The 118214-nt window shown below is 35.5% G+C and overlaps 5 protein-coding genes and 2 long non-coding RNA genes across 14 annotated transcripts; 2 read left to right on the top strand and 5 right to left on the bottom strand.

Annotated features, from left to right (window-relative positions):
• Nucleotides 1-27984: 27984 nt before the first annotated feature.
• Nucleotides 27985-37631, top strand: LOC117233446 (myrosinase 1). Its single transcript, XM_033493772.1, has 9 exons — nucleotides 27985-28169; nucleotides 32946-33008; nucleotides 33421-33536; nucleotides 33616-33749; nucleotides 34864-35540; nucleotides 35642-35792; nucleotides 36475-36716; nucleotides 37029-37189; nucleotides 37276-37631. Exons 2-8 carry the CDS (start codon nucleotides 32959-32961, stop codon nucleotides 37147-37149), a joined length of 1491 nt encoding a protein of 496 aa, XP_033349663.1. The 5' UTR covers nucleotides 27985-28169; nucleotides 32946-32958; the 3' UTR covers nucleotides 37150-37189; nucleotides 37276-37631.
• Nucleotides 37632-45735: 8104 nt separating this feature from the next.
• On the bottom strand, nucleotides 45736-57330 carry LOC117233445 (UDP-glucuronosyltransferase 2B15-like). Of its 3 annotated transcripts, none has more exons than XM_033493770.1 (5): nucleotides 56821-57330; nucleotides 48011-48378; nucleotides 47433-47652; nucleotides 47125-47344; nucleotides 45736-46707 (listed from the first exon to the last, which is right to left on the bottom strand). In XM_033493770.1, the coding sequence occupies exons 1-5, from the start codon at nucleotides 57299-57301 to the stop codon at nucleotides 46419-46421; spliced, it is 1578 nt and encodes a 525-aa protein (XP_033349661.1). In that variant the 5' UTR covers nucleotides 57302-57330; the 3' UTR covers nucleotides 45736-46418. The 3 variants fall into 3 exon arrangements, with proteins under 3 accessions (XP_033349661.1, XP_033349660.1, XP_033349662.1); XM_033493769.1 differs by lacking the exon at nucleotides 56821-57330 and adding an exon at nucleotides 50026-50602; XM_033493771.1 differs by lacking the exons at nucleotides 45736-46707; nucleotides 47125-47344; nucleotides 47433-47652; nucleotides 48011-48378 and adding exons at nucleotides 53775-53998; nucleotides 54087-54306; nucleotides 54655-55022 and having other exon boundaries at nucleotides 56821-57327.
• On the bottom strand, nucleotides 53025-71350 carry LOC117233442 (UDP-glucuronosyltransferase 2B7-like). 3 transcript variants are annotated; one of them, XM_033493763.1, is made up of 7 exons: nucleotides 70851-71350; nucleotides 68709-69076; nucleotides 68138-68357; nucleotides 67830-68049; nucleotides 59870-59917; nucleotides 58933-58936; nucleotides 53025-53309 (listed from the first exon to the last, which is right to left on the bottom strand). In XM_033493763.1, exons 1-7 carry the CDS (start codon nucleotides 71329-71331, stop codon nucleotides 53073-53075), a joined length of 1578 nt encoding a protein of 525 aa, XP_033349654.1. In that variant the 5' UTR covers nucleotides 71332-71350; the 3' UTR covers nucleotides 53025-53072. The 3 variants fall into 3 exon arrangements, with proteins under 3 accessions (XP_033349654.1, XP_033349656.1, XP_033349655.1); XM_033493765.1 differs by lacking the exons at nucleotides 53025-53309; nucleotides 58933-58936; nucleotides 67830-68049; ... (1 more) ...; nucleotides 68709-69076; nucleotides 70851-71350 and adding exons at nucleotides 60453-60672; nucleotides 60761-60980; nucleotides 61336-61703; nucleotides 63503-64015 and having other exon boundaries at nucleotides 59056-59917; XM_033493764.1 differs by lacking the exons at nucleotides 53025-53309; nucleotides 58933-58936; nucleotides 59870-59917 and adding an exon at nucleotides 66980-67283 and having other exon boundaries at nucleotides 70851-71347.
• A 1822-nt stretch (nucleotides 71351-73172) lies between these two features.
• On the bottom strand, nucleotides 73173-77737 carry LOC117233444 (UDP-glucuronosyltransferase 2B17-like). Its single transcript, XM_033493768.1, has 5 exons — nucleotides 77227-77737; nucleotides 75220-75587; nucleotides 74645-74864; nucleotides 74337-74556; nucleotides 73173-73920 (listed from the first exon to the last, which is right to left on the bottom strand). Exons 1-5 carry the CDS (start codon nucleotides 77705-77707, stop codon nucleotides 73632-73634), a joined length of 1578 nt encoding a protein of 525 aa, XP_033349659.1. The 5' UTR covers nucleotides 77708-77737; the 3' UTR covers nucleotides 73173-73631.
• Nucleotides 77074-106273, top strand: LOC117233447. 4 transcript variants are annotated; one of them, XR_004493315.1, is made up of 4 exons: nucleotides 77074-77183; nucleotides 89331-89396; nucleotides 95714-95893; nucleotides 105281-106273. It is a non-coding gene; the product is annotated as an uncharacterized LOC117233447 (long non-coding RNA). The 4 variants fall into 4 exon arrangements; XR_004493317.1 differs by lacking the exon at nucleotides 89331-89396 and having other exon boundaries at nucleotides 77087-77183; XR_004493318.1 differs by lacking the exons at nucleotides 77074-77183; nucleotides 89331-89396 and adding an exon at nucleotides 89727-89779.
• LOC117233443 (UDP-glucuronosyltransferase 1-5-like) lies at nucleotides 79167-83062 on the bottom strand. Its single transcript, XM_033493767.1, has 5 exons — nucleotides 82567-83062; nucleotides 81634-82001; nucleotides 80814-81033; nucleotides 80506-80725; nucleotides 79167-80089 (listed from the first exon to the last, which is right to left on the bottom strand). Exons 1-5 carry the CDS (start codon nucleotides 83045-83047, stop codon nucleotides 79801-79803), a joined length of 1578 nt encoding a protein of 525 aa, XP_033349658.1. The 5' UTR covers nucleotides 83048-83062; the 3' UTR covers nucleotides 79167-79800.
• Nucleotides 102738-107314, bottom strand: LOC117233448. The gene is made up of 3 exons (XR_004493319.1): nucleotides 106631-107314; nucleotides 102874-103003; nucleotides 102738-102783 (listed from the first exon to the last, which is right to left on the bottom strand). It is a non-coding gene; the product is annotated as an uncharacterized LOC117233448 (long non-coding RNA).
• Nucleotides 107315-118214: the final 10900 nt, after the last annotated feature.

Raw genomic sequence — 118214 nt, 5'->3', positions numbered from 1 at the left:
ATTGAAATTTGTTAATTAGAATCTGAAAGTATTGAAGGCTTGTAGTATATCTGATTTCAATACATTTGTATTTACATATATGCGCGACAGACTAAAAATTATCGTTAAAATATAGCGTGCAGGTCAGTGTTGTCTATTCATAAATATGTATCATTCATACGTACTGTTATATCTTATTAATTACATCTTAATTAATTACAATTTAATATTCAATTTATTACAAGGAATAGCACACAGCATATAAGAAATTGTTAAGGACATTTAACTGCGTTATATTTGACTCAAGTTATTTAACTAATAATTATGTCCTCGAAATTAAATAGAAATATATGTTATGACAATGAATTGAAATTCATTAAGACAAAAATAAAATTTTAGAATTATTCTCTCAGGATTATACGCAAGGGTAGAAATATCTTTCAAATATCTTTCAACAAAAGTATATTGAACACTGTTAATTATTAAAATGAGTAGGAGTGTCGTAGAACCCGTGGGAGTTAAGCTCGTATGTGAACTCAAATAATCGTATTTAAAATCTGAACTTATCGCCGAGAAAATCAAATCACGGTTTGATTCCTTGGCTTTTGAGTGTACTTAAAAAGTTACATTTCACCCATAAACATTCAATACTTATGCCTTGTATTAACACAACAAATTAAATGCTGTATTTAAAATTGAAAAATAAAATTGAATAGAAAAAAAAATATCATTCCAGAGATTCTAAAAATTTTGTTAATATTAGATAAACGAAATCATTAATTTAATTATTACTAATTGATAGTATTGTTTTAAATTAATATATTATGATTGTTTTCAATAAACGATATAATTGTCATAAATTAATAGGATAATTGTCAAAAAATAATTGCTAAGAATTAACAGTAGAATCGTGTTAAATTAATGACTTTAGTGCTATAAATTAATAGTATAAATATTATAAATTAATAATTTAAAATGTTACAAACCAATAATTAAATTATTAATGGGTAGAAGCTTTCCTCCGATCTTTACAATACGGCAGTTGAAGTAAGAATGAGCTGGAGTACGAGTCGAACGTTGCTTACGTATGTATACGAAGTGCTATACCCTTGAATGAGTCGCGTAATAATCAACGTACGAAGTATATGTATATATTACATCTGCTCATTGCTATTGGTAATCTATATACGTATATGAAACTTTTGACAAAAATTTCGAATTTTTTTAAATTGACATCATTCATGATTGATACTACTACTACCACGAAGACCATTGACAAAAGAATTTTTAACATTTACCGGAAAAATGACTATTTTCGGGTTTGCTGGTAAACATCCGATTCGCAGCTTATTAAAATTATTGACGCGCAAATCTTCCGAGAGTACAGGTAATTAATATTAACAATTAATATCATTTAATAATAGTCTGGAATATGTAATAAATCAATTGGAAAATTTGATTCTAAAAGATCATTGGTCATGTGGTTTACGCGGAAATATATGGAAAATTTTAAACAACCAGGAGGATAGACTTTAATGATTCGCTGTGCATTTCCTATTTAACTTTAAACAAGCTTTTTATGATGAAATATTTGTTCCACGATGCAGTTCGACACACAGTTAGTAGCCAGTATCATGTGTCTCGTTTAATATTCCATAGGTTTAATGTTTGCCATTCGATCGGGTTCAGTTAATGAAACGCAAAATGAACAAGCGAAGCGTTAATATTTGAAGAAGGAATGGCGCTCTATTTCGACGAAAAATAGTAAATAATTTATACTGGGAATCGTCCTGTTTGACGACAGTGTACTTTGTGCGGAAGAGGAATCAAAAATTACTTTTTATTAGACAATACATCAAATATAGCTTGTGAAATTCTATTGCACAAACATTTTTTACAATTTTATAATTGACAAGTTAAGCCACTAAAATAATGGAATTATGATTTTTACGACTATCTCTGCTATCAATAAAAGTATGTGCTTATATGGAATTTTCTATTAAGGGGCAGAAGAAATATTGTGTGATATGTAGCATCGTTAATAGAAAAAGAAAGAAAAAGAATGGAAAAGAAAACAACAAAATATCTTTATTCCGTGCCTTTAATCACCAATTATTAGTTAATTTATAAACATCCATCTTGTAAAAATGTATATAGATTCATATCGAAACAACTACCGCTCGACTATGGTTCACTTCATAATAAAGTGAATGTATACCTACGTCGTTTTGCCCCCATAATCCTAAAAGTACATCATAAAGACATTATATCACGATACAAAATGATCATAACAAGTGCGTTAGGAGCTTAAAAATTACTTGGACATTACACTGGTGTGGAAGAGTTATTTTGTCGACCATTACGGTCTTCCCCGTTTCGTTCGCTTGGAAATAACAATATTTAACAATTATTAAAGAATATAGCATTATTTCATGCGTGTTGGTGCCTCGAATATGACTGTACTACGATCGCTGATGACGACGGAATTATCTTATCACGCTACATTTACGAATTAAATGTTACAAAGATTATAAATTTTCACGCTTACATATGTATTAGAAGAATGAGGCTAACAGTAGTTAACAATCAACCATAACACGATATATATTACTTTATTGCTTATTATCGTTGCAAATATTATTTTACGTTTATTACACGTTCTGAATCAACTTTGAATAGAAGAATTTCCTAATGTTATAGTTCATAATCACTCCATTATAAAATTCAATAAAATCACATTAAACAATCCGAACTGAATGCTAGATATAGTTAACGAGTTTTATAGAGTTCTTCTTTCAATTATTGCTTTGATAAAAACTGTTGTGGATACACGATAGAAATACAAATGGAGGATTAATCATTTTTGCTAGAAGTTTATAAAGCGATAGAGATAACACTTGTCATCAGACTAGAAAATTATAGGATTCAATATTTGGCTATAGTTAAGCTGTATATACCTATTTATATACTATATACATGTATGTATATTCATTCTCTAAATATTTTAATACGTACAGTATTTTTGATAATTCTATGCATTTTGCATTTTAAGTTTGTCATAAATATGCATAAACACGGATTAATTAAAATTGTATGTCGATTGTAAATAATCTGCTTATATCAAAGAAAAATTTAAGAATACGACGCTATGTTCTAAATTTTTTACTTAGTGCGTCATACATGCTGTTGTTATTTTAACATTATCAAAATGGTAACATAATGAAGAATAATGAATACATATTATTTAATGTCATCGTGTTATTAGATCTAGTCATATTTTCGTAAACTGATACACCATGCACGCTATTATCACTAAAATCCCGAAACAACATAAAATCCAAACACTTCGTCATGCGTTAATTTTCTGTGGCAGACATAACGTATGTGGATAAGTCAGAGATTTCAAATAATTGTGAAAACAGTTATATCAACATATATTTCGCGTTTCACGATTTCAAAATGTCTATAAAGTAATAGAATACATTTACAATTATGAAACAAAACTATGGGTAGAGTTTGACATTATATCCTGTAATATCGTTTGCACTTGCAAGTATCCCATTGAGAATTCGATTTCATCTAATGGTTGCTATGCATAGATATACTTTGTTAACAATGCAATTTTTTTATTGATCGCGTATTATTACAGTTATTATGTTTGCTATCAAGGGAATATGTAATATAATATTTCAGGCAATATTGTATTTGCATTTTCCAGGAATATTTCCAATCATGTAGATTCAAGTATATTTCCTTGGCATAAATTTCACAGATAATTTAATAAAATCAGAAAATATCGTAAACAGTAATCTTTTTTCTTTGTTATTTTCTCAATAATTTTTGTGTAACTGCAGTTGGTAATACTTTATCGACATCTGATATATTAATTTATATTTATTTAAAAATACATGTAGAACTTCTTCGTATAACTGTATTTAGACATAGATTATTCATATATTTAGATTGAATTACATTGTGAACGTATTCATTGTAAAACAATAAGTAGGATTTTCTGTTCCTTTGTGCTCTGTAGATGCTTATGTTACCGATTGTAGATGGAACGTTATTTTTCTAACAAGTTCCTTAGCTTACCGCATTTCAAACGCAGATGTCATTTAATTTATAAATAATAAATATTATTAGTACGTAATAATAAATTTGTATTCTACATGTTACAAATGGTGTCGAATTAAAGTATGATTCTCGTATAATTGTAAATATTATTATAAAAGATTATAATCACCATTACATTTTAGGTTTTTATAACAAGTTTGTCAACTTCTTTCTTAAATTATAGTATTGTTGACTCAAAATTTATTAAGTTAAGATAGTCAAAACTTCCTTTCAGTATTCAAGTGTATTACCCAATTATAGAAAAAGACGATAACTATAAAAAAGTGTAAAACAGGATTCTTTGTATCTTTCAATAATTATTAACATTTCGTGTCTTTGTTTGGCCTAAAATATTAGTAAAATATAATATTTTCCTAATAGAATCGGATATATATTAAATACTTTTCGACGAATCATCGACAAACAAGAAAGACAGTATTATGTATTCTAAGACATTATCATTTAAGATAGTTGCTGAAGTTGTCCGTTGAAAAGTTTGCTTTACCACGATTTGCCACAAGTTGTTTCTTCGATAAATATGTGTGCTCTTTCTCCATAATATAGGCAGTATAGTCATACGCTCCAATTTCAGGATGCAGAGTAAAGACATTATCGGTTTACTAAGAAAACATACTACAAAGAGAATAGAAGAATAGGTATACCAGTAACTAGACAATAAACAGTTGACAAACGGATCATATTTGTGTCATGTACGACTACCAAGCTTTCATCAAAATATAAGTTTTAATAAAACTTGTCAACAATCGATATTTCCATATTTAAAGATCTTTTACTCGAATAAAAAGAAAGAATTGAATGTAATTCTTATACATTTATCAATTTTTTAATTTCGATTAAAAAAGTTATCGAAACGATGGTATTCGCGATCTAATTATAAAACGAATGAAATTGTCGAATTAATTTATCGAGATTGAAATTCCATTCGACTACATGAATCAAGATCAAATATAGATATCCAACGTCACCATACTTCCTTTTTTTCATAGTTATTTGGGTAAAATTAAATTTATACACGTCCCGTTGATTTCAGTTTATCCGTGACATAATGCCTGATTCGATCTATTGACCTGACTCGACCTGAACAGACCTTTACGTTCGTCTGGACGAAAATATGCGCAAATTAAATGGGCTTAAATTTAAATCTATGAACTTAAAATTAAATCGAAACACTCACGTAATTTGCCAAGTTTAGTTAAAAGTGTATATATATAGCATAGGAAATTAATATCTTGAAAGCTAAAATTAATTGAATGAAAGAATAATCAGCAAATTCATGACGGTTAATTTTCATATTCCATTAAATATATCTCAGCTAAATTCTATGATCTGGAACGTGAAATATGAAATGATAAGTAATTGAACGTGTTTATATGCGTTATAACAATATTTTTGATCTTTACTATTACACTTACGTATCCATATGACCTGAAAATAGTAAAGTGCGTCTAAATTAATGCTTTCAACAGCTTTTACGATACATTTTCCAACTTTAAGCCCATAAAATGTTACGCGAATATCCCGATGATTCACGACGCCAAATAATGAAGTTCTACTAGTTTAATAACAGCTCTTATTAATATTCAACATACGTATATCATAGTAAATTCTTCGATATGGCTTGTAATAATTAAATTTCCGACAAAATTTACTCCTCTATTTATTTCTTTTTAGTCGTGTTTATCCTAAATATTCCAATATTGTTTTTACGATAAATTTATTATTGTTTTCTTTTTTCGTTGCCCGAAACGGTTAGAGAAGGTCAATACTATCGAACCAATTACACAACAAACAAAAACGAAGTCATAGGCTTGACAACTGGACATGCTGCTCGTACGATACTATAATATAGTCTTTAAAACGATCAAGAAACAAATATACCAACACAATTGGTGAGTACAGAAATTAAAGTAGATAACGACCTCTTCATTATTTCGAGCAGTGTATATACTATAAAAAAGATAAATATAACGTAACATCTCTTACAATTATTAGGACACTCACGTGCATATACAGAACTACATGAAAGCAGTAGAAAATCATTTTTCGGAGATTGTTAGTTTCCTATTTACAATTCTTCCGCCACGATTCAGATTCATTGGAACGTAAAATCTTCAAAATCGAGAAAGAAACTTTAGTAGATGGTATTTGATACGTCTCGAGTTACGAATACGTAAGGGGATCTTCCATAAAGGGAAGTTCTTATTTTTGTACGGTTCAAGTTCCGAGAAAAGAAACCGAGCTTATTGTTGGTCGGGCCGACGATACGTGTCGTTAATCAAACGGACGTCCACGGATAAGATCGTTCGGCGTCATACAAAGGGAAACGGTCATCGTTAATTCATTAGAAAATGATTCGATCGTCGGGGCTATATTTACGGGGACTATAGGTTGCGGTCGAGTCCTTCGAAGACGAGGCCTCCCCTAAATCGATACGATCGTTCCTAGAAGGGGTAGAAATACCTTGACACACGTCACATTGCCCAATCAAATATTTATACGACGCTGTACGTTATCCTTCATCGTATTTTCGTCCGTCAAGTTAAGCTCCGTTCAGATTGGCCGCATTATCTGAATTTAAATCGCTTCGATCTAAATAACTCGGCTTTAAGTTTATATTTGTACAAATTAAGTTACCCGTTTCAAAATTACTTGAACTTAAGTAACCCGACTTCGAAATGTCCACGTCAACTAAATTGTTCGAACTAAAAATTCCGTTTCATCTATAACCATCTTTGTTTTAAACTTCTTCCGTAACAAGAAAGAGAAGAATTCAGTCGCGACACGAGAAATTCCATGGAAACATTAAGAGCGAAAACGACACCTTAACTAAAGTATCGTCGAGGAGTGGAATTTGAAAGTTCGTTCGGTATAGTTAGAAGTAAACTATTGGCGGAAACTGATGAAATAGAGGCGTTCCTTGTTCCCTTAAGTTTCGAAGGTGAAGCATAGTTGAGGAATTCCTGTACAGCCAGTCGATACATATTTATTTATAAGACTTGTAGCGGCTGAATGGAGCGATCGATCTTTCTTTCGAGATACATTTGATGCTGTTACGGTTGCTCTTAATGCCTTATAACGGAATCGATATTCATACGTAAGTAAGCACGTATATGTGAAAGGAGTTTCTCATATCCATCCTCGGAACGTTGCTTCCGCGTCTAACGCGTATACATCGCGTGATAGCAGCGAGTTCTGTTAGATAATGTTCGATTTCCTTTCAGGAAACGAAATTATTGCTCGTAGCTTGTGCATCGACGGTTCGATGGATTCGTAATACGATTCGCGTATTACGTTCGAATAACAGGAATTATTCCGGGTACATTGGTCATACGTAGGATAATAAAAAATAGAAAATTTTATGTTTTTTTATTAAATCCAGTAGTTTAACTTTTTTATTATCCTCCAGAATATAGTAATATTTGAACGTTTGAAGTTTTTATTCTAAATTTTAGTTCGAGTTAATCATTGATTTGATAATAGTTAATAAAAGATATAGGAGTTAAGTTAATAATCGTAGTTGATTTGAATTGTTGTTTGGTTTTGTACGAGAATGCTGCGATCGTTAAAATTCTAGACGAATTTTACTCTAACGTGCTGCGATCGTTCCAATTCTCTACCTGAAAAAGAAATTTTCTAATTATCTCGATACGAATCGGTCGAAAACGACCCGAAGAAAATATCAGACTCGATCTTTTGTTTCCAGAAAATACTACTTTATTCATGCGCATAGAGTCTATATCATAGACACGACACCGTTTGATCTTTAAAACAAACTAGCAAACTGCCAGCAAAGTGTCTGCTATCGCGTAACACCGTTTCTCGCGACGATCATTTCACGTTGACGTGCGTTTAGTACACGTTATCGTACATAGTTTTCGAACACCTACCGACGTATGAACTTTTCACGTTACGACTAATGATTGACGTTCAGGAAGAACGATCGATGGCGTTATGCACTCTCTTTACTTAACAAATAATATAGTAGCAACAGAATGAAAAATAGCCGAATTATACGCGAAACATCTTTTCATTATTTTCTTCTTTCATATTTGCCGCGTTGTTTATGTACGAGTTATTTATCGTTTGACATACTGCGACACAGAGAAATATCTGAACCTATCGTAGAGAGTTTCTACAAATACGTGTGTTATAAAAAGCATTTCGAAATCTTGTTAGCACCGTAATGAACAGAACAGAACGTACACGCGATGTCTATTAATATTTACCGAATGAAACAAATTTGGATTTAGCAACGAGTCACAAGTTACAACGATCAAGTTGAATAGGATTAGAAAATTTACGTAGACGTTATGAAATATACAGGGTGGTTGGTAACTGGTGGTACAAGCGGAAAGGGGGTGACTCTACGCGAAAAAAGAAGTCGAAAATATAGAATAAAAATTTTTCGTTTGAGGCTTTGTTTTCGAGAAAATCGACTTTGAATTTTCGCTCGATACGCGTGCGGTACGTTATAACGGATCTCACTGTAGATCGTTGTCTCGATGGAAAAATTAAAAAAATAAATTTTTATTCTATATTTTCGACTTCTTTTTCGCGTAGAATCACCCCCGTTCCGCTTGTACCACCAGTTACCAACCACTCTGTATATTACAAGGTATATTTATTGGCACGCGTTCAAATACCTTTGTTTATCACGGCATGTGAAATAGAAAATTGTTCTATTCGCAATATCGCAACGCATTAGGATTGCAACGAATTTTATATTATTGGTTTCCAATTTGGCAGCTTTTCGACAACGTAACCGATTTATTCGATAAACTTTCGCTACCAATATTTGAACGTTACAGTGCCATCTCTTATCGAACAGCAGTTCCCCATCCAATTCTCTGAAACAAAAAAATTCCGTCTACCATTAGAAAGATTACTCCTTACTTCAATTTTCTGTTCGAGACGATCGACGAGAGTAAACGATTCACCCAGATGGCGCGCGTTATTCCCTTCTTTCTGCGCGTTCTTCGAGTTCTCGCGAGCCTCGCGTCTGACAAAATTAGCCGGCTGTCGTGTAATCAGCTTTGCGACGCGTTTCCTCGAGCACGTGAAAGAAGAGAAGAGAACCCGTATATCGAGCTGCGACCAAGCGCTAGCTGACTCGTTCCCGCTGATAGGAATAAATACATTTCCGATATCCCCTGCCGGCCGGTACCCGACGTTATTAAGAGCGGCCATTTAATAACTGCTTGATGAAAACTTGAGAAGATTCCTCATCGAAATGTCAAGATTAATAATGGTCGATATGTATCCGGATTGCCGTAGGAAGCTTTCTTGCCACGCTGGAGAACAGAGACGGTGAAAGAGGGTTAAGGGTTGGGAAGGGCGTGAGAAGAAGAACGGCGTGGAGGACAAGAGGGGCAAGCAAGTCGGAGAAGCCACTCAGAAAGTAATTTGCTCGATGCTTGGGCGAACAGGGGAGACCATGTAGAAGCACGGCCGGGATACGTTCATAGATGAAGAAAAAGGAGGAAACAGCGTGGCGTGAAGGGAAGTAGAAAGATTGCCACAGAGACGGAAAGTGGCGGACGAAGATGGAAACGAGAGAGAAAAAGATGGAGGAACATCTTGCGCGCGCGAGGACCAGGGGAGAAAAAGAAAATCGGTGACTGCTTCCGTGCAGAGAAGAGGAGAATGCAAAATGGCTTTATAGGACGTTCCAATAAAAAACCACTCCCACGCTCCCTTTCGTCCTCCTGTTCGTCTGTGTAACGCCTTCATTTCCAAAGTAAATGAGGACGTAGCCTCCGTTGAACGCGCCGTTGCGAAAACATAAACAGCCGCTATCGTGATAAAAGAAAAACAAATCGGCGGTGGATGGGCTGGGTGCAACGCGAAGAAGCTCGAAAAAGCTCGTCTTCCCCTTTTACGCTTTGTCGCACGGCCTGGCTTCGTCGAGAGAACGAAACGAGCAGGCAACGTCGATAGGTAAAGGACTCTGTCTCTTGGTTCAAACGGTTCCACCGGCTTTTCTATCGGTTCGTGTTTCCCTTTATCGAATCGGCAAACGACGCGACTTAAGAACAGTGTGGCGTCGAGAGTCACCGGCGCCACGACGACACGCAAGCGTTGTCACTTTTAATCCACGTCGCAGTCAAGCATCCACACCTCTTCCATTTTTCCTTTTTTTTTGCTTTGTTACTTCGTTGGAACGTGTCTCTTGAGTGATTTTATCTTAATGCGCCTTTGAATAACGCGATTGCAAGATTACTTGAAAAGACTGTATACATATGTAGCATACGTGACAGGAAGCGTGCGAAAGCATACGTGTATCGTTGCCTTGAACGCACAAGATGAACAAACAGGAACGATATTCGTAATTGAGTATTTGTTCGTCTTTCCTTCTGTGCTCCGTTGAAGACTTGGCTCATTCGCGACATGCAAATGTACGTCGATTCGAAAATCATCGTTATGCATGAACTTTTGTACAATGAGGAGGACTTTACGTATTGTGTGACAGTTATTTCTATATAAAGTTAGTTACGTTACTTGGAAAAAGAAATTTTTTTAGTTGTTGCGCCATTGGTCCCGTATAGCGCGGAAAATATTATATCTCTCGCGTTATAGGTAATTCTACTGTACTTCTGTATTGCTACAAAAGTTTGATATTATGAAAATGAAACGTAGAACGTTATGAAAGAACACTTCGTCAGAAAATAAGAGCGTGTGCAAATACTTTTTGCAGCCACTGCAATATCTTCGACTGTGAGTACAAATATTTCGAAAAGCAGCTTAATAGAATTAATCTACCGAGGGATATCGATTCTCAGACAGCGTTTCGACACGTTCCTTACGAACGCTGCCGCGTTTCCTTGTAATTGAAACAACGGTATCGGCAGAGCGAACCAAAACGACCAAAGTAAATAAGAGACCAAAGAGGGAGAGTTAAGAATGCGAGACAGTTTCAAAAAAACATTTATAATCCGTTAACAAAGAGACGGGAACAGGAAAAGGAAGGAACGAGTAACGTTTAAAAACCGGCAATAGGAAAGCATTGGCGGAGACAAAGGAAACGAAAGAAAACGGTGAAAAAGGGACAGCTTGCGACTTGAAAAGGAATTGTTTGCTGTTAATATTTTCACCACGCGTCATATTGTCACGTGCATCTCCCTTCTTTTTCTTTCTCCTTTTTCTTTCCCCTTTTCTTTCTTTCTTTTTCTCTTTTTCGTTGAATATTAACCGTAAAAGTTTCAGTCGGTAGTTCAACGTGGATTTTGTGTCAGCCCGCGGTAGCTAGGCGTGCGTTGACATGCCAGCAGAACAGAATAATCTCATTACGCGGCTGAAACTTCGGTCCCGGAATAATAAGGGGATATAAATGCAAATGAAAATTATGAAAATGAGCGATTAACCAGCCATTCCAGATACAAAACTGCCGAACCGGCTTGAAACTTACGATCGACTTCTCCTTCCGCCTGTCACCGCGCCCTGCTTGAATAACATTACTCGCGCGTCGTGTACTTTCCACGCGCCAATTTGTCACCATGGCACGATGATCATCCGAGTGGATCTTAGTTTACGAGAATATCAATTCATGGTACCCGGCTGCATGTAAACTTCAAGATGACGGCCTCTTTTGGGATCTTATTTTCTCATTTGCATACGAAATGCCGGATAAAGAACTTGACGAATCGATACAAGGACGAAGATAGTTCTCGTCTTTGGAATAGCGATAATTAAACAATAAACTGATTACGAAGATACGCGTGAGTAATAAAGTCGCTTGTTAAAAAGCGACAGCGTTTTTATATCTTTGTAGATAAGGGTGAATGTACATAGATTCTCGAGATAATCAAGTTTAATTGAAAAGTTTCGATTTTATACGCTTCGAGATTTATTAGAAAGATTTTACGCTATGATAACTCTGTTAAAGAATGAAATCATTCTAGGTGTTTCTATGTTATTGTTGAGATATGTATAATTTTCTGTACTGGACTGGGTTAAATGCGTAGTAGAGATACTTGTATGTGGGTATCAGTGTGTGGAGGTAGGTGTGTGCGCGGCGTCTCGAAAACAGATGAATGTAAACTATTCAGTCGGTTAACAGTCGGGTATAGAAGAAAGTGTTGAGACGCGTGCAAGTGTGTATCGATGAATATATAAGAAATCGTCCATAAAATAAATATATTACTATTCTAATATTAATCCCAAGTATAAATTTAGTGTTCCTATAACATTATTTCGGCTTCAAAGATCCACAATTCTCAACAGTTATAACGCTCTAATTGTCTAAATTACGAATCTGTCGAAAATAAGTATCCACATATTTCCAGACAGTAGCGTATAATATTTTCATTTTTTCTCATCTAGATCGTTGTCTAGAATTCGCTGTACCGCTATATATCCACAGATCGCATAGAATAACTAGGTTCGATGAAAGGTGGAGGCAATTGTCTGAACGCTGTCTTTCGAATAGTTCGCTGTCGAGAGATGTACGGAATGTTTTCACTGCGTGGATGGTGAAAAAAGCTTAGACTGGCGCGTAGTAGTCGCGCGGCGATTACTGTCAGTCACTTTTACCCCGGCGCAATCAGGGGCGGTTTTGCGACGCGCGTATCACAGACGTACACCGCGGAAAACCATCGAGGCTGAGAGGTTCTGTCAAGTGTTCGACAAATACGCGACGTGTTTGCCGTCATCTTACGGTAAAATTTGATTACTCGTTCCCCCGTTGTCTGTCGTCGAGCCTGGATTGACGTAAATCTCCCCCTAGCCCTCCTTTGCTCGTAATACCACAACTTATGAAAAGTCTTCGCGTTTATCGCGGCTTTCCCGGTAATCTCCTTCGTCAGTGTCCGCGGAGCGAAACGTAGCGCGACAGTCGGGATGAGCACACGATCGAACGCAAACTGTTCCCCTTTCTTAAACCTTCCTTCCCTATCAATTTTCCAGATGAATTGAAATTAACGTGTCATGAGGTGTGACAATGTCTTTTTTCAGAATATGCAGGATAAATGTCTGGTTGAAAGTTTTAGATTAATGATGTTTATCGATCCGATCGAGAGAAATGGGTAATTCGTTTTGTATTTTGTATTTTGTTACGGACACGATACTTTTAAGAATATTCGTTGCTTTTCGGTTATATATTATTACTTAAGAAAGCAACGATTTCGTATTCCAATTGCCACGTGTATCTATTAGAATTCCTTGCACGTACCTATATCGTCAGTTATTCAGCTCGCTAATATTCAGCTGTAAATTCCGGAAGGTCGCTTTATGCAAAGCGTTCAATTTTTCCAGTACGAAGCAAAAGCCTGGCTGACACGTATGTTTGTACAGTCTAGTCTGACCACGTACAAATGTTACATGAAATAAATATTGACTATCCATCTTCTTGCGTACACGTTCTTTTTTCCATTTCGTTCTGTTCTCCATACAGTTGTAGTGAGTTTGCTTTTTCAAGATCTTTCGTTCTTGGATTTGCGCGCCTATCATGTGTGTCGTCACAACGATGCGATCAAACGATTAAATTTAAATAATTCGAATAAATTGATGGATTATATAATCGTAAAAGTATCGATCGTGAATTACGTTGTTCCATACATATGCACGTCTTTATTCCGGTATTCTACTTGAATTACACTCTTACATCGAAAATAATACCATTGAAAATGTTTCTAAAAATTCTTAACAAGACGCATCGTAATACAAGCTACTGCAAATAATATATATACAGGGTGGTTGGTAACAGGTGGTACAAGCGGAAAGGGGGTGATTCTACGCGAAAAAAGGAGTCGAAAATATAGAATAAAAATTTTTCGTTTGAGGCTTTGTTTTCGAGAAAATCGACTTTGAATTTTGGCTCGGTACGCGCGCACTTTATCACGTCTCGTTATAACGGATCTCACTGTAGATCGTTGTCTCGATGGGAAAATTAAAAGAAAAAAAAATTAAAGAGAAATTTTATTCTATATTTTCGACTTCTTTTTTCGCGTAGAATCACCCCCTTTCCGCTTGCACTACCAGTTACCAACCACCCTGTACATCTTTTATTTGTAAGCAAGCAAGATGTTAACGTAATTATGACAGCTTAAATGAGAAACATCATCCTGTATATTTATGCGGTTTAACGAGACTAATGGGGAAGGACAATACAGTCCGTAAAAACAACACTTTCCATGAAGAGAATACATGGCCTTGCCCTTCCGTCGCATTTACAGTTAGGATCTTTTTACGTCGAAAATTTATACAGATATAAATTATCTGTGTATCTTTTTAGTTCCCGCAAATGGAAAGGATACTTCGGCTTTATATTTAGATAAGGAAGAGGAGAACAAGGTAGTGCACTTAACGGATAACGTCTACGATCATATATTTTTCACATGGAAATAATTTATTCGCGTATTCGTGCGCGGAGAGGGTGGTTGTCCATTTTTCATGCGTTTCGTCGTCGTATATTGCGACTAATTAAAGAATACCAGATTTGTATTATTCCTATTTTACAGTCAAATCGACAGTCAAATTGAGAGAGATCGTCTAATTTTCCACGAGTGACCGACTTCATAAAATTTAGACTCCAATATTGAACAGAAAATCAGATGTCTATCATTGTCCTATGGAATACCAACGTTGTTTTGGTTTGCTAAAGGTAAACGAACTCCGGACAAAATATTATTCCGGAGTTACATTCGAACTTCTTATAATAACATCTGTCGATAAAAATAGACGAACGTGCTCTTTAGAACAGTCATTATAGCGAGTCATAGAGTCGAATAGCGAGCGTATAGTTGAACAGTTAGAGAGTTGAATAGTAGCATTGAATGAGCGACGATTACGATCGGCATACGCTATCTCTGTACTTGTACTTAAAGTGATTTTAATATAATTGACTATTACAATTTTATCGCTCGTCTCTTTATTAAACAAACTAACACGTTCAATATCTACCTCACATCTACTCATTATATACAGCACGGTTGCTTAAAATAAAATCAACGATCCAAATTAAACGAAAGAAGATTGTTTAAGAAAAGTAAACTTGCACGTATGCAAATGATTATAAACTATAGTACACATAGTAGCTGATTGACGAATTCTTGTCGTACTTTTATTAACAAACTTTTATTAACAAACAATTATTTAATTATTCTTTAATTTTCCTGTTCGTAGGAGAATATCTTTCACTTCGTAAGGCATCGCACACAATTCTATGACGATATTTACGCGTCTATATTTCTCGGTCGTTTCAACGCGGCGTAAATAACAAATACGCGTGAAATTTGGCGGACCGAAACGCTCTTGCTGAAAGGAACCATATAACCTTTTTTCCACAGGGAATAGATCGATGAATAGCGCGTTGGGATTTATAGCCTGCGGGGTTGAACGCGTGTACGCGGTAAATTCGAAAAATTCATCAGTGAATGGTCGGACAAAAGCACGAGGCTTAATGGTACCGTTGGAAAGTGAAAATCAACGATCTGCTAAGAATGGTCGCGAATCGTTCGCTATTTTATCTTATTATCGATGGTGAACAAATCATACGGTTTAATATCGAAGTTAAAAATATAAATTCGACAGATAGATACCGTATGTATCTGCGATCAGTTTTGGTTACGAGGAATATTATGGTAAACTGTAAACGCAATTATATCGTAGAAACGTCGTTTTGTTAATGTATTAAATTGTGCAAAAAGTTTCTTTCGTTTCTTAAGGTGATAATAAACGAACAACAATTTCTGTTTTATATTATTTTATTGAACTAGGTATGATCCATTTCGTTCTATTTCTATTATTATATTCGCGCGTAATTCAATAAACTAATATAAAACAAAACACATTGTGCGTCTATTATTTCCTTATAAAACGAAAGAAACCTTTTGGACAACCTAATATATTTGTTTATGGGGTATCGTTAGCAGTATCGATGTTGAATTCGTGGTGTCGTTGGATTGCCTTGAATTCGGTGATCGTGAAAGAAAGCTCGTCGACCAAATCGAAAGTTGGCACGTGTGACCAACGAGCTCCAGCCAGGCGAAAGAATAGAAAAACAAGAAAAGAGCGAATGGGTTCGTTTTAATCTGTGGCTAGGAGCACCGGTAACTGCCATCTTATTGGTCTCCCATATTGGCTTCTCCGGTGGCCGCGTCTAAACCCCGGAACTCATGGCGATACCGGCCAATCGATCGTTCTTTGTTCCTACTGGAGAAATCCCGGAGGATTTTCGGTCCAGTAGGGCCTGGGTTGCTTTGTTGCTCGAACTGGCTCGCAATATCGGTGGAAAAATAAAGTATCGACATCTTTCTTGATATAATCTCCTGTGCTTTTGAAAGCAGAAGAGTTTTCCACTTTTATTCCCATCAGTGTATACTTACTTACCTCTGTGAAACTTAAAGCGAATCTAACCTCACCTCGGACTCCCAGCCGGATGAAAGGGATGACGATAGAGGGATATAGGGGAAGCGGATGAAACGCGTTCGCGTATCTATCGAACGCATACGTATGTACGCCAAATCCTTTAGCTTTCTGTATTTTAATACATTCCGATAAAACGTAACAAAATTCACTCGCTCGAATTTAGTCAATTTGCAGCTACGATTTATGCAGGTACGTTGGGCTAATAGAAAAATGGAAAAATCGAACGATATTATAAACATAAAATATTTGTTCGTTGTTAAACGAGCTTGAACATTAAAATTTGTTTCACCAAATGCTTCACCGTGCAATATTTTTTTTTGACAGTTGATTTTACAAGTAATTCAAGGTAATTGAGCTTTGAAAATACGAAGGGAAATTTTTGGAATTAAAGAAGATGATTCTGTTAACAGTTTAGTGCGTTAATGCGAACGCTAGGGATGAAGATTTGATGAATAATTATCAGATCTACGAATGTTCATGTCGCAATTGAAAATAAAATGGTCGGGATATTCCCTACTATGGTTTTAGAGATTTCGAAATTTATTAAATATACCGCGTGATACTGGCAGGAATATGTCTTTCTCCATTTGAAACGCAAATACTTTCCTCTTTACGGGAATCTATATTTCGATCCTTTACATCTCTAAGCTAACGTAAAACGAGCATCTCGAAATATCCACGCTCCATTTTGAACTTTATTTCGTCCTGCTACAATTTCGTTTCGGAATACTCGAGTCACGTTTTGAAATCGGGATAATCTGCGTCCAAATCCTGTCCTTATTTCCAACCAGCGACTTCTCCTTAGTGAAATCCACGTCAACCATGAAAGGTTTGACCTGTCTGCTCAGGATTCTCGATTCACAATTCCACTTTTATAAATTGAAGCGATGAACTATTCGTTGTATAGATTCGTCTCCTTTTTATCTTTCAATTCTTCTTTAACCTGCTGCTTTGTAATTTTTCCTATGAGTAGGTATATGGTATTTCTGTTAATTATATATATACATATATCCGAATGATATTATCTTTTATATTTTACTTCACTTTTACCGTAAAAGCTAATTAATAGTTTCTTGTTATTGTTACCACGCTCAATTCTTTATTAGAACAATGACCACTTTTATTATTACTTAGAAATTATACGAGTCTCTCATCTATAATTATAACGCGGATGTGTTAATCAGAAGCAAAGTGTTCCATCTTGCAACTTCCGTCTTGAAAGACGATTGACGCGTCCCGATGCTCCTCGGAGACACAGAGGATCGATGTCGTCGTACGGGTTGTCAGAACGATTCGAAAGGTGTGTTCGATCTAGCAATGGAACAATGCTTAAGTGACTGTTATCGCGTTTGAACACAAGTCACTAGGCGTTCCTGACCTATTTCCTGAAAGGTTCTGCGGATGGCTATAATACATTTCCTATTCGAACACGTACTACAGATACGCACCATATGGTCTACCAACTATACAAAGAGAAATAAATTTTCTATTATCGATTTCGATTAATTACTTACTAATTACTTATTGATCGACCGAAGAAACAATCTTCCAGCTGCGGCTGATTTTTTCACTTTTCTCTATTAAATCGAGGACTAAGTTTATCGTCTATTGTTTCTTTTCGTTATTTACGTTACGTTAATGAGATGTAAAATGAAGAACAAATTTCTAAAGTTTTTAAAATAAATCAATCTTCGGACATGTAACGAACACGAGAAAGACACCGTGTTATACTACGATAATTAAATGATATTTCAGACCTTCCTCAATTCCTAACACAAAATTTACATTTATTTAAGAGATCGTCGTATTGAATCAGCGGCGTATTGATCTAGAACCGAATAACAGTAATCAGGAGGGAAATGCCACGCGATACTGCGATAATTAGCTGAAATTTCAATGCTTCTAGTAGCGGCACGGTAGGCATTAGAAACGCTATCGCCATCATCTGGGGATAAGCGGAATATTAAATTTTAGTGGCTCAGAGTTCATATCGAAAGCCACCAGCCGGAAGTCACTTTAGCTCCAGCATCGTATCGCACGTAGTACATGATAAAATGATTTTAATTCCGATTTCTCTGCGATACTTTATTTTCGTTAACGGAAAAAGCTTTTCGCGTTTTCAACTGACAATACGTTCTAGACGAATATCAAACGGTTGGAAATATTGATTTCTCCTTGATCCTTTTGACGAGAGAACAACAAACGAAAACCTTTTATTTTGTACAACGGTACAAACAAACAACGGTTTGACAAAGATTAAGAATAAATATTCTGACATCCATTCATTAACAGAACATTCCGTTTTGTTTCGTGTAAAAGTTGTTGTGTTTGACAGTCACATGACAGGAATTGTTGGTAAACTCGAGGTCATTTTGTTTGAACTTTCGTTATCGCTTCTTTGATAAAAGAATTATGTAGAGTCCGTAAAATTCATCGACATTGGTATGTACATATCGCGAAAGAATTGTTTGCGTTTATCACGTACAGTCAGTTGCAAAAGATTACTTGAAATCATCGAATTTTGTGCGTCTGATTTGTCAAAATATACAAAAGCACACTTAGTTACAAAATCGTTAACGCTTACATATCGGTAGAAAATAATTTTTTTGACAATTTTTCCTAAACTTTGAGAATTACTTTTATGTTACTTATCCTGATTTTTAAGATTTTTAATAAAAGTAGAATAGATGGTGTTATTTGTTTTAACGTTTGTTTATGTTTATTGAAGAGAAATATTTAAAAACAGTTGTATATATTATAATATGTCGAATCGAATCGATGAAGATCTTCGATGATTGACTGTACACCTCTGGACTCGATGATTTACCAAAAAATACATATTTACGAAATTTGAGACAAAAAACCTGTATTGACCTTGCTAAATCTCTAATTGAGTGGACTGCAAAAATCGCGTTTCATCGATAAACAGCGATCATTTGCGTAATTGCGAGTACTGAAAGAACAATGTGCAAATCAGCATTAATAAATCCGCGATGCAAAATTGATCATACAATTTGTTGATAAAGTACTCGTACTAATATCCGAAGCTTTTGTTTATCACAATTATTTGATCGAACTCGCTGAGTGCGTGAACACAATTGTAATTGGTCAACGTGATAATTTAATCGATTTAACGAATTATAGATGCGTCAAATTAAGTACTACATACAGAAAGAATGACTAGTAGCGTTTGTGTTAACCCGTTAAGAATCAACATGGATGTAGTTGATGCAACATTTTATTTGCAATTTTTCTTTCAATCGAGCGATATTATTTAGTTCTATTTTTCTATCTTCACTATGAAAAAGTATTACTAAAGGAAAAGTATTTCTTCTTTCGAATGTGAACTTCTCTTTTAATAATCAATGCAACGATATAATAGCACGGATTACGGTACATTAAAATTAAAAACGACGAATAGATTAAACATAATATCGTAAACCAGATATGAAGATTCATTTATAATGGGATCTTCTGTTCCAATGGATCTTAGTTAGCGATGTCAGAACAACAGCAGTCTGCTTAAAAGTTCTCTTGTAGCGTATTTTTACCATTAGTCTTGAGAAAGATGAGTAATCTCCAAGCTCAAAGAAAATATAGTATTAATAACATTATGCTAAATCATTTTTTTAAATCATATTACATCGTATTTGTGTACCTGTATTAGCGAAGTAAACTTCTGCAAAGTATTTATTACTGTAACACTCTTTTGCCAAAAGAATATGTAAATTACTTTACTCGCATTTTTCAATAACGTTACGTTCATACGCAGAAATTTTCCCGAATAGATAATCACTACTGGATTACCGATCGCTTGGAGAATATTGCTCGTCTCATCGAAATGCATAATTCGTTGGTTATTCCGAACGATGGGTTTCGTCTTTTTACCTGCAGAACCTTCGATTTTTTGAAAAGCCGATGAAATTTCACCACAAGCAAAAAAAAAAAAAAAAAGGAAAAAAGAAACAAGCAGACTCGAAAGAGGAAAAAAACGAGAAGTAAGTGAGGGACAAAAAACGCGGAAGTTTTTCCCCGAGGCTGGTGTGCACGCAAAACGGCAACAAAGAAAAAAAACGAAAATTCGATAACAACCGGCTGTGTTCTTATTTTTCTGGGTCCCATCGATCATCAATAATTCATCGTTTGTAATCAAATTCCCATTGAGAGTCGCGGCTTTTTCTCCCGTCAGCGGTCTCGCTTGAAAACCTGTCACTGAAATTCGTTGGACGAAAGGAAACTTGTAAAAAGGCAGAATAGGGGTTGTTGGGTTCGTTGAGTTAGGTGTTGGTGATACGAGACAAGTGTCGTCTAGAATTTCTCAAAACTCTCCCTTGAGGTTAACATAGAGAGAGGGGGGAGAGGAGAGAGAGAGAGAGAGAGAGAAAGAGGAGGAAAGAAAGAAATAGCGAAAGAGAAACCGTTCACGCGAATGTATTCCTTGAAGGTAGCGTAATTCCGTGACCGGATATCCTAACTTCCGGTTGGCTTTTGTGGGGAACGCCATCGACGAATCGACCAAGGCGAAGGTAGAACGCGAAAGATCCGCCCTTTGTGCTTGGAGCTTTCCACTTCATCACGGGGATGCGAGTTTTTCTGGAGGAAAAAGGGACACGATTCCCAACGACAGACTCACGGAGTACATTTTTTCAGCCGAAGATCTCTTTGACGTACTCTGAAAAGCAGTCAAACCGGAGGAAACAATATTAAGTGGACGAACGTGTTCTTTACGCGCTACTAAAGAACGACATGGGATCGCAGCGGTTAAACGTTTGTCAGAAATTGTAGTTCTTAGTGCGGTAATGCGATTTTTTTCCTTTTACTAGGTTTTCCTTTTTTATTGTAAGGAGAGTGTTATTTCGTGTTTTATTTTAAATAGGAGTAAGCTAATATTTAGTAGGTGCGTGTAAGGAGGTTCATGTGGATTTCTGATGTAGTGGGGTGGTATAATGGCTAGCGTTCGCGTTAAAAGTTGTGTACCGGGTTAACTACAGCAATTATAGTATACCTCGTGTTTTTATCGTTCATCGATATTGAAAATAAAAATTACGATCGAGTCTAACACGATTCGGAGAAGGTAGCCGGATTGAGTGTAACAAACTCGTTGAATCGAATTTCACGCCACGCGCAAATTATGTCATTTGGTTGCCATCGTAGAGCCACATATTTGAAGTCTATTAGTTCAATGAATTTCTAATGCAATTCTATGTATATAGTGGTAGTTTTTTCTCGTGATTTTGTTAGCAGGATCGCGTTTGGCGAAGCTCGAGGAAGTTCGATCGATGAATTATGCAGGAAAGTGACATCAATTACGGGTAGGCAATATCCGTCGTTTAATTACGTCAAGCATTATAGTACGTAGGCTGGTATCGCAAAACTTATTAGCACGCTGCGATACTGATCTATGCGTCCTATTTGATATTCACATATTGCATACTATCATTAAACAAGTACATACGTATATTGCTAGGGGAACTGCAAACCTAATAACAGAACATCCCTACGAAACATATGAATCGAGGATATGAATTCCCTTCTTATATAGCGTTCATCGAAAAAGTGTAAGGGTTGTTGCGCATCACGTAAGGTCACATTTACTCGTATAATATTTCATTATGGATTGTAGGATAAGCGTGTGGTTTTGATATAATCGAACGATACCGAAGAAAATGATAAGACATGTATCAGGGTCTTTTTGTTAAATTTTAATTACAAGTTCTATAATTACGAGTTACTGATAACCATGTGTATATGTTAATATAGAACAGCAATGAGAATTCGTAAAAGTCTTAATTTTTGTTTTATTTAATATATTAGGTTCATGATTTTAATCACTTTTCGTGTGCAGAACACGTTTTTAATAAAAAGTAATAAGAGTAAAGAGATTAAGGTTATCTGAAACTACGATCGTATTAGATAGATGATGATTATAAACTAATTTTCGTAGAAAATATAATTAATATCCTATTTCTAGATTATATAGGGCAAAAACTCACAGTACTGTGTTAATTTATATTGTATCCATATCGAAAATTGTTTAAATACAGATTCCTATCGAAAATTTTTGCATCCAAGTTGCGATATACTGAAACGCACGATGATGTAAATTTTTTATGTAATCTGTACGATAACGTATAAAATTATTTGTTCAATTTAGGAAAATTGATCTATCGTTCCTTGTTTTGTCATGAATTTTTAACAGCTAGAATATTGGTTTATATTTGTCGTGGCAATTGTAGGTCTCATCGATACTCACGTTTTCCCAGATAAGCTTGTTATTTTCGCGTTTTTGTGACTGTTCGAGAGAACGTTGTATTGCAACTAGCATCGACGTTATTATTCATTTGTCGACACTCGTGGTAAACTGCGGGATCCAAAACTATTCCAATCGATGGGACGCGAATCGAGGCAACGTTACTTCGCGACTAAACTTTGGTCTTGGTAACGAGAAATAAAGCGCAATCTGTTATTGTCTAATTTTCTTTGAGTTTTCCGTTAATTTTGTTGCACCACTTGATTAATAAATAGATCGCAAATATTTATGCATTTATGTTTGATAATTAAAACACGTGTCGTCGATATTTATCTATTCTTGAATATTCAAAAAATATTAATTATCATAATATTAGTTATTTTGTTTTCACACAAATATTCTTAGATTTATTTTTCTATTCTTGGATCTAATATTTTTTGAAGGTAGTACTCACATATATCTTTGGTCATAGGAAATTCCTTTCTTCATCTAAATTTTATTAAAATACTCTTTTCTAGCTGCCAGAAGTATTTCGTTACAGTTTCATAGTTCGTTGAAACGATTGTAAAATTTTGACACGTTGATGACACTGTTATATAAAGTTAAATTCTCGGAATATTATATTTCCATTTGAAATAAATAATGAGATAAACAATCAAATTTTTATCAATCAAACAATCAATTCGTTATCAATTTTATCCAAATCTGTAATCTGTAATTACGATTTGTTATGTTTATTAATCTGAAGTGTGGAAATTTTTTCTTTCTCTTCGTACAACTTTAAATATTATTCCGTTAAATATACGTATTAATAATTTTCAGGGTTGCTTTCATTATTAACAAATAGAATTTGGAAATTAAGATATGTATATCGTTTAAAGGATAAAGAAAACCAATTTACTGTTAGATCTACGTGATTTTAATTAGAGTAAGCGTCGAGTATAGAACAGACAGCTTTGCACGTTGAACTAATAAAATAATTTTTATTACAAAAGCTTCATTTCTATTTCGTTCTGTAAGATGTATAATTACATCTCTTGGATTCCGGGCCACTGTAAATACGGCAGTTTCTAGATCTTTGTTTCGAATAATGATTACAAATTTATTAAGTTAAATCAGAAATAAAAACGTCTCCTATTTATATGCTTGCCGTTATAAATTATTTGTCTTTCAGAAAGCCAGACACTTTCAATTTAAATGCATAATGAAATTAAGAAATTTACAAACGACTGAGTTGATTAATTTGATTCCCGAGGATCTCGATTTACACTGACGAAAATCTTCAAGAGAAAGGACAAATTCCATATAACTGCATATAACTATAACTATATATTTTAATTATTTGCTATGACAAATTTTTATATCCTTCTTCAATTTCTTTTCTCAATATGTAATTATATTGCATTAAATATTAGGTTAGAATTACGTTGTAAAAATATGATATTTTATATTTGTACGTATGAGCAGCCGCTACGTATTAAACGTTTCTTCGTATGACATTTATTTCGGATTAATATAGTGAGATGATTCTATAGAAATACAAAAATTTATTAGTATCGTGTAAGACAGCTTCCTTTGATTACTCTCGTAGAACTCGAAATTACATTCTTTTCAACCATTTTATTAATTTCGATTCTTGGCATAGTAATAAAACACTTTTTGTTGCGTCAACGTTGGTCAATGTTCGGGCAACACGCTGCATCGTGGTTTGCCCAAACTTCAACGAAGAAGAATTCAAATTCTGAAGCAGACACTCGCTTCATCGATTCACATCACAGCCTTTCCTGCTGTAATTAGAGATGCGAAACATCGCAAACGCGATCTGGGCGTAATCACTTTGACGAGTTCAATAAATTGCCCATGTTTATTACTTTAAATGAAAAACGCGTTAAAAAGATTTACTATATAATGTTGCAGTTAAAGATGACATTTTGGTACATGACAATTCAATGCCCAGGGACTTCGTAATTTTGCAAAAATTGCTAGTTCCACGATCGAATATGGAAGATTCCAATTACTTAGCGTTGATTCACTGAAATTGCAACCCAAACGATATTTATTCGATTTCACAAGGAAAAATGATTTTCCAACAAGAAGCCAATGATTTTTCGGGCAGGTTGATTAATCGCGTTCGATTGGCAAAGATAAAAATGCAATTCCTTGTTACACAGGAAACGGAAAGTGCAGAGGTAACAAGCCAAACATTGAAATTTCCGTGAAGACAAAAAGAGCGCAATATCGAACGGAAGTCGTTAAGTTTCAGCGGACATTGCAAGTTTCGCTGGTTAAATTGAATAGACCGAAGGAGGCGTGTGCGCGCTTATGCGCGCGCGTGTATGTGTGTAGTTGGTAGTTCACTAACAAGGTATGATTAAAGCGAGTCCGTTGAGCTAAAAGATATTCCGTTTTTTGCTCATCCTTGCAAAAACATCTTGTTATAATAGCCTATGTATCTTTTGCTAACGATGTCACGGCCAATCGGATTACACGCGAATAAAGGAAAACGCTATCTCTTACGGGCGAATTAAAAATAAAATCGTAGCAAGGAGGCATTAAAACACGACCATTTATTTCCTCAGGCGGAACACCGTGAATATTATAGAAATGGTATAACTTCTTTATTGAAATAACATCTTTCGTTAAACAGAAGGATGATTTTGTTAGCTTGCAAGCGATTACTCCTGCTAACTACAATTTCGATCGAGTTCAAACAACCTTTAATTATATATCGTCGATTGCGTCGACATTGTTAGTGAAATTTTACACGTCGCGTGTTACAAATTACCAATATCAATCCAGGTGTTCGCAAATTCTATAATTTCATCAAATCGAGTCGAATCGGTCGTATCAGTGGATATACGCACGTCCCATTCTTCAATCGTTGTGATCTTTACGCGAAAAAGATCGCGATAGATCCTTCACCCTCGCAATCCTGTATTGTTATCTCAGCGTTTAACATTCCTGCTCGATACGTTCAATTGTCGTACGCGGCGAACATTCGCGGAAACGTAATAACGCCTATTACCGTTTACACGTGCCTCCTTTGTTCAACGTGGCTGGTAAGCAGCAGCCAACGAATGCCGATGCGAGTATATCGCGGACGTGGAGCGGAATCTCGAGGAGGGAATAGTCTCCTGACAAGGGGTTGGGGGGATGGGAGGGCGATGTAGAACGGGTTCGCGACACAATAAACCATTCCACGGAAGGCAAAACACAAGCCCCGGCGCCGCCATAACCGAAGCCCAACGTGCTGCTTCATTATGCGGTGCGACGTGGCAAAGTGCCAAGGCCTTTGATAAAGGGGGTAGCCACGTCCTACCAGATTCTCACCCCGTTCCACCGCCTCCGTCTTTCCGCCCTTTCGTCGTAACACAGGGCTTCTGTCCACCCTCTGACGCACATCCTTGACTCGTACACAAGCAGCTACTACTTACTGGCTCGAGTTCTGGACAAAGAATGGAAAGCTGCCGAGGGCGAGACAGCTTCCGATGCATGCTTTCTCGTCTCTTTTTCGCCGTTAGCTTTTTCCGGTCACGATGAACCTCGACCCCTGCCGCTCCTTTGGTTTCTTAGAGGGTTGGTTTTTAAGCGGATTTCAATTTCAATCAGCGAGAATACGAGGTTTGGGAAAATTAGTGTTCTTTGAGAGAAAAAGGAGGAAGACGACGCGTTTGTTGGAGATGAAAGATGTAATTTGAGTGTTGTAAGGAGATTCTTTAGATCGACCTAGAAATGATTATCGCGTATGAGCATCCTTAATTGTGGAAGATCTTTCGGACAATTATCTGATTAATTTGATAACACAGTAATTTGATGATTAAAACAGCAACGCTTTGGAAAAAAAACCAATCTTCGGAAAATAAAATCGTGTAAAGTATAAAAATCAGACGTATAACGATAGATAAATAACTAAATGGTTGGAGGAAGTAGCTTGTGCAAGCTAAAAATGGTCATTTGGAGAATTTTTGTACTGTAACGTAGCATGCGACTAAATGGTATTAAAAGATTACTCGTCGTTTTAATGTAACTACTATATAAAGTTATTTTTATTGTGGGCAGGATTTATGATACCATTATGTAAGTACATTTTATTGTGATTGCAATGAAAAATTACTGAAGTAGAGTTTAATACAATATTTGTATAGCAGATTAAACTGGTGACTAATTAAACCTTTTCTTGTTTAATACTTGACGTGTATTTTATAAAGTTTTTAAAATGTTACGGATATCGTAAATGGAAGATAGAAAGATATAATCTTAAAAATGTAGTTATTACGTTGAACGAAGGAGTTATCAGTTTGGCCATATATGTTTTTCGTCAGATTACCAGATTTCGTCAGATTAGATAGAAACTCTCAGATTAGCAGATTTTATTCTGTTTACTGATAAATTGAAACTATAAAAGTTCCCATTTTTCGTATCTCCGGGAATTCTCCATGGAATATTCGTGGTATATATCGAAGAACTCGATAATAGAGAAAATCAGATACCGATCGAACGTCAGCTTTTACACGTACGGATAGCCACTAAATGTTATGATCGATACAAATAAAATTCCTCTTCATTACAATGTATGTATAATACCGCACGATCTTGTCGAGCATTGCATGTTAAATTATTCATTGGAAATCACTCACGCACTTGTATATCTATATACATTTTACAATCCTGTCGAGAATATTAATAGTATTTTGTACATTATATAATACTGATTTCTACTGATCAAATTTATAGCCCCTTCAATCTCATCTTCTTCGTTCGAAATTTACTTTAGCATTTGTTGGAAATATTTTAAATAATTTAATATACTTATTCAAGATTTTTCATAGAATTCTCATCTTTCAAATTCTTATTTCGATATATATTTTTAGATAGAATCATATACTTGTATTATTTCTAATTCAGTTCAATTACTACAATGTATATGCAATATATTACAATATGAAATATATATTTACTGCGTGACACATTGTAGCATACTGTATCAGAATGTGCGTATTTTTAACTATTATTGCACAACATATCGTCGAAAGGGAAGTGATATATTGTGATATATGTATGTAAATGATATATGTATGTATATTACAAACTACTGAGTCATAGTTTTCTTTACCATGAAGGAACTATTCAAAACTTAACAGAATATAATCTTTGTTAGGCGATTTCCACTGAAGAATTGTTCTGTCAGCGTGCGCCAGTGACAGAGACACGTATATTCATACATATAGAGATATCCATATAAGTAGAGCCTCAAGGAGAGATTGTTTAGTTTTAGTTTCTCGGTAACACCGTCCAGTCTCGAGTGTCTACTTGTACTAAAAAATGTACGTTATTGTGAACTGCTTCATAAGAAATTGCGGTTTCGTGATTTTACGTTAGAAGCGATTACTTGTCGATCACCATCGATTATCAAATTTTGTGAAAATCTTTGGAACACCAAAAGGTATTTCGAATGAAAAATATTTCTTACTTTAATATGTAAATAATCAAAGAACGAAAAGCTATTAAATGTAAATCGATTTCTGAATTTGCTTTAATTGTTCAATTATGTTATGGATCGTTCGATGTGCAGTTGTATAAGCCAAGTTTATAATAAATAATTTTAATCGGTCAACTGAAAGATAGTATCTCGGTAGAAGGAATCGATGAATCACCTACGAAATATTATAGGAATCACTATATTTTAGATATTTTAGACATTCTTTCGTATTACGTGGATTCTGTGCAATTTTGCACTTTCAAATGTCTCATAAATGAATAATAATCCTCAGTTGGTGGATGTGCTTTCAAGATAAAGTGAAGCAGGCAGCATGTTGGTCGACATCGAATGTGTCGATAAGATGCAAACAATCTCTCTTGATTTTTTATATCATGGCTATAAATCGTACAACACTTAACTACGACTTATGTTTTCTCGTTAGCATACATTTCAGTATATCTGCAATTCTTCTTCTTTAGATGTGCCTTTACTATATATGTAGCTAAGTTTTAGCAACAGATTTTAAGCAAAAATACATCTTAAGATTTTGAGGCTCCGAAAAGTGATTCATAAGAAAAGGAAAATGAATTTATTTTCGAAAAATATTCAATAGGAAGATTTATAGGAATGAAAAGAGACGGCTACATCCAGTAAAATGAAAACCACGAAAAAGAGGGAATCGTGTTCTTGTAATATATTATTTCAAAACACACATTCGCGGTTAAATTATAATTGCGTAAGGAATCGATTCAACTTTTTATACGATAACGTTTACGAATATTTTTATTATTAGGGAAGAAAGGGTAGACAGAGAATGCAGAAGCACCCTTTTGAAATACGTTTCAACAGCGGAATTTCTTTTTAAAAACTCGAATAACTTGGAAAAACTTTATATTTCACTAACTTTAGATAAACTTACTGGTGCATTAATAATTTTTCTTCCTAAAAATGTTACGGTCTACGAATTCTACTGAAAGTCTCGTGGCATGGAAGCGGTGATACTCTTTAAAAGTTACTTCAAATATTCAGCGTCGTAATATACAACGAATGTATCTGCTGTGGTTGCAACGTGGTATTGTGACATCTATTTTACTTTTAATCATTCAACGACAGTTCTATTTCGTTTCAACTCTGTCCCATTCCGTTTTCCACATTTATTTGATTTATCCTTCTCGTTTATTCGATTTATCATTTTCGTCATTCTATCAATCGTGCTCGTGTGATTTGTTCGATATAAATTTTCGATCGAACAGTATGTATAGAGGATACGTAAACATAAATTCAACGACGACATAGAATGCAGTTTTGCTGTCCTTTACGAACGGATTGGCCTACGATAAGTGGAATTTCGAGTATAATCAATGCATACGGTAATCGGGAAATAAAGCCAGGATTAATGTTATCTTCAAGTTCGATCATTTGTCCAAGCAACGCGATAATACAGCATTTACAATATCGTCCTTCGTTATCGCGATACACATAAAATTATCTGATTTTTGCTTCATGTTGGTCAGTATATCAATTAATAAATGTTAACGGATGAGTAGAACAGAGTAAAACTTGCTGTTACTTGTTAGGATATTTTGTACAATTAGACAAAAATGTTGTATTCAAATTATTGTCACAGATTAATTTCTTGATTGTTCGATTAATTATTTCTATCATGGAGTGAAAGTACCTGATTCGCCAATAAATTTCTACGCGTTAGATTTATTTAATGAACAACGAATATATCATTTTGTTTATTATCCTCTGCCAATGAATTAAATATCTTATTAGCCGAATCACTTCGAAATTTTTATCATTTTAATAACAAAATTTCGATAATATACGCGTGTTTTTACGTTCTTGAAATTATTTAACGGTTATTCATAGAAAACAATTTTCCAAATATAATATCCAGACAATTTACATTCGGATATTAGTAATACAATAAAATTCCAATAATTTCAAATATCGTAAATCTTGACGAAACTGTAATAATTCCTGCTGCATTGTGAAAGTAATCCGCGATCTAATATGTATATCAAAAAACAATTCTTTTACTAGAAACTTATAATATTCAACTTTCCTCTGCGTCATTTTCCTAGCAAATCTATCACATAAGTCATATACGGAAGATCTTACCTCTTCTTCGCAATTTAACGTTGTATCGGTAAGAAGTACCTTTAATCAACGCTCGATGCTTGATTATTCGTACTCTGTTACCATCGAGCCTCTTTAAAATTTTTCCACGATCAATTTCTCGTCACAATCGAGTTGCGATAGGAAAGGGTATCGTAGAATTCTATCTGAATGTTCCGCGAGTTCAAAGAATCGTATATACGTACATAGCCAATCGGCAGCACTTTATCTATCGAACATTTCTCCGTGTTGACCCGAAACGCGACGAAAACGTTTTTATCGCATTATCCGCAAGAAAGAGGTGAATTAGCCGAGACAATTAACAAAATGGGAAAGCTCTGGATGCCGCGGCAACATTTCTTAATCATATTTCAATTAAGAAGGTCGGAGGTGTACGTCAGCGCAGAAAATTCCATCGCGTTTCCTCTAGCGGCATCGAGACGCCGCCGGTAGCATCAGACGAAAATCTCCCGTTGTGGAGGAAAAGATTTTAACAAAACGTCAGTTACTCTAATAAATGTAACAGATTTTCGTCGAATTACGGTGAGATTTATTTTATCAATAAAATTCAACTGTTTCGCGATTGTTGTGCTAAGAAAGAAATTTGAAAAAGGACCATCTATTATATTAGGTTGTGTAATAAGTTCGATCGCCATCCGGTATTATTGGGTCGGCAACTAAGTGATTGCGGACTTTGCCATTAGGCGGTATTGACAAAATCCGCAATCTCTTAGTTGCCGACCCAATACATTGTAGCGAGTATGTTACGAGTATAAGACTGTGTCTCATAGTTATGAAACGATCCAAACCTTTGATTTCGTATATTTTATGGTTACCGTGATTACCATGTTTGATATAGTATTGAAAAACTATTTATTTAATAAAGTTTTCTCCACGAAAGAAAATTTGAGAACGCTCCTATAGTTTTGCATATTATGCAAATTTCGTGCATTTTTCTATCACTCAGTTCCCCATACCATTGTTAAGAATATATAGAATATCCGAAGTACCTATAATACCTGAGTTGTAGCGAACCTTATGTTCACTAGGTAGGATACATTTCTATTTACTAGTTGTATTTCTCTAGTTGTATTCGCGAAAATGTAAATGCACATAAACATTCGCAAACTATTAATAATTTGTGAATAACGAGAAGGAGAAGGATCAAGCAATTGAAAGAATTAAATATGTACTGATCACTAACCATGTATTCCAATACAAAAATTAAGATGCTTTTGGAAAAATAGTGCTGACCGATTTAATTCCAAACATCTTATTTATAAAATTATTTCTTTTATATGTTTCTTATCATTTTATCAGACCCTGTCACAAAAGTTTGTCGAGCACTCGACTTTAAAGATAACCCTCGACACTCATCTATTTAAATAGAGAAAAAATTACCCGCAATCGACCTTGATTGCGTATGTCTCGATCACGTGCAGGCTGCATTCACGTGCAACGTTCGAATCACTGTCGTTCGCATGACGGAATTACGGCGGACCCGATTTCTTCCAGCGACTGTCGCTCGTATAATGTTCCCTATCCTCTGCCGAAGAGAATACCCTGTGATCCACTTTCTTTGCAAACTGCCGTAAAGCTGCGTCTCCTGTGCACGGCACGGCGAACGTACAACGTATTTCGTATCGGGATATCGAGAAACAAAATGGAGAAAGGAGAAAGGGAGGCGGTAGGTGGTATCTTCGCGGCAACAAAGTTTTCGTACCTCCACGCGTATTTTTCTATCCAGCTTATATAACCTTATAGCCGAATGTTTCGCGGAGATTACCTGTCAGGATACGTATTACCCGCTGGAATGATTTTTCTCGAGGTATTTCGAACGGAGAAACGACGCGTTTCGGCGAATGCCTCTTAAATGCGTCCGTTTGTCTTGTTTCTATCTGCCATGTCCCTCACTTACGTAACACCTTCACGTCCGGCAGCTATCAACGTATGTATAAACAAACGCAGGCCAAATGTTAGTGTCCTGTGACACCACGTTAGTGTCACACGCAAATTAGCCTTTTACGTAGAGTTTGCGAACTTGACATTTTTTTTACCAAAGAAGCGTTAGTTACTGGTTAATGTTACTGGTAAATTTATGTTGATAACAAGATGTTAAATATTAGTATCAGTACTATACTTTACATGCATAAAAATTCATAGTCTGTTTTAATATTCGTAGTTTAATATAAGTTGTCTAAATATGTATATAGTTTGTTTATTTTTTAAACAAAAAGCAAATATGTTTACATAGAAGTTTATCGGAGGAAATATATATGTATTTGTCTGGAAGTGTTTTATAGTATTACAAATGTTATTATTAAAGAGATATTATAAAATGTTTCAAAGACTAATAAAATAAAGTAAATTGATAAGAAATTATCTAAAGAATAATGTGAAGATTATTTAGATATCGAGATTATGTGAAGATATTGATAAGATCCTTAAACAAAATGATAAATTAAAAACACATCAACTTGAATGCAGGGTTTGTGAGTAGACACGTGAATGTACAAATATTCCAAGAGCTACGTATTATCAATAAGATTCGATAACATGTGGAAGCAACATGTTATATATATAAACAAGCTGTAAGAATTGTGAATGCATTTATAGTTTTCAAGCAAACATGTCAACTACGCTCTCGCTGAGATCCAGCATTCTTCTTCTACTTGCAATGTGAGTACTTAATTTTCTATTCTTTAAGAAAATTTTTCCAATATTTATGTTAAGCAGAAACAAAGTTTTTAAGTGAAAATATATCAAATTTTGTTTAGTTCCAATTTTTATTTTTTAATCTTTCTTACGAATGACTATTCTCAAATTTTCCATTAATCAATGTTTTGATAATCAATCGTTCTATTAATCGATATTTTCATAATCCGTACTTTTAAACAGGCAATTTTATTTACCTTTTTCTCTGTTTTACACTTAGCTATGTTTCACAGAATTGACATTCAACATTTTTACGTTACTGAAGATTCAGTAAATAAATAAATTTTCCATTTAGAATCGTGACGATCGACTCTTCAACGATCGATTCAATACAGTTTTTCAAACGATCATTTTTTAAATGTTCCTTCTTTTTTAGCTCTGTATGTGCTGAAGATGCAGAAGATCAGGACAAATATTTGAAATTCCCGCCCAACTTCCTCTTTGGAGCTGCGACAGCTTCATATCAAATAGAAGGTGCCTGGAATGTGAGCGGTAGGTTGATCAAATTTTAATTCAGACTTCCAAATCTGTGAATTTTTCAAATAATTTTCCTTTCACGTTGGAAACGTAGATAAAGGAGAAAGTACTTGGGATCGATTCGTTCATGATGGTAGAGGCCGCGTTTACAACAACGACACGGGAGATATTGCTGCAAACTCTTATTATCAATACAAGGAGGATATTGCTATTCTGAAGAAGCTTGGGGTAAATATATCGTAATACGCTGCTAATAGCAGTGGTATTTTTATTTTTGCTCTTCATTTTTGTATAAATGCGTCGTTTACTATAGTCTCTAGAATGCTTATTCTACTCGCAGTCCTGTAGCTTTGAGTTGAACTGTTTCCTTCGATCCCTTGTATCTCTATTCGCATGTTCTATTAGTTAATAATATGTAATATTTTATAAAACTATTGGTGATATAATCGGTTAAATTTATTTCTTAGCTTAAGCGTGCAAAGTTGTTTTGATATATATCATAACATGTCACGAATAATGGGTTCATTCATATTATACAGTAGAATCAATATAATAATTGCTGTATACGTATACATAATAAAATTTTTTACTGTTTATTTATTTATAGGCACTTTGTATTCTGATCAGATCGAAAGCTTAAGTAGATAAGGAGTAATTTTATAACAATGTGCAACAAAATGGTAACTCTAGATTGCAATTAATTATACCGGATACGTGTTGTAATTGTTGAATATTATAGGAAAAGAATGAAACCTCCTCCTTTGGAATTATCCGCGAATTTGCTGTACGTAATTCACCCAACTTACACGGAATTACATATGTCAAAACGTCACTTCTAAGTTAAGGAGTTGCTCGAAACGTGCCAGTTGTTGCTCGATTTAAAAAGCTTCACTTTCGAGTGACACGTTTCAGTTTCCAGTATAATTTAACACATTTCTATACGACTCGAACTTTTCTACATTTAGCACAATAGAACTATCGTAATAAATTGAATAATCTAAATTAATGACATTGATTCTATCAAACTTGTATTGTAGCCTCTCACATAGTGTCCAATTTATTTCAATACTGCTTTGATTCGCGTTAAAATTCAGATCAATAGAACTCATAAATCTTCACGTAACTACGTATCCCTTTTACACAAATAAATCTCCTAACTTAGACTTTACTATTTTAACAACCCAATTAGGTCCATGGAAATCCAGAACCCATGTATTCGTGACTGTTACACTCATGAAATTCGGGATCGAAGTACCAGTCACCACTGATATTTGGTCATCAAAACTGCCGATATATGTAGATAGTAACAAAACCAGCTAATTTTCTTCTTACATTTCAACAGTTCAATTCGTACCGTTTCTCCGTGAGCTGGACACGAATCCTGCCGACGGGTTTCCCGAACAAAATCAGCAAGGATGGCGTCCAGTACTACCATGATGTGATCAACGAGCTCATAGCAAACAACATCGAACCAGTATTGACAATTTGCCATTGGGACCATCCGCAAGTTTTAGAAGAAATGGGAGGCTGGTTGAACGATGAAATGGTCGACTGGTTCGGCGATTACGCGAGAGTCGTATTCCGCGAATATGGATCGAAAGTGAAGAAATTCATCCCGATAAACGAGCCCATCGCTCTTTGTAAAAATGGCTACAGTCTTGGTATACACGCTCCTGGTAAAACTCTACATGGATTCGGCGAGTACTTGTGCATGCATAACGTGTTGAAATCGCACGCCAGAGCCTATAGGATCTACGAGAGTGAATTTAAGAAGAACTATGGGGGACAAGTTGGTGTTCTGATCAATTTAAGCGCCTATATGCCGAAAAATCCTGAGTCTGCCGATGCTGCGGAAACGTCTTTTCAATTCAACGTTGGTTGGAGCATGCACCCGATATACTCCAAGGAGGGCGATTATCCACTTATGATGAAAGAATTGGTGGCCAACAAGAGCGCAGAGCAAGGTTACATGAAATCTCGTCTACCCACGTTCGATGCAGAGTGGATCAAATATATAAAGTATTGAATTGTTTTATTCTTTTTGAGGCGAAATTGGAGTGTACGGTGAAACAAACATCTACTATCAGTAATTATGTCTAATATTATTTTTATTGCTACAGTGGAGCCTCAGACTTTATGGCTGTAAATCATTACACATCCAGGCTAGTTGCAACTGGTACTATGGGACGTGTACCATCCCAAGAAGATGACCAAGGAGTGATAGAGACTATCTATAGTTTCTGGAAATCGTCAGCTACTGACTGGTTGAAGGTATTCTGTTTACATTTGAGTCTTGAGTTTGCAACTTGAGTAGTTAAAAAAACGATCTTAATTTCTTTTGATAGAGAAAATAATAAAGAAGAAAAATAAATAAATAAAAAGAGTTTGAATGAATTATTAAAGAAAAGATTCTTAAGATTCGAACTTCATAATTGCGATTTTTTATCGTATTGTATATTATACGAGTTATGAAAGCAATAAAGATTGATCGAGAGTTACGAGAGAAAATTTAATTAGATGCGATTTAAACTTTTTAAATTCTACTGGAAAATTTTACTTGAAATTTTTCTTCGTCCTATATCCTTCATCCTATAGGGAAATGGAATATTTTAGAACTAATATTTTAACACTATGTTTTAATAACACTTTTTCTTTATACGAGATAATAGTTATATTCTTAGCAGAAAAATTACCAACAATTAATATAAATATGAATAATACACATAAAGTATTATGATTATTATGGTATTATGGAAATAGATAAATATATATAATTATATTTCTGTCGTAATAGGAGACGACATGTAATTTAGTAATTGTAAAAATTTCTTTGTGCAAATTAAGATAAATTTAATAAACAAACATACGTGTTTATTCATATGTTACTTATATGTCACGAAAATAATTAATGCATAAAACGCGTGTTACAGTAATTTTTTGTTACACGTTTCAGGTTGTACCTGAAGGTTTCCGATATGTCCTCCGTCAGTTGGCGACAAATTACGGCAACCCACCAATGTATATCACTGAAAACGGTGTTTCCGATCACGGAGCACTCAACGACGACGACAGAATCTTTTACTATCGCGAATACTTAAGACAGATGCTTCTCGCCATTCACGTTGATGGTGTGAACGTAAAAGGATATATGTTATGGTCGCTTCTGGATAATTTCGAATGGGACAGGGGATACAGGTAAGCGATCACGAAATTAACATGAGAGTACAGTGATTTTTTTACATCATAAAATAGTCTAGAACCGTAGATATAAAATTAACATCGTCAATTTATTCATTTTTTTTTAAATTAATTAATTATCAAAACACACGAAACACAGTAAATACAGATTTAAATAAAAGATACAGGTCTGCATATTAATATTTATCAATACAGAAGCCAAGTATCCTGAGCGATTTGCACTTTATATGTTGCAAAATATCTTTTTTGAGAAGTTACAGGATATTCATGCCAATGGAAACGACTAATAGTACGTATTATAATTTCTAGCGAACATTTTGGTATAGTCTCTGTCGACTTCAAAGATCCAAAGAGACCACGAATATTGAAGAAGTCTGCTTCCTGGTGGCAAAATGTTATAGCCGCTGGAAAAATTGATAGGAGCTGTTAAAATCTCTCTGCTCACCTTAAATCATATACGATTTATATTCGTAAGTATTGCGTACAAGATTCCGATCATTTTAATAAATTAATTTGTTCAGAATAATTTATAAGTTTTTATATGATGTTTTCACAGATTTATTCTCAGAAAAGTTTTCTTTTTGGTCAATATTTTTTATTCATTTTACATTAAAATCTTTCGAAACAATTTTATATCTTTGACTTCATTCATGTTTATTTTCTTCGGCTAGAAGTTTTAATAATTTATAAGCCAGCGCGGATAAAAATTCATCAGGGCAAATAAGTTTTCAATTTTAAAAATGTATAACATTAAAGAAGTATGGGTAAAAAGATGGGTAGAAGAGCAGAAAAAATTATCGTTTGTATATAACAACGTGATATGTATATAGAAAAATAATATTAAAACATGTAAAATTTTACCTTGATCTATAAGCGTTAAGTTCATTAATATTAAGTTAATCTGTTATCTTATGTTCGTAGTTTTGTTTCGAAATTTTCTTATTTGTATGAAAACGACTTACGATACTATACGATTTTTCCTTTTTTGTGCCATCAAATAACATTCTCGGCTTCACGAGGAAAAACTTCATTTAACGGACATTTATCCATGTTGCGTTTTATATCCTATCCATATTGGAAGTTCGAATCGGCCAAGGACGAGATAAAGCGCCGGCTACGAAGGCCTAGAGATAAGAGGTACCAATTCGACTTGTAGATGCTCGAGTGCCTATCTCGTTTACACACATTTCTATACAACCAGTAGCTAACGAAAACGAAGAGAAAAGCAAAATAACGCATCGTTCTCTGCTTAATGCAGTTGCTTTCCAGTAATTATCTTATAACATCGTACATGTAACTTTCAAGATTTCGTACGTTGAACATCGTACAAAACAATCGAATGGAGGTGTATGTTGCATATAAATGAGGTGAAAAAATACATACCTATTTACATTCACGGTCAAATAAATATAGGTTTGACGTTAGTTTGGTAAAACGGAATTGGTTATTAGATTTTAAATTTGCTTATCGTGCTCTTCGCTCGTGGTTTTTATTTAGTTTGTCAAGCCTTTGACGTTGTAACTATAATCATCATTAGTATACATATTAGATTATATTAATAAAAGGATTAAATTGTTATTAGTGATAAAGGGATTAATAACATTGTTATAAATATTTCTTCAATGTTTATGGATAATCGTATAATTCAATACACCTATTTAAATCTTCTATATAATTCGACCTTAGTCTTAACAAAGTTTAGTACTCCTGAAGATATGTTCTTATTTCTACCTTACATTTCGTATCGTGTCATTTGCGTTTACTTTTGGCAGTCCATTCCCCTTTTATAAATAACATGATATACCTGTAGTTTCGTACAATCGCGATATCCACTTTCAACGCGAGGTTTCTCTTTCTGGTTTTCGAGGGGCCATGCAAACAGGAAAGAGCGTAATGGTGTACGCGCGACGTCAAAAAATCGAGCGGAATAAACTCAGGCGAGCCTGAAGCCGGCTGGATATTCTCAAGGAAATCTTTGTTCCCCAGAGTAAATATCACGTTTACGTATAATATATGCAGAGAGACCGAAAATCTGTGCTCTGGAATCCCATGAGAGGGATTAGCTATCGTTTATCCGGGAAGGAGTAAATTCAGAGAATTCAGGCCCGCGAGAAGTACCGCTATATCCGGTTAATTTTATTAAGGTAGAATTAGACGATGAAAAAACAAGGATAAATGTTTCTGGAAATAGGCTAACGAAATTGCAGACCGACAAAAATAAAGAGGAATTACGCGAAAGAAAGAGAAATATGCCAGAACGAATGGTAGACAGGAAAATGAAAAGAGATTATCGCGTTAAATATTCCACGCGTCTATGTTAATCCTTTCTGTAACATTGGCGGCATCAGTTTTTCCTAGCCTTTAACGATTTGAGCAGTTTTCATTTTTCATACAAGCATGAGTCTCTCGTTTACAGTTCTTGGCGGCATAAAATTCTGGTTATTTCGTGAAATAAACTTTATGTAGAATTCCCTCAGTCGACCCTATCTACACCAGACTATATACATATATAATAATAATGTCAATATGGAAATGACTAGGTTATCATCTTCTTTCTTTTTCTTACTTTCTTTTTTCGAGGGACCCATTAGCCCGAACTAATGGGATATGTGGGGCTAGCGAGATGTTAATTCCGACCCACTAAAAAGCTCCTCCTTATACCTTTCGTAAATGGTTATCATCCTCCCCCGACACTACTAACGCACTACAGTTTATTATCCATCGTGCTATTATCTATCCTAATGTCAACATTTTGTTCTTGAATCAATTACGATGGCTGAAGGAAAAAGATATCTTTTTTTTTATTTATTTATTAAAATTACAATCAATTCTCGCGTTGAGAAAGGGTAAAGATATGAAGGAAAAAGATGTACATAAGTCATCAGAAGATTAGAATTATTATCGATAGTAAAATACAGATTTACAATGATGTAGAAATGTAAACTGCTTGATTTATTACCAATTATCAAGATTACAGCTCAGCGGTTTGTTTATTTTTTTCTTAAAAGTCTAACTTTCAAATGAAAAATTTTGCTGTTACGTCATCACATAACTCTTTTCGCTATTATCTGATATATGTTGTTTACATTTAACAATGTGTATATATAAATATTGTTATGTCGGGCAACAACTCTACCTAGACCAGGCCACACACCGCGGGCAAGATGGGAACCAGATGTCCGCTCATCCTTACTGCGTACCCTCAATAGTCTTAAGGACCTGAGGTGTAAAAGTGTTGTCCGTGATAATTGTTGCGCTGGCTGTAGATATCGCTGATAGGGTACTGTTGTTTTTCTTCTAATCTAAATGCGTGGAAGAAAAATCGGACTCCGGTGGCCGGGATTCGAACCCGGGTTCCGAACGTTCGTAACCTAAGACGCTAACCACTGCGCTGCCGTCGTCCGACACTAGTTAGTGTCGAGTGGTGGTGTATTTGCTGTTGAGTGCCGCCACAGACCCATCATAAACCTCAGAAATTTTCTAGCCAAGGTCCTTCAGACCGAACAAATATCTTTTTTCTAAATCGTTTTCTAAAGATTATTGTCTACTACGGCTTGACCCGGGAAAATTAGTTTCTCTCACGTACGATGCTTCCCACTAACAACTTTCTATCGAGGGCGGCTAAGACCCTTCTTAGTCCACCAACTTTCGTTTATCCAATCAGAAGCAATGTCTACTGCCCTCACTTTCCTAACCAAAATTGTCATCAACAAATCCGATGGTCCCGTGCGCTAGACACACCCATCGCTAGCTTTCCTCCGACGCAGCATCGTCACTGTACTTTACTTATTCTTCATCGTTAGAATAGTCAACATGTCATTACCGGGTTACTATCCTTAAATCAATCACTTACTTAACTTATACATACGCCTCAGTGTAACTCTTAAGTGTTGGAAATATAAACTTTATAACCCTGTTAATCGCAGCGTCATACCACCTCAACCACCCTATTATCTCAACGGAAATCAGGGGATCGATCTATTCGCGGCGTCGATTATTGTAATCGTAACGGGAATTTACGACTCCCGTTGACGTGTTTCCTCGCGATTGCGACTCCTCGCGATTGGTCGAAAATACAAATATACATATATATCTACACACGTAAGTAATAACACGTGGTATTGTTTATGCCTGATGTTTCCTCATACCTATATATATGCATATTACGTGTCTTTTGTATGTAATAACCACAAACTAAATTATTGACTATTAATGATATATTAATAGTCAATTATGATAAGTCATAATTATATGATAAGAGTATGACGAAAGTATTTGTGTTTTACTATTCTACGTATCTTCTTCTTCTATCAAAACGCTTTTGTTTTATTCTCACAGGAACCCAAAAGTTTATTCTTCCAGAATTTGTCACTCACTATACTCTCATCCGAGCAATTAAACGCTATAGATAATACAACATTTCTATTGCCCAGAAAATTCACCAGAAATTATGTACCGTTTACAGGGTAACGTATAAATGTTTCCTCTTAATCAGTAAATTACAAAATAAAAAGGTACTAAGGCTACATGATCGCGTATATTGCAAGAATGTTGTGTAATAATTGTAAGATGCACGTATACAAAAGGGATTCAAATATTGTAATATGTAATAGTACGTAACGAACGTATGACATTAAACATATGAAAATCAAAGTAACACGAAAAATCACTTCAATTCACTTGTTACAAAGTTAGAAATTATTAAAGTCCGAGGTTAATTTGAAAAATTAATATGGGCTATTTTATTTCTATTACAACTCCTCTTATATAGAAATCCATAAATACTCTTAAAGTTCTTACTTCTGAAGGATATTTTTGATTAAATTTTGATGGTCTCTCCGTGAACTCTTTCCTTTTATCATCCGCGTAATAGCTCGAGATTTTATGTTTCCACCGTAACAGTCGATAATTCGATTAAAGAAACTAGACGAACGTAACTTTTGAAGTGTATACAATCGAGAAGATACGTATGACAATCGAAAAATATCAGGAAGATTTTCAAGATGTTTCGCAGTGTGTAATTGTAAAAGTTCGTGGCAACGACATACAAAACAATAACGTCGAGAAAATCGTATGAAACAATAGCGAAGCAGTTTCCACTATTCTTGTTTCTTTTTCTTCTTTTCTGTTTATCACTACTCAAGTTGATTCCGATACTTTTCTGACAAACAGTCGTGCGCCATTATCGTTCGGCGACATCGCGATCCTTAAAGGCGTTTGCCTTTGCCTTCGAGAACAATTGGAAGTCGTTCGAGATGCACGGACAGCGCGTTATCAAACACAGAAACAAAGAAGTTCGCTGTAGCGTAGATTGTGCGAGCAGAAAGCGCTCGAAAAGAACGGAAGATGCCATCTTTCATCGAATTCTGATAATCTTTCTCTGATGACTGCGATGAAGAAGTTCGTTAATTACGTTGTAGTTGTTACTACAAGACTACGGTAGTCTTTGCTGTATTATATCTACTTATTGCTTCTGTTAATTATTGTTCCGTGATTTGTTTAATTATAAATATATATTGTCAAGGTTTAAAATTACAGAATTTCTTTTGGTATTTTCTAAGTGTTCTTTCTTGTGATTGTCATTGTATAACTCTAAGTGAATTGACGTAAGACATATGAAGTACATAATGTGACGCTTTTACTTACTGTTTCTTATACAGCAACTAAGTACTAGTAGAAACAGAAACACAGAAGTTGCAAAAGTAGGTTAATTACCTACAAAATTACTTCGCTTAATTCGATCACATATATCGTAAAAGGATTTTCGTACTTACGTGTTATGCTATTAATCGCGAAAGCATGATGGAACTGTTTGTTCGTTGGAAAATGCATTTTTAGACAAAAAGGGAACGTTTACTCTGCGACTCTTTTGTTGGAAACGGAACATTACTATCTGTTTGTATGCTGCGAAACATTAAAGTAGGGACATCATAGAACTTCTGAAATCCTCATTACCGAACGTTAATTTGATGCAAAACGTTTAATATTCCTTTAAACTGTACAAGTTTAAAATATTATTTCACCGTATAATATCATCGTATAACATAATTACGTAATATTTTATTGCACAAGCCGAGTCGGAGCATGTGGAAAACTCAGCAGCAGATGATTTAGCACATTACAATAAAAAGAAAAGTTCGTCTAAACGTATACCCAATATGACCTTGTTTTCGAGTAACAGCTTGTTTCGTGTTGTAATAGTTGTTTATCTATCTTGAGTGACCACTTCCAGCTTCGATAGGATCGTGAGTGCGTCGCATCACAAATTGTCGAACTTGTTCGAACAGCTTACACGGATTTATCGGAAACTTAGGGCTGTCACGTTGACGAAAAGTTTCAACATTATCAACTGACGTTCTATAAACAAGGGATTTTAAATACTGACGTAAACTCCAACCCAATCCCTTAACTAATAACCGAATAGAGTCAGGTCTGAAGAGCGAGCTAGTCAGGAAATAAGGTCAGTACCATTTTTATCCATTTGCCAGGAAATCGTTCATCTAAGTAATGTCCAGCATCATAAAATACGTTGCAACTCGAAAACCAGATCATATCGGATGTGTGTTTATATGAACTTCGCTTCTTGTTTTAATGCGCTGAATCAGTCCTTTTTATTATATTCAGTCAGTCTATATTATATATAGTCAGTTAGTTTTATTATATACAAAGTTTTAGATTCCAAGTCAGAATTTCTCCTTATGCTCATCTCATGTTCAGAATTTATATCAGTCCTTGTCTCCTCTATTTATTCATAGTTTTACGCGTTTATATCTTTATACGTTCATAAATCTAAGAAATTCTGACTTTCCCAGCATCAATAACCTTACGAAACCATAAAACATCCAGCATGTATTAGTACGCGCTTCATAAGCTTTCATTGCGTGTTATGATCGCTGACAAAAACACATGCAATACCCGTGCAGGCCCTCACGAGTCGCCCCATAACCTCGAGGGTCGGTAACGTGGGGGTAGCCACTTGCAGAAGAGGTTTTACCAGTCGTATTGAACTGACCACGATCTTTGCAAGCTCAAAATGTTTAAACCACCAATCTGTGTATTTCTCCCACGCCAAAAATTCTCGTATTGGGGACTATAAGAGCCTCATTTAGAGTAGTTTGGGGTTAGTGTTCATCAATAGTCCTTCACCAGTCCTGCGATACTTGACCCATTGTCAACTCAGAAACATTCACATCAACCACACTCAGTTTTGTACTCACTAGTAAATATCACAATTCTTTACACTTGCAAATGATCCTCGCCATCATTTTTCTTACGGGCTAATTACATTTAGTAGCCTCTTATTTTACTGGCAAATACTTGTCAGCCCATCATTGCATCGGCAAATAATTCTTGCTGCTCCATCTCTCGAGCCTAGTGTCTTGGACACCCTCTATATTCGTTCATTTGAGGATTATCCATAAAATATGATTATATATATAGTAGATGATGGATTTGCTCATTTGGGAAGAGTCATATTTCTTTTCTGATTGAAGCAAATCAAATTGAATCAAATATAAGAACTTTTTCTATTTATTTATGATATTCGTTACTCTATGTGTAGTAAAAAAGGTTTGATCGATAATATCGATAAGGTAAAAGCTTAAATGCGATAATGAGATGTTTCGCGGAAAATTTAAGGAAAGACTTGAGCGGGAAATGTTAAATCGTTCATAACTAGCTTTCCAATCAAGCGTTCAACTTCACCAATAAATGAAGTTGAGGTTCTTCGAGAGGAACAATCGAGGGACATTACTCTCAGGTACTGGCTCTGGAACAGTTTAAACCGGAAGTTGTGACGGGATAATAGAAGCTTAAAGAAGAAACAAAATGAAACAGAATGGCTCATAGCGGAACATAACGGATCATTTCTCTTTCTGAGAATATTTCTATAGACATTAATTTTAATACGCAAAGATTAAATGTGAACGATTTTGTAATTAACGAATGGAATCTTCTTTCTATATTTCTTACAACCCTACTTTATCAATGTGTTTTATGAATAAGATAAGAAAGATATCATGTGAACATAAATTGTTCGAATTTTTATTAAATAGTTATAGAGATACTACAAAATACTATTCAAGTACAGATTTGTTGTTACTATAAGAGGAATTATTCGAGATACTAGGGTCGAGAGATGTATTTGCTGATAAGGATAATTTGCATGTCAAATAAAAGAGATGGCAAAGATTATTTGCTACCAAGTAAAGGATTACTAGAATAATTAGCTCGTAAGATAAATGATGGCAAGGATGACTTGCTGGTATAAAAATTATGATATGTATTAGAAATATGAAATATTTATTTAAATTTTCTATATAATAAAACGTGCAGGATACATGTGCGTAACAGAAATGTTTCTGTGAAGTATTCTTACTATAAAGATGTGTTATATTATAAAGACGAAATAGATCAGTCATTTTTATCTATCTGTGTGATCTATCTTTCCCATTTGAGATTTGCAAAGTATTGTAATTGTGTATTGTAATTTGTATGAATGCCGTTAGTAAATTGTCAAATGTGATTCTGAAATGCAGCGATCGTTTTTCAACGAAGAATATTGATCTTTTTTACCCCTTTTGTAACTGGAATTCCCAAGCTCCTGTAAGGGAAAATCAAGGGAAATTTCTTTACAGAAAAATATGCCATAAAATATATCAAACAAATAAAATGAAAGACGAACTTTGCAGGGTAATAAATTTAATTCTGCATTTTGTATTTTTATCACAATTTTTTTAACAAAGTCTAAAACGATCTACGCTTATGTAAAATTTCTTCTTTAGTTGTATGTACACAATAAAACGTCAAAGTCTGTAATCCAAACGTAAAGTATTGGAATACAATGATAAAGATAAACAGTGTAAGAACGTTACTAAAGATTATCCTTTCCTTCAATAACTCTACTTTAATTATTACTATATTTGTCTTTGGTCTTACGATTTTTTCTACATAATTTTGTTTCAATTAAAGAGAATTTATCTCGAATACCAAAAGCGACGCCTTAGATTTTTTAAAATTCCAATATGAATCATCATAGACGCTTTGTTTCACTTAACGGAACAGTATGTGTAGACTTTTATTGCCTAAACTGAGATATCTTCGCGAAGAACAGGGACAATCCGATAATCAGATGATTAACATATTGCCAGCAATACTGATGGATCCCTTGTAATAGAAGGTATAAAGTATTTCGTTTTCGTTCCCGATAACGGAAGACGCGTTACAATTAAAAATAGTAAATTAGGAAATAAACGAAACAACATCAGGAACGCAAGACATATGTATAAATATATCTATATATATCAATACTTTAACACCCCACACTTTGACATGCCTATGATTTCAATGCAATTTCAGCTTGCGGTATCTCATTCACCGAGAGAAAAGCGATGATATCATCGATTAATGATAATTTAGACTAAACTTGACGCTTCGTCAAAAAATCTCAATCAAGAGGTTAACAATGTATAAATGGGATTTCAATTTTAATCGAACTTTTTTTTATATTTGGAAGATTGTTCGTGCCAGAATGGTTAGTCTTTTGACCAGAGTAACTCGCCAATTACAAAACGCGAGATGATCATTTCCATAACGAAACTAGATAAAATTCATTTGTTGAAATGAGATGTTGAACAATTGCGTCACGTGGACTGAATTGTGCTATAAGTACCTCTCTTCAATTAATTGCGTCATAAATACTTAGCTTATCTTTTGCTTTTCAGTTGATTTGATATTCTTAGGAATGTAGACGAGAATCTTGGCAATTAAATGAAGGGTAGTAGAAGCGATCAAGAAAATTACGATGGCTAAAAACACTACAATATCCATATCGCAACGTTGATACCAAGGCTGAAAAGCTAGACTACTGCGAAGATGAGGGGAGCCTTTCGTTCGTATAACGTACTCTGTCCACCAAGCGAGATTCTCTACCGGGTCGTACGGTGTATCCCGAACGACATTTCGGATGTAAAGTATCCTTTCTTTGTACCTGAAAACAAGCATAATAAGTTCAGCCGATAATCACAATAGTACATTATCATCGACCAATATCATTGAAACATTTACTAGAATAATCTAGTAGCTAAAAAGATTTCAAAATTTCATTCTATTAATTCCTTTTCCATTTGGAATACTTTTCAATATGAAAATAACTTGATTGCCTTCCTTTCTTTATTGGTATGAATCTACAATCTCGACCAACTTACAGAAATAATACTTTAGAACACACGAAACTTTATTCCAAAAATTCTGATTAGTTGGGATCCAAATAAATTTTTTCAAAAGGATCGTGTGATTACAAAAACGAATACTCTGAAACTCGTCCGTCACTTTTAAAGATTAGGTAGCTCTAGTGTCAAACTCTTAAAAATAGCACAATTATAACAGAAAGTCAGTTTATACTTACTTTTTGTTAGTTATAAGCTCTGTAATAGCATTTTCAAGTTCATCTTTCTTAAGGGTTGTTATTTCCAAACGTTTTCCAATGCCCAGAGCTTCCATTCTGGCTACTTGATAATCTTGATCGGCCAAAATTGCGAAACCAAGAACTGGTACTCCATAGTGGACGGTCTCCTCGCTGCTCTGCAGGCCTCCTTGATAAATGAACAGCTTAATGTTCGGATGAGCTGTGGGTTAATATGATTCGTTAGGTCATTTTTCATCGAGGAGTAGTATCTGCGATGTGTAAATATTTTATTGAGAATAAGATCATACCGAGAATGCTTTGTTGTGGTAGCCATTTTCCGATGTAAACATTATCAGGTTTCCCGGGAAAATCCTCCTCGAATTTCCAGACGACTCTATACGGTAACTTGGCGAACACATCGCAGAACATGCGTCGGATCTCCAGTGGTAAAGTTGCACTTTTTGCGTTACTACCAAGACTGAAGTAGATGAACCCATTTGTAGCACCATCCAGAAATGCTTGTAAATCCTGTGACAAAATAGAACATGCTGATGAAAGACACGTGTGTGTAAAAGAGTAGATTTTACATAAAAAATAATAACTAAGGGGAAGTTAGTTCTGTTACAATTCATGAGTTTTGTAATACCGGTATAGAAAAATTTATGAGTTAATTAACAAGTAAAAAACTTGAACAATATTAAAAAGAACTAGAGCTACCTAATGCATCTTACCCAATTCGTCATATCGTTTCATACTACAGTTTTGCTGTTATCCTTCCTATACAATTTATAATTTTACTAAACGTACCAGTAATAAAATTGTATTTGTGCTAGATAAATCCTTATTTAATATACACATAAATTTTATGTTATTGTATAAACCCTACCTTGGGCAGAGCTTTCGGAATTTTTTCTATGTGGGAAGCCGTAAACGTGATCATGTTCGCCAGTTTCGGTCGGGCCGGTGTCATAACGTCTGCCTGATTGACAAAAAGCATGCTAACGTTCTTCAATAAGTCCAGCAATGGTGGCAGAGGCCCAAAATATTCCTCTGCCAATTTCTGATGTTGTGGAACCATCTCATGATAGATGTAGTAGATGGTACGCCACATGGTGACGAAATTGCACAGTCTCTTGAAGAACGATAGATTCGTACCCGTGTTGTCTTCCATTTCCCACGTGTACTCGTGAGAAGGTAGGATCAATCCACCAAGAGCGTGTTCGTTAAAGCCAACCAATCCTAATGAACTTAACCCTACGGTCATGCAAAATGTAATGAGGGCTGATTTAATCTATTAATCAAATCACTCCTTATCTAAACGTTTCTATAATTATTATCTTATAACATGTAGAATATATGATATACTTGATTTTTAATAGAAATGGATCCAGGTATTAAAATATAGTTCTATAAGTAAAGGAGTTATGCTATTCAAACTGTTACAAATCTGATTGATTTATTGCACGCTAATTTATTACGCGGGGAAAATAAATAATTCACTAATAATATTATAGTTTCCCTATTTAGATATCCTTTATTTTTTGCATGTAGTTTCATTTTCGTTAAAACTAAATTGTATCATACATTTACAAGCACTACAAATGACGTAATTGAAATAGATTTCTTTCCATCATTAAATTTTGAGTTCACGATTGCAGAAATTTTTGGATGGGGGATGACACGGTTGACAAGTTAAAATGAGATTTTCTATAAACATAAAGCGTGTACGGTGGAAGGCCGTTTCCTACGTGACAGCGCAACATCTGAATTGCATTAAATAGCCACCGATATGTCCACCTCACTTACATGTAATCTTATCGAAATGTGTTACTTACGTAGTCTAATTATTTCAAATTTTCAAACTATTAATTTAAGTAGTTTCAATTTTTACAGTTAGTTCAGTTGATTTAATTTTATACATTTAATTGTTTTATATATAATTAGAAATATTGCATATAAAATTTTATGGTCTTGCATTTACGTTAAGCAGTCTGTCAGTATTTCTATGGATGTTATTGCTGCTATAATTATTGTATTCGATAACATTCTCTATTTTTTTAAATGATATCTGATATTGGAGCGTTGACATTGAAAAATATTGATGGTATTACCATTCGTTCCTAATTAATTGCTTATACATATAGTTAATGAAATTCATTTTGGTTGTTTCTTAGCTTCAAGCTTCTATGTACCTAGTACATTCTCTTCCTGTTTTTTCTATTACCTTCCTCCTTATCGAATAGGTAACAATGCTATTACAGCCGTAATAATGGTAAATTTATAGTACTAGCCGTAATAATAGTAACTTTAATAGTAAATTTCGATACTTCTGCAAAATGAGTGATAGTTTCGAATATTTGGATGTTGTTTCGGTGCCGCTTAGGCATTGCGCTGTTCGGTGGACGACGTTTTATATTGTCGCTTATTGGCGCGAACATGTGTTTCAATTTTAACGACCATTTAGAGGTATGTTTCTTCAATTGATTATATTGCAAGTTCCTGACACTCTCATAGAAGATCTGGTGTGCGTGTGCGTGTATATGCCAAGTGCAATTGAGAAAGTAGGTTGCATAAAGTAACGTTCTATTATACTGTTAATGCATGATTCTTTATTAAAACTACTACTATATAACTAAAACCAGTTGAATTTCAATGAAAAATATCTCAGATAGAACTAGGATGGTTTCTGCAGCATGATCTGGCAAAATTGTTTCTTTTTAGGAGCATGCAAAGAAGACATATAAAGGTCGTTCAAAGATCATTTTACACATGTCGGAACATTCTAGGTCGAAAAGTATTAAGGGGTACGTTCCACGTGCTTCATACTATATATTCGTGATTTTCAAAACGAAATAAAGGTAACGAAACTAATAAATACAAAAATGATTGTTAAAGACGTACCTATTATTGGAATATTGAATCGATGTGCGAAAGCGCAAGTGGATGGCAGGTATAGGAACTCCGTCAGGAAGACGTCGAACGTTGCGTTGCTGTCTGGAGCATACAGCTTCCGCAGTTCTGTAGAATTGAACACAGTTTCTGCAAAAACTTTGCTCATAGGCAACATTTCTTCTTCGATAAAATAGGTCCAGCGTTTTCCCTCAAACCGCATTTGAACAAAATCTAATTTCTTTATGATTCCGTAAGATTGGCTAATATCGATTTGCGTAAAATTCGGTGATTTGATATTTGGTATAGGATCCGACGTGGCTAGCACAACTTCGTGACCTCGTTTGTGTAGTTCTAGCCATAATTGTCGGTACGGTATTTGATGACTGTAGGATGGTGTCGGAACGATGGCAAGAATCTTGTAACATTCCGACTGCTTCGCGATACACAAGACGCACAGAACGAACAACAGACTAGAGAGGTGGTGCTTCATATTCGTCGTATCGAGAGAAACTGAAGCTGATCCCGCTTACGGGTCTATTAAAAGGGACATCTCCAAGCTATCGTCATATTACGCAATTTATCATTGATGATACGATATCGGTATGTACTGCTATTTTAAAATAGTATCCGTTATCTCTAAATTACCGTCGCATACTGTTACTACTATTAACTATTGCTATATATAATTGCAATGTACGTGTGCGCAATGGATATGTTGTTTCGGCGTCTACGTTCTAATATATCATATCAAACATATCATATAGACCTTAGCAACGATTATTAAATTACAGATTTGTATTAATATTTGTTTAGTATATTATATATTATACGACATATTTGTCAAAATTTCATATGTTACACAATTTAATGCATTGTTCACCATTTGTAAAATTTGTGTTTGTACAAATCGATAGTACACAGAAATTCGAGGATTTGTAAAAAAATGTTTACAATCCGTAATGCGGATATATACATGACTATTTTTGACAGTAATCGTGAAAAATATAAGCTTCTTGCTGCCTATAGCGTCCACCATTATTTGTTTGCTTTTCCCATAGAAAATACAATACGGATTAGAAACACGAGAAAGTGTGATAAATATTACGATAAAAAGAACCCTTGTACGAATGTAATAGCGAGATAGAAAATCAATTGTAAGAATAGAATCTCTATCTCTATGTCATGTAATATAACATTGCATAACCATGTTGCAATCATACAACTCGCTATCATATTTAGTACATAATGCTATTTCATCGATCAAATGGCAACTGCAGAAATCACTTATTAACATAAAAGGACCAAGTCAGCAAATAATAAACATCACGAAAAAGATTATTAGAAATATACAGTTGCATTCTATTACCGGTTTACAGTATTAAAATGTTAACGCAGACTACTATTATAGTGTTGTCATAAATCCAAATGCAAAGCTTCCTATGCAACAGGCTTTAATGCACGTTCACTTTTATCATAAACGCTTATAACAGAACATAACGGATCTCTTCCATTTCTGAGGATATTTCTGTCCATATTAATTTTAATACGCAAAAATTAAATATGAACAATATTTTAATTAATGATTGGAATTTTGCTACTATATTTTTTATAACGATACTTTATCAATGTTTTATGAATAGAATATGAAGATATCATGTGAATACAAATCGTTCGAACCTTTGCTAAGTACTTGTAACAATACTACGAAATTCTTTTCGGGTACATATCTTTTGTTATTATAGGAGAAATTGTTCGAAATGCCAGGCTAGAGAGATATAACTTCAAAGATTATTTGCCATCCGAACGGCAAGCTGACAAGTATTTGCCAGTAAAATAAAGTGCTTGACAAAGATAATTTGCCATCAAGTAAAAGTTCTGATAAGAATTATTTGTTCGTGAGATAAAAGGAATGGCAACGATTATTTGTTTTCAAATAAAGGGATACTACAATAATTACTCGTAAGATAAATGATGGCAAGGATGAGTTGCAGATATAAGAATTGTGGTATTTATTAGAAATATGTAACATTTATTAAAATTTTGTATATAATAAAACGTGCTGGATATCTGCGCGTAACAGAAATGTTTACTATAAAATATGCTTACGATAAAGATGCATTATAATATAAAGAATATATTTCGAAAAACTACATAACGTCTTCGATTTTTGAAAATTCTAATATCAGTTACTATTGACGTTTTGGACGCTTAACGGACAATATTATTGGATAACCTGAGACAACTAAGCGGAGAACAGGGACTATCTAATAATCAGATGAATAACCCTTTCATTGCGAACAGCGCCTATAGACGACGTCCACGCGATGACCTGTGTGTACGAGCGTCGCTAATAGACGACGTCCGCCGGATACCACTTAAGCATGAGCTCCGCGCAACGTATGAACGCTTTCCGTCACAGTGCTCCGTTCAGTACCGGGCACGGCGGCCCGTACGGCGGTATCACTCCGACGGAGCACACTGCCGTAACGAAAGAGTTAAACATATTGCCAACGATACTGACTGTTCCCTTGTAATATAAAGCATTTCGTTTTCGTTCTCGATAACAAAAGACGCATTACAGTTAAAGACAATAAATTCGGAAACAAACGAAATAACTTCAGGAACGCGAGAGACAGATGTATAAATATATCTATATATATCAATACTTGAACACCCGACACTTGGACATGCCTATGATTTCAATGCAATTTCTGCTTGCGCTATCTCATTCACCGAGAGAAAAGCGATGATATCATGGATTAATGATAATTTAGACTAAACTTGACGCTTCGTCAAAAAATCTCAATCAAGAGGTTAATAATGTATAAATGGGATTTCAATTTTATTCGAACTTTTTTTTATATTTGGAAGATTTTTCGTGCCAGAATCGTTAGTCTTGTGACCAGAGTAACTCGCCAATTACAAAACACGAGATGATCATTTCCATAACGAAACTAGATAAAATTCATCTGTTGAAATGAGATGTTGAACAATTGCGTCACTTGGACTGAATTGTGCTATAAGTACCTCTCTTCAATTAATTGCGTCATAAATACTTAGCTTGTCTTTTGCTTCTCGGTTGATTTCATTTTCTTATGAATGTAGACAACAATCTTGGAAATTAAATAAAACGTAATTGAAGCGATCAAGAAAATTGTGATCGTTAAGAACACTACAATGTCCATATCGTAACGTTGATACCAAGGCTGAAAAGCTAGACTGCTGCGAAGATGAGGGGCGCCTTTCGTTCGTATCACGTACTCTGTCCACCAAGCGAGATTCTCTACCGGATCGTACGGTATATCCTGAACGACATTTCGGATGTAAAGTATCCTTTCTTTGTACCTGAAAACAAGCATAAAAGGTTCAGCCGAAAATCACAATAGTACATTATCATCGACCAATATCATTGAAAGATTTACTAGAATAATTTAGTAGCTAAGAAGATTTCAAAATTCCATTCTATTAATTCCTTTTCCATTTGGAATACTTTTCAATATGAAAATAACTTGATTGCCTTCCTTTCGTTATTGGAGTGAATCTACAATCTCGACCAACTTACAGAAATAATACTTTAGAACACAGGAAACTTTATTCCAAAAATTCTGATTAGTTGGGATCCAAATAAATTTTTCCAAAAGGATCGTGTGATTAGAAAAACGAATACTCTGAAATTCGACCGTCATTTTCACAGATTGGGTAGTTCTAGTGCTAAATTCCTAAAAATGGCACAATTATAACAGAAAGTTGGTATATACTTACTTTTTGTTAGTTATAAGCTCTGTAATAGCATTTTCAAGTTCATCTTTCTTAAGGGTTGTAATTTCCAAATATTTTCCAATGCCCAGAGCTTCCATTCTGGCTACTTGATAATCTTGATCGGCCAAAATTGCGAAACCAAGAACTGGTACTCCGTAGTGGACGGTCTCCTCGCTGCTCTGCAGGCCTCCTTGATAAATGAACAATTTAATGTTCGGATGAGCTGCGGGTTGGTATGATTCGTTAGATCTTTTATCATCGACGAATAGTATCTACGATGTATATATATTTCGTAGAGAATAAAATCATACCGAGAATAGTTTGTTGTGGGAACCATTTTCCAATGTAAACATTATCAGGTTTCCCGGGGAAATCCTCCTCGAATTTCCAGACAACTCGGTAAGGCAACTTGGTGAACACATCGCAGAACATGCGTCGGATCTCCAGTGGTAAACTTGCACTTCTTGCGTTACTACCAAGACTAAAGTAGATGAACCCATTTGTGGCGCCATCCAGAAATGCTTGTAAGTTCTGTGACAAAAAAAAATACCCTCATCGAAAGACACGTGTGTGTAAAAATTGCGTTACATTAAAGGCATTAACGAAAAAGAAATTAGTGATATTATTATTTAGGGCCTTTGTATTGCTTATTTTGCAAAATTTAGAACTTAATTAACAGTTAAAAATCATCGATGACTGTAGAAGAGGTGGAACCTCATATGCAATTTACCCAAGTTATCGTTCAGTTTCAAACTACAATTTTGCCTTCCTATACCTTATGATTCTACTACACATACAAGTGATAAAATTATATTTGTACCAGATAAACCCGTATTTAATAAATAAATGAATCATTTTATGTCATTGTATAGACCTCACCTTATGCAGGGGAGTCAGCTTCTTTTCTATGTGTGATGATGTATACGTGATTATGTTCGGAAGTTTCGGTCGAGCCGCTATCATAACATCGGCCTGATTGATGAAAAGCAAGCTAACGTTCTTCAATACGTCTAGCATTGGTGGTAGAGGCCCAAAATATTTCTCGGCTAGTTTCTGTTGGTCAGGAATGAGCGCATGGTAGTAGTAGTATATGGTATACCACATGTAGACGAAATTGCGCAGTCTCTTCAAGAACGGTAAATTCGTACCCGTGTTGTCTTCCATTTCCCATGTGTACTCGTGAGAAGGGAGAACCAATCCACCAAGAGCGTGTTCGTTAAAGCCAATCAACCCAAATGAACTTAACCCTACGGTCATGCAAAATGTAAGAAGCTTTGATCTTGATCTATTAATTTTTTTTTTTTTTTTATTAACGCGGAGGAAATCCGCACGGACACCAGGTCGCTTCTGGGGAAAAGCGGCGTGGTAGTGCCAGACTGATCTATTAATCTAATGATTTCTTATCTAAACATTTTTATAATGATCAAATTAAAAATTAATAAAGAGATGTTTATTTTAAGTAGGATAATTTTAATTTTTTTCACTATTTGTAGAATATATGATTTGTTTGATTTTTAATTGAAACAGAATCACGTGTTAGAATATAGGAGATATATAAATAAAGAAATTATGCTATCCAAACTGTTACGGATCTGATTGATTTATTGCACGCTAATTTATTTGCTGCAAAAAATAAATAATTCGCTAATAATAATGTAGTTTCCCTATTTGGATGTCTTTTATTTTTTGCATGTAGTTTCATTTTCGTTAAAACTAAGTTGTATCATACATTTACAAGCACTAAAACTGACGTAATTGAAATAGATTCCTTTTCACCATTAAATTTTGAGTTCATAATTAAAGAAATTTTTGGGTGAGGGCTAATACGGTTAACAAGTTCGTATGAGATTTTCGGTGGAAGGCCGTCGCTTTCATAACAACACAACGTCTGAATTGCATTAAATAGTCACCTATATGTCCGCCTCATTTACATATATTCTTATCGAAATACAACCATTGAAGCACTTGACAACAACAGCACAACATACATATTCCTCCTTACCACCTTGAGAATATCTAAAATGTCTTACTTAGTCTAATGATCATTCTAAGTCTAATTATTTCAATTTTCCAAATTATTAATTCAATTTTTACAGCTAGTTCAGTTGATTTAATGTTATACATTTAATTGTTTTATATATAATTATAAATATTGTATATGAAATTTTATGGTCCTGCATTTACGTTAAAAATTTTGTCAGTTTTTCTATGGGTGTTATCGCTTTTATAAATTTTGTATTTCGTTTCCGTATAACATTTTTTATTTTTCTAAATAGTATCTGACATTGGATCGTTGACATTGGAAAGTATTGGTGGTATTGTTATTCGTTCCTAATTAGCTGTTTATATCTGTAGTTTATGAAATACACTTTCTTTCTTTCTTCATTTCAAACTTCAATGTACCCAGTACTTCCTCTTTTTTAATAGAAACATTCGATACTTTTGCAAAATGAGTGATAGTTTCGAATATTTGGATGCTGGTTCGCTGCCGCTTAGGCATCCTGCTGTTAGATGGACGACGCTTAATATTGCGAACGTGTGTTTGAAGTTTAAAGATCGTTTAGAAGATACGTTTTTTCAACGTCTTCTATTACAAGCTGCTCATTCTCTTATATAAAATGTATGCGTGCGTATGCCAAGTCCGATTGAAATGGTACGTTGCATGCAGTAACGCCCGTAATCATTCGAATGATACTCGTTTTGTACTGTACTTTATTTCTATTATACTCTTAATGCACGATTTTTTATTAAAGTTATTACCATGTAACCAAAACCAGTTCAGTCTCAATAAAGAATGTTCTAGGTAGAACTTGCATGGTTGCGGAAACATAATTCGACGTGATTAATTCATTTGCACTAGCATACGTAGTGGACATATGAAGTCCGTTTGGTGCTATTTTTACATATGTCGATTCTTCTGAATATACTACGTCGCAAGATATTGGATTGTACGTGCTACGTGCTTCACCCTATATATTCCTGATTTTCAAAACGAAATAAAAGTAACAAAGCTAATAAATATAAATATAATTGTTAAAGTCATACCTATTATAGGAACATTGAATCGATGTGCGAAAGCGTAAGTGGCGGGCACGAAAAGGAATTCCGTCAAATAGACATCGAACGTTGCGTTGCTCTCTGGAGCATACAGCTTCCGCAGTTCTGTAGAATTGAGCACCGTTTCCGCAATAACTTTGGTTACAGGCAACATGTTTTCTTTCACAATATCCAGCCAGCGTTTTCCCTCAAATCGATTTTGAACAAAATCTAATTTCTTTATTGTTCCGTAATATTGGCTAATATCGATTTGCGTAAAATTCGGTGATTTGATATTTGGTATAGGATACCACGTGGCTAGCACAACTTCGTGGCCTCGTTTGTGTAGTTCCAGCCATAATCGTCGGTACGGTATTTGATGACTGTAGGATGATGAGGGAACGATAGCTAGAATCTTGTAACATCCCGACTGCTTTGCGATGTACAAGACGCACAGAACGAATAACAGACTAGGCAGGTGGTGCTTCATACTCCTGTTGTCGAGACGAATTGAAGCAGGTTGCGGTTGTGGGTCTACTAAAAAGGACGTCTCCAAGTTATTGTCATTGTACGTAATCTATGCATTGATGATGCGATATCGGTATATATTATAATTTAAAAACAGTACCCATTATCACTGAATTACCATCTCATATCGTTAGTATTTTTAACTACTGCTGTGTGTAATGACAATATATATGTTTGGAGGATAAATACGTTGTTTTGGCGTCTATATCTTAATATATCATATCAAGGAGATCATATAGATCTTAACAGAAATTGTCAATTTACAGATTTGTATATTATTTTGTCTGGTATATTATATATTGTACGATATATTTATGAATATTTATCTATACTGTTTATAACTATACTTTATCGATACTAGAAGATGGAAATTCCGCTGGGGGTAGCCATCCACATGTTATTTAGCAATTAAGTTAGAAGAATTTATCAAATGTCCAGCTGGACAAATTGTAAAGTACAAATTAAATAATAATAAAAAAAGTTTATCAATGTGTTTTATGAATAGGGTTCAAAGATATCATGTGAATACAAGTCGTTTGAAGATTTGCTAAGTACTTGTAACTGTCACGTCCCGCGCTGCGCACGCGCCGTAACGTAAACTAAAACTACCAATAGCGCGAGTGAGCGTTTCAATTTGAGATTCAAATAAAATTTAACAATTTGTATAGAAATCAAATTCGAGCCTCATAACCCCCACGAAATAGCCCGTCACATGACGACCCCTTCACGGTAGACCTAATTATAAATAAGCGTAGCGACATAGAAGATAGAGAGATAATTCCTTAGTTCAGAGTAGTTAATTCCTCGGTTCAGTGTGATTAGTTCCTCAGTTCTTGGTGATTAATTCCTTGGTTCTTGGCGATCAGTTCTCCAATTCTTGGCAAGTAATTTCTTTGTTCATAGCGATTAGTTCTCAATTCCTTTAGCTCTTAATTTCTCAGTTCCTTTGCCTTTCAATTCTTTAGTTCCTTGGTTTTTCAGCTCTTAGTTTCTTTAGCTCCTAGTTTTTTTGCTCTTAGTTCTTCAGTTCTGTAGTCCTTTAGTTCTTTAGCTTTTAGTTCTTTGTTTCATTAGTTCCCAGTTCTTGTTAGTTTTGTTAATCGACGTGTTTGTATTTGTCAATTTGTAAATTATTGAAAATCAATTAAATTAAAATCTTGTAATTAATAAGAGTGAAAACGTATCGCGAACGATTGTAACTTCGAGTATTCGAAATCTCAACGACAATTCTATCAATACCCAATTAGAATTGGAATAAACATTTGTTTTGAAAAATATTTGTCTAATAATATAATAGGATTAAGCGAATATTTATTTTCACCAACTTTGATCTTCTCCCGTGCCAGTACTCCCGCGCGTAGCAGGTTAGCCGAAACGTGGAGTTTAATTGTCAATAGCATTAAACATCAGACAACGCTACCATTTAATCTAAATTCAAAAATTAACGGCAACACAACCAAAACGAATCAAACAAAACCGTAACAGTAACAATACTACGAAATTCTTTTCAGGTACATATCTTTTGTTGGCAAGCTGACAAGCATTTGCCAATTAAAAAAAGTGCTTGACAAAGATCATTTGTCACTAAATGAAAAGTCTGATAAGCATAATTCTAAGGTTAAGTAGACTGATTATTTGGTAGGAAGTAAAGAGCTACTATAATAATTAGATCGTGGGGTAAATTATAGCAAGAATCACTTGCTGGTATAAAAAATTATCATATTTATTAGAAATGCATAATAATTGTTAAAATTTCATATATAATAAAACGTGCAGGACATTTGTGCGTAACAGAAATGTTTGCTATAAAATGTGCTCAATATAAAGATGTATTATAATATAAAGAATCTATTTCGAATAACTACATGACGCATTCGATTTTTCTGTATATCGATATTTTGATACTCCATACTTTGACATATCTATGGCTTCGATGTAATTTCTCCCTGCGCTGCCTCATTCACCAATCGAAAAGCAATCTTATCATCCATTGATAATAATATAGAATAAGCCTGACGCTTCCCCAAAAAATCTCAATCAAGACATCAACAATGTATAAATGGGATTTCAATGTTAATCGAACCTTTTTTATATTTGAAAGTGTTTTCGTGCCAGAATCGTTAGTCTCGCGACCAGTAACTCGCCAATGATAAAACGCGGGATGATCATTTCCTTAACGAAACTATTATAGATAAAATTCATTCGTTGAAATGAAATGTTAAACAATTGCGTCACTTGGGCTGCATTGCCCTATACGTACCTCTCTTTAATTAATTACATCATAAATACTTAGCTTATCTTTTGCTTTTCAGTTGATTTGATTTTCTTATGAATGTAGACGAGAATCTTGGAAATTAAATAAAAGGTAGTAGAAGCGATCAAAAAAATTGTGATCGCTAAGAACACTACAATGTCCATATCGCAACGTTGATACCATGGCTGAAAAGCTAGACTACTGCGAAGATGAGGGGCGCCTTTCGTTCGTATCACGTACTCTGTCCACCAAGCGAGATCCTTTACCGCATCGTACGGTGTATCCTGAACGACATTTCGGATGTAAAGTATCCTTTCTTTGTACCTGAAAGCAAGCATAATAAAATCAATCAAAAATCACATCACATAGTACATCATCATCGACCAATATCATAGAAAGATTTACTAGAATAATCTAGTAGCTAAAAGAATTTCAAAATTTCATTCCACTAATTCTTTTCCAATTCTGAATACTTTTCAACATGGAAATGATTGTTCTCCTTTCTTTATTCAGATAAATCTATAATCTCGACCAACTTATAGTAATAATACTTTAGAACACAGGAAACGTTATTCCAAAAATTCTTATTAGTCGGAAAGGCAATGCAATAACGCATACATACCACGCAGAAATAATTATTATTAAAGTGGTTACGAAAATCGATGTAATAAGTTAGGCATACAGTTTTGCTGTAAATATTTCCATTTCAATGCAAGACAAATAAATTTTTCCTGTAGGTCCTGCATACCTCATGTAGTTAAAAAAACCAATACTTTGAAACCCGTCCGTTATAATTGCACTTGGTAGTTCTAGCGTTAAACAAAAACAGCACAATTACAGGAAGTCAGTTTATACTTACTTCTTGTTAGTTATAAGCTCTGTAATAGTATTTTCAAGTTCATCTTTCTTAAGGGTTGTTATTTCCAAACGTTTTCCAATGCCCAAAGCTTCCATTCTGGCCACTTGAGAATCTTGATCGGCCAAAATCGCGAAACCAAGAACTGGCACCCCGTAGTAGACGGTCTCTTCGCTGCTCTGCAGGCCTCCTTGATAAATGAACAGCTTAATGTTCGGATGAGCTGTGGGTTAATATGATTCGTTAGATCATTTTTCATCGGGGAGTAATATCTGCGATGTGTAAATATTTTATTGAGAATAAGATCATACCGAGAATAGTTTGTTGTGGGAACCATTTTCCGATGTAAACATTATCAGGTTTCCCGGAAAAATTCTTCTCGAATTTCCAGACAACTCTGTAAGGCAACTTGGCGAACACATCGCAGAGTACGCGTCGAATCTCCAGTGGTAAACTTGTACTTCTTGCGTTACTACCAAGACTAAAGTAGATGAACCCATTTGTGGCGCCATCCAGAAACGTTTGTAAGTCCTGTGACAAAATAGAACATCCTGATGAAAGACGCGTCTGTGTAAAAGAGTAGATTGCACATTAAAAATAATAACTAAGAGGAAGTTAGTTCTATTACTATTCATGAGTTTTGTAATGTCGGTTTAGACAAATTTATAACTTAATTAACAGTTAAAAATCATCTATAATTAGAAGAGGTGGAACCCCGTATGCAATTTACCCAAGTTATCGTTCAGTCTTAAACTCCAATTTTGTTATCGACCTTCCTATACCTTAAGATTCTACCACACATACAAGTGATAAAATTACATTTGTGCCAGATAAATCCGTATTTAATAAATAAATAAATCATTTTATGTCATTGTATAAACCTCACCTTAGACAGGGGAGTCAGCTTCTTTCGTATATGTGAGGATGTAAATGTGATTATGTTCGGAAGTTTCGGCCGAGCCGCTATCATAACATCGGCCTGATTGATAAAAAGCAAGCTAACGTTCTTCAATACGTTTAGCATTGGTGGTAGAGGCCCAAAATATTTCTCGGCTAGTTTCTGTTGGTCAGGAATGAGCGCATGGTAGTAGTAGTATATGGTATACCACATGTAGACGAAATTGCGCAGTCTCTTCAAGAACGGTAAATTCGTACCCGTGTTGTCTTCCATTTCCCACGTGTACTCGTGAGAAGGGAGGACCAATCCACCAAGAGCGTGTTCGTTAAGGGTAATCAACTCTACTGAACTTAACCCTACGGTCATGCAAAATGTAACGATGGTTGAGCTTAATCTATTAATCTAATCAACGCTTATCTAAACATTTCCATAAAGATTAAATTAAAAATTAATAAAGAGATGTTTATTTTAAATAGGATAATTTTAATTTTTTTCACTATTTGTAGAATATATGATTTGTTTGATTTTTAATTGAAACAGAATCACGTGTTAGAATATAGGAGATATATAAATAAAGAAATTATGCTATCCAAACTCTTACGAATCTGATTGATTTATTACACGCTAATTTATTTGCCGCAAAAAATAAATAAATCGCTAATAATAATGTAGCTTCCCCATTTAGATATCCTTTATTTTTTGCATGTAGTTTCATTTTCGTTAAAACTAAGTTGTATCATACATTTACAAGCACTAAAACTGACGTAATTGAAACAGATTCCTTTTCACCATTAAATTTTGAGTTCATAATTAAAGAAATTTTTGGGTAAGGGCTAATACGGTTAACAAGTTCGTATGAGATTTTCCATAAACATGAAGCGTGCACGGTGGAAGGCCGTCGCCATCGTGACAACACAACATCTGAATTGCATTAAATAGCCATCAATATGTCCACCTCATTTACATGTATTCTTATCGAAATGCATCCAGTCAAGCACTTAACAACAAGCGCACAACATCGATATTCCTCATTATCACCTTGAGAATAACTAAAATGACTTATGTACGTATCTAATTATTTCAATTTTCCAAATTATTAATTCAAGTAGTTTCAGTTTTTACAATTGGCTCAATTGATTTAATTTTATACATTTATTTGTTTTATATATAATTATAAATATTGTATATGAAATTTTATGGTCCTTCACTTACGTTAAACATTCTGTCAGTATTTCTATGGGTGTTATCGCTTTTATAAATTTTGTATTTCCTTTCCGTATAACATTTTCTATTTTTCTAACATGGGGTTCTAGTATCTAACATGGGGTTCTAGTATCTAACATGGGGTCGCTGATATTGGAAATTATTGATGATATTACCATTCGTTCCTAATTAACTCTTTATACATATAGTTAATGGAATTCATTTTTGTTCTTTCTTCATTTCAAGCTTCTATGTACCCAATACTTTCTCTTCCTTTTTCTATCATCTTCCTCCTCATCGAGTAGGTCGCAATACTACTGTAGCCATTTCTTTTCTAGTAAATTTCGGTTCTTTTGTAAAATGAGTTACAGTTGCGAATAGATTGATGGAGTCCCGGAGTCGCTCTGGCGTTCAGCTCTCAGATGGACAACGCGTAATATTGCGGACGTGTGTTCGAGGTTTTAACTGTTTAGAGGTGTTTTTTCAACGTGTTCTATTACCAGTTCCTCATGCCCCTGATAGAAAATCTATGTGCGTATATGCCAATCCTAATTGAAATGGTAGGTTGCATACAATAACGCCCGTAATCATTCGAATGATACTCGTTTCGTACTGTACTTTATTTCTATTATACTCTTAATGCACGATTTTTTATTAAAGTTATTACCATGTAACCAAAACCAGTTCAGTCTCAATAAAGAATGTTCTAGGTAGAACTTGCATGGTTGCGGAAACATAATTCGACGTGATTAATTCATTTGCACTAGCATGCGTAGTGGACATATGAAGTCCGTTTGGTGCTATTTTTACATATGTCGATTCTTCTGAATATACTATGTCGCAAGATATTGGATTGTACGTGCTACGTGCTTCACCCTATATATTCGTGATTTTCAAAACGAAATAAAAGTAACAAAGCTAATAAATATAAATATAATTGTTAAAGTCATACCTATTATAGGAACATTGAATCGATGTGCGAAAGCGTAAGTGGCGGGCACGAAAAGGAATTCCGTCAAACAGACATCGAACGTTGCGTTGCTCTCTGGAGCATACAGCTTCCGCAGTTCTGTAGAATTGAGCACCGTTTCCGCAATACCTTTGGTTACAGGCAACATTAATTCTTCCACAATATCCAGCCAACGTTTTCCCTCAAATCGCATTTGAACAAAGTCTAAACTCCTTATGATTCCGTAAGATTGGCTAATATCGATTTGCGTAAAATTCGGTGATTTGATATTTGGTATAGGATCCGTCGTGGCTAGCACAACTTCGTGACCCCGTTTGTGTAGTTCCAGCCATAATCGTCTGAACGGTATTTGATGACTGTAGGATGGTGAGGGAACGATAGCTAGAATCTTGTAACATCCCGACTGCTTTGCGATGTACAAGACGCACAGAACGAATAACAGACTAGAGAGGTGGTGCTTCATACTCCTGTTGTCGAGACGAATTGAAGCAGGTCGCGGTTGTGGGTCTACTAAAAAGTTGGTCTCCAAGTTATCGTCATTTTGTATAATCTATGTAATGATGATACGATATCGGTATATGTTGTGATTTTAAAGTAGTACCCATTTTCCCTGAATTATCGTCTCATATTGCTAGTACTTTTAAATATTGCTACGTGTTATGACAATATATGTTTGGAGGATATATACGTCATTTTGACGTCTATATCTTAATATATCATATCAAGGAGATCATATAGATCATAACAGAGATTGTCAGTTTACAGATTTGTATATTATATTTGTTTAATATATTATATATTGTACGATATATTCATGAATATTGATCTATACTTCTTATGCTTAACTATACTTAACTATACTTTATCAGTACTCGAAGATGGAAATTCCGCTACGGGTAGCCATCCACATACCATTTAGCAATTTATTAGAAGAATTTAACAAATGCCCAGGTAGACAAATTGTGATGTACAAATTAAATAATAATAAAAAAAGTTTATCAATGTGTTTTATGAATAGGGTACAAAGATATCATGTGAATACAAGTCGTTCGAAGATTTGCTAAATACTTGTAACAATACTACGAAATTCTTTTCAGGTACATATCTTTTGTTACTATAAGAGAAATTGTTCGAAATACCAGGCTGGAGAGATATATCATCAAAGATTATTTGCCATCTGAACGTCAAGTTGACATGCATTTGCCAATAAAAAAAAGCGCTTGACAAATGTCATTTGTCACTAAGTGAAAAGTCTGATAAGCATAATTCTAAGGTTAAGTAGCCTGATTATTTGGTAGGAAGTAAAGAGCTACTATAATAATTAGATCGTAGGGTAAATTATGGCAATAATCACTTGCTGGTGTAAAAATTATCATATTTATTAGAAATGCATAATAATTGTTAAAATTTCATATATAATAAAACGTGCAGGACATTTGTGCGTAACAGAAATGTTTGCTATAAAATGTGCTCAATATAAAGATGTACTATAATATAAAGAATCTATTTCGAATAACTACATGACGCATTCGATTTTTCTGTATATCGATATTTTGATACTCCATACTTTGACATATCTATGGCTTCGATGTAATTTCTCCCTGCGCTGCCTCATTCACCAATCGAAAAGCAATCTTATCATCCATTGATAATAATATAGAATAAGCCTGACGCTTCCCCAAAAAATCTCAATCAGGACATCAACAATGTATAAATGGGATTTCAATGTTAATTGAACTTTTTTTATATTTGTATTTTTGACCATTCGCGGAGAGACGCAATCGCGAGGAAACACGTCAATGGGAGTCGTAAGTTCCCGTTACGATTATAATAATCAACACCACGAGTTGATCGATGCCGTGATTTCCATTAAGATAATAGAGGTGGTTAAGATAGTATAACGCTGCGATAAACAGGGCTATAAGCTTTATTTTCCAACACTTATGAGGTACACTGTTGAGTATGTATACGTTATGTGAATGATTGATTTAAGCAGAGTGTTACGCCGGGCGACTCTCTGCCTGGCCCAGGTCACACACCGCGGGCCAGACGGACACCAGATGTCCGCTCTTCCGTACGGCGTACCCTCAATAGCCTTAAGCATCCGTCATAAACCCGAGTCACTTGCCTGCTAAGGTCCTTCAAAGTTAGTTTTTCTCACGTACGCTGCAACTTTCCTCCCACTAACCACTTTCTCTCGAGGGCGGTTAAGACCCTTCGTTTAACCAATTAACAGCGAAGCCTGTTTCCCTCACTCTCTTAACTAACATCGGCACCAACAAATCCGATGGTCCCGTGCGCTAGACACACCCATCCTTAGCTTTCCTCCGACACAGCATCGTCACTCAACTTCACTTCTTCTACATCGTTGGAAAAGTCAATTACTAAGTCTACCGCTAATGCCCATCGGGCAGTCTAAGCATAACGCGAGAGTCGGTCTCGGTATTGTCGAGCCTACATTTCATCTCCTAAATATCTTATAGTGCTACGTCCACTAATACATTGAATCCAATTACAAGAGCCCTGCTCTAACGTACATATATATTTTATCTTCGTGCGATAAGTGATTATCTATCTATCTATGCTCATCAGTGTAATCTAAGTGTTGGAAATATATAATTTATAATTCTGTGAATCACAGTGTTATACAAACTCAATCACCCCTATTATCTCAACGGAAATCAGGGTATCGATCAATTCGTGGTGTCGATTGTTATAATCGTAACGGGGATTTACGACCCCCGTTGACGTCTCTTCTAGCGACTACGTCTCCCCGCGATTGGTCGAATAAACAGAGAGTAACCCGTTAATGACTTGTTGACTATTCTAACATTGTAGAATAAGGAAGGTACAGTGACGATGCTGTGTCGGAGGAAAGCTAACGATGGGTGTGCCTAGCGTACGAGACCATCGGATCGGTTTATGACATTTTTGGTCAGCAAGTGAGGGCAGTATACATTGCTTCTGATTGGACAAGCGAAGGTTGGTGGACTAGGGAGGGGCTTAGCCGCCCTCGATTGAAAGTTGCTAGTGGGAAGCATCGTACGTGAGAAAAACTAACTTTCCCGTGTCAAGATGTAGTATACAATAATCTACAGAAAATGATTTAGAAACAAAGATATTTGTTCGGTCTGAAGGACCTTAGCTAGCAAATTACTGGGATTATGATGATGGGTCCTTAAGACTATTGAGGGTACGCACTAAGAATGACCGGACATCTAGCTCCCGTCTGGCCTGCGGTATATGGCCTTGTTTAGGTAGAGTGTCGCCCGACGTAACAATATTTGGAAGTCTTTTCGAACCAGAATCGTTAGTCTTGTGACCAGTAACTCGCCAATTATAAAACGCAGGATGATCATTTCCTTAACGAAACTAGATAAAATTCATCTGTTGAAATGAGATGATAAACACTTGCGTCACTTGGACTGAATTGTGCTATAAGTACTTCTCTTCAATCAATTGCGTCATAAATACTTAGTTTATCTTTTGCTTTTCAGTTGATTTGATTTTCTTATGAATGTAGACGAGAATCTTGGCAATAAAATGAAGGGTAGCAGAAGCAATCAAGAAAATTACGATCGTTAAGAACACTACAATATCCATATCGCAACGTTGATACCAAGGCTGAAAAGCTAGACTACTGCGAAGATGAGGGGCGCCTTTCGTTCGTATCACGTACTCTGTCCACCAAGCGAGATTCTCTACCGGATCGTACGGTGTATCCTGAATGACATTTCGGATGTAATGTATCCTTTCTTTGTACCTGAAAGCAAGCATAATAAATTCAACCAAAAATCACATCACATAGTACATTATCATCGACCAATATCATAGAAAGATTTACTAGAATAATCTAGTAGCTAAAAGAATTTCAAAATTTCATTCCACTAATTCTTTTCCAATTTGGAATACTTTTCAACATGAAAATGACTTGATTGTTCTCCTTTCTTTATTCAGATAAATCTACAATTTCGACTAACTTATAGTAATAATACTTTAGAACACAGAAAACGTTATTTCAAAAATTCTTATCAGTCGGAACGGCAGTTGAGTAACGCATAAATACCATGCAGAAATAATTATCATTAAAGTGGTTACGAAAATCGATGTAATAAGTTAGGCATACAGTATTTCTGTGTATATTTACATTTCAATAGAAGACAAATAAATTTTTCCCGTAGGACCCGCATGCCTCGTGTGATCAAAAAACCCAATACTCTGAAGCTCGACCATTATAATTGCAGACTTGGTACTTTTAGTGTTAAACAAAAATAGCACAATTATAGCAAAAAAGTCGCATTATACTTACTTTTTGTTAGTTATAAGCTCTGTAATGGCATTTTCAAGTTCATCCCTCTTAAGGGTTGTAATTTCCAAATATTTTCCCATGCCCAGAGCTTCCATTCTGGCTACTTGATAATCTTGATCGGCGAAAATCGCGAAACCAAGAACTGGTACCCCGTAGTAGACGGTCTCTTCGCTGCTCTGCAGGCCTCCTTGATAAATGAACAATTTAATGTTCGGATGAGCTGCGGATTGATATGATTCGTTAGACCTTTTATCATCGACGAATAGTATCTACGATGTATATATATTTCGTACAGAATAAAATCATACCGAGAATAGTTTGTTGTGGGAACCATTTTCCAATGTAAACATTATCAGGTTTCCCGGGAAAATCCTCCTCGAATTTCCAGACAACTCTGTAAGGCAACTTGGCGAACACATCGCAGAACACCCGTCGGATCTCCAGTGGTAAACTTGCACTTCTTGCGTTACTACCAAGACTGAAGTAGATGAACCCATTTGTGGCGCCATCCAGAAATGCTTGTAAGTTCTGTGACAAAAAAAAAAAAAAATACCCTCATCGAAAGACACGTGTGTGTAAAAATTGCTTTATGTTAAAGGTATTAACGAAAAAGAAATTAGTGATATTATTTAGGGCCTTTGTAATGCTTATTTTGCAAAATTTAGAACTTAATTAACAGTTAAAAATCATCGATGATTGTAGAAGAGGTGGAACCTCATATGCAATTTACCCAAGTTATCGTTCAGTCTCAAACTACAATTTTGCCTTCCTATACCTTATGATTCTACTACACATACGAGTGATAAAATTATGTTTGTACCAGATAAAGCCGTATTTAATAAATAAATGAATCATTTTATGTCATTGTATAGACCTCACCTTATGCAGGGGAGTCAGCTTCTTTTCTATGTGTGATGATGTATACGTGATTATGTTCGAAAGTTTCGGTCGAGCCGCTATCATAACATCGGCCTGATTGATGAAAAGCAAGCTAACGTTCTTCAATACGTCTAGCATTGGTGGTAGAGGCCCAAAATATTTCTCGGCCAGTTTCTGTTGGTTAGGAATGAGCACATGGTAGTAGTGGTAAATGTTATACCACATGTTGACGAAATTGCGCAGTCTCTTCAAGAACGGTAGATTCGTACCCGTGTTGTCTTCCATTTCCCACGTGTACTCGTGAGAAGGGAGAACCAATCCACCAAGAGCGTGTTCGTTAAAGGCAATCAACCCTACTGAACTTAACCCTACGGTCATGCAAACGATGGTTGATCTTAATCTATGCTTATCTAATGCTTAATCTAATGCTTATCTAAACATTTCCATAATGATTAAATTAAAAATTAATAAAGAGATGTTTATTTTAAGTAGGATAATTTTAATTTTTTTAACTGTGTATAGAATATATGATTTGTTTGATTTTTAATTGAAACAGAATCACGTGTTAGAATATAGGAGATATATAAATAAAGAAATTATGCTATCCAAACTCTTACGAATCTGATTGATTTATTACACGCTAATTTATTTGCCGCAAAAAATAAATAAATCGTTAATAATAATGTAGTTTCCCCATTTAGATATCCTTTATTTTTTGCATGTAGTTTCATTTTCGTTAAAACTAAGTTGTATCATACATTTAGAAGCACTAAAACTGACGTAATTGAAATGGATTCCTTTTCACCATTAAAATTTGAGTTCATAATTAAAGAAATTTTTGGGTAAGGGCTAATACGGTTAACAAGTTCGTATGAGATTTTCCATAAACATGAAGCGTGCACGGTGGAAGGCCGTCGCCATCGTGACAACACAACGTCTGAATTGCATTAAATAGCCATCAATATGTCCACCTCATTTACGTGTATTCTTATCGAAATGCATCCAGTCAAGCACTTAACGACAAGCGCACAACATCGATATTCCTCCTTATCACCTTGAGAATAACTAAAATGACTTATGTACGTATCTAATTATTTCAATTTTCCAAATTATTAATTCAAGTAGTTTCAGTTTTTACAATTGGCTCAATTGATTTAATTGTATACATTTATTTGTTTTATATATAATTATAAATATTGTATATGAAATTTTATGGTCCTTCACTTACGTTAAACATTCTGTCAGTATTTCTATGGGTGTTATCGCTTTTATAAATTTTGTATTTCCTTTTAGTATAACATTTTCTATTTTTTTAAATAGTATCTAACATTGGGTCGTTGACATTGGAAAGTATTGATGGTATTATCATTCGTTCCTAATTAACTCTTTATACATATAGTTAATGGAATTCATTTTCGTTCTTTCTTCATTTCAAGCTTCTATGTACCCAATACTTTCTCTTCCTTTTTCTATTATCTTCCTCCTCATCGAGTAGGTCGCAATACTACTGTAGCCATTTCTTTTCTAGTAAATTTCGGTTCTTTTGTAAAATGAGTTACAGTTGCGAATAGATTGATGGAGTCCCGGTGTCTCTCTGGCGTTCAGCTCTCAGATGGACAACGCTTAATATTGCGGACGTGTGTTCGAGGTTTTAACTGTCTAGAGGTGTTTTTTCAACGTGTTCTATTACCAGTTCTTCATGCCCCTGATAGAAAATCTATGTACGTATAATCCAAGTCTGATTGAAATGGTACGTTGCATGCAGTAACGCCCGTAATCATTCGAATGATACTCGTTTTGTACTGTACTTTATTTCTATTATACTCTTAATGCACGATTTTTTATTAAAGTTATTACCATGTAACCAAAACCAGTTCAGTCTCAATAAGGAATGTTCTAGGTAGAACTTGCATGGTTTCGGAAACATGATTCGACGTGATTAATTCATTTGCACTAGCATGCGTAGGAAACATATGAAGTTCGTTTGGTGCTATTTTTACATATGTCGATTCTTCTGAATATACTACGTCGCAAGATATTGGATTGTACGTGTTACGTGCTTCACCCTATATATTCCTGATTTTCAAAACGAAATAAAAGTAACAAAGCTAATAAATATAAATATAATTGTTAAAGTCATACCTATTATAGGAACATTGAATCGATGTGCGAAAGCGTAAGTGGCGGGCGCGTAGAGGACTTCCGTCAAATAGACATCGAACGTTGCGTTGCTTTCAGGAGCATACAGCTCCCGCAGTTCTGTAGAATTGAGCACCGTTTCCGCAAACACTTTGGTCACAGACAACAGTTTTTCTTCCACAATATCCAGCCAACGTTTTCCCTCAAATCGCATTTGAACATAATCTAATTTCTTTATGATTCCGTAAGATTGGCTAATATCGATTTGCGTAAAATTCGGTGATTTGATATTTGGTATAGGATCCGCCGTGGCTAGCACAACTTCGTGACCTCGTTTGTGTAGTTCCAGCCATAATCGTCTGTACGGTATTTGATGACTGTAGGATGGTGATGGAACGATAGCTAGAATCTTGTAACATCCCGACTGTTTTGCGATGTACAAGACGCTCAGAACGAATAACAGACTAGACAGGTGGTGCTTCATATTCCTAGTGTCGAAACGAATTGAAGCAGGTTGCGGTTGTGGGTCTACTAAAAAGTTGGTCTTCCAGTTATCGTCATTTTGCATAATCTATGTAATGATGATACGATATCGGTATATGTTGTGATTTTAAAATAGTACCCATTATCCCTGAATTATCGTCTCATATCGCTAGTACTTTTAAATATTGCTACGTGTAATGGCAATATATGTTTGGAGGACAAATATGTTGTTTTGGCGTCCATATCTTAATATATCATATCAAGGACATCATACAGATCTTAAGAGAGATTGTCTGTTTACAGATTTGTATATTATATTTGTGTAGCATATTATATTTTGTACGATATATTTATCAATATTTCTTATCTCAAACAATTTAATGCATGGTTCACCATTTGTAAAATTTGTGTTTTTATATAATGATGAAACGCAGAAGTCAAGGAATTTGTAAAGTATCGTTTATAATGGATAATACGAATTGTATATATGACTATTTCCAAAAGTTATAGTAAGAAATGTAAGCATTTTGCTGCCTATAACCTCCGCCATTTCTTGCTCACTTTTCGTATAAGAACTAGAACACGGTTCAGAAGCATGAGAAAGAATGATAAATATCATGATAAAAAATACATACAAATAAGATACAAACGTAGCGAGATAAAATATCAATTGCAGGTATAGAATCTTTATCACAATGTCATGTAATACAACTGTGCGCTACTATGTTGCAATCATATAACACACTCGTATTCTAGTATTTAATACCATTTTGTCGATCAAGTGGAAATGACAGAAATCATTTGTTACATAAGAGGATCAAATCAGCAAATAGTAAACATCATGAGAAAGTTTATTGGAAATACACAGTTGTACTCCATTATCAGTTTACGCTATTAGATTGACGACGTAGACTACTGTTATAGTGTTGTTATAAATCCAAATGCAAAACTTCGTATGCAACAGGCTTTAATGCACGTTCTCTTTTATCATAAACGCTCATAACCGAACATAACGGATCACTTCTCTTTCTGAGAATATTTCTATTCATATTAATTTTAATACGCAAAAATTAGATATGAACAATATTTTAAGTAATGATTGGAATTTTGCTTCGATATTTTTTATAACGATACTTTATCAATGTTTTATGAATAGAATATGAAGATATCATGTGAATATAAATCGTGCGAAGCTTTGCTAAGTACTTGTAACAATACTACGAAATTCTTTTCAGGTACATATCTTTTGTTATTATAGGAGAAATTGTTCGATATGCCAGGCTAGAGAGATATAACATCAAAGATTATTTGCCATCTGAACGGCGGCTGACAAGTATTTGCCAGTAAAAAAAGTGCTTGACAAAGATCATTTCGCACTAAATGAAAAGTCTGATAAGCATAATTCTAATGTTAAGTAGACTGATTATTTGGTAGGAAGTAAAGGGCTACTATAATAATTAGCTCGTAGGGTAAATTATGGCAAGAATCACTTGCTGGTATAAAAATTATGATATTTATTAGTGTTTGTAAAGATTATTGTCTTCCTAAATAGAAGTACTTTAATTATTATTCTATTCATCTTTGGCTTTACGACTTTTTCTACATAATTTTGTATCAATTAAAAAGGATTTACTTCGAATAACTACATAACACCTTCGATTTTTTAAAATTACAATATCAATCATCGTCAACATTTTGCTTCGCTTAACAGACCAGGATGAGGAGACTTTATCGGCTAAATTGCGACATATTCGCGAATAACAAGTACTATTTGATCATATGATCAACATATTGCCAGCAATACTGATTGATCCCTTATAATATATGGTTTAAAGTATTTCGTTTTCGTTCCTGATAACAAAAGACGCGTTACAGTTAAAAACAATAAATTAGGAAACAAACGATATAACTTCAGGAACGCAACAGACGTATGTATACATATATCTATACATATCAATACTTTACTTCGACATACCTATGTTTTCAATGTAGTTTCTCCTAATCGATGATAACAATTTAGAATAAACTTGACGATTCCTCAAAAAATCTCAATCATGAGATCAACAATGTATAAATGAGATTTTAATGTTAATCAAATCTTTCTTATATTTGAAAGTTTTTCCGTGCCAGAATCGTTAGTCTTGTGACCAGAATAAGTCGCCAATTATAAAACGCAGGATGATCATTTTTTTAACGAAACTAGATAAAATTCATTCGTTGAAATGAGATGCTAAACGCTTGCGTCACTTGGAATGAATTGTGCTATAAGTACTTCTCTTCAATCAATTGCGCCATAAATACTTAGCTTATCTTTTGCTTTTCAGTTGATTTGATATTCGTATGAATGTAGACGAGAATCTTGGCAATTAAATGAAAGGTAGTAAAAGCGATCAAGAAAATTACGATGGTTAAAAACACTACAATATCCATATCGCAACGTTGATACCAAGGCTGAAAAGCTAGACTACTGCGAAGATGAGGGGCGCCTTTCGTTCGTATCACGTACTCTGTCCACCAAGCGAGATTCTTTACCGGATCGTACGGTGTATCCTGAACGACATTTCGGATGTAATGTATCCTTTCTTTGTACCTGAAAACAAGCATACTAAGTTTAACCGAAAATCACAATAGTACATTATCACCGACCAATATCATTGAAAGATTTATTAGAAAATCTAGTAGCTAAAAGGATTTCAAAATTTCAGCCTATTAATTATTTTTCCATTTTGAATACTTTTCAACATGAAAATAACTTGACTGCTTTCCTTTCGTTATTCGAATGATTCTACAGTCTCGATTAACTTACAGAAACAATACTTTAGAACACAGGAATCTTTATTCCAACAATTCTGATTAATTGGGATCCAAACAAATCTTTTCAAAAGGATCGCGTGATTACAAAAACGAATACTCTGAAACTCGTCCGTCACTTTTAAAGATTAGGCAGTTCTAGTGTCGAACTCTCAAAAATAGCACAATTATAACAGAAAGTCAGTTTATACTTACTTTTTGTTAGTTATAAGCTCTGTAATAGCATTTTCAAGTTCATCTTTCTTAAGGGTTGTAATTTCCAAATATTTTCCAATGCCCAGAGCTTCCATTCTGGCTACTTGATAATCTTGATCGGCCAAAATTGCGAAACCAAGAACTGGTACTCCGTAGTGGACGGTCTCCTCGCTGCTCTGCAGGCCTCCTTGATAAATGAACAGCTTAATGTTCGGATGAGCTGTGGGTTAATATGATTCGTTAGACCATTTTTCATCGAGGAATAGTATCTGCGATGTATAAATATTTTATTGAGAATAAGATCATACCGAGAATGGTTTGTTGTGGTAGCCATTTTCCGATGTAAACATTATCAGGCTTCCCGGGAAAATCCTCCTCGAATTTCCAGACGACTCTATACGGTAACTTGGCGAACACATCGCAGAACATGCGTCGGATCTCCAGTGGTAAACTTGCACTTCTTGCGTTACTACCAAGACTGAAGTAGATGAACCCATTTGTTGCGCCATCCAGAAATGCTTGTAAGTCCTGTATCAAAATAGAACATCCTGATTAAAGACACATGTGTGTAAGAGAGTTGATTATACATAAAAAATAATAACTAAGGGGAAGTTGGTTCTGTTACTATTCATGAGTTTTGTGGTGCCGGTTTAGAAAAATTTATGAGTTAATTTACAAGTAAAAAACTTCAACAATAGTAAAAAAATAGAGTCATCTAATGCATCTTATCCAATTCGTCATATCGTTTCATACTACAGTTTAGCTGTTACCCTTCTGTATTATTTATAATTTTACTAAACATACGAGTAATAAAATTGTATTTGTGCTAGATAAATCCTTATTCAATATACACATAAATTTTATGTTATTGTATAAACCCTACCTTAGGCAGAGCTTTCGGAATTTTTTCTATGTGGGAAGCCGTAAACGTGATCATGTTCGCAAGTTTCGGTCGAGCCGGTGTCATAACGTCTGCCTGATTGATGAAAAGCATGCTAACGTTCTTCAATAAATCCAGCAATGGTGGCAGAGGCCCAAAATATTCCTCTGCCAATTTCTGATGGTGTGGAACCATCTCATGATAGATGTAGTAGATGGTACGCCACATGGTGACGAAATTGCACAGTCTCTTGAAGAACGATAGATTCGTACCCGTGTTGTCTTCCATTTCCCACGTGTACTCGTGAGAAGGTAAGATCAATCCACCAAGAGCATGTTCGTTAAAGCCAGCCAATCCTAATGAACTTATCCCTATGGTCATGCAAAATGTAATGGGGGTTAATTTTAATCTATTAATCAAATCACTCCTTATCTAAACGTTTCTATAATTATTATCTAATAACACTTAGAATATATGATATGTTTGATTTTTAATAGAAATGGATCCAGGTATTAAAATATAGATCTATAAATAAAGGAATTATGCTTCTCAAACTGTTACAAATCTGATTGATTTATTGCACGCTAATTTATTAGCCGGGAAAAATAAATAATTCACTAACAATATTATAGTTTGTCTATTTAGATATCTTTTATCTTTGCATGTAGTTTCATTTTCGTTAAAACTAAATTGTGTCATACATTTAGAAGCACTGAAACTGACGTAATTGAAATAGATTCCTTTTCACCATTAAATTTTGAGTTCACGATTGCAGAAATTTTTGGATAGGGGATGACACGGTTAACAAGTTAAAATGAGATTTTCTATAAACATAAAGCGTATACGGTGGAAGGCCGTTGCCTACGTGACAGCGCAACATCTGAATTGCATTAAATAGCCACCGATATGTCCACCTCACTTACATGTAATCTTATCGAAATATTTTACTTACGTAGTCTAATTATTTCAAATTTTCAAACTATTAATTTAAGTAGTTTCAATTTTTACAGTTAGTTCAGTTGATTTAATTTTATACATTTAATTGTTTTATATATAATTATAAATATTGTATATAAAATTTTATGGTCTTGCATTTACGTTAAGCAGTCTGTCAGTATTTCTATGGATGTTATTGCTGCTATAATTTTTGTATTCGATAACATTTTCTATTTTTTTAAATAATATCTGATATTGGAGCGTTGACATTGAAAAATATTGATGGTATTACCATTTGTTCCTAATTAACTGTTTATACATATAGTTAATGAAATTCATTTTGGTTGTTTCTTAGCTTCAAGCTTCTATGTACCTAGTACATTCTCTTCCTGGTTTTTCTATTACCTTCCTCCTTATCGAATAGGTAACAATGCTATTACAGCCATACGTTTAATAGTAAATTTCGATACTTCTGCAAAATGAGTGATAGTTTCGAACATTTGGATGCTATTTCGGTGCCGCTTAGGCATTGCGTTGTTCGGTGGACGACGCTTTATATTGTCGCTTATTGACGCGAACATGTGTTTCAATTTTAACGACCATTTAGAGGTATGTTTCCTCAATAGATTATATTGCAAGTTCCTGACACTCTCATAGAAGATCTGGTGTGCGTGTGTGTGTGCGTGTGCGTGTGCGTGTGCGTGTGCGTGTATATGCCAAGTGCAATTGAGAAAGTAGGTTGCATAAAGGAACGTTCTATTATACTGTTAATGCATGATTCTTTATTAAAATTACTACTATATAACTAGAACCAGTTGAATTTCAATAAAAAATATCTCAGATAGAACTAGGATGGTTTCTGCAGCATGATCTGACAAAATTGGTTCTTTATAGGAGCATGCAAACAAGACATATACAGGTCATTCAAAGACCATTTTACACATGTCGGAACATTCTACGTCGAAAAGTATTAAGGGGTACGTTCCACGTGCTTCACACTATATATTCGTGATTTTCAAAACGAAATAAAGGTAACGAAACTAATAAGTACAAAAATGATTGTTAAAGACATACCTATTATTGGAATATTGAATCGATGTGCGAAAGCGTAAATGGATGGCAGAAATAGGACCTCCGTCAGTAAGACGTCGAACGTTGCGTTGCTGTCTGGAGCATATAGCTTCCGCAGTTCTGTAGAACTGAGCACAGTTTTTGCAAAAACTTCGCTCATAGGCAACATTTCTTCTTCGACAAAATAGGTCCAGCGTTTTCCCTCAAACCGCATTTGAACAAAATCTAAGCTCTTTATGGTTCCGTAAGATTGGCTAATATCGACTTGCGTAAAATTCGGTGATTTGATATTTGGTATAGGATCCGACGTGGCTAGCACAACTTCGTGACCTCGTTTGTGTAGTTCCAGCCATAATCGTCGGTACGGTATTTGATGACTGTAGGATGGTGTCGGAACGATGGCTAGAATCTTGTAACATTCCGACTGCTTCGCGATACCCAAGACGCACAGAACGAACAACAGACTAGAGAGGTGGTGCTTCATATTCCTCGTATCAAGATAAACTGAAGCTGATCCCGCTTACGGGTCTATTAAAAGGGACATCTCCTAGCTATCGTCATATTACGCAATTTATCATTGATGATACAATATCGGTATGTACTGCAATTTTAAAATAGTATCCGTTATCTCTAAATTACCGTCGAGTACCGCTAGTACTATTAACCAATGCTATATGTGAGCGCAATGTACGTGTGCGCGATGGATATATTGTTTTGGCGTCTACGTTCTAATATATTATATCAAACATATCATATAGACCTTTTATTAAATTACAGATTTGTATTAATATTTGTTTAGTATATTATATATTATACGACATATTTGTCACAATTTCATATGTTACACAATTTAATGCATTGTGTTTGTACAAATCGATAGAACACAGAAATTCGAGGATTTGTAAAAGTTGTTTACAATCCGTAATGCGGATATATACATGACTATTTTTGACAGTAATCGTGAAAAATATAAGCTTCTTGCTGCCTGTAGCGTCCACCATTATTTGTTTGCTTTTCCTATAGAAAATACAATACGGATTAGAATCAGGAAAAAGTGTGATAAATATTACGATAAAAAAACCCTTGTACGTATGTAATAGCGAGATAGAAAATCAATTGTAAGGATAGAATCTCTATCTCCATGTCATGTAATATAACATTGCATTACCATGTTGCAATCATACAACTCGCTATCATATTTAGTACACGATACTATTTCATCGATCAAATGGCAACAGCAGAAATCACTTATTAACATAAAACGACCAAATCAGCAAATAATAAACATCACGAAAAAGATTATTAGAAATATGCAGTTGCATTCTATTACCGATTTACAGTATTAAAATGTTAACGCAGACTACTATTATAGTGTGGTTATAAATCCAAATACAAAACTTCGTATGCAACAGGCTTTAATGCACGTTCACTTTTATCATAAACGCTCATAACCGAACATAACGGATCTCTTCCATTTCTGAGGATATTTCTGTCCATATTAATTTTAATACGCAAAAATTAAATATGAACAATAATTTAATTAATGATTGGAATTTTGCTACTATATTTTTTATAACGATACTTTATCAATGTTTTATGAATAGAATATGAAGATATCATGTGAATATAAATCGTTCGCAGCTTTGCTAAGTACTTGTAACAATACTACGAAATTCTTTTCAGGTACATATCTTTTGTTATTATAGGAGAAATTGTTCGATATGCCAGGCTAGAGAGATATAACATCAAAGATTATTTGCCATCTGAACTGCGGCTGACAAGTATTTGCCAGTAAAAAAAAGTGCTTGACAAAGATCATTTTTCACTAAATGAAAACTCTGATAAGCATAATTTTAAGGTTAAGTAGACTGATTATTTGGTAGGAAGCAAAGGGCTACTATAATAATTAGCTCGTAGGGTAAATTATGGCAAGAATCACTTGCTGGTATAAAAATTATGATATTTATTAGTGTTTGTAAAGATTATTGTCTTCCTAAATAGATGTACTTTAATTATTATTCTATTCATCTTTGGCTTTACGACTTTTTCTACATAATTTTGTATCAATTAAAAAGGATTTACTTCGAATAACTACATAACACCTTCGATTTTTTAAAATTACAATATCAATCATCGTCAACATTTTGCTTCGCTTAACAGAGCAGGATGAGGAGACTTTATCGGCTAAATTGCGACATATTCGCGACTAACAAGTACTATTTGATCATATGATCAACATATTGCCAGCAATACTGATTGATCCCTTATAATATATGGTTTAAAGTATTTCGTTTTCTTTCTTGATAACAAAAGACGCGTTACAGTTAAAAACAATAAATTAGGAAACAAACGATATAACTTCAGGAACGCAACAGACGTATGTATACATATATCTATACATATCAAAATCGTTAGTCTTGTGACCAGAATAAGTCGCCAATTATAAAACGCAGGATGATCATTTTTTTAACGAAACTAGATAAAATTCATTCGTTGAAATGAGATGCTAAACGCTTGCGTCACTTGGAATGAATTGTGCTATAAGTACTTCTCTTCAATCAATTGCGCCATAAATACTTAGCTTATCTTTTGCTTTTCAGTTGATTTGATATTCGTATGAATGTAGACGAGAATCTTGGCAATTAAATGAAAGGTAGTAAAAGCGATCAAGAAAATTACGATGGTTAAAAACACTACAATATCCATATCGCAACGTTGATACCAAGGCTGAAAAGCTAGACTACTGCGAAGATGAGGGGCGCCTTTCGTTCGTATCACGTACTCTGTCCACCAAGCGAGATTCTTTACCGGATCGTACGGTGTATCCTGAACGACATTTCGGATGTAATGTATCCTTTCTTTGTACCTGAAAACAAGCATACTAAGTTTAACCGAAAATCACAATAGTACATTATCACCGACCAATATCATTGAAAGATTTATTAGAAAATCTAGTAGCTAAAAGGATTTCAAAATTTCAGCCTATTAATTATTTTTCCATTTTGAATACTTTTCAACATGAAAATAACTTGATTGCTTTCCTTTCGTTATTCGAATGATTCTACAGTCTCGATTAACTTACAGAAACAATACTTTAGAACACAGGAATCTTTATTCCAACAATTCTGATTAATTGGGATCCAAACAAATCTTTTCAAAAGGATCGCGTGATTACAAAAACGAATACTCTGAAACTCGTCCGTCATTTTCATAGATTAGGTAGTTCTAGTGTCGAACTCTCAAAAATAGCACAATTATAACAGAAAGTCAGTTTATACTTACTTTTTGTTAGTTATAAGCTCTGTAATAGCATTTTCAAGTTCATCTTTCTTAAGGGTTGTAATTTCCAAATATTTTCCAATGCCCAGAGCTTCCATTCTGGCTACTTGATAATCTTGATCGGCCAAAATTGCGAAACCAAGAACTGGTACTCCGTAGTGGACGGTCTCCTCGCTGCTCTGCAGGCCTCCTTGATAAATGAACAGCTTAATGTTCGGATGAGCTGTGGATTAATATGATTCGTTAGATCATTTTTCATCGGGAAATAGTATCTGCGATGTATAAATACTTTATTGAGAATAAGATCATACCGAGAATGGTTTGTTGTGGTAGCCATTTTCCGATGTAAACATTATCAGGTTTCTCGGGAAAATCCTCCTCGAATTTCCAGACGACTCTATACGGTAACTTGGCGAACACATCGCAGAACATGCGTCGGATCTCCAGTGGTAAACTTGCACTTCTTGCGTTACTACCAAGACTGAAGTAGATGAACCCATTTGTAGCGCCATCCAGAAATGCTTGTAAGTCCTGTATCAAAATAGAACATCCTGATTAAAGACACATGTGTGTAAGAGAGTTGATTATACATAAGAAATAATAACTAAGGGGAAGTTGGTTCTGTTATTACTCATGAGTTTTGTAATGCCGGTTTAGAAAAATTTATGAGTTAATTTACAAGTAAAAGACTTGGACAATAGTAAAAAAAAAAGCCACTTAATGCATCTTACCCAATTCATCATATCGTTACATACTACAGTTTTGCTGTTAGCCTTCATAAACAATTGAGATACACACGTGACAAAGACACGTGTGTGTAAAAGAGTAGGTTATACATCAAAAATAATAACTAAGGGGAAGTTGGTTCTGTTACTATTCGTGAGTTTTGTAATGCCGGTTTAGAAAAATTTATGAGTTAATTTACAAGTAAAAAACTGTAACAATAGTAAAAAAACTAGAGCCACCTAATGCATCTTACCCAATTCATCATATCGTTACATACAGTTTAGTTGTTACCCTTCCTATACGATTTATTATTTTACTAAACATACGAGTAATAAAATTGTATTTGTGCTAGATAAATCCTTATTCAATATACACATAAGTTTTATGTTATTGTATAAACCCTACCTTAGGCAGAGCTTTCGGAACTTTGTCTATGTGGGAGGATGTAAACGTGATTACGTTCGCTAGTTTCGGTCGTGCCGGTGCCATAACGTCGGCCTGATTGATGAAAAGCATGCTAACGTTCTTCAATACGTCTAACATTGGTGGCAGAGGCCCAAAATATTTTTCTGCCAATTTCTGTTGCTGAGGAAAGATCTCGTGGTAAACGTAATATAAGCTACGCCACATGTTGACGAAATTGTACAGTCTCTTCAAGAACGGTAGATTCGTTCCTGTGTTGTCTTCCATTTCCCACGTGTACTCGTGAGAAGGGAGAACCAATCCACCAAGAGCGTGTTCGTTAACGGCAAGTATCCCTAATGAACTTAACCCTACGGTCATGCAAAACGTAATTAGAGGTGATCTTAATCTATTAATCTAAAAGAAACTAACAATAAAAGTAACCTCAAATATAGTTTCTTTTGAAATACTAAATATTCCAACAAATAGTTTACTTTGGTAATATTGGCAAATGTATATTCATATTTTTGCATCTTCAAATTTATAATAAATGCGTAGACGTTCGCGATCTAATCACGATATGATAATGAGTTCAATTATAATGATTTGGAAAAGTGGAAAGTGTATTCGGTAACTATATTTTTGAAAATGCTGAATGTTTAGTTCTAGAATACGATATGTCTTTTTTAATCTATAATGTTATTTTCTAAATGAATCACATTCGAAATGCCTTTTCATTTAATTACTTCAAATGTCAGAAGACATATAAAGGTCGTTTGGAGGACCTTTTACACATGTTGATTCTTCGGAACATTCTACGTCAAAAAGCATTAGGTTGCACGTGCCACGTGCTTCACACTATATATATTCGTAATTTACATAACGAAATAAAGGTAACGAAACTAATAAATACAAAAATGATTGTTAAAGACGTACCTATTATAGGAACATTGAATCGATGTGCGAAAGCGTAAGTGGCGGGCGCGAAGAGGAATTCCGTCAAATAGACATCGAACGTTGCGTTGCTGTCTGCAGCATACAGCTTCCGCAATTCTGTAGAATTGAGCACCGTTTCCGCAAAAACCTCGACTATAGGCAACATTTCTTCTTCCACAATATGCAACCAGCGTTTTCCCTCAAATCGCATTTGAACAAAATCTAAACTCCTTATGGATCCGTAAGATTGGCTAATATCGATTTGCGTAAAATTCGGTGATTTGATATTTGGTATAGGATCCGCCGTGACTAGCACAACTTCGTGACCTCGTTTGTGTAGTTCCAGCCATAATCGTCGGTACGGTATTTGATGACTGTAAGATGGTGTCGGAACGATGGCTAGAATCTTGTAACATTCCGATTGCTCCGCGATGTACAAGACGCACACAACGAACAACAGACTACAGAGGTGGTGCTTCATATTCCTTGTGTCAAGACAAACTGAAGCAAGTCCTGGTTGTAGGTCTACTAAAAGGGACGCCTTCAGGTTATCGTCATTTTACATAATCTATGTAATAATGATAGGATATCGGTATACATTATAATTTTAAAATGGTACCCGTCATCGCTGAATTACAGTCACATATCGCTAGTACAGTTAACTATTATTATGAGTAATGACAACATATGTTTGCGGAGTGGATTTGTTGTTTTGACATCTATATCTTACTGCATATGCATATCATATAAATCTTAGCAGTGATTATTAAATTGCGGGCTTTTATGCTATATCCATTTAGTATATTATATATTGTACGATATATTTATCGATATTTCATATATTAAAAAATTAATGCATGGTTCATCATTTGTAAAATTTGTGTTTGTACAAATCGATAGAAGACAGAATTCAAGGATTTGTAAAAAATTGTTTACAATCGATAATAGTGATATACACATGGCTATTTCCAAAAGTAATCGTAAAAGATGTAAACATTTTGCTGTCTTTAGTATCCCCCATCCCTTTTCCTATAAAAAGTAGAATACAATTTAAAAGCATGAAAAAGTATGTAAATATCGTGATAAAAAACACTTCATCGATCAAGTGAAAATGACAGAAATCACTTGTTACATAAAAAGATCAAATCAGCAAATAATAAACGTCACGAGAAAGTTTATTAAAAATATACAGTTGCTTCCTATGATCAGTTTACGGTATTAAAATGATGACACAGACTAGTGTTATATTGTTGTCATAAATCCAAATGCAAAGCTTCGTATGCAACAGGCTTTAATGCACGTTCACTACACATTGACTTTTATCATAAGCGAAATTTTGCAGATTAGATTATTTGTATATGGCGACTGTTCAGCGTTTATAAGGATAATAAAACAATGAGGGAAATGCACAAACATTGTAAAATCAATGTCAATACAGGAAAGGCCAACGATAAAGCTTTTACTTATGAGAATCCAAACAGCGTAAACGCGACGCTTTAACATAATGTAAGTAAAATAGGTTATTACTTTACTATATCGTCTATAATCAGAGAAGAAAGATCCATTGCATAAATCTAAGGTACAAATAAAAATTCTGTAATACGAAAAAAATGATTTATATCAATGACGTAATTTCAATTATATGACCCGGATGAAAGAAGAAACAGATAACCATATACGAATGATCGCAATGAGACTATTCTCTGTCGTTTGAGGCAGTGAAATTCGTTTGAAAGTAAGAGAAGCGGATCTGGTGGCGGGCAGCGAACCGTACCGGAAGAAAAACATCTATCAACGACAAATAGCTGCCCGTCACGAGGCCGCAGGCTGGCGGTTTCGTTTCTCCGCGACCGAGAAAGTGTAAAATCCCAGGACGGTCTGTCGCAACGTAACACGAGGCGAAACGATTTTCTGCGTCCAGGTTTGTCAAGTTTCTTAACCGCCCCCGTGGGCACGTTGCTCGCCTCCGGTTAAATCACCGATAATTGCTCGAACGATCGTAGCCTGGAATTCAATTTCCTTGCAAGTTCGCGAAAGAGATCGAGAAACCTGGACAGCTTTTCACGCGGAACACCAAAATTGGATTCTTTTTAAGCGAAACGATCGCGAATCGTCTAGTAAGTTTCTAGGGAATTTCCAGACGATTTTCACTATCGGCATTCGGTGGAAATCGTTAACTGCTCGAAGATCGTTGTCGACTAGAAATTGACGTTACGATGACGCAGCAATCATGGAATATTAGAAACATTGTGAGTTATGAAACGGTGTTTGCATGACAAACGTCGTTGAACATCTTTTCCTCGTCTCTCATGAAGGAACAAAATTCGTCATCTTCAAAGATATACTTATACATTGCAAAGTCCTAACATATGAAATATGTTGAAAATGTTGAAATATGAATATGAAAATTCAAAATCATTATTTTGTAATCTTTATGTATGTATCATTTTATATCATTTTAAAGTTGAAATACGATCTATATCCGATTACATACAATCGTAACTTTTTAATATCAACGTTTAGTCTACGTTACGGCGCGTGCGCAGCGCGGGACATGACAGTGTTATTCATAAAGCCATACATCATTTTTTCTATTTGCTATTATCTATTGGATGACAACTTCGTTTTATAAGTATATATAACCTCGAAAGTATTTAAAAGAAAACCTTGTCGAAAAAAACCTACACGTTTTATTCAGAATTTCTCCTTATGCTCATCCCATGTTCAGGATTTATGTTTTTATCTCTTTTATTTATTTATACTTTTACACGTTTATATCTTCATATGTTTATAAATCTAAGAAATTCTGATTTTCCTAACACCAATATAAATAACACCAAATAAAACACCCAGCATGTATTGATATGCGTTTCATAAAAGTTCATTGCGTGTTATGATCGCTGGCAAAAATCACCGTACCCTCGAGGGCTGGTAACGTGGGGGTAGCCACTGAAGGGGTTTTATATTGAACTGACCACCTTTGCAAGCTCAAAATGTATAATCGATAAATCCACGTGTTTCTCCTACGTTAACAACTATCGTATCAGGGATTATAAGAGCCTTATCTCGAGTAGTTTCCAGTTAGTGTGTATCAATAGTTTGTTATTAATCCCGCGATATTTAAGCCGTTATCAACTCAGAAACATTCGCACCATCCACACTCAGTTTTGTAATACAATCCGCTGTCTAATAAATATCACAATTCTTTATACTTGCACGTGATCCTCGTTATCCCTTATCTTACGCGTTAATTATATCTAGTAACCTCTTTTATTTTACTAGCTACTATTTTACTAGCAAATACTTATCAGCTTATCATACCAGTAGCAAATAATCTTTACTGTTATATCTCTCGTAGATCTCGGTCTAGTGTCTCGAGCAACGATGATTAAATTATCTAAACTATAAACACGGCGTATCGTATCGAACATTTTGTAACAAATAGAATAAAATTTTGGAATTTCAAGGATTCAATTAATCGTACGAATTGATGCGAACGAACCCATCAATCGGAGCGATTTCCGTGAAGAATCGAAGCGCGAATGTATTCGTGTTCAAGCAAGAGAAACGAATCCTTGAAAGACAAACATTTACCAGCGAATTGAAGCTGATACGGACTGCTTCTGGCTCGACGGCGTCGTTAGACAGCTAGCCGGATTCCGCGAGGAGTTTGCGTATATAGCCGCGACATATGCAACGGATCGTCGAGCTCGTCTTGCACGATCGCGCAATGCTCCGATGGCTTGCCAAAGTAGCATCGATCTCTTCCATCTCGTCGAAGAAATTGCTCGGTTACGCGTATACCGTGAAGCGTGTCCGCACACACCACGCATACATCCTGTGCTATGGAAAACGGTGAATCCTACGAGTTCGACGCTTCACGCGATGTTGCTGTCGCTGTTCTTGCGAAAATCCTGTCTGAGGAACGACTGATCGCTTGTCGCGGTATAAATTTCAGACGATAAGCAGAAATTTCTATAGCGATAAAAAAAAAAAAAAAAAATAAACGAGTTAACAAGATAGTATATTTGAGATTTTGGGTCTATAATCTTTGAATTTATGAAACAAATTGTGCAATTAAAATTGTGTTTATCGAATATAGAATCGAACGTAGAGTAATAAAAAATAGAATTGAAAAGTTCTGTCTGATGCCCGTATTGTATTTTTATATAAAGAGTACGATATGCTTAGCCAAAATAATGAAATTATGTTCATCGTTTGGAACTGAATATTTGCCCAACGTTTCGTCCATGTTGCAATCTACCTTTTCAGGACAGTTTTGAAACTCATAATTGTGACTCGCTAAATTTTCCTAATTATCAATTCTGCATACAATTTTGATTTATAGCTTTGCATCTTTCTACAAATTCTTTCTTCAGACATTCCAGCATAAATAAAGTTTAACACCGTTGATTTTATAATCTCCCTATAATATCCTTCATATATAGAAAAGTAATAAAGATTAGGGGAATGTCATTTGTTGTTCTCGTGAAATTATGCATTTTCATCGTGATTGCATGAGCGTATTCGTCGAATATCAGACGAAACTCGGTGAAATTGCTTCAAACGTGTAATGCTAAACCCCTCTCTTAGGCGTGTATCGGTGAAGTTATCAGTCGTTGCAATAAAAATGATAGACCAACGATGGCACTGCCAGCTGCGTGACTTTCATGATTTGACGGAAGTAGTTGGTAAACGTGATTAGATAGACTTATGTGTATTTAAATCATATCTCCAGCGTTTTACGAAATTGCTACTTAAATATGTATGTAAATTATTCTCATCATAGCATCTATGTAAGCGTTAGGTTTCTCCCAACATAACGATCGAATCTTCGAATATAGTAAATCGTTCGAATAATAATACGTTCTGATAGCGATTATTCGAATATTCAAAGTTCCATTGTACCTCGTACATACATCGATGCTTCTGTCATCCAAGGGATATTAATCGCTTTCGGTAGAGCACGCGAGCGATTTATGGAGCACCCTGTCACGAATGGGATTCTTTCAACCAAGTTGATCGGGCTACTCGGCTATGTTCAAGTTGCCACCCACCATTCTTTCTATGTTGTGTCTCGTGCAGGGTCAGGTAGCATAATTAAGAATAACCTCGATCCTTGTTGACTCACGCGTGTCTCCATCTCGGTACCACCTGGCACTCGCGTTTACAGACATGCAAACCACTTTCGTCGTAGTCACCACATTATCCCATAAAAATCTCACTTTTTGCACGATATCACCAGTTAGTAGTAAATCATGCTGCGTTCTTCGATCCATTAGAAAGGCCAATCGTGTTCTTTTACCGTCAACTTTCTTAATTTTTAGAGAAAATTTTCCACTTTAATCTTTCCATCAGCTATCATGGGTGAAATTTCATCATCATTGTTCTCCAACAATACCATCGTAATATTGTTTGTAATTATTGCAAATACTAACTTTTCCGGTATTTTATATATTACATCGAATAATGATAAGACAGTCGCATTTGTTCGATTTTATTGACTTCTTATTCTTAGTTAGTATCTTTGGATCATAGATAGCTACGATAATCTGAGTTATGCTTTCATTAGATTGTTTGTTCTTTGAATACTTAATTCTCTTATATTCTACTAGGTAGGCTCGCCTCCCGAAAATCAAACACTTTTACATTAAACGCGGATAAATGTCGGAAAGAATAACACGAAACACGAATCTGTAACGTTCGCGATAATTCCAATTGAAAACGTTGCATAGAAACGCGACATAAAAGTGTTGCAAATTTTAGCTAATCTTTTTATACATATAGGCTAGATATTTTACGCGATAAGCGTCATTCATGGTACATACTAGTGATTTTAATACACCCATTATTAATAAATACAACTTATTCTATTGTAGTCACATATTGGTATCATTCGTCTATTGAGGCTCATTAGAAAGTTATTAAAAAACATAGGTATTAATTGAAGGTTAGAGTAAGAAAATGAACTTCCGTCTATGATAACACAAATGTGACTTTTTTGTGTTTCTCTCATGATATTACAGATCTTGTTGCTTAATAGAAATAAAAATGAAATATGAATAGTTGAAGATAATAACAAAATTAATTAGCCTGTACTCGTATTGCAAAATGCTTTCAATTACGGAACAGAATTTGCATGATCATCCCGTGACTATCTGAACATTTCAGTTGAATTACGCAAATGCGGATGCAAAAAAAGGTCATATCACGATTACATCGCGCATTCTTCTGTTATTTGACGTTTCTGAGGTTAAATGAGATTCATGAGCAGCTCTATTTTAATAGTTTTATTAGCATATTGCACTTAAGTAAATGTCAAGTGTTATCTATACTGATAACATATTGCATAAGATTGTTACGCGTTAATTAAGAAAATCTGTGATTAGCGGTTTGAATAACTCGTCTTTCTTAGTATGGCCTATGAAATCTTATTCTGGTTAAAAACTCTTATGCTCATTTTGTTGAAACATTTTTTACTGATTTCATTTTTTAAGGCATATTCTGTTGTTTTCAAAAATATAGTTTCGTGACATTGTCTTAAGGTTGAGTTCGCTGTATCTATAACTCAAATCAAACGTATGGAGACACAGGTCGATGATAAGAATATGACATTGGCACCTGCCGATGTGATATGTTTGTTCCAAACTCGAAACCGATTCGTAGCGGTATCTTTCGAAGAAAGTCACGCCGATATGGGCAACGACCTCGTGCCGAGCGATTCACAAGGAGTTTGTGCTTTTAGATTTCATTTTATTTTACAGACTGATGCACGTTCTTTGTGTTTTCAGTGGAAACGTTCATCGATTTTGGCAATACCGATCGACATAGTGAGAATACACCTTTAGACTTGCGATTTCCATTTCCATGGCATATTTACTTACCTATGATATATGTATGTATATTTTGATATCTTCGTTATATATTTATTCATTATATCGTTTTGTATTTGTTGAAAATACAAGATTATCCCAACTTTATGATACGGATAGCACATCTGCTATTTTCTTGAGAAATTGGAATTTCTCGCATCGCACATTATAAAAATTTACGATTCGGATCACGTCGACAATATAATTAGCATCTTTAAGCGCTCGACGGCTTCGCTCAATAGCAGACGACGTATTACAAACTTCGACCCTAGATTAGAATTCGACAATAGAACACCGGATGAGGTCGCCAACGGGACGTTACGCTACGCATCCTCGACCAGGTACGTACAAGACGTACCAATAGTTCAACAGTCACCTAGAATATAAGCACCAGGTGCTTCGAGAATAGGACTCTTACGTTTCATATCTCTTACGTTTCATATTCTTTTGTACTAAACATTTCAAATGAACGTAAAAATGACAAGCAAACTAGAACTCTTTAAACTCCGTCCAGTTTGAGCGTTAATATCTTTCAAGGTTCGCGACCCAACCGAACAGTTTTCAATTTAACTGATCGTCACCTAGTTGAGAGAACGCAACAGTATTTCTTTCATTTCTCTTTCCAAATATTTGTTTGTTTGTTTGTTTCTTTCAAACAGCTTTCGCTTCTTTCTTTCAACATCTCTAGTTTATGCAATTGCTAAAAATCTACGAAATCTTGTGAATCTAATTTTCGAAATTTATTATAATATATTATTATTATTATTATTATTATTATTATTATTATTATTATTATTATTATTATTATTATTATTATTATTATTATTATTAGAGTAACGTGAAGAATCCGATAAAAAATTTATTATTGCATTGTACTATGTAATATAGTGGTGCAATACGGCAATTACTTGCAACAACTAAGCACTTTCAATATCCAAGTAAAGATAAGACTCGAAATGATATCGCATATTCATTATCGTGACACGCACTTTTGCTTATTAATATAAGTAGTGTAATCTTTATGATAAACATCAATGTTAACATTCATAACTCTGATAAGAAAGCGTTAATTTGGGTTCCATTTATTCCTTAAAAATCATATCGATATTTAATTATTTAATTGTATAGATATGATTTGGAATAATGTGAGATTTGCTTAGAAAGAGAAAGAAAAAATTTGATATCCCGTGATAAATCTTTATCGTGACACTATAAGCATTTTTGTTCGATGTAGACCGTAGATCGTTTTATGGTCTTCGATTTTTATCATATCAAAGCTGTAATAATTAAACAAATCCGCGATAGATATAAGTAGAAAATAATTATCTTTCCCAATTTTTCCATCATTGAATTAAGTCGCTTATCTATTATAAAACCGAACAACAAACGATTTCTATAAGGAAATGATTGAAGTTGCAATGTAAAACTACATTTTGTGTATTAAATGGTTTCACCGTGGTTCCCGCAAAGTTGAAAACTTTTTCCATATACAGGACGAAGACGACCTTTACAAATACGCGCATGAACATTTGATTACTTTAAAAATAATTAATTGTGGTGTTGCACATATAAATGAAAATAAAAATGATGCTACGTTGTAAAGAACGTAGTAGATACATTTGTTACATAATATACATAGTACAATTCTAAGGTAGCATTTATATCAAATGCCTGAAATAATAAAGAAAATACCTAATAAGTAAATAATGAAGAAATTACAATTACCTAGATATGGAAATCAATCGAAATTGACAAATAACATGTGCGTGAAATGTTTCTACTTGGAATCGTGCAAGTATCGATGACCATAATTATGCATCTGACACGTTGCGATTATACGAATACATTGAAATTTCCATAAATATTAACCCAGGACGGCATTAATCTTCCATAGCCTGTAATTATTATAACTACATATTAGAAGTACATACATATTATTTGGTAAGAGTCACACGGACATTTGACGTTGATAAATTCATGGCGTAGATCATAAAACAGAAAATAAAAAAAGAAATATGGAAGCATTAAAATGTAGAGTGTGCAGTAACAGAGTAACATTTGGAGTGGAATGACTTTGCACAAATGTCGGTTAATTCTGTGTTAGGAAGAAGTTATCCTAAAAATTTATCATATATTATTTTTACCTTGTATAATTTATTGAATTTTGACTGGAAATTTGATAGCAAAGTTTATCCTTATTTCATGAAAGAGAAGTATATTTGAACTTTTTAACCGAAGTAATTAATTGATTAGGAAATACTGTTTTAATATTTGAAAGTTGTGCTATTTCAGGTTATTCATTATATCTCGTATAACATTTTTTTATGCATGTTTAATGGTCAGACTTTATCACTTTCTCGATATTTCAATAAACCATCCATCACAATTACCAAATACCAACAGATTCGTGTTTCGTGTAATATTTATATTTAAATTATATTAGTCGGTTAGCTGTCAGCTACGATAGTTAAAAATACACATGGAAACACATGCAATACGCAAAAACAAAATGACACAGATTGACGAGACGACGAAGATTCATGTCAAAACATATGTACGAGAACAAATTCATCTAAATTGACAGACAACAACGATCTGTAGTAAATCATGAATACATATGTTACGTTAAAAAAAAACATTGTACAAACTGACAAAATGACGATGATTCGTGTCAAAGAACCGTATCACGCTATATATTTAGTATAGAAAAAAAAAATTATAAATTCTATGACACGTTTATAATAATTTTCTTATTAAATCGTGTTAACTTACCGATCAAAAAATGATCTTTTCAACGAACCAAAATACTATCAATAAGAATAAAGAAATTGATACGAAGAATATTATAATTAGTTTAATTATATAAGAGGGTCCTAATAAATACTAAAAATAAAATCACCATTAATTAATAATGCTACAAAAATCAGTAGTAAAAGATATATCACGTTCGAACAAAATCATGTAATCAGTCCATATATTTAACTTTATAGATGCGATATCGCATTAATTACGATTCAGATCGTCACTATCAGAATCATAACATCACTCTCATTCGCCTCATAGAAACCAGTCAGAATCGCGGCGTATCTTCTAAATTTACGAGTTGTATCTGGAAGCTACGTTTCATTCGAATTTTCATACATGTCGTTCAAACGTCTCTCCCCCTGCTTTCTTTCCCTTTCGTTCCTTTATATAGACATTATATATCTCGTATTTTCTTTGCTTTCCTTTTTTTTTTTTTTACTAGGCAAACCATGACATCGCGATATCTCTCGACGGGCAATAGACGACCGACGCGAACGTTACGAACGTCCTTCGGAACTTTTTCCAGTGCACGCGTATTGGACGCGGATAAACTAGAAAATATTATCCCGCTGTTATATCGTTGTGCCTTTATCATGTCGCGTTTCTCTTCGGTGAATCAGCGCACTCGTCGCTCTGTAATGAACACCAGATACATACATCGTGCTGCATACTGCTGGCTTCGTCTGATTCCTCGTAACTCAAGACGAGCAGCATCGTCGTATGCTGCGTATTCGCTTGTTCCTGCGGCTCGTTGATTCAACGACGTCGTTTCCTTTCGTTTGTTCGTGCGTGAAATTGCAACGAGAGATAGTTTAACAGTGAAAAACATGAAAAAATCACGGGTTTCAGAATCTTTTGCTACTACAATTAGTAGAAACACATAATAGTATAAGTATACTTATGTACATTTATATATGTAGGATATTTTAGTTTGTTTGTAATAAGTACATATATGTGGTATATTTATATTTTCTTTTTAATTATAATTATCCGTGTATAGTACTGGTTTACTGTATAAATTTAGTCGCTCACCAAATCTTCCAATTAACCCTCAATCTGAAGATCCTCATTAACTTTTTGCATCACTCAGAGTTACTTGTTTCGTCGATTAAAAAATTTCCCCCGTGCTTTCTAAGAAAATTATGCAACAATTACGTATCTTGCCTTTTTTCCTGCTCAATTACGATAATTCATCGTATGTAAAATAACAGATTACCTTATGAAGGATATACCAAAGTTTCCATTGTTTGCATATACAATAAATAATAGTGTGTGTTATTGTTATATATATTAAAAGGTATTTTTGTTCTTTTTGTGCTACTTCATTTACGAGAAGAACAATATACGCATATTAAGACACTCAGTCGTGTTCCATCGTGAATTTTCCTTTTTTCAATCCCATTTCCTCTCTTAGCGTAAGAACAGCAAAAAACAATATCGGCAACAATATGAACAACTAAGAGAAAAAGAAGACAGCGAGAAAAGGGCGGAAAAGAAAAGGAACGGAGGTAGGAAAAAAGTTCGATTACGCGGCGTCATCGGACCAGCATTGGTGCGTTTCACGGCTGTTTGCGTCGATTCCTTTTTTCCTTTTCTGGCGCGCATTTCACACCGCCAACTTTAATGAGATACGCGCGGAGGTGTGCATTATCGACTCGTGGGGCAGGAGAGCGTAGCCGGTCGCTTTGCCCGGCGGAACGCGATTGTCGCCGTTGAAATTTTCATGCGCGACTTGTCCGAACCTATGTATACGTTGCGTATACACCTCAACGACCATGGAGACGGCCACGGTTTCACCAAGCTTGTCGTGTCCCGAGAATTCTCACGTTATCTTTTTCCTCTTCTCTTTGTTTCTTCTCTTGCTACATTTTTCTCCTACCTTCATCCTCTTGTTACATTTTTCTTCTTCCTTCATCCTCTTGTTACATATTTCTTCTTCCTTCATCCTCTTGACTACTTTATTTTTTGTTGCGCGCATGTAGCCGCGATGCGATTGTCTTACTTTATGCGCTACACGCTGACGCAACTTTGCGCGATATGCTTATTAACCCTTAGCGGATGAAACGAAGCTCAAAAAACGTCGGTATTTATAAAACTATTCCAAACTTAATACAATAATCCGCTGTGTATCAGCTACAGTGACGCTTATTTTAAATTTCGATGTAAAATCTCACCGTTATTTAGTTCATTGCTTGTTATGCAACGACTATGAAGATCAAACGCTATTACAAACAATTATACAGGGTGGTTGGTAACTGGTGGTACAAGCGGAAAGGGGGTGATTCTACGCGAAAAAAGAAGTCGAAAATATAGAATAAAAATTTAAAAATTTAAAAATTTAAAAATTTAAAAATTTAAAATTTAAAAATTTAAAATTTAAAAATTTAAAAATTTAAAAATTTTAAAAATTAAAAAAATAACGTCAATCGAAACAACGATCTACAGTGAGATCCGTTATAACGAGACGTGATAAAGTGCACGCGTACCGAGCGAAAATTCAAAGTCGATTTTCTCGAAAGCAAAGCCTCAAACGAAAAAATTTTATTCTATATTTTTGACTTCTTTTCTCGCGTAGAATCACCCCCTTTCCGCTTGTACCACCAGTTACCAACCACCCTGTATAAAGAAATAATCTTTCAACCCTTAACGAACATAACCCGGTCCGCCTGTAACGATTCCCGGGAAAATATCAAGCTCTTTACATCTCAAAATTTCTTTCCTTTCTTCTCTTTTTCCTTGTTCGAAGATAAACGGTGCTAGAGTCCGGATCCTCGGACGGGATATGAATCACACGTCGGAATCCAGTGCAATCTGTCTGCCAGACGGTTTGCTTCCGGTGTCGTTTATCGAGTACGCGGCGATCGGATAGAACACGCGTGGCTGTGTACTGTGTATACACGCACACGAGGAATCCCGATGGAATCCCGACGGAATAGGCTAAGAGAGCACTTGAGGATGCCTAGTCTCTGGCAGTGAACGGCGGCACGAGTGGCGGACATTTCGGTGCCTCCAAAGCTCATTGGTCCGCAGCTGACGTGTACAAGGAAATGGCATTTAACGGATTAAAAGCGGCCATCCAGACAGCTAGCGCAATAGTTCCCGATAACGGCTGGCTAGAGTTAGAATATTTTTTCCCCGTTCCCCTTCTATCCTTTTTTTTTTTTTTTTTTTTTGTTGTGTTTTTCTACTTTTTGCTTTTTGCTTCTATTTTTCCCCGTGTTTCTTTTTTAGATCGTTTTTTGGTTTCTCGTCGAGCATTCGTTTTTTTTCATCCCGGGCTCGCTTCGCTCGCGTACACGCGCGACCAGCCTATTGATTTCGCACAAAGTGCCGACCATTCCAACCTACGAATCACTTTACTTCGATCGAACCATCACCGATAAGGATATCGACGATACTCGCGATTTCAGGAAGTAAGTGAAAATGAACGATTAAGATTTGCTGATCTGATTCTTTGCGTTTGTTAACAGGAAACTCGAAGAAAATGATGGATCGTGGCACTCGGTTAAATGGAGAACACTCCTGCGGTCGCAGGAAGGGTGTATCATAATTTAAGACCTGTTCGCGGCGGTGATGCTGGTTCGCTGAGTAGGTGTTACGATTGATGGTTGTTGGGAGTTTGAACATGTTTTCTACGGTGAAGTTTTGTGGTAAGTGGTTTAACGATTGAATGTAATCTTGAGAAACAGAATGTGTTTACACCTGATATTATAGTTCTCTTAGTTTATTATCGTTCTATTATAATTTTTTTAAATTATAGTTATATTAGTTGATTCAAGGCTAGTAGTTCCTTAATTGAATATATCAATTTTCTAATCATTCTGCCATAATCATTTCATAAATATATATGTATATGGTGTTCACATTTCCTAAGATAGTTTCTGTAAAAAAAAAAAAAAAAACGATAAGAAAATATTATATCGTATGCAGTTTTATATAAAAGTACCATTGTTAAAATATGCTGTAAATCCGTTTCGGTTAACAGGAGAAGGGACCTTAAGGACAAAAAACAGGGCGTTACAAGTTCAAAAGCATCTCTTTGTATAAATAAAATTTTGTTAGAAAAATTATTATATATATATAGTTATATAGTTATGTAGATAATGTAGTACATAAATCAAGAAAACCATTATCACGCCGCAAGTGATAAGTATAATACAACACGCATTTCGTGTAACCGTATCATGCCACGAGCTTTTAGCAGAGACAGCCGTAACGAAAGACTTTAAGCACCAACCCCGCCTTCCTCGGTTTCTTCTCTTTCTACTCTTTCGTTGTTACGTTGCTCATAAAAGTTCTCTGCGCTCTTATGTAATGTGTAATGCTTCCTAATAACGACCTTATATCTACAATTTTTACAACGACTTATACAACGATCATTTTTCTTATAACAACGGAGAATCTAAAGAAAAAAGCACAAGAAGTTGACGACTGTCGAATATAAATCGTTCTGGAGCATCCAAAAAATTTAATTTGCCTGCTCTATGTAGCTCTATAAAACGTAGACGAAGAACATAAAAACGAGACACTCGGTTGAAGGTGAATAGAGTTTCTAATACAAAGAAGCCTTGTAATATCGTCGTCGTGAAATCGCAAAAATATTTTTCGTGGAAAAACACACGGGAGTCTCGCGGCTCTGTAATAACCTTTCACCCGTGACACACAGATGAAGAAAATAACGAAATTTTCAAACTCGATGATGTCAACGATTGGTTTCGCTACGTTAACGAGATTTATGCAGTCGACGCGTCGGTCTCGTCGCATCAGCGGATCTGTCATTAAAAACGGATTACGAGCCGATTATTTTCGTGAAAACGTCCAGCTTTTTATTTCGGCTAATCGTAAATGCCTCGTAAGTGGATGTGAAAAAAGACCAATTAAGCATCGTTTTTCATTGCTCGATTTTCGTAATGTATTATCGTCGGAGGATGTTAATCTGTCAATTATTTCGAACAATGTACAAACTAAATTCCAACGCATGTTGGATAAAAATGACTTCCTCTACACGAAAGATAACTGAACTCGGAACAGAAAATTGTTCGCCATTCTCCCTCAAGCTCGTTTCCTTCTCTTCTGCGAGATTTGTTTTTTTTTCGCTAGTCTTTGAACTTTCGTTTCAGTGCGTTCACCGGAAATGCAATCGGCAGAAATAACAAACACTTGGTATTCCACAGAGCTCGTGTTTGCATATTCGTTTGTTTCGTGACAAAGGCTTGAATCCGGTGTTCAAGGCAGAATCATCAGCGTCGCTTTTGCGCTTTGAAAGTATTGAATTTTTTACTACGTTCGTCGTTCACTGGAGTCTCTACGTTCACGTAGCTCTCTAGTCACGCCACGAAAGATTTCTAAATAAAATTCACGCGTAACAGCATCTGGGAAACGCGAAGACATTAGGAGGAACGAGTTAACGGTAACATCGGAAAGACTAGAACGAGAAGAATGGAGTCGCGACAAGACCTTCGATCGCGGTTTTCGCGTGAATTTTAATGAAAATCAAACTCGAAGAACACTCGAATAGGGGAATGGGAGAAGGCAGGCGCTCGATGATCGCTTTTGTTCCAAACCCTGAAATCCTATTTGAGTACGATCTCCTTAATCCGGAATCTCTCGAAAGAGATTACAGGGATAATTTTGCCGAATCGATCTTAATCAGCTTTTCGTCTGCCTACAAACCGATGTCGAGAAACTCGACGAACCGTCTAGCTCCATTGGTGTCTGTGTCAAGAGCTAGACACGCTTCTAGTAAAACGTTCCATTTCGTCGGTGGTTTCGCACGCGCGAGATCGTTCCTCCAACTTCCATTCCCTCTCTCAGGTACCATCTCTCGAGCTCTCTCATTTCAGCAGCGATAGAAACGAATCGGAGTTCGTGGAACGAGGTTACACGGGTAAAAACAGTTCGAGTCAATTCCCGATCGTGAAACTTTCTCGATTCCCCGCGATTCAGCCTGCTGTTTAACGATGGAGAAGCGTAACGATAAGTTGAAAAGTCGGATCGCGTCCATGGCGCGCACTGCTGCGCCGATGGCAGCTAATTGTATACTATGGTCATTGATTCTTGGCTATATTGGAACGAGAGCCATCAATTGGTCCAATATTATAAAAGATATACGTAAAAGAGAATTATGGAGAATATGGAATGTGATAAATTGACTGTTTGGATGATTCGATATGCACATACAACCGAATCTCGATATCTCCCATCTTATCTTCAACGTATTTTATATGCGTTATTTTACCTGTACAAGTCGCAGTCACAAAGAAGCCCAATTTCGGCAAGAATTTTCCTTTATAAGACGAAGTTTGATCACTACTACTATAACGTCTACGAATCTAAAAATATAAATGCTTTTACAGAGTCTCTTCGAGTCATTGGATTATGTTTTGTACTATCGTTGCTGATTTGTAACTAATAAAAATCTGAATAGCGATTATTTCATTCATCACGTTCCTTACAGAGACAGCACGCATACTTGCAAAAAGTATGGTAAAATCGCGTTTTCTTCGTATCTTTTTCGTGGCAAGCAGCTCTTGAATTTTCATGATAACTCAACCAGATTTTCAAACGCCTTTGGTCTTTCATCTTTGTAATCTACATTCCTCTCGAAATACGTAAGATATTATACGAAAGCAAAATTCCTTGATCGTGGAATGATAATGGTTTTATATTACCACATTCGCTGAATTCAGTGATAAGTATAAAAGAAGTAAGCTTCGTTTTCCACCCTATCCTCTCTACTTTTCATAGTCATTCCAATCCATTAATTCATCTTATAGAATTTTATGAATTTTTAATATTGTCATTATGAAAGGAGATCTCAAGGATTTGTTTAATATTTTTGTCCTTCCTCCACTTATCAGGTTGTCCGAAATGTTTCTTTGGTTTTATAAGGAAATAATAGACGCACAATGTTTTTTGTTTTATATTACTTTATTGAATTATGCACGAACATAGTAATAGAAATATAACGAAATGGATCATACCTAATTCAATAAAATAATATAAAACAGAAATTGTTGTTCATCTATTATCGCCTTATGAAACGAAAGAAACTTTTCGGACAACCTGATATCATCTACAATGTACAATATTAAAGTTCGAAGAATTTCAAGTATCATGTATATATATATTTCAATATTATAATAGTAGTTTTGTCCCAATTATAGAATCTTTCCTCTATATTTCTGACTTGCGTAGTCACACGAAGGAAATATGTAAAATATAATCGACGAACTTTTCCATGTGTTTTATTTTTGAAATCATTACATCTTATGTAACGTTTTACATCATTTTACAACCATAATACGTTTAGTTACTCTAATCAGTTTAATACTGTTAGTCCTAATAATACATTTTCTTCATTTCGATAAAATAATACTTGTTATATTACTTCGTATTACTGTAAAAGCATTTGAATCGAAAACCTTCGATTCATCGTGATAATCTTGTGCCTCTTTCAAATCCACGTTCAACCACTGTTACTGTGTTGTCTATGCTACCAAAAACGAGATACGGGCGAGATTGTTTCTGAAACCAACTCAATTCTGCGTTTCGACGAACCGTCGATTCCCTTCGTTCACGGTAGACGGGCTGATCGAGATTAATCGCATTCCGCCGGTCAGGGTGGCCGACCCTTCTCTGATTGACGACAGCGATTAATGCAGGTCGTCAGGTTGTGCTCAGGGTAAACTGGCGTGTCCTCGATGTGGACGCGTCCACGAGGAAGCACGTGATGTTTGCATGCGAGAAGCACGTTCACTCGCGTCCTCATTAACGGCCAGATGGCTGTTGACGCATCGTTCGCGCATCGTCGAGCATGTCCAGTTTCACGCTCTTTTGGCTCGTCGAATTTCTATCGACACATGCCGTTAAGACGTCTGTCCATTTCAGAGAAAAATTACCGCAAATGCTCTGTAGAGTCGCTAACCGGTGTGTCGCGGAATTCTAATGATTATTTCACGTTTGTCATGATATGAAGAAGATTAGAAGTCGTTGCTTCAGAATGTTTCTCGCGAGTGGACGTTGCGTCTGTAACCGACTAACCAAAGATACACAAGCTCACGGACGAACATACGAAACGTAGTTTCGTTTCCAAGGGGTTCGACAGGCGGAGGAATGGGCGGTGAATAATTCATCAAATACCAACTACACTTTTAGGGAATAACTCGGTTTACCACGCGTCATCGTGGCTCGTTTTCTCCCTTTTCCTCTTTTTTTTCCTTTTTTTTCCCGTCCACGAATTCATAGTTCGTTAGCGTCTGGTCAAACAGAGCACAGACACGCGGCCAGCATTTGTTTCGAGCAACGAGTTCAGAGGTCGGAAAATGTATGAGATCGATGGATTACACGATGGTGGTTCTGATAGTGACAATCGGAGGTGAGCTTAATAAACGTTTTGGACGAGAATATTTGTTTAAAGGAATACTTCATTCGAAAATGTTTAAACAATATTTATATGTAAACGCACATACAAGTTTTCTAAAGTGTTCGAACGATCTCGTGAACCGCTACATCATCTCTGAGGTCATCAATTGTTTTAGAAAAACTATTCGCAGAAGAACACGCACGCCGATAACGTAAAAAAGAATTAATTTTGCGCCCATCACCGTGGATTCCCGAGTGGAAAAGATCCGAGAAAGAAGAATCCTACAAAGAAGTTGCCGCAAATCGTTTAACGAGGAACGTGTTCACGAATCCTTATCCATGGCTCATTGTACTCGTAAAAACGAATTATACGCGAGCCGATCCAGAACCAGACGTTAATTAACTCGCTCATTAAGAATCAACTCTCTGTATTCTAGAACTGGGTATTTTACTAATCGATGGTCTTAGGATGGGGAATGACACTTATCGAATTCTATTCTCCTACGGAGATTCGATTGTATTTCTAACGTGGCGATTGAAAATTTAGGCTTGGAAGAGCGTTACGAGTTAGAATTTTATGAAACTTTAGGTATAGAAAGAGAAAATTAGTCGTCCAATGAAGTATTTGCTGCTGCGATTTTTTCATTCATCGCTTAGTATTTATTTTTCAAATTACAGTGAAACAGAGTATCGAGAAATCGGTTTAAAGCTTTGATATTGGGCTGGTAACTAAGTGATTGCGAATTTTGTCATTAGGTGACAATAAAAAGCTCAGTTGCCAATTCAATAATTGTATCATGCGCGTGTCACGTGCGCGTGTATCTCATGTCCATGACACTGTGCTTGTTAAATTAACCTTGGGTTACTGATTCACGCGAAGTTACTGATACGCGCGAAGAACAATTAACGACACCAAGGTCATACTATTTCGGACGATGACAAGCTTTTGAATTGACTCCGATTGCTGAACGATCGTACGATACGAAACGACTGCTGCGACGCGATATACGGCCGAAGTGGTGACGATTACGGGCAGCTAACGATGCACTCGTTCGCGAACATGTGTCAATGCTGCTTGGTAATTGAAAGATTCGCACGAGATCGTTCACTGACTGAAACGATGCTTCGCTCTATGAATGTTTGAAGACACTGTCTACGGTTGCAGATCTGGCACAGAACTATCAACCGATCGTCTCGACTGATGAAACGATTCTGTCTCTCCGAGCGGTTGAAGTCGCGTCCACGAGCGTTAGGAGATGTTGATGAACCAGGAAATGCAGATGGGACTGCTCTCTGCAAATGTTCGGAGATTGAAACGGTTCTGTGCTTCACGTCTGGTGGAGAAGACGTTATCGCAGAAGGCAGACTGTGTGAAACTCCTCTTTCTGAAGATTGAGAGAATTAACTATTCTTACTCCACGTCTGGTGCGGAAGATGCTAACGATTCGAAGGCACGTTTTGAGTGATTAGACGAGACTGATTCCCCGACTGATGTTCACGGTTGGGCGATTCGAACGATATTGTCCGATGCTATGTTGAACTCGATCGAGCATCCAACGAAGCCCCAAACGGAGATTCAATCAGCATGAGTCAATAATCATTCAGTGTTCTTCCGTGCGCTCGAAGCGCGGAAAGACTCTTAGCGCGTGAACGTTTTCTTTAAGAAATCCTATTGCATGACAGCGACGTGTTTGATAACGGAACGAAGGAAGTTGTACGAGAAAATTGTACAAATTATATTATCATCGTTAACAATCATTTGGCGTAAAATTGTAAAAGGAACGTCACTAACAACTTCTAACTTAATTTACTAATTTCACTTGTTGGTAAATTATCGTGTAAAAGAGTCGTATTATATGTTGATTGTCATAATCCATAAGATGACAGCGATATTTCAGGTCTTTCTCTTGATTTTCAATGGAATAAACGACCAAAAAAATGTTTTTCTCGTCAAACATTTTTCGCCATTTTTTATCTGATTTTTCGTTAGTCCAATGTTTGCGTCATGTATGTATATTCCGTTTTTTTTTACTACACATGCATGGTATATTTTGATTTTACCGATCGACCTTAATGAGACATCCTTCGTCAGCGAAATTTCAAACTCGACGTACACTATTTCCTTTTTTCCTGTTTTCCACGTCGAAAACGTGGCCTCCGCATGACAGCTGAAACTCTGCAACAAATAGAAAAAGACACAAGCGTCTAATGAGAGACCTGGCGTTTTACTGACATTTGCATTTCAAATCAAATCAAGTAAACGAACCTGACCAGAATCTTGGTTTACCCTCGACGTTCACAAATCCTCTTCAACGTATTCTTATCAACGGTCCCGTTAATTTATATGCGAGATATAAAAAGACGTAAGAATCACTTCATTCAATTTTGAACATATTCTGCAAAAACAGAAAATATTATTACACCGCTGTGCAACGATGTCGTAGGGAACGTAATATGCAAGAGTACACGATATATTCAAAATACACAACACGTATCATAACATTTAAGTAGATGAAATAAACCTTCACCTAAGTCTTACTCTGTGAATTATAACTATGACGTATTTATAGTTGAAGCTACGAATATGTCGTATAATTATCCTGAAAGTTTAAAATCTAAAATTATAATTATGTCTATAAAAATATAAATATGCGTAAATGTTTTACAGTCTGTTTATGAGCAATATTTGAACGCAGCCCATGAAGCGCGCTTTCACAACCAAGTTGTGAATTTGTTAAATTTGATCCCATCCAGCGTTAATCGATCCTCGGCCTCTTCTCCTCATTCTCTCTACATCGAAAAACCGAAAAACGCGGACGAAATTAATGCCGCGTAACATAGTAAATTTCACGACAGCCATGCGAAAGGAACATGGTACTTTTTCGAGAGGGTAACGGTGTAAACGAGATACGCGGGTACAACGAGTAAATGGCCGGTCGCAGCAGGCGTCGACGGTGTCAAAAATATATCGTCGCCGGTCGTTTCTCTTCGCTCGTCGTTGTCTATGCCCGCGTGCATCTGACGGTGAGCAACGCTGAACGCGATAAATACGCGGATCCCGGCTGCCCGTCGACAGAATTAAGGGAAAAAACCCGACGACTTCTCGTTTCTCGTTGCTCGACGTTGCACTTTTACCGAACGGTCTGGCAAGCTTTATCGCGAACGCTCGTTTGTTTAAGCTACATTTAGTTTATTTCGCCGACATCCCGTCCAAAAGAGGGTGAACCGTAACGACCCCCTTAAATTGTCGATGAGTTACGTCGAGTGTAAATGAGTGGATAAATTTCCGTTAATGTTTCCTGTTATTTGGTCGGACGAAATTTACACTCGGTCGGGAATTCGTGATAATTTCGCGCGATTTATATTTCGCGGCGTAACGCTGCTGCGGCGCGTGCCACCCCTGTCGTTCTTAAAAATTTCATTACCAAGCGCAGAGTTAGTTAATTTCGTGTACGAGTTGTTAGTTAGTGGATTGCTAATATTTATGTTTCTATGAGTATAATTAAGAAAGCGTTAGCCAGATAGAAAATTGTTTAATGTATTGAATGTTATAACGCGTACTATACTTTCGGATATTACGTGTAATCTAAATGCATTCGTGCAATTTTGGAATTTATATAAATGCATAAAAATCTGCAATCTGGTTATTATTTATCGTATTTAGTAATACATAATGTTATTAATGTGTAGCATTATCGATAAATTATTATATATCGAAGATAATAAGCACAATGCCGTATTTAAATGTTGTTTAAATATTGTGATAGCGGATGCACGTCCCCTTTTACATAAGTCACTGGACCTTGCTGATTTTCAACATAATCTTCGTTAAAATCGAATAGAATCTTCGAAACATAGTATAATTTAGTTTTCCTTATAACACGGTTAATAAATATGAAGTTATATTAATATATATTAATATATATTAATTAATGGTCAATTAATTCCGGAAGCAAAACTTGAATTACCTGTTGAGAGGCTTAGACGTGGCAGCGTATCACGAGTAAATATGCGAGTTGTATTTCCATATATCTATAGGTTTTTCGTTAATCTTTCATATATTTAGAACTTTTCTCATTCAATTTATATATTGTAGTCCAGAGAAAGAGCTTCTTAAATAAGCAAACAACTACACGGGACTTGCCATAAACATCAATAATTACAAATACGAATTTTAGATCTAAAAAATTAGTTTCATGATATTCTGTTGTTTCATTTTTCGCGTCATAGTATTCTTTTATATACGATTATAAGGAATAGAACGATTCAGGTCTCTTTATCTCTAATTACCTCTAATTATCATTACGTAACATTCTATAAAAAAATAAAAAAGTATCTAAATATCATCGAACAGTAGTGTAATCTCTCTTATCCTGTAGTACAGAGGAAAATGTTCAACGCCAAACGATAGAAGTCGTAACTGCAGTTAATAACGAATGGTCGGTGCAAGATAATGCTTTCCACTGTACAGACAGTCATTTCTGGCCGCCGCGTCCACCCTTTTACTCACCCTTTACTAAAACTCACCCTCGTAGAATTCCCAGCTAGACGACGCAAATTCGCGCTTGGCAAGGAAACAGATTTTTAAAAGACGCGAATTCCCGCAAAACCAGCGTCACCGAGACATCGAAAACCGACCTGTTATAAGTCATAATAAATCGCACGTTATGTAGGTTAACACCAGGTCTGGAAGAATCATTCCGAGAATTTACGGTGAGCTTGTTGCCAAAACCACTGGTGTAAAGAAAGGGAACTCGCAGACATAAAGGAGACGGAGACTTGCGACGATAATGGCCCTCTCAGACGAAGAAGTTAATTTGGGAAAGAGGATTCCGTCGCGGACAAAACGCTTGTAATCCTTAACAAAGGGTGGTCTCAACTTCCCTAGCCTGCGTTGTCCCGAGGATGGTAATCTGCAAAGAGGGAGAACGGTCCCTCCAAGTTGATTCTTCGTTGCTCGTGTTTGACAGTGAGGGAGGTTTGTTATCGACGTATACGGACAACGTTTTAAGAATTCTTGTTTGATTGGAATCAAAGGTGTCAATATATGCATTGCTTTTTGATATTAATATTGATTTAGAGAGGAAGAAATGAACTTTATTGTAAAAATAAATTTCCCTTTTATCGTATAGAACAATGTGTTTATATCTCTATACTGTTCAAGATAATTAAAGGATCATTCTCTATGATTTTTATATTTATTACTTGTAAATTTATTAGTATGTATGCTTTAACTATAATATTTATTATGATTCATTCTCTTGTATTTAATTTCTCATGGTTTTTAGTTTTTATATTTATAAAGCATACGATCAAGCCTTGAAATGAAAATGTATTACACGTGTCGTAGGTATACTACATTTATAATAAATAATTCCCCTTTCTTTCTGCTCTCCTCGAAACAAATGTTTATGCGTTGCTTAAGCTGCTCGTATGGTTTGTTCATTTTTAATAATTATTACGTTACATAAGTGAAAAATCTCTACGTAAATGGAGCAGCTCTTAAAATGCTAACAAATGCATTTATGTATTTTTTCATATCATGAATATTATGAACATTTATGGTGATAATTTTAAAATTTGCTTCGAGTATGGAAATAAACGTGTACGTGTAGGTGTATATTCATGTTATAACGTTAATAAAGATGTACGCGAACGAACAGAGACTCTGCTGTAAATATTTGCCACTTTTGCTTATTTTCTTTTTTTTTTTTCTTTACTTATTTACATTAAATTCCTATATATTTCCAACGCAAATGTAATATTTTCAGCGTGTTTGTACAGTTAAATCAATCATACGTTGTGTGATCGCATGTACATCGTTCGTAAGTTCATCGATTAGACTTGCTCTCCTGTACCGTTAATATATATTTATATATATTTTTCACAAAGGTTGGAAATATAAATTTTATTACTGTATACACTGGTATTTAGAAATTAATTTAGCCAAGTTACAATGCACTATTATATGTACTTACGACGATTATAATCACTGTCACTGTTACATACCCAAAGAATCCTACCTACGATAAATTCCCTGACTTTCGACCGCATCGACCACGAAAGCGCTCGATACTACGCGATACTGCATGATGTTCAAATTCAAAGGCTCTGCCAAGTATGTATTTCTGGTCACGTAGCACGCACGTTCAAAGTAATCATAATTGAAACGCAGTCCAGGCACACAGTCGAGTTAATTAACGGAATATGCGTTTGCGGGACGAAACCGCGAATCAAAATGATTCCTTTCGGAGGTTGCTGGCAGGGACGATTGTTTTGCAAGTTACCGGTCGAACGTTCCACGAAATTGCAGACGGTATTGTGCAACGATGGTACGACAGTTGGTTGGTGGCTAGCCGGTGTGCATAAATTACGAGGAGCCCTACGCTCCGATAATAAATCATGACCGTGGTACCACACGACAGAGAATTCAGTCGGGTCGTCATTGCGTATGGAACAATTTAAGATGGCTGTGTACGTACCGGCCTGATACATATTTTAACCTTTCACAATCGCACGTCGACGCGTCCGCTTGATGATTTATGGTCGCCGTGACGCGGTGAAAAATTCCCTTCGCAGGCTAACCACCGGGCCTTGTAACGGATTTAATTAAAAAAATCGCACAGGCTCGCACGCCTGCACTACCGGATTTCATTGCAACGTATACTATATCCGAATTCGAGAAAAGTTTAGAGCTTTATGTTATTTTGCGGGCTTACAGTTAGCGTGAGGTATATTTGGATAACTAGTGTACTTTTTCGATTGAGACGCTATATAGAATGGAATTATGGTTTGTTTCATAGGGGATGTCTCTGAAAAAGATTAAAAAAAAAGTGATTCTACATGAAAAAATAAGCCAGAAAAACAGAATATAATTTTTTGTTAAGAGGTCTTCCGTAGTTCTAATTGAGGTTAATTTCATCCGAAAGAGTAATTTCAAATAGGTGTCGTCCTAGACCATTTTAAACAATACTTCACCAGACTCGATGTAATCTTTTTCGGAAGGAATAATTTTTTTGGAAAACATTTGCGGGCTAATCAACGAAGAAGCTTAAGTCAAGCTCGTTAAACGCAACATCCTACACCTGTAAGCCGAATCAGCTCATAAAGCTGCGCCCCGGTTACAAATTAGATCTTTAAACTGACAAATTATCTTCCCTATCGGTGCTCGTTCATTCTAACCTGGCCGTTGCACACTCTCTGCCGGATAATGGATGATCTCTGAACGTTGTCCGCGATAGCTGCGTCATTGTTCGATCCTCTACGGCCAGCCTAACCGATGAAACCCTGCTCACGGAGACTCCAGACGTTCGCCCTCGTAAAATTCACCAAATGGAAAAACTTCTCTTAACCTTTTCTCCTGCTCTATGTTCCACGATCTAAGCTGGTAAGAAAGCTCAAGAGGAATTCAATCTGGTTCGTGTGACTAATGAACGCATAAAACGCTCCTCTCTGTCACGTTTCACCTTTCTAACTGGATGTTTCTATTCCAGAGCGAGAGGGAAGGGGTTGAAATTCGAGCGAAGGACGAAGGGAAAACTCGACTTGGCAAATCTTTCGAGCTAATTCGTTTTTAGGACAGAATGTAACGTTAGAATTCTGGTCTTCATTCCCCTGTGATATTCCGTCGAGTTTCTCCCTCGTCTTCTTTTTCCTCTCCTTACCCTTATTCGCTCTCTGGTTTAATCTTGTCCTCGACAGCGACTGCGTCCTTTCACTTTTAAATAATTTCTATAGTAGTTTGTGGATCAGACCGATTGTTGAAATGCAAAGAACAGCGTCCCCAGTACCTAATGGCTTTGGAATTATTACAAATGGTATAAGAAGCTTCTGGTAATAAGGAAAGATTACGAAGTCGTAAATATGTTGATTTTATATAAACGAATGATAACGCTATTTTGGAAAATATGACTAGAGGACGATGAGTAGCCCCTTGAAGGATATTTATAAGCGATTTACTGATCTTTTACAAAGGATCCTCGTGTGCAACGTTAATGGCCGACGATATAAACTTTGATACAAGTAGAATTAATACGGTAGTCGTGCGTAGAAATTGCAAAGGGCGGCTCTTTAAAAGGGTCAAAGCCCAAGTATAAAAAGGCCAAGCGAAGAAGTCACGAAGTTTCGAAACTACGAGTACCTTTTATGTTAGATTCCTTAGGAAGAAATGCAATTTAAAGGTCATTCGAAAAGACCGATTTCCGAGTTCGTTTGATGTTCTTTTGAAACTCGTTATTTCACAATTCGCCGAACAATCTTTATACAAGCTATACTCCTGTATTATTCATTTACCACATCTTTATAGAAATTATTCGCGCTTAACCGAAGTTATTTTTCTAAAGAAGAAAATATTATCTACGTGCTTTAATTCGATTTATTTCAGAAGATTTATTCTACTAGATTTCGCCATTCTTCCTTCAAAGATAATATTTAAGAAAGGAAGTTTCCATTAAAAATGCGTAGATTCGTTAGATTTATTTCCGAATGTTGCGGCATATTTCGAGCAATGAAAATCGATCTCATACGTTTTAATAAAAACATTTGTATGTAACGTACAGAAAGCAGGACAAATGTATCAAATAACGTAGACACATTTGGGTCTTTCACACGATATAAAAAAATCCGCGATGTTTGATTAAAGATAAATTAAAAACACGTTCACAATTAAAATTGATTAAAAATCTTCTACTCATACATATACATATACAAATACGTACAAATGCGCGACATTCTATTCTACGCAGATGCGATTCAGTTCTATTTTACATTTTAATAACGCGAACTTTCTGCTTCAGAGAGTCTGATATATATATTCCGTCGAAAAAGATCTCTGGCCATATTTATGACGTTTCTATACATTTTCTCTGCTTCTTTCATAAACGAACTGCTCATTAGCGTTCTCAATAATTCAAACTATGAGTCAATAATGAGAAGCTTAAATCAGTAGTCGAGTTTTCAGAAACCAAATAGCTCGGCTTTACTTTTTGTCAGTTTCTCGATTTCATTAGATAAATAGACGATTAATGTTCAATTCTCGAGAAACAAGTGATTTACGTACTTCCATAAGTCTTTTGCTATAAGATGATGACATAGAACACAGTAAGTTTCAAGGTAAATTTAAAAAAATAGTATTTGCAACATCACCACTTTCTTCTAATTTTCAACTTATATAATTCATCAATGTATCATAGCTTCTAAATATCTCGATTAGTATTTACTACTTTCTTATCCAATCAGGAGACTATAGATTGAAATTGAAATTTTTCAACTACTCCACATTGAAATACTTCCTTTTAACCATCAACAGATATAACAAAGATAAAACAAATGTATCGAAATGGAATTATATTTTTTCCCTGTATCTCACATTTTACGATCGATCTTAAATTTTATGTCTAAATATAATCACATAAGCGACAGTCGCACCTCCTTACGGCATTAATTGTTAAGAATTTTGCCGAAATAATGGTATAGGAACACTAAGTTTACACTTAGAATTTGTATTGTTAGAATTTAATCTTGGAATTAAGATTAATAATCTGTGGAAGACACAATGTTTGTGTTGAAACAATATAATGTGATATTTATTAAACAATTATTACAGGAATTATAAGTTTGTGTTCTGGAATGTGGACAGTTGGCTAGTTATTCACAGACTGCTGGCTTAGTGACACGTGGCCTTTGAAAAGGTTTAGAACCCCACTCTCTATGCAGTAATGAGTGTGACCTGTGCGGATGTCTGTGTGCCGTCACATGTGCCACAGAACCTTCTAGTAACTTCTCGACGTGCCCATCTAGAATGTTCCATCCATATCCTTACGCTTCTTCACGTGCACGTGCTAGCCGCCGCGGTACATCTCACGAACGCACGCTAGTGAGGATAGCGCTGAGCAGCGAAGGGAAGAATCCGTACGATCAATCACCTCATCTGTATGCGATTAATATCGTTGTATTCCAACATGTATTAAAATAGTTATATATTTATTTGATAAACAATTTCAAAGATATTCATCGATACATACTTGCACGCGTCTCAGCACTTTCTTTGTCTCATCTTCTTCCATACCAGGCTGTTAACTGAACAGATGCCGCGCACACACATACTGCCACACACTCACATTCACATACGTGTGTCACTACTACGCAGTTAATCAAGTCTAGCACACAAGATTATACATATCTCAATATTAATATAATTGTAAGATATAGTATACAGCACACATGGCGCATACGTACAAATATTCTACAAGTGCTGGAATATTGCCGTGAGTTACCCTACTTCTCGAGAGAAGCTTCCAAATGCCCGGATACTTTTCAGCGATACTGTATGGCGAACGATACGCGAAAAGCATGGTCTCATGTACTCGAAAAATTACGAACGCATCGGTGAATACGTAATAAAAGGGGCAAAGTCTGACAAGGGTGCGCGTTACTGGCGTAGAGAACCTTTCACAATGGTTACCGGTAGAATCGTTCCCGGCTCTTTTGTATATTAGCTGCAATTTTGCGGCCTTGCGAGATCAAACGGGTTAACCTTGCCGCGAGCAACGCGTAATCTGACTTCAAAGTGGCCGGAAGTATGCGTTTCGTTGGCAGCGTTAGTTTCTGTACGCGCTGCATATATTGAAACCAGAAATGTTCGAAATATATAGGCGTGCAGGGAGAATGGCAGTTGAAGAGGAAACGGAGAAAGAATCCACGAATTCGTTTACTACGACGATAAGGGAAATTCGACAAGAAACTCGGTCGTCCTTGCGTTTTCTACTCCGACCAAGTTTCTTTCGTCTGATTATAAAAGTTCGTGGAAAGAAATCTTTCGAACGAACGGACAGCGAACATGGTTGAAAGAATCGCGTACGGACGACACTTGTTCCATGCTCTTGATAACTAAAGACGCGAATTTTTTCAGTTTGCTTCTTTGAACAACGCTTTCTTTGTTTGCACTTTATCATGAAGTTCAGTTTATACGGGACAAATGTCGTTTTGATAGAGCAGTTATGGTTGAATCCGACAGTCATGATGTCTTTTCACAGGACATCGTAGTCTCTATACATTAGAATTATTTATTGTTTCGTCGACTATTCGCGGAGAGACGCGATCTCAAGGAGCGCGTCAACGAGAGTCGTAAATACCCGTTACGATATACAATCGACGCCACGAAACTGATCGACCCCCTATTTCGGTTAGGATAATAGAGATGATCGAAATAATTATAACGCTGAGGTAACAGGTCATAACGTACTTTTTATTCCAACAACAATTATAGACAAGATGATTACGCTCGTTGCGTATATATACAGGGTGGTTGGTAACTGGTAGTACAAGCGGAAAGGCGGTGATTCTACGCGAAAAAAGAAGTCGAAAATATAGGATAAAAATTTTTCGTTTGAGGCTTTGTTTTCGATAAAATCGACTTTGAATTTTCGCTCGGTACGCGTGCGGTACGTTATAACGGATCTCACTGTAGATCGTTGTCTCGATGGAAAAATTAAAAAAAAATTTTTATTCTATATTTTCGACTTCTTTTTTCGCGAAAAATCAGCCCCTTGTACTACCAGTTACCAACCACCCTGTATAAATGTTAATTAGTATATGCTGACTGAGTTAAAGTAGTGAACCTCGTGCAGAGATGTTGACTGATCTGTAGTCGCAGATCCAGTGAAGTTCGGTCACGATGCTGTCGCAGAGGAAAACTCTTGCTGGGTGTTGGTGGCCCCACCATCGGTCGCTTGCGGGTGAAAATCCCGGGAAACATAGGACAACCTACGTTTCCCCTCTTTTTACCTGATGGAGCAATAACCATAAGGAACAGTTTGAGTCGAAGGTGTTTCATACCACTTAACGGTCTTAACGGTCAAATCGAATTGCTGAGTTTTACGACAGTTCCTTATGATTATTACGGTCCAACTAATTTTGTTGTAGCAAGTGGCGGCCTCGAGGGACAGATTCCGGGCTACGCAGTGTCACCGGACGAAACATTTATACTTTATAGATTAGAATTTGCTATACGTATATTTTGATACTCGATAATCTAATCTGTCGGTAATTTATTCGTTCCTCGAATCGCAATATTCTTTTTCCTACGGTAGTATCCGATCTATCGATCGATGCAAATGTTGGATACTGAATTTGAAACAATTGTAACAGAGAGCGGAAGTTTGGAAGGATACACAGAGAGAAGTTAAAGGGTACAGGTACAAATCATACGGAACGTTATCATTTGCCTTGCCCGAGTGTTAGCGCTGTTCTCTTTATTAAAGGACGCAATTCGTTTTGCTGTGGTTCGCGCAAGTAGCGGCCACAACCCGCGATTCTGGTGATTTATTATCCCGAAGAGCGGATTCGGTTTTGCACCGGACAGAAGGCACGTTCGCTTAACACACAACCCATTAAGTAAGTAACGGTGGCCTGACGCAAAACCTGTCACGACTACTGCCCTATGTTGGAACGTATTCCCTTCTGTAACATTAACGATTGATATTGTACGTAAAGTCGTGCACGTAAAAATTGCGACCTACATTTTTATCAGCCGCAAGTGGAGTACGTGTGTACCGAAAACTTTTCGCTATATTAGCTGCACGACACAGATTCTAACTGATGCGACAAATAATCGATCGGATGTACTCTGACGTTCATTCGTATCAGAACATCTCACGCTTTCGTGTCAAATGTGATAATTTGATCGACCATGATTGAGAATAATTTTACTTTCTGTGAGTATACTAATATCTGTTAACGACTATGTGTATTATTGTTCGTAATTATATGGGCACTTTGCTCGATTTATATCAACAGAATAAATAAATATATGTGTTTGAATTTCGCGCAAGCACAAAGATATCCATAGTCGAAGAATCTCAACCGATCTATCGAACAGTGTTTCTCCCAAGCAAAAGGACCATGCTCGAATGCAATCCAAGAATTTCAATCTGCAGATGCATTCCTCCCGTACCGAACGACCCAAAGGGGAAGCACATTTATTCTCCGACTATCTTCTCTTGGAAGAATGTAATTAATCTCAGGATCGATGTGTCACAATGTCAGAATCGTGGGAAAACATCTGTGCATGCGGTTTTTCTCAAGTGAAAGGCGTGTCTTGGTAGTGAAGGCGATTAATTATGCAGGTGCATCGTGGTCAGCAAGTAGTACTGGTAAATGAAAAATCCACTGAAGCCAGACGTTTATCCCTCGCACAAGCAAGTAAAGCTGAATCGATTGGCAATCGAATTAATAGCTTCGACCTGGTCGTGTGGCTTGCTGCACACGTACACGTGTACGTTATGCATCAGCTAGGGGATAGCGAACGTGTGTGCACACTATTAAACGTGAAAGACCGCACGTTGGAATCGGCTCTTAAAAGGAAAAGTAGAAAACCAGGGACAAGAAGAGGAATGAAAACTCGGGCTTTCTGGCTTCCTTTGAAATAGAAAGTAGCGTGAACGAGAGAAAAGGGAAGAGAGAAACTCGTGCGACAATTCCTGATACAATTTAAGAGCAGTACCGTCGTTGTATTTCTTTATAGTTATGTTTTAATTACGCTAATCTTTCAATGATATCCATTTCGAGAGATTCTAATAAAATTGTCGTCGATTGATTTAGTTCGATACATTCTTATGTATTGTAGATTTCAACTTCTTTTTAGATACATAAGATATACAATGTAACAGACTTTTGTGGTAGAAAGTACTTTCTTTCATTTTTTATAAATATTTTCCTTAATGCTATAGTCTATGTATTCAGATAATTCAATTCATTTGACTAAAAATGGATCTTCGACGAGGTACTTTTTAGGCTACAGACTTCTACCGCGTAACGACATTTTTATAATTCTACAATTATATGTCAAATATCACGATCAACCCATTTGTACAATTTGTAAAGTTCCTTCGCAAATCCTCGTTTCAGTATCATTTTGTAACTTTGTAAGCTTATACCGTGACGGAAGAGAATTTATTAACGTCGATGATTTGTAGATCGTAAAATTTTGTTAATGGTATTAACTCAACTGCGTAAGAGGGTCCAGAAGAATTAAAAGGTTCACCGACCTTATCGAGGTAACCGCAATTAGCTTCCCGAACAGGTATCGCGGCGCAACAATGTTCGGTCCGGCGCAGACCGATAAATACCGATTATCAACGGACGAATAGCCTCTGTACCAGTTGGCTGGTGCTCGTTCGCTTCAATTTCAGCCCCGAGGAAAAATTCTCCAGCGAGAAATATCGGTGGCATGACCAACGGTAATTCTACGGCGATCTCGTGGCGGACCGGAAGCCGGAGCAAACTTTAAGAGCGGTTGATTCGCCAGAGTTTAACGGAGTTTCGTTCTTCTTTCGATGAATGCGGTCCGCCCGCAGCCGTCGAAATTGTTCACTTCGAGTGGTCGAACGAGAGAAGCCTGGTTGAACAGCGGCGCGAGCCATGGCCGCTGATTTTACGAGCTCTTCGAGTGCCACCGCCAACTTTCCACGACGTGTAAGAATGGGGTTGGTTAAATTACGCGAAAGGTGAGGATCGCGGGAAGGTAAAACTGGCGAATGAATATTTTCGGTAGATCGTTGGTGGTCATAGGTGAATTGAGATGGTTATATATGACGATTTTCATTATTCTCACCATCGGTGGATTAATTAGAATAGTTTTTGTCACAAACGATACGATTTCGAACATAGACCTCGAGCGATAAAGTTAGATTATATTAAGAATTAATAAGTTTGCGAATTTTTACGTATAATTATATAAAATTTACGAAAGAAAATATTTTTATTAAAATGTTCATTACATACAAGGGGATTTATATATTTGAAAGACCTTGTGCCTCCATTTTTCATCTTGTTTCGAAGACAGGCAGTGAATATCACCGGAGAATTTTGAAACACGATCATTTCTTGATACCTTGCCACGTTTAGAAACTCGAATAAAGAGCTTCTGCGTTGTTTTCGGTTTCTTTTTCATTCAAACGCCATCGTTACGAGCATGCAGCTCGTATACCATAAATCAAGTACGTCACTGTAAATAACGAAGCGAATGACGCGACTACAAAATCATCGTTAATAAGCTTGCGTTTTACATTAATTTTCCGCCTTGAATCTTCTTTGTATATCCACTCTTAATCGAAGAATTTGTCTTTTCTTTTGAAATCTACTCAACACTGCTCAAAAATACGTAGCTCAAACGAAAATCATACCATTGTCTGAAGCATACCAAGGAGTTTTGAACAAGAGGAAAATTGACAACAAGAGAGAGAGAGAGAGAGAGAGAGAGAGAGAGCAAGTACATTTCTCCAGCTCGATATTTCAGCATGACCAGGCGTGCTGCCGTTAAAATTAGATAGCGCCAGCTCCGTTACCTCGTATCAATGTAGCGCACGCCCTCGTAGAATCGAACGGGATATTAGTTTGCAATCAGTTCGAAACATCGTTCCGTTGTCGGGTATCCGGTATCCACCTTGGTCGAAGTTTCTCGAATCAAGTATAGACGGTGCACGTAGGAACAGAGAGACAGGAGCGTGAGAGATCCCGGAAGACCTTGTTAGGAGCAAGTTTAAATGCTTTCAAGGTGTCGGTGCTGACCCAGTTCGCACGTGAGGCGACATTGGTCTAGGAGACTGTATAGAAGCACATCGGTTACTATCTTCCAAAATGTTTCGGTGTTAGTTACGCGAAGACGAGCACAGTGTTCAACGAGTTAGAAGCGTTGTCATCCTGTTTTTCTTTGCAAATGGAAATTCTGTCGAACGTTCATGAACGTGTGTGATGGAACGTTCATGTTCGTTAATTCGAACGAGCACTGGACGTAATTACGACGATTAATTAAGGTGCAATTGATTAATTTGATGAAATAATTTGGGGTCTGGTTATACCGATTCGGTGCATTATCATAAGTTGATTGTACATATATACATATGTATACCGGTGAAGAAAGTCTCGCCAGCTCAACATTGGAATTAAAGTATGAAACTTGCATCAAGGAAATTCAAAGTATATACACCGATAAGCATATAAATAGTGATAGTTTGTTTTTGTAACTAATAACGTTTACATAATTCTAAATTAATATTATTGTAATACATATGAAATGATATTTCCGCAATAATGAATATTGGAACAGTATGTATAATGTATATTTGAAGAAAAAATAATTTCAATTCTATAATACAGAGGCAAAGACAAGTATTTATCTATATATTTTTAAAGAAGTATTGAAATAGGATTGGATCCAACATTTATATAACATTTTTCTATTATTTATACTTGTAGAGTATATTAACAAAATCTGATTGGAAAAATAATATGGGACACTCTATAATCCTTAAAAAAGAACGTCAAACCGATTCACAAATTACAAAGGAACTATCATAAATCCATTTAATACATTTTCCATGAAAAACCAATATTTCTTCCACCCATTTCCCATACATAAACGTTAATTTCGCGTCGCACATGCACAATTTTCGCAGGGTCATTTTTTGCCCATAAATAACGCGACGTGTTGCGAGCAAACACAATGAATCGTCGCGCAACTAAATTCCAAACGCGAAGTACGCGATTCACCGATCCAGCATCTCTCTCTCTCTCTCTCTCGAAATACTTGGTGGGATAGTTAGAAGAGAAACGTGGCCTAGAGGCACGCGAACAGCTCGTTATTATTAATTAAAATTCCACGTGGTGGCTGCCGCAATCGAGAATACAAAGTTTCCACCGCTTGATCTTGCCTGTAGCTTTTTTCCTCGCTCCGAACTCTAAGGAAAACTTTGCCACTGATTAACAAGTTCTCCAGTCTCTATCGGAAAACACGAACACGATCGTAACTGGATTATATGGAACATTTATATTCTACGTTCATTAATGAAGCGGAATAGTTTAATATTCTTTTTTTCCTTTCTTTTTTTTTTTTTTTTTTGATCTCGTAATTAAACTGCGAATGTTTAATAAATTTCTTCGTCCTTTTAGCTAAACTTTTTGCTATTTTCTTAAAATTCTTCGCATACCACAGTTACCATCGACTAAATTCCAATCAATGGAGCGAATTGTTAAATTGCTAGCGCTTCGAATCGAAACTCGTTTTTCTCCTGTTCCTGGTTGAAGAAGGATAACCAGTTTCTCCATTGTTCGTAAAATTCTTGTTGCTTCGATGAGATTTACCTCGCCGTTGTCTAAGTATCATCATATTTCCCTGGGCGCTCGAATCCCGCATGAAAAAGTGTCGGGCGAGATTGTGCGACGTTATCGTTCGTGAAAAAGTAATTGTAGGTGAGAGGAAGGGAAAAGAGAGGGCGGAAGATGCTTTCAACGTGAAAGACCCGAGACTGGACCGAGCAGAGCAATCGGCTGAGAACAGCCTTACAGCTCTTTGTCGAGCAACACCTGGCTAATCAAGAGTGCATCGAGGTTTTTATATTCGTAATCTACAGGAGTCGACTGAAAACCTGTAAGCGAAAGCCGGGATTTCGATATCGAGGAAGAAAAGGAAAATACGAAGCTTGGATGCTTGAAACGTAAAACGTGGATTAAAGAAATAAGGAAGTTATTTGTAGTAGTGCACGAAATATCAGATCGAATGTTAATTTCTAGCAACTCGCACAACTGGTTTATATTTCCTATGGGTATGTG

The sequence above is a fragment of the Bombus vosnesenskii genome, unplaced genomic scaffold, assembly GCF_011952255.1.
Source record: "Bombus vosnesenskii isolate JDL3184/JDL3185 unplaced genomic scaffold, Bvos_JDL3184-5_v1.1 scf7180000013295, whole genome shotgun sequence".
Lineage (NCBI taxonomy): Eukaryota > Metazoa > Arthropoda > Insecta > Hymenoptera > Apidae > Bombus > Bombus vosnesenskii.
The sequence above is the reverse complement of the archived record's forward strand: the minus strand, read 5'-3'. Positions and strand labels throughout refer to the sequence as shown.

Bases quoted from the DNA above. Each gene is read 5' to 3' on its own strand.
- LOC117233446 (XM_033493772.1), top strand. From the start codon at position 32,959: ATGTCAACTACGCTCTCGCTGAGATCCAGCATTCTTCTTCTACTTGCA. The intron at 33,009-33,420 runs GTGAGTACTTAA...CTTCTTTTTTAG, and splicing joins ATTCTTCTTCTACTTGCAAT to CTCTGTATGTGCTGAAGATG. The intron at 36,717-37,028 runs GTAAGCGATCAC...TATAATTTCTAG, and splicing joins GAATGGGACAGGGGATACAG to CGAACATTTTGGTATAGTCT.
- LOC117233445 (XM_033493770.1), bottom strand. From the start codon at position 57,301: ATGAAGCACCACCTGCCTAGTCTGTTATTCGTTCTGTGCGTCTTGTAC. The intron at 48,379-56,820 runs GTATGACTTTAA...GCATGACCGTAG, and splicing joins ATTCAATGTTCCTATAATAG to GGTTAAGTTCATTAGGATTG. The intron at 46,708-47,124 runs GTAAGTATAAAC...GCTTGTTTTCAG, and splicing joins GAGCTTATAACTAACAAAAA to GTACAAAGAAAGGATACTTT.
- LOC117233442 (XM_033493763.1), bottom strand. From the start codon at position 71,331: ATGAAGCACCACCTGTCTAGTCTGTTATTCGTTCTGAGCGTCTTGTAC. The intron at 68,358-68,708 runs GTGAGGTCTATA...TTTTTGTCACAG, and splicing joins AGCTGACTCCCCTGCATAAG to AACTTACAAGCATTTCTGGA. The intron at 59,918-67,829 runs GTAAGTATAATG...GCTTGCTTTCAG, and splicing joins GAGCTTATAACTAACAAAAA to GTACAAAGAAAGGATACTTT.
- LOC117233444 (XM_033493768.1), bottom strand. From the start codon at position 77,707: ATGAAGCACCACCTCTCTAGTCTGTTGTTCGTTCTGTGCGTCTTGGGT. The intron at 74,865-75,219 runs GTAGGGTTTATA...ATTTTGATACAG, and splicing joins TTCCGAAAGCTCTGCCTAAG to GACTTACAAGCATTTCTGGA. The intron at 73,921-74,336 runs GTAAGTATAAAC...GCTTGTTTTCAG, and splicing joins GAGCTTATAACTAACAAAAA to GTACAAAGAAAGGATACATT.
- LOC117233443 (XM_033493767.1), bottom strand. From the start codon at position 83,047: ATGAAGCACCACCTCTGTAGTCTGTTGTTCGTTGTGTGCGTCTTGTAC. The intron at 80,726-80,813 runs GTATGATCTTAT...ATTAATCCACAG, and splicing joins ACCACAACAAACCATTCTCG to CTCATCCGAACATTAAGCTG. The intron at 80,090-80,505 runs GTAAGTATAAAC...GCTTGTTTTCAG, and splicing joins GAGCTTATAACTAACAAAAA to GTACAAAGAAAGGATACATT.